General features: G+C 39.6%; 3 protein-coding genes across 3 annotated transcripts in view; 1 reads left to right on the top strand and 2 right to left on the bottom strand.

The window, feature by feature from the left end:
- Positions 1-25845, bottom strand: part of JMY (junction mediating and regulatory protein, p53 cofactor) — a 51508-nt gene extending 25663 nt beyond the window's left edge. Inside the window, exons 1-3 of the mRNA XM_060761613.2 lie at positions 23718-25845; positions 7349-7522; positions 1290-1440 (exon numbers count right to left, since the gene is read on the bottom strand). Coding sequence (XP_060617596.2) covers positions 1290-1440; positions 7349-7522; positions 23718-24452 — 1060 coding nt within the window. The 5' untranslated portion in view covers positions 24453-25845. The remainder of the gene's footprint in view (positions 1-1289; positions 1441-7348; positions 7523-23717) is intronic.
- Positions 25846-62450: 36605 nt separating this feature from the next.
- LOC132767046 (betaine--homocysteine S-methyltransferase 1) lies at positions 62451-80818 on the bottom strand. Its single transcript, XM_060761614.2, has 8 exons — positions 80719-80818; positions 76496-76628; positions 73115-73233; positions 71325-71516; positions 67938-68085; positions 67128-67310; positions 66077-66305; positions 62451-63716 (listed from the first exon to the last, which is right to left on the bottom strand). Exons 1-8 carry the CDS (start codon positions 80752-80754, stop codon positions 63524-63526), a joined length of 1233 nt encoding a protein of 410 aa, XP_060617597.2. The 5' UTR covers positions 80755-80818; the 3' UTR covers positions 62451-63523.
- A 4322-nt stretch (positions 80819-85140) lies between these two features.
- DMGDH (dimethylglycine dehydrogenase) lies at positions 85141-128561 on the top strand. The gene is made up of 16 exons (XM_060761615.2): positions 85141-85307; positions 87707-87878; positions 90800-90898; positions 93271-93435; positions 93603-93807; positions 98414-98662; positions 99519-99717; positions 102508-102677; positions 103000-103153; positions 103990-104155; positions 104959-105089; positions 108733-108950; positions 109346-109503; positions 112385-112444; positions 125892-126026; positions 127724-128561. Exons 1-16 carry the CDS (start codon positions 85228-85230, stop codon positions 127946-127948), a joined length of 2586 nt encoding a protein of 861 aa, XP_060617598.2. The 5' UTR covers positions 85141-85227; the 3' UTR covers positions 127949-128561.
- The last annotated feature ends 15618 nt before the right edge of the window (positions 128562-144179 follow it).

Below are 144179 nucleotides of genomic sequence, written 5' to 3'. Positions count from 1 at the left end.
CATGCCATGTGCTCTTCCACACCAGAGCAGGTACAACAAAGGAAATAATGAGGAAAGGAACCAAGCAGGTTGGCAAGATGCACTTAAGATCCTACCTAATATCTGTTCATGTACCATCCGCACAGATCATTTGACTGACGTCATGTGTGTGAAAAAGAGAGAATGTTGTTGGCATATATTGGGTGATATAATGAAGGCAAGCAAGATGAAAAAGGTGGATGTCTGAAGAGGTAGATTAATATAGGAGTTGCAACTGTACAAATGGACAGATAGATATGGAGTGAAAAACTTTATATCCGCAGACAGGCAAAGGGATAGAATATGGATGCTTACAGAGTTTGCTACCTGTTATTCATTTGTTAATTTGCTAGATATGCATAAATGTTCACTTCTACATATATATGTAGAATGGTGGTATAGGAATGCTGTATGATTCCAGAGATAGCATGTTTGTGTGTCTCTAAAAACATCAACATCACCACCATCATTCCTCTATCCTCCCTCCCCTCAGTCCCGTACACTCAAATTTGCACACTTACTTTATATCTGTAGGATACACCTTTCATCCACTATAATGCATTCAGCCACAGAGCTATAGTGGCTTGGATGTTGGATTAAGACTCTGGAGAGCAGAGTACAAATCCCTGCTCAACCATGAATATCCCATAATAGGTTCGCCTTGGAGTCAGAAACAACATAAAGGCATAACAGCTACAACAACAATTATGTACATACACCCTTGGGGTCATAAAGGCGGGTGGGAAAACGTTTTACTGAGTTCTAAGCCAGCCCGTCACCCATGACAATGGATCATGTCTTAAATGGTATTTCATTTTTTAAAAAAACATGGGAGCAGGTAGGATTACCTTTTTCAAAAGGATCAATCAACTGCTACACAAGATAAAACCAACTGTTTAATCTTGCATAAGAGCAAATGTCAAGTGGACAGATCTGAAAGCCCTGGATTTAAAGAATTAAAGAATCATGAATCTAAGGCAAAAATATCTCCTAATTTCAATGTCCCCATGTAAAATCGAATGCATTTCACTTCACATGATGGTTTGGATGATAATGTTAAAACACACTTCACATAAAATATGGAACAAACAAAATATATTTTAAAAGGGATCCCTCTCTTACTTGAGTAGATAGGGTTCTATAGCAATTCAAAGTAGGTAATAAAATATCTGAGTGACAAGCAGAATTAGTCATTGAAGTACAACAGATCATGGAATAAAGACTAAATCAAATGTCTTGATGGAAAATATGAAAATGTCTAGATCCATTACCCTTTTGTGCTTTCGCTGTTATTTCAAAGTACTTCACAGTAAGGTCTTGAATGGAAAGTACAGCCATGTGGGCCTTCCGCTGCCAGTCCGCATCTTCCTTTTGGAGACTTTCAATTCTTCTGGGTCCTAAGTAATCATTTTCTATGGAAATCTGAGAACACATCAATCCATTACCATCCACCATCAAATAAGAAATGGAAGGAAAACATTTCAAGAAAGAAAGCTATTAAAACTTCCTCAAACATTGAAAAGTATTCATAAGCAGGCAGGTCAAAATTGATAAATGTTGGTGTAAACCTCTCTATTTAGCAAATCGGATTCCTTTAAATAATCAAATATTGGCAACCCACAAACAGAAACATGGATAAATAAATAAAAATCACAAGTTGGCAAAAACAAACAAACAAACAAACAAAGAAGCAGGAATAGAACCAATAATGGGGGTAGTTGATCCTAGGTTTTCTGAGTTAACTTATGGAGAAAAAGACAGAAGGATGTATAAAAGATAAAAGAATCACTACAGTATCTGATGCTCTAGTACCTTGATTTTTTGAAAAATAAAAATAGACCTAAGACTTAGAACTGAGTGGGAAAGAAGAGGCCCTCCAGGTGTTGTGGGATTGTAAATTCCAACCTCCTCACATTGGCTATACTGGCTAAGTGTGATGCACTTTTCCCCATCTGGAACTGAAAGCCTTACCCCACTGTTTTACTTTCTCGGGCTCCCCTTTCTTACATATTTTTGATTCCTACCTCATAGAATCATAGAGCTGGAAGAGACCTCATGGGCCATCCAGTCCAACCCCCTGCCAAGAAGCAGGAATATTGCATTCAAAGCACCCCTGACAGATGGCCATCCAGCCTCTGTTTAAAAACTTCCAAAGAAGGAGCCTCCACCACACACCAGGGCAGAGAGTTCCACTGCTGAACGGCTCTCACAGTCAGGAAGTTCTTCCTCATGTTCAGATGGAATCTCCTTTCTTGTAATTTGAAGCCATTGTTCCGCATCCTAGTCTCCAGGGAAGCAGAAAACAAGCTTGCTCCCTCCTCCCTGTGACTTCCTCTCACATATTTATACATGGTTATCATATCTCCTCTCAGCCTTCTCTTCTTCAGGCTAAACATGCCCAGCTCCTTAAGCCACTCTTCATAGGGCTTGTTCTCCAGACACCTTGATCATTTTAGTTGCCCTCCTCTGGACACATTCCAGCTTGTCAACATCTCTCTTCAATTGTGGTGCCCAGAATTGGACACACTATTCCAGGTGTGGTCTAACCAAGGTGGAATAGAGGGGTAGCATTACTTCCCTAGATCTAGACACTATGCTCCTATTGATGCAGGCCAAAATCCCATTGGCTCACCCAGGGTTTTATCGTTTTATCATTTTATCTTGTCCATTTGGCCTACCCATCCTGTTTGATTTTATACCGTGTGAATTTGCTTTATTATTTCACTCTGTTATTGTAATTTATTTTTGATGCATTTTGTTTTTTGTATTCTGTATTTTGTACTGTGTTGCATTGTATTTTAAAGGGCCTGGCCTCATGTTAGCTGCCCCAACGGGGGGTAAATAAAGTTGATTGTTGTTGTTGTTGTTGTTGTTGTTGTTGTTGTTATTAAGTGTTGGAATTGGAGTCCAACAACATCAGAAAGACTAAAAAAAAAGCATCCAAGCTGGGTAAATAGAATTCTGATACGAACAGAAGTACAATTGTTTCTAAATTCAGTTCTTGTGGGTTTTTTCGGGCTATATGGCCATGTTCTAGAGGCATTTCTCCTGACGTTTCGCCTGCATCTATGGCAAGCATCCTCAGAGGTGTTTCTAAATTATTGCTTCAAGTTTCCAATCCAACATACTTTACATCTGGTCCCAATATGGAACAAAACCTTTTCCCAAGAAACACTAAAATATTCTTGGTCAGAGTAATCCAATACCTGTTGAAATCTAGGTGAGAGATTACTGGACAGAGCAGATGGGTTGCTCTGCCAGAGAAGAGAAGCTCACATGCACAATAGCACTTCTCTTCCAGTAACCAGACAATACAGCCATAGAAAGCTCAGGGTCACAGAAGCACCCTGGCAGTACTCCCACCAACTTCACAATCCCTGAAACAGAACACCACAAGGGTACATCAGGGTGCCTTCACATCCATAACTGTACTCTTATACCTTTGGTATGCTCATGGCGTGTCATGGCATCAGCCTAAATGGCAATGAGCAAATTGTAATAATAATAATAATAATAATAATAATACCATCCAGAACATTAGATTGCCATAACAAACCAGAAAAGCCGAGAAAGTGGTCATTCCTCAGCTATAAAAATCCTTACCTCCACAGGTCCACAAACTATATCCAGGTCTAGTAATCATAAATTATTTGTACTGTACTAGCCAAGGAAAATATTGATGAAAGAGCTGGGTAGCTTTAGGTTTCAACTCAGCAAATGCATTATTCCATGAAAGAAAAGAGAGGGGTAAGGCATCATACCCTTACAGATGGCATTTGAAACTAAAGAGCAGACTTCCTTAGAAAAATGTACCCCAGGTTTTCCTTGATTTATCTATGTTAATGAAACATCCCTGCCTCTGCCTTTGCTTTCTAGCCTCACATAATCTTTTTGCAACTGGGCTCATTGAAATCACATATATAGATTGCTCTGCTAATACATACCAGTCACATGTTCACTTATACATATACAGTAGAAATTCCTTTTTACCAATAGAAGAAACCAGGCAGAAGATAACAAGATGAAGCATTCTATTTCTTGCTTTTCAATTCAAGATTTAAAAGGATGGGTTCAGCTCAATAACTTACTTTTCCTAAGCAATTCTCAAAGCATACTCTTTTACCATCATAGTCAAGAACAGAAAGGCATTTTGAAGTCACTAATGATAAATGATATGCCACTCTATCCAACCTTGCTTGAACAAAGAGCTGTTGCAGAAGATTGCAATCTTGAGGGGAAAGCAGTCTGTGTTGAGCAGGAAGAGAACTCTTTCACCTCAGGTTGTTTTTCTGCACATAATTTATCTGCCTCACACATAGTTATGAGAAACAAGTTATTATAGATAATATGCTACTTAGACTTAAATAAAAGTATTATTTTAGCATCTCTTGGATTCCTTCTATTTGAGTCATCTGAAGGGATTTAACATCAAATAGGAAAGCAGCCTGGCAATATTATAGAATCATAGAATCAAAGAGTTGGAAGAGACCTCATGGGCCATCCAGTCCAACCCCCTGCCAAGAAGCAGGAACATCGCATTCAAATAACCCCTGACAGATGGCCATCCAGCCTCTGTTTAAAAGCTTCCAAAGAAGGAGCCTCCACCACACTCTGGGGCAGAGAGTTCCACTGCTGAACGGCTCTCACAGTCAGGAAGTTCTTCCTAATGTTCAGATGGAATCTCCTCTCTTGTAATTTGAAGCCATTGTTCCGCGTCCTAGTCTCCAGGGAAGCAGAAAACAAGCTTGCTCCCTCCTCCCTGTGGCTTCCTCTCACATATTTATACATGGCTATCATATCTCCTCTCAGCCTTCTCTTCTTCAGGCTAAACATGCCCAGCTCCTTAAGCCACTCCTCATAGGGCTTGTTCTCCAGACCTTTTATCATTTTAGTCGCTCTCCTCTGGACACGTTCCAGCTTGTCAATATCTCTCTTCAATTGTGGGGCCCAGAATTGGACACAATATTCCAGGTGTGGTCTAACCAAAGCGGAATAGAGGGATAGCATTACTTCCTTAGATCTAGACACTATGCTCCTATTGATGCAGGCCAAAATCCCATTGGCTTTTTTTGCTGCCACATCACATTGTTGGCTCATGTTTAACTTGTTGTCCACAAGGACTCCAAGATCTTTTTCACACGTACTGCTCTCGAGCCAGGCATTGTCCCCCATTCTGTATCTTTGCATTTCGTTTTTCCTGCCAAAGTGGAGTATCTTGCATTTGTCACTGTTGAACTTCATTTTGTTAGTTTTGGCCCATCTCTCTAATCTGTCAAGATCGTTTTGAATCCTGCTCCTGTCCTCTGGAGTATTGGCTATCCCTCCCAATTTGGTGTCGTCTGCAAACTTGATGATCCTGCCTTCTAACCCTTCATCTAAGTCATTAATAAAGATGTTGAACAGGACCGGGCCCAGGACGGAACCCTGCAGCACTCCGCTCGTCACTTCTTTCCAGGATGAAGAGGAAGCATTGGTGAGCACCAATGCTCAAAGTAACATCATTGTAGACCTTATTATCACCTAAAGATGCATAGATTTTTAATTATATTCTCCTAGAAAATCACATAGTAAAATGAAACACCACAAAGCTAGAAAAATACACATATCACTGTTGCCTTTCCAAAAAAAAGTATCTGCATTTGAAGGCTAGCAGAAAAAAAAATGTTTTGTTCTTGCTACTAGCATCATCTTTGGTTGGTTAACAAGATCTTAGACATCAGTTATGGAAATTCTTGTAAACATATCAGTGTTCTTTATATGACTTACTACTTTGTACATGAAACTGCTTGCCAAAATTATGTTTAAATTAAATGCAGTTTCTAAAATAGTCACTGGTACATTCTGTGTGAACCTACAGTTTAAAACATTTAGAAATGAAACATGAATAACACACCATGCAAACCAGTGGTTCTCAACCTGTGGGTCCCCAAACGTTTTGGCCTTCAACTCCCAGAAATCCTAGCAAAAGGTAAACTGGCTGGGATTTCTGGGAGTTGTAGGCCAAAACACCTAGGGACCTACAGGTTGAGAACCACTGATGTAAACATTTCAAATATATTTCTTTCTGTCCCACCTCTTCCCCAGTTTTGATCTGAATAGAGTTCTAACGTTTGTACTGCTTATTGCTCTTGTTATTTATTTTAAACTAATCTAACTTTATGTACAGGCAGTCCCCAAATTACAAATAAGATGGGTTCTATATGTTTGTTCTTACATTAAATTTGTTTGTAAGTCAGAACAGGTACATTTTATAAGTTTAACTCCAGTCTATATATATGCATGCATGCTTTGGATAGCATAGGGAAGGGTTTTGCTGTCTGTACCTCTGTTCAAAATATTTCACCGCACTTCCTGTATTTGTGATAATTGGATTTTGAAAAATGTGGCTTGTTGTGGAAACAAGGACTGGTAAGAAAGCTTCGGTGAAGACATCTTTTCCCCATGGTAACTCTTTCATGGTAACCATTTCCCTTCCTAGGGTTAGATTTCCCTCACTTCCTGTTCTTCTGTCCTCTCACCACTGTTCTTAATTATGAGTCGTTTGTAAGCTGGATTTTTATAATGCAGGGATTGCCTGTACATGCAAACCCTTTATTGATACCACAAACAACTTTGCACTAGCCAAACCCATTTATGAGTTGTTTGCATGTCGGATGTTTGTAACTCAGGGACTGCCTGTGTTGCTTTAATTAAACTAGTTTTTGTGTAAGCCACTAAACATACATCACAGAATTCAGATGAGTAAGTTCCAAATTCTATACTAATAATCTATTTTAATACTGGGAGGATTTCAAATAAGCTTCAACCCCCTCTGTTCTCTCCATTATGGTGGATAGTTTGGGACTTCTTTTCTATGGATAAACCAAACTATTCCTTTAACAACTTGATCCATTCTTTGGAGAATTAAAAAGAAGTACTGACCCCCTCTACTCTCTCCAATGGCCTTTTGCAATGCTGGGCGGTTAAATGGCAACAGCAGTGGCCACAGACAGCTGGCCCAGAGCAGTGCTGGTGCTTTCATTTTTCCATGGGATGGATAAGAGTAACTTTATGTGTAACTTTATGATGCGCTCCAAAGTTTTACTGTCAACTTATCTACATGTCATATTTAAAAGCATAATTTTGGCCCCCAAACTCTGATCTTGACTTATAAATAAGGTCAACTTAAACATAAGAATATATGGTAGGAATGATCCAGCTATGGACATGGTCAATTCTATGCCCTATTCATGCCGTTACATGTACACAGCTCTCTCCTTACATGTGGGAGTCTGGTAGCAGGCAACTCTACATTTAGGTTAATTTTGAATGTATATTGCTAGTTTGTTACCTTTATTTGCTGTCTCCTGAGCATTGCAAGCTCCCTCATGTCTCTGAAAGGTTGCAGCAAGTACTGATAGAGTTCTGTGGTGGCTTCAGCAAGACTACTATATGCTTCATCTTCCAATTGATACAATTCAAGCAGTTCTACCATGCTTTCTGTATTCTTGTGCTTTTCAAGGAGCTGTATAAAATGAAGGAAAATAACATAAATTAATAAAACTTCTCTGTTATTAACAAAGACATATGAAGTGATGAATATCTGCAGTTGGTAACAGTCACTCCCATATCCTGATGAATAGTACTGACGTCATTTAATTTTACTCTCTATTTTGATTTAAATTATGAAACTTTAAAAAACCCCAATAAAACATTTAATCCTCAACCTTCTATATAGATATGAAATGCAAGGTGTAAATGTATTACTGAAAGTCTTACTTGTAAAATTGATCTCTTGTCATCTAGAAAAGGTGCATTTTTCTATATTATGCCCCATTTTAATTATTGCTTTAAAATAAGAAAGAAAAGTGCTTCAGAACTCTTTCAAACCTGATAAAAAATATCTAATATCATCTGTTCTATGCTCCTTGCTTGCCTGCTTTTCTGCCTAGCAAGCAAAAACCTTATTTCAAAAGGTTTATAAAAGTTGACTAAAGCAGGCTTGTAATAGTATGCAGTCCTATTGATTTTCCTCTTGTTTTTAATGGATTCTGAGCAATTTTAATTCTACACATTGTGCAAGTATTGAAGAAGAAAGAGCTAAAGCTGTTTTAAATATTTCTGACTGAAATACTGTTGGTTACACATCCATGCAAATAACAATCTGGACTTTGTGGGGCAGTCTGTTGACAAAATCATTTTGCCCACAGCACTTTTTACTGGCTCCTAAAACCGTGCCTAGGAGAACCAGGTAACTTGGAGACACAGCACTCTTCTCTCTCTCCTTTTCTCATTGAGTACTGTATCAATGGCTTAAAAAAATTTGTAGCATTTTTCTTCTATTCAAGAGCACATATTTGTTAATAATATCTAAAGAAGCAACTATATTTATATACAGAGTGGTTACATGAAACAAGTAAAGAAAAAGCAATAAATAGCAGTGTCTATTCACAAGACGTAGCTGCCCGTGAAAAATGGAATGAGTATATGTCTTAACAAAGACTCATATCTACAAACATGTACAAATAAATTGACACAGTACAGCTACGTGGGGTTGCCTTTGAAGACTGTTTGAAAACTTCAACTAGTCCAGCGGGCGGCAGCCAGATTGCTCACTGGAGCATCATACAGGGAGTATACCACCCCCCTGTTACGTCAACTCCACTGGCTGCCAGTCCATTTCCGAGCACAATTGAAAGTGCTGGTCTTGGCCTATAAAGCCCTATACGACTCTGGCCCAGCGTACTTATCCGAACGTATCTCCCTCTACTTTCCGCCTCATAGTCTAAGATCCACTGGGGAGGCCTTGCTCTCGGTCCCACCAGCTTCGCAAACACAGCTGGTGGGGACAAGGGACAGGGTCTTCTCAGTGGTGACTCCCCAGCTGTGGAATTTGCTCCCCAGCAAAATTAGATCGGCGTCCTCTCTCCTTTCTTTCAGGAAAAAAACTGAAGATGTGGTTGTGGAACCAGGCTTTTGGCTAGTGGACATAACAGCACCTGAACATGGAATTGGACCATAGGACTGTTATGATGAAAATGGCTTTACGATTGTATAACTAATGTTTGTTTTAGTCTATTGTATTGTATGATTTTATTTTGCTATTATAATTGTAATTACTGTGACATTGAATTGTGCCATTGTTAGCTCCTCTGAGTCCCCCTGCGGGGGTGAGAAGAGTGGGGTAGAAATATTGTAAATAAATAATAAATAAATAAGGTGCACCAAGCATCACAGAATACTGAATGGGTGATATAGGCTGTGCGACTGAGCCTCTCTTTCCCAGTAATAGCCTGACACACTGCACTGAATGTAGGAAATGTGGCAAGAAGAAGGTAGAGAAGAGGGCTCTGCTGAATCACAGTCTTCGATTTTTTAAAATTTTCTTATCTAAAATAATAATAAAATTGAAAGCTATGTTACCATTCAATGGCTTTATGGAAACATGGAACATTTCTAAATGTGAGCTATTTAAATATCAAGTATATTCAAAGCCTTGCTCAAACAGCAGACAACTTCTGTGTTCATCTGTGCTTTTCTTATCTTTCAATAGAAAAATCCAAGCAGTGCTGAATAAAGCAAATCAAGTGTTAAGATCTTGTACAGGAAACACATGGTTGATCTGTTTAACTGTCTATATCAAAGAAAACAAACTCTTAACTTCATATAGTTCAAAAATGTATACTATTTTATCTTCCTATCCAACAAATGCAGTTATGTGGAAAATCTTGGAGACTATAATTTCAGGAAAACTAACTGTTTGAGAAAGCATAGATACTAGCAGAGGACACCAACAGAATGCCAGCTTATGTCCATTGCAACAGAAACAAGAGGTACTCTAAAGACTAACACTTGTATTAATCAAATCAGCTTTTGTGGATCACAATCCATTTCTCTAGAAACACAGAGTATTATCCAGAATATGAGATATACAAAATTGTATATACACAAAATATAAATCTGGGAATGGGATTATAGAGAATGAGATCAGAGGGAAAGCAAATGCAGTAAGCACAGAAAGTGACAATTATATTAGCAGCAGCACTGGCTATACAGGCAGTCTCCAAGTTAGGAACAAGATAAGTTCTACAGATTTGTTCTTAAGTTGAATTTGTTTGTAAGTCAGAACCAGTACATTTTATAAGGGTATCTCCAGTCAAATTTATCTATGTTTGGATAGTATAGGGAGTTTACCAGTCCTGTGGAGTTTGTTTTGCTGTCAGAAGATTTCACTGCACTTTCTGTCTCTGTGATAACTGATTTGAAGAAATTGGCTTGTTGTCGAAATGAAGGATTGGTGAGAAAGCTTCAGTGGAGACACCTTTTCCCCATGGTTATTCTTTCTGGAGTGAACTTCCCTTCCTAGGATTAAATTTCTCTCACTTCCTGTTGTCTAACCCCCGTTCTTAACTATGAGTCATTTGTAAGTTGGATGTTTATAATGCAGAGATTGCCTGTACATGCAAGCCCTTGATATCGCAAACATCTTTGCACTAGCCAAACCAATGTAACATATATGAACCAACAGTGCCACAGCACTGTACAAATAGCCATCAGCAAAGCTTTCTTTGCTTGCCTTCCATAAGCTCTAGACTAGACATTAGTATAGCACAATATATGTGGATAACTTCTAAATGCACATTTGATGTGTTTCATATATGTTCTGTGTTTGGTATTTGACAGAAGATTGTACCCACCTATCTATGTTATGTGCCCTACTGTAGATAAATAATTCTTTGAGACTGGGAAACTATCTATATGCAAATAAAGATCTGCCACCAAAAGTGCTTGAGATGGCAGTTTAGGACTTAGCATATGAAAGCTTACACTATAAACTTTCTTCTCTCAGTTAGGCCATGTCATTGCAGTCTACTTAGAATTCCTTCATTAAAAGCAAAATGTTAGAGCACTAAGGCTTCAAATGGAAAATAAAACTTTAGGGTTCATCTATGCTGTAGAATGAACCCACTTTAACTGCCATGGCTCAATGTTATGGAGTCACAAGGGCTGGAGTTTTACAAGATCTTGAGCCTTTTCTGTCAGAAAACGCTGATGCCTCACCAAACTGCAAATTCCAGGACTGCACAGCATTGAGCTATGACAATTAAATTACAGACGGCATCCTTCAAATAGGAGCTTCGGGTGCCCCTGAAGAAACTTCCCCTTTTGCTTTGGTTCAGCATTAAGATTACTGTGTTACATGGATCAAATGTGCATCCTAATTTTGGCAAGGTGATTTAGGCAAAAAAGCTGAGCATTAGATTTGAGTCAATACAGTAATATGAGACTTTGGTGTATTTGTATATTTATTTTGAGTCCATTCTTCATGAAAAGAGTGAAAGGGAGAGCAACTCCTGCTTTCCATTTATCTTCTCAACAACTAAGTAAAGCAGTTTAGACAAATAGTGACTGAAACAAATCAGAAAACTGTGTAGCTGAGTGGAAACTGTGTATTCTGAATAGAATAGAATAGAATAACTTTATTGTCATTGTACATGGTACAATTAAATTAAATGCTTTTCCCAGCACACATTACAAAACAACAAACCCATCCCTCCACATTCCCACCTTACTGCACAGTCCCCAATGCCAAATCAATGTGAACTGGTGTCCCCCACATATGATCAATACTCTACTATATATTACCAGGTCTTGAAGAAAGCTGCTCCATGTTGGATTAATAGAAAATAAAACAATTAGAAATAGATGTGCTCCAAGTGTTTCAATAAAACACACTAGAAGAGATATGCTAAAGATAGCAACCTCTCAAAGATAAATTATCATTCTGATTTCTTATCTGCTGTATTGTGATCTAGACTCCGGTTTTATTCTGTTCTTGTGAAGAAAACGTAGACCTGCTTGGTCATGGAAACCCACTGGATAGCCTTGGGCAGGTCACACACTCTTAATCACAGAAAACTTTGTAATACAGTTATCATAAATTGGAAACAACTTGAAGGCGCACAGCTACAACAGACCACTCTATGAGGCTAAACTTTTTCACTTCAAGCCTCGTAATGCCTACTATACCAATAACCACAAAGATTGCCGAAATAAATTCCAGAACTATATTCCTGGTTATTTGTTAAGACATCTGAAAGTGGTTTTTGAATCACTGACTTGCAAAACAATATACAGAGAATTCACAGATTTGTGAATTTATCATTCTCCTCCAACTACTTGGGGTGAGGGGCTGGTATGAAACAAGCTACAACCAAGCAACAATCAACCTCAATGCAATCAAAAGAGCAACAGATGTTTGATACATGCAAAGAGGAGACCATTGATGCTCCTTGCCATGTTATTCTTCTGCAGGAATGCTGCCTTCAACTTCTTCCCCTAATTATATAACATGTCTATAACATGTGCACTTCCTTAGCATATGCAACAATACATACATGCATCCTTGGGGAATTCTTATAAAAAGGAGGGGAAAGATATGGCAAGAACTTTAAGACTAATTGAAAAATCTCATGCAAAAGTAAAAACCAGTTAATCTTAAGAATCCTGCCATAGTTATTTTTCCCCTCCTACTTCTTTGCTTCTTTTTATGCTGACAGAGAAAACACCGCTACTTATTTGAAAATTAACATATCAAAAAACACCATAATTGTCAATATGATAGCTTACATGACAACACAATTAAATATTGCAGGTGTAATGTGGTTAGGTTTCTCCCAAACTGGTGTGATATATTTTGATGCACCTAATCTTGCAAATAATCTTTTTGGATTTTTTTAAATGTTATTGTTGGAATTTCAATAGAAATGGCCCTTTTGTACATGAAGACATGCAGCTGAGAGAAATGATAACCCACCCACACTAAGGGCACATTTTCCTAGAAGGAGTGGAAATAAGGAATAATTTGAAAAGGATGTAGCAATTGGAGGGCCACAGGTTCCTATCCTATCCTACACAAATACATTATTTCTAGACTGAAATGATAAGTTCCAATCCACAAGATAATGGAACATTCACCCCCCACACATACACACACCAAAGAAAAGAGGATTCCATTATGGCCAGTGGCGGTATAATAAGGGTATTACACTGCCATACACACCTTGTGCCTGGATCAAGGTGGGTATGTTAGCAAGTTTGATGACGGCATGAGAAAAAAATCCTGGTAACCATAATGAGAATTATGGGAAGCTATTTTTTAAAAATAGCTATGTGTAGCCAGTAAAAAGGAGACTTAAAGAATATAATTATGTTCTATAAATAACAAGCATTACGCACACTGTATAGGAAGAAAACTGTTTAGATTTAAAAGATGCTAAATAGAAAAACTATAGCTTTCATCAGTCATTAATAATTTTAGACTATGTGAGGAAATCTTTGTCTTTTGACCAGCTCCAAGAAATGTAATGAGAAAGAAGACTGTCAATTATTTCAAGACAAAAAGAATATTTTGTAGAAAAATCATAAGCTGTGAGTGGTTGAATCACTGGATATGGAGAGCCAACTGTATATTTAAGCCAGTGGTTCCCAACCTTTTTTTGACCAGGGACCACTTTGACCAGGGACCACTTTGACCAGGGACCACTCTCCAACATTAGTACAAAAACAGTTACAAATTAGTTTTTGGTCAACTTTAGATTCGGTTTAGGGTGCTGATACAGAAAATTGCACTGGATAGACCACACCAGCTCTAGCTTCTGATACATGATAAGTGACAAGGAAGGAATGGCTGGCAGCGTGAAACAAGCAGAAATAAAATAAATAAAATAAAATAGATAAATAAAGAGGAAGGAGGCTCGCAGACCAGATTGGCCCCCACGGTAAGAACCACTGATTTAAACAAACAAAAAGTCCTGGCACAATTATGTCTGCCTGATTTACACTACTTTTCTGTAATCTTTTTACTTTTGTAATCCATAATACAAACTATGTATACTGCTGAGACTGAATCTAAATGAACAAACCAATATTTGATGCCACTACCCTCTGGAACTGAGAACAGCTATAATAAGCTAATCTTTATTTTTTCAAATATCTGAGATGGGCACAAGTTATACAAGGACACCTCAAGACCTAGAAAAAATCCTGTTTCGGTCTACTTGGGTTTTATATTCCCCTTAACTTAACCAAGCATGATTCATGAATTGTGAGTGCAATGATTAATCTTCAGTGAAAGCACTGACCCTTTAATAAAGTGTGTTAATAAAGAAATACAATCATTACTGTCTAAAGTCAAATCACTATTCCTTCTTTCACTTTTACACAATTAACAAAGCTTAAAATTATATTGCTACAGTTCTTGTTCAAGCATTTCAAAGATCCAAGGTGGAGTCAACTATGTGATTACTGGCTCCAAAAGCTGAAATGAAGACAAGGCGTCTCCTGGAATAGCTTCCTCCTGCTTGAGTTTTAATAATAAAACCTGCTCAAGCAGATAGACCAGAATTTCACACCTTAGATGTGACAAGCCAGTCAGACTAGTGTGTGCCATGGCTTCAAACACCGAAAGAGGACAAACATTTCCTGGTAACAAATCTATTTATTAAAATGTCCAAATTAAGCAAGAGGAGAAAGGAAGCCGAATCATCTTAAGTTAGAGGAAATATCTAATCAGGTCTTATTTACTTAGAGAAAAACGTAAGACCAAAGTCCTTAAACACATATCAGTTTGAGATGTCTGACACTGCAAACTTACAAGCTTTCTGCATTTGAATGTTTAATATAGCATCAGAAGCATTAAGAATTTTATTATATTTTGTGATTAACATGCTAGTGAATTACAGATCTAAAGTTATGTTAGCAGTGGGGAAAACATCTTCAGACTAAATTTCAAAGCAATATCATGAAATCACATGAATAGGAAATCAATGCATATATAACACTAAATTGCCAATTAATGGAAGTGGGGTCACAAAAGTTATATTTATCCAAAATAGTACAGCACATAACAATGGTAACAAGCAACTGCACTCAGAAAGGATATTGGAACATATAAAGAGTGATTAAAGTCCTAAAATACCATTTAATTCAGTATGCACACATTTTGTACACCTGCATACAAGGCTAACAATCACTATAACAAGAGCACAGAAGAGTCAAAAGAAAAGTTTTAAGCTTTTTAAAACCAACTACCGGGATTTAAATTGTATGTGGATCAGATTGAAAGATACTAACATATCATTGTTAGCTTTACAACATATTTAATACTTTATAACTATTAATGCATGTGCATAACTATCAAATCTGAGCTTTCGTAATTTGGCATACCATCCATGAGTTATTAAGAATATTGAAATTACTACCAGTCTGACACAATCACAAACCCTGGTTTTGCATAATAAATATCAGGCTAGACTCACTCACCCATTCCTTTCCAGCCTTGTGGACAATCTTTGGTGCCCTTCATTGTTCACTATTTCATTCAACACTATTAGGACTGCCCCCGAGCCAGATCATCTGGCCCAGTATTATCTACAATAGCAGCTGCTCTCCAGGGTTTTAGATAGAAATCCTATCCATCCTACTTCCCAAGATCCTTTATTTGGTGACACCAGAGATTAATGCAGGGACCTTCTACTGTCTATATGTAAAGCACAAGCTCTTTTGTTGAACTGTAGCATAGTCCCGTTAATGTCAGTATTGCTTGTTTGCTTGTTACCCTGAGAACTCCAGGTTCCATGATACTGCCTTTCCTAAAATAAATATTTTTTTCAGTTGTTTTCATTTGTCATATATCTTGTTGCTCTTCGTAACAGCTGTATAATTTGCTTAGAGAAAGAGTCTGTACTCTCCTCACTATAAGGGAAAAATTAATGTACATACATAGTGCCTTTTAAATGGCAATTCTTTTCAAAGATGAACATAAATAAAGGCCAAGATCCCCTATTATTAGACATAACTATGACAACAGATCTCCATCACTATAGCTATGTTCTCACTGCCACCCACCAAAAAAACCTCTGCCTTTTCAACCAAACAGTACCTCAGGTAAAGTATTTTCCAAGAAGTTTCAGATCAGGGTGCTGTGAAATTATGTGTGCAGGGTTGTCGAGATGGAAAGTGCATTGAGAAGTGATGGAGGGACCATTTGGGGGCCTGTGACAACTGCTTCTCTTAATGCAGACCTCATTTCCCAGTGCTTCCATCCGCAGTGTCCAGAAATCCAAGGCTACTTATAACAATTTGAAACAAAGTTCAGCTAAAATCTTAGTCTGCAAATGTTTAAAATAATTAAACAATTCTATTAAACAAAGCACATGGTTAAAATAATTTAAATTATTTCTTAAACATAATTTAAAATATAATAGCATAGTAACCACACTGAAAACACCCTTCTGCTGCATAATTTGAGAAGAAAAGGCCTTCCTAAATAAAAAGGTCTTTGCCTGCCTGTGGAAGGGTGTGTCACATGATGGGATCAACTACTGAGAAATAAATAGTTATATTTCTGTTTTAAATGTGCTTTAAACCAGTGGCCATGGAAACCACTGAATAAGTTATGTGCTGTTCAATTAGAATTGTTAATTTGGATTTTTTTCTTAATATGAATCAATATAGAGTTCCTTATACAACTATCAAGGAATTGTAGGAAGAACTTTTTTCTTGTATTTTGTTCTTAATGTCTTCCATCTCTATATATACAGCTAAACTACACTATCTGAATCAACACTTGTATCAACATAACTTGCATATCAAAACCAAATACCATAGATCTAATGCTGCCAATAGTAAAGCAATGGGGTTTCTCTGCGTGAAATATTATTATTATTAACTTTATTTGTACCCCGCTAGCATCTCCCGGAGGACTCGATGCGGAAATATCTTGTTTAGGAGTCACTGCTGTTAACTAGCCATCAGTATAACCAATTCAATCAACTGCCAAACACCTTAATTCAAATTCTATGGTAGCTTGTTTGTCTATTACCCAGTATGTTAGACTCCTTAAGAGATAACTTGAGCCATGAGGAGTGGCAGGTAAGAAATAAAATGTACTAGTAGTAATAGTAGTAGTTATGCACCAGGAATGTCAGGAATATTCAACTCTACTAATACACTGAAACGCAATTAAAATAAAATACAACATATATAATTGTTATTTTTAACAAACAAACAGAAGGAATGAGGAATGAACTGCCAAAGAGCAGCATCCACAGAAAAATAAACAACCCTGAAGGAAGAGATAAAGTATACATAATGATTAAAAGAGCTTTCACTTAATGGTCAAGATAAAGCTTCCTCTTAGTATCAATTATACTGTCTATGTTTCCATTTCATAGTTTGCACTTATTTGAGAACATTTTAGAACTATAGTATTTCAACATAGCAGCATTTGCCAAAGCAGATGTTTCATGCAAGTTTATATGGGTCAGAGTATTATTTAAGAAATCATTTAAATATTTAAGTTTAAAAGAGCTAATCAAAATTATTCTGATAACAATTTTACTCTGGAGTCTAGTGCATTGTCAGCAGTATTACAGATGTTTAGAAAAATTACACAAAGAATTCCAATTCAGTTCTAAACACAACAAATATCAAATCTCACAAAATTCAAATAGATTATACATTGAGCAACTAAGCAAGATATGAGAAATATCAACACCAAAAAACAATGAAATTAAAACCTCCCTGCTCACCTCATTTCAAGAAATTGAATCTGTAGCAAAATCTGCAAGTTACAAATAATTTTAATGAAAGAATTAGTGTTGCATTCATTTCTGTGCTACTAAAAGACTTCTGATGTCAACTTTTAGGTTCTTTTTTAAGAGCTCTAGTAGGGCTTTTAAATATGCCATTGCTACAACTGAACATCTCAACCTTCATGTTTAGCTACCTTCAAATGTAGATGGCAAAAGTAATGTGAAAGAAAATATATATGCAACACATGAGCTTAGTAGGCTTGCATTTCAGGAAGAGAATCAAGTCCCCATCCTGAAGTGTGGAAAACCACTACATCAGGATTACACATTAATATTATATGCCTGTCATCTGTTGTTTCATTATCATGGAATAACTTAGGTAAGTGAGATATGAGCTTCTTGTTTCAGAGAAAGCCACTATCAAACATGTAAGAGACAAGAGAAACCTGAGAACCACAGAGAACAAAGCAAGCTACCTAAATTATCTCCTTTCTTCAATATGAAGCACCTTTTAATTAAGGACAGGTCAGTTCACATACCATATACCCACAGCAGTACTAACATCATATAATTTTTAACAACTTGGTTTACCAAAGATGGAATGAGACGACTGCACTGCAGTTAAACACAATATCCTGCTAACTGGGTCATATCTACATAACAGGTTACCTCATTTCATTTAGGAAGGTTCTTTCTTAAGGTATTTTACTGCCCATTTACTTTTATTTTTCTTAGCATCTCACCTACTCATAAATATGCAACACATTTTCTCATAAGGGAAGATGGAAGCAAAAAATCCCTAGTTTCAGAGTCAAGGGCTCCCTTTCATAACTGGCACTCCTCAAATAACAGAATATTGGGGAGAGAAGTTTGTAAACTCTGGCAATCCACTAATAACCAAGAGCCTGAGAGAAATGAGGAAGCCTCTATGGAAAACCCATACCCCAAAATTATAATGGGAAGCAAAACCTGTATTATGTGTTAGGCCATCTGGGGACCCCAGGTTGAGAACCACTGTGTTAGGGTATGGTGACGCTAAGTGAGTCGGTTGGAAGTGGGTGTGTACTGGATTATGTTAAACGAAGGAAAGAAAGTCTGGCATTAATCAGCTTGAATCCTGTTTTCTGGTTTGAAATCAGAAACTGCAATTTATTAAAATATTGTATATTATGCACGACATAATAACTTGCAGTTACTCAGGTCGCTCCTGACACGACAATAATAATAATAATAATAATAATAATAATAATAATAATAATACTACAGTTGAACTGTCTTGGTAATCTTCTAAAACAGACTCTAACCAGCATCATTAAGCCTGATTCAATGGATGGGTCACACTTCCTACTGTTTAATGTTTAAGCAAATTAGTCCATGCCAAGGTTACATGAAGGCTAAGACCCAAATTCAAGGAGGGATTTTAAATGAGGCCGTGGGACGTGGTAATAGACAAGCTTCCAAGGCTATGGGGCCAGTCTGGAAAAGGGACTTATCACAAAAATGTGATTTATGTATTTCTCACAATGAAGCTTTTTTGTTTATCATCTAAGACTACAAACATGTCTCTTTTGAAGCTGTCAGTACCACATTTAAGGCATCTAGAAAATCAAGCACCTGGGATTTTCCTAACTCCTTCTTTTATCATCTCACAGATAGACCTTTTAAAAATAATTCAAAACAAGTGGGTGAAGCCAAGTATTTGCTCATAGCATAAGAATGTATTTGTGACAAAACTGTTGTGCAACTGTGCGCATCTGCACTGGTACATGATCCTAATACCATAAAGAAGATACAAAATGGGTTCATCTGCTTCCTTCAAGGTTTTAATACTGTGGATTTTTTTCCTTCCAGATGAGAAGGCTCTCCCGCATATTTATAGATCAAAACATTTGGAGGGCCAAAAATCCTTCACCCCAATGCTTGAGAGCCTAGAGAAGACATGAAGGAGAAAAGAAGAGAACCACTTGTGAAAGCCAGGTTCAAGAGTAGGATTTTGATTTTGTATATACCATAGACTGGACCAGGGTACAATTCTATATAGTAAGTTTGTTCAAATCAATACAATGTGAAACAAAACAAAACAGGTTCTTACTATGGCACTGCTTTTTTCAGGTCAACTATTGATTGGAGTTCACCACCCTCAATTTTATAGACATCTATCTACATATATACATAGTCACAGCTCTTTTTTAATTACTTCAATAATGTCTATCCTTCCCTCCTTTAAAAAATTGTCCAAATTGGCTCTCATGAAACATTTTTCACCAATGCCTTTGGCTAGTAAATGAAGATGATCTCCATCAGAGTTTTGGAACAACAATCTGGTGTCCTCCAGGTATTCTGGATTACAGCCCCACCATTAGTGACATACTGCCTAGGACTGATGGTAACAGCAATCCAACATGCAAAAAGGCTGCTGGTGAACACTTAATAGCCATAAAGTACTAATGCAATCACTGGTATTTATCCCTTCTCTATGTATGAAAAAAATATTTCCTTCTAAAAATACAACACTCTACTCTGAAGTATTTATACACAAAGAAAACAAAAACAAACCTCATGCCTAGATCATCTGAATAAAACTTTGATTCTGTTTCAAACTAACAATACTTCTGCATTTACTTCACACCATTCACTAGTTAATGTTCTCATTAACCTCAGAAAAGGCTTCAACCTAAATGAAGGGAAATACCTAGAGCAGAAGTTCAGTACCTATTGCAAATGAGTGCTTGTGACAATCACATACCCACTCAGCATTTTTCATCTACAATCAACCAGAAGCAAAAGAATGCATTTAATGGTAAATGGCTGTTGGCCTGAATCTTTCTTCTCATGTTAACATCAGGTATAAACACTTCAGCTTTGACTAACTTTATGACTGCTTCTTACCATGAGGAACAGTGTCCAACAGCAAACGTAGCAAATAAATTGAGTGCAAGATAAAGACTAAAATGCTCTATGGTTATTAAAGTAAACTCACTGAATTAATTCTTCGATGGTGAGTCTACACATACATAAATTCCTCTGATTCAATGGGGCCCCTCTAGTTGAGAGCAAAACAGAACTGCTCTGATTCTGAGAACTAATACCAAAAGGTGCAGCTACTACTGCAAAAGTATCAGTGAGGGCTAGTTCTGGAAATATACAATGCAGTGGCTTGCTGTGAGTTTTCTGAGCTGTATGGCCATGTTCCAGAAGCATTCTCTCCTAACGTTTCGCCTGCACCTATGACAGACATCCTCAGAGGATGTGAGGTCTGTTGAACAAAATCTGGCTACCAATATTAAAAAACCTCTAAAATCATGATAGCAAATAAAGAACAATACTTAGGAAACATGAGAATTCCAGTCAGAAAACAATCAGGGCCAGATAACACCTCCCAGGCAATAAGCAGCCAGTCCTTGTATCTGCAAGGCCATTCAATGCCAATCAAGGTGGTCAATTGCTACATTAACACTTGTATCAAACAGACACGAGTTCTTTCTCCCACCCTGGGCTTTCTACAGATATATAAACCCCTCTTGCTTCATTTTCAACAGACCTCATAACCTCTGAGGATGCCTGCCATAGATGAATGCAAAACATCTGGAGATCGTGCTTCTAGAAATGGCCATACAGGCCAGAAAACTCACAGCAACCTAATGATTCCCGCCATGAAAGACTTTGAAAACACATAGATACAATTCAGTTTGACACTACTTGAACTGCCACTGCTCAAAGCTATGAAATCAAAGGAGTTATAGTTTTACTAGGCCTTCAGCCTTCTCTGCCAAAGAGTGCTGGTGTGCTTCCCCAAAGCACAACTCCCTGGAGCCTAAGTCCCAGAGAATGAAGCGGGACTTATTATTATTATTATTATTATTATTATTATTATTATTACTAGACTCAGTTAACTGGAACTTAAGTAACCAGAACTCTCAAGCAGTCAGAAAAAAACTTTAAATTTTAAAAACTTTAAATTTTAAAAGCTGGTTTTATAATACTGTGTTACACTAAACCATATTAAGCAGATAAACGGAAACAACATTTAGACATTTAAAACATGGAATTAAAATATTAATATGAATATAAACATTAAAATCACATAATCCAAGGCCTTTCTAAATGTCCATCCTTGTCTTTACTTTCTCTCTGAGGACCATGCGGGAGGGTGCTGATCTAATTTCGTTAGGGAGTTCCACAGATGAGGGGCCACCACTGAGAAGGCTCTGTCTCTTGTCCCCACAACCTCTGAGGATGCCTGCCATAGATGTGGGTGAAACGTCTGGAGAGAATGCTTCCGGAACATGGCCCAGAAAACTCACAGCAACCCATATCTCTCTCTATATATATAAGTATGGCTGAAGTTACAATTAAAAATGTACCTGCTCCAATTTACATGGAAATTCAACTTAAGAACAAATCTACAGAACCTAACTTCGAAACTTGGCTATATTAATAATAATTTTATTAATTAGCCCTTAGGTCATATCACAATACCAAACAAAAACAAGGCTTGATAAGATTTGATTGCACTCTATGTTGTAAGTTAAAATAAGACATAACAATACAGTAAATATATATTATAAAACTGAATATATACATATTACCTTATCACCCTTACGATTTACCCTGATAAGCCCCACATATGTGGTTCTCAAACGTATTATTTTACTTAAATACAGAGATGTTTTATATGTTAACACATAAAATATATTGTTCTGATGTGAGATTCCCAATACATTGTCCGTTTGATGTATGGACCATGGTAAAAGTCACTCACCTTCTGATACAATTTACAACCAAATAATTTGTTTGCTATATCCTCAATTTCAGGTGCTCCACAGATACAAATCCGCTCATTATAAGGGATGATGTTAAATCTCCCATATCTGACCATTGTATCAAGCTGACCAAATCTAGCTCGAGTGAACACGTCCCTAAAATGTTTTGGTATTTGCATTTTTAGATAGTTGGCAATTTCAAAGGTGCATTTATATTGACTCAGCCATTTTAGGTTGGCAACCTTACTGAGGGTGGCTATATCTTTTTGTGCTTATGTGTCCAAAATTATTTGTGTAGCACTCTTACATTTATTTATAGTATTTATGTATATCCTGCTTCCCTCTGTCGATCAAGCCCTAAAATGACTTGGCATGGGCAAAGTTGGATCTTCCTCCAGGTGTTTTGGATGTCAACTCCCACCATTCCTAACAGCCTCAGGCCCCTTCCTTTTCCCCCTCAGCCGCTTAAGTGGCTGAGGGGGGGGGGGAGGAAAGGGCCTGAGGCTGTTAGGAATGGTGGGAGTTGAAGTCCAAAACACCTGGAAGGAAAGCCCTAAAACGATGTGGCATGGGCCAAGTTGGACCTTCCTCCAGGTGTTTTGGTCATCAACTCCCACCATTCCTAACAGCCTCAGGCCCCTTCTTTTTCCCCCTCAGCCGCTGTTAGGACAGGCCTGAGGCTATTGGGAATGGTGGGAGTTGAAGTCCAAAACACCTGGAAGGAAAGCCCTAAAATGATTTGGCATGGGCAAAGTTGGACCTTCCTCCAGATGTTTTGGTCATCAACTCCCACTATTCCTAACAGCTTCAGGCCCCTTCCTTTCCCCCCGCAGCTGCTGTTAGGCAAGGGCCTGAGGCTGTTAGGAATGGTGGGAGTTGAAGTCCAAAACACCTGGAACTTGGAAGGTCCCTAAAACTTAGGAAAGCCCTAAAATGATTTGGAATGGGTGTTTTGGTCATCAACTCCCACCATTCCTAACAGCTTCAGGCCCCTTCCATCACACCGCAATGAGTCGCCCTTAAAGGGCTGAGAATTGCAGTATATAAGCGCAGTAAATAAATAAATAATAAATAAATTTCCCCCTCAGCTGCTGTTAGGACAGGGCCTGAGGCTGTTAGGAATGGTGGGAATTGAAGTCCAAAACACCTGGAAGGAAAGCCCTAAAATAATTTGGCATGGGCAACGTTGGACCTTCCTCCAGGTGTTTTGGTCATCAACTCGCCCTATTCCTAACAGCTTCAGGCCCCTTCCTTTCCCCCCTCAGCCGCTGTTAGGAAAGGGCCTGAGGCTGTTAGGAATGGTGGGAGTTGAAGTCCTGGCCCAACTTTGCTTCCAAGTGCGTAGCAATGTGATGTTTACCTCCTGGATGCGCTTGCGGGCCCGGGCCAGCACCTCCTCGTAGCCCTTCTGCCGCAGCTCGCTCAGGCTCTGGTAGTACTCCTCGGGGTCGTCGGTCTCGGCGAAGAGCACCTGGGAGAGGATCTTCCACCCGCAGGTGTCGAGCCCGTGGCCCAGGTAGACCTGCAGCTGGGCGCAGAGGGCGTCCATCTCGGCCTGGCTCAGCTCGGGCGCCCCGAAGAGCACGGCCCACATCCCGGAGGGCTCCTCGGGCAGCGCGGGCAGGCAGGGCTCCAGCTCGGAGCAGACCGAGCACAGCTGCTGGTGCGCGGCCCGCAGGTCCTGGAAGGAGAACAGCCCGGCCCAGCTGCACTCCTCTCCGGGCGAAGAAGGAGAAGGAGAAGCAGCGTCCTGGCCCAGCTCCAGCACTTCCATCTCGCCCAGCGGGGACTCCGGAGGCGGCCTGCGGGATGGGATGCTCCTGGCCCGGGGCGCCTCGGCTCCGCGCCCCCCGGGGCTGCCTTGGGCCCGCGCGGGGGAGGCCGGGGTGCTCCTGCGGGCCGCCTTGGCCGACTCCCGGGACCCGCTGCGCTGCCGCTGCGCCGTCCGGTTGTGGCAGGTGATGGCGAAGCGGCCCTCGACCTCGTTCCAGGCCACGATGAAGGCGAACTTGTGCCGCTCGCGCTCCTGGAAGGCCTGCGGGCGCACCGCCACCCAGTCCGCCTCCAGCGTCTCCTCCAAGGCGAAGGAGCTCATGGCGGCGGAAGGAGCGGGCCCTCCTTCCCCTCACAGCAGCAGCGGCAGCGGCGGGAGGAGGCCGCCCTCGGCCATTTCAGCCGCCGGGAAGGAGGAGGAGGAGGAGGAGGGAAACCGCGCACAGTCAGCCAAGTCAGTCAGGAACACAAAGGGGGAAAAGCAAAGGCCTGAGGAGTCAGTCAGGAAGGAAAAGAGGGACAAGCTGAGGCCTGGAGCCTGAAAAGTCAGTCAGAAAAGAAGGAAAACAAGGGGGAAAGCACAGGCCTCGAGCCTGAGGAGTCAGTCAGTCTATTCAGTCAGTCAGGAAGGAAGAGAAGGGGGAAAAGCACAGGCCTCAAGCCTGACAGTCAGGAAGGAAGGAAGGAAGGAAGGAAAAGAAGGGAAGGGGAAAAAGCACAGGCCCGAAGCCTGTCAGGAAGGAAGGAAGAGAAAGGGGGGAAAGCACAGGCCCGAAGCCTGACAGTCAGTCAGTCAGGAAGGAAGGAAAAGAAGGGAAGGGGAAAAAGCACAGGCCCGAAGCCTGTCAGGAAGGAAGGAAGGAAGGAAGGAAGGAAGAGAAAGGGGGGAAAGCACAGGCCCGAAGCCTGACAGTCAGGAAGGAAGGAAGGAAAAGGGAAGGGGGAAAAGCACAGGCCGGAAGCCTGTCAGTCAGTCAGGAAGGAAGAGAAGGGGGAAAAGCACAGGCCTGAAGTCTGAGAAGTCAGTCAGGAAAACATGGGGGAAAACACAGGCCCGAAGCCTGAGAAGCCCGTCAGTCTATTCAGTCAGGAAGGTAGAGAAGGGAGAAAAGCAGAGGCCTGAGAAGCCAGTCAGTCCTTTCAGTCAAAAAGGAAGAGAAGAGGGAAAAGCGCAGGCCCGATGCCTGAGAAGCCAGTCTGTCAGTCAGAGGAGCAGCAGCAAGGTTTTCTCTTTCTCCTCCTGCTTCTTTCTTTTCTCCTCAGCAACGTCTCCTCTGTTCCCTCCTACTTCTCCTCACTCCGCTCGTCCGTCCTTGTTGTCAAGGATGGACGGATGGATGGCCAGAGGTGGAGGGATGGCGCCGTCCTCCTCCTCGTCCTCTTTCTCCTGCTCCGCCGTCGCCTCCCGGCCTGCTTTGTTCGCTTGCGCGGGGCTCCCTCCTCGGCTCGGCCCGGCCGCCTTCCGAAGCGGAGGCAGCTCTCGGCGGGTCACGTGGAGGCCGCGGATTTGTTGACAGGCCGCCGCCGCGGCGATGCTGATGATGATGCCGATGATGAGGAGGCGATGAGGCAAGTGGCGCCGCCGCCGCCGCCCCGCCTCCAGGACGCCTTTCTCTCTCTCTCTCTCTCTCCCTGAGTGTGTGTGTGTTGCTGAGGCCCCAACAGGAGGAGGAGGAGGCCTTCCCTCTCGGGCTCCTCTGGCGCAGGCCCAGGCTCCTCCTCCTCCTCCACTTCTCCAGGCCCGGGGCTGTGAGGGAGATGGAGAAGAAGGGAAAAGCAAGGCGCCCTTCCCGCTCCTCCTGTTTCTCCGACCGGCTCGCCTTCTTTCTCCAGATCCACAAGGTCTTCAGCCTTCTCTGCCAAAGAGAGCTCACCAAACTACAACTCCCACAATCTCATAGCAACCACTTTTCATGGGAGCACACTATATGAATTGTACACCCTCAGTCCAAGAATTTGCAAGAGGTGAGTGGAGGAGACCCAGGGTGACTTCAAGTGCAGATTTGGCAAGTTTGGCACCACTTTATTTATTTGAGAAATGTATACCCTGCCTTTCCCCACTTAAAGGCCCAAAGCAGATCACGGCAGATGGCACATCTATATAAATAAAAATGCAATGTTCGTTTGTGGGATTAATATAACTCAAAAATCACTGGACAAAATCTGGCCACAAGACACCTACTAACCCAAGGAGTGGCCATCACTCAAAAAATTAGGTTCTTGCGGGTTTTTTCGGGCTATAGGGCCATGTTCTACAGGCATTTCTCCTGACGTTTCGCCTGCATCTATGGCAAGCATCCTCAGAGGTAGTGAGGTCACCTCACTACCTCTGAGGATGCTTGCCATAGATGCAGGCGAAACGTCAGGAGAAATGCCTCTAGAACATGGCCCTATAGCCCGAAAAAACCCACAAGAACCTAGTGATTCCAGCCATGAAAGCTTTCGACAATACACTCAAAAATTGATTTTGTCATTTGGGAGTTGTAGTTGCTGGGATTTATAGTTTACTTACAATCAAAGAGAATTCTGACCTCCACCAATGATGGAATTGAACCAAACGTGGCACACAGGACTCCCATGATCAACAGAAAACTCTGGAAGGGGTTGGTGGGCATTGACCTTTAGTTTGAGAGTTGTAGTTCAGCTACATCCAGAGAGCACTGTGGACTCAAACAATGATGGATCTGGGCCAAACTTGGCATGAATATTTCATATGTCCAAATATGAACACAAATGGTGTTTGAGGAAAATAGACCTTGACATTTGGGAGTTGTATTTACTGGGATGTACAGTTCACCTACAATCAAAGAGCATGCTGAACCCCATCAATGATAGAGCCCCCATACTTAAGGCCATCCAGTCCAACTCCCTTCACCAGGGCAAGAAAACGTAATCAAAGCCCTCTTGACAAAGAGCCATCAAGCCATAGATATAGATAGATATATGTGATTCACTCACACACAGATATAGTATCATAGATTTGAAAGGGACCCTAAAGAAGAACAATTATATGTTGCATGTTCCAGAGTAGACAAACCAGACAATCCCCACATCAAAACGGACAAAGAAGCAGCAAGAAATACTGTTTACCCACAAACATAAATTACATATATTAGAAACCAACACTTTCTCATTTTATTTTCCAGATCACCATGCTGGGGCCACAGCAATGCGTGGCAGGGGACAGCTAATGCATAATAAAAGTTAAAACATTTAAGATCAAATACTAGTATTTGCTGTCACACGTGTTAAAACATACATTCAACTATAATAAAATATTAAAACTTTAAAACCACTTGCTAATTGCTATGGGTAATCCTATGGAGTCCTGTGGATTGTAGTTTTGTGAGGCACCTACACTCTGGAGACAAGGCTAAAGCCTTGTAAAACTACATCTCTCATTATTCTGTAGCATTAATCCATGCAGTTAAAGGGATGTCAAACTGCATACAGTGTAGATCAGAGACAAGCAAACTTCGGCCTTCCAGGTGTTAGGAATTATGGGAGTTGGAAGTCCAAAAAATCTTTGCCCATGCCTGGTGTTGATGTATCCAAGCATTGCAAATTTAGAACCGTGACTTATTTGATTGGGGGCCCTTCCACACAGCCCTCATTCAACAATTTGGTCAGTTCTGGGATAGCACGGGTTGCAAGTTCTGCATCGTCTTGGTAATTTATTAGATTAACCACAGCCCTATATCCTAGAACAGTAGTTCTCAACCTGTTGGGTCCCCAGGTGTTTTGGCCTACAACTCCCAGAAATCCCAGTCAGTTTACCAGCTGTTAGGATTTCTGGGAGTTGAAGGCCAAAACATCTGGGGACCCACAGGTTGAGAACCACTGTCCTAGAATATCAAGGAAGAAAATCCCACATTATCTGAGTGTGGACTCAGATAACCCAGTTCAAAACAGATATTGTGGGATTTTCTGCCTTGATATTCTGGGATATAGGGCTGTGTGGAAGGGCCCTAAATTACCTGAGGGCCCTTCCACACAGCCATATAACCCAGAATATCAAGGCAGATAATCCACAATATCTGCTTTGAATTGGATTATCTAAATTCACACTGTCTTATAATCAAGTTCAATGTGGATGTTATACAGCTGTGTGGAAGGCGCCAAAGTGGTGTCAAACTGCATTAATTCCATTGTGTAGATGCACCATGCATCATGTAGATGCACCATGCATCATGTAACATGGTCTTCCTCTTTTCCTTCTGCCTTACCAATTATAACTCTATTTTCTAGAGTGTCCTGTCTTCTCATAATACAGCCAAAGTCTGTTTCATCATCTTGGTTTCCAAGGAGAGTTCACACATATACCCACTTAAAAAATCCAAAGTGCTCCAAATTAATGTTGTTTATAATTGTCCATATGGATACCTGAGATAGTGACACTTTTGCTTTCTGTTCATTCAATGTACACACACTTTTTTCATGCACAACATTATTTAAAATATGATGTATAAAATTACTTTTGAGCTATGTGAATACAGTGTGTATGGAACATAAATGTATTTCATGTTTAGACTCGAGGCTAATTTCTTGGATAACCCTTTATGCATGCATATGCAAATATTCTTTAAAAATCAGAAATGCAAAACAATTCTGGTCTCTAGCATTTCAGATCAGAGATGCTTAGCCTTTACAAATATTGCTGTTTCTATTCAAGTCAGGCAGGATGCACAGATTCGTAGCCAAGGACTACAATACCTTACCATCCCTGAAGTTATATGGCATACTTCACCATATTTTCCCCAAACTGCTACTATGCCTGCTGAAAGAAAGAGGTCATAGCTATTGAGGATGTGAGGTGGAGGGCAAATGATTGTCAGGTTTCCTGTCACCTGAATATATTTACCTAGTAAAGTGACTTCTTACCCCACTTAGAAACCAAAGTTGCATAAACATGTTAATTAATACTCTCCAGCTATCCCAATTAATCCTTTGTCATCCCATCTTCTCAGTTGCTTTTAAAATGCCCAGGCTTACTTTACTTGCTGCAAAATAGTTCATAGTACAAAAATAGTTTGCACTCAGCAGAGAGAAGAGGACAGACCTTCCCAAGAACAAGCAAACTGTCATAGCCTCTCCTAAGCTTGTCTGTTCCACCTTTAGGCTATAATAACTTTTGATATAATAACCCTCAATAACTTTTGATATTTTGATGTTACTTGGCCCTGTGTGTCCCGGTTTTGATCTGAGAAATGTTGGAAGGTATGTTAGTGTGTGTGTATGTGTGTTGTATGCCTTCATATCCATCCCAAATTATGGTGATCCTATGACAGCGTTTGCTTGACAGGGTTTGTTCAAAGTGGGTTTACCTTTTACTTCCTCTGAGAAAGTGTGACTAAACCAAGGGCATCCTGCAAGTTCAAATTCAAAAGAGATGGTGTAATTATAAAATTTATTTTGACTAATGGATCTCCAAGGAATGTTATTTCCAAGTGTTTTAGAGGATAGGTATGGGGAACAGCGGTCATTAGATATTAGTAGGGAAGCACAATCCCCATCAAAGCTTGGGGTCAGGAGAATTCATGAAGTTTTATCCTCTAGAACAGTGGTTCTCAACCTGTGGGTCCCTAGATATTTTGGCCTACAACTCCCAGAAATCCCAGCCAGTTTACCAGCTGTTAGGATTTCTGGGAGTTGAAGGCCAAAACATTTGGGGACTCACTGGTTGAGAACCACTGTTCTAGAACAAAGATAGGCATCTCGAAGCCTCTGAATCAGCGTTTCTCAACCTGGGGGTCGCGACCCCTAGAGGGGTCACCGGGCCATTTCGGAGGGGTCGCGGTGCCGTGTCCATTGGCCCCGCCTCCTCCACCATGCTGCGCAGTGCTGCCTCGCTCGCCTGGCTATCGCCAGCTTTCGCCGCTTGCCAGGACCAACAGGCGGTGCGAACCAGGCAAGGGGCTTCCCACCAGGCCAGGCCAGGCTGTGCTGCCTCCCTCACCTGGGTTGTGCTGCCTGCCGGGTCTGTCAAGCGGCAAAAGCCAGGAGAGGAAACCTGCCTTCCAGCTCTGCAGCCCCAGGTGCTTTCCTTCCTCGCTCTTTCTTTTTTCCTTCTCTTTATTTCTTTCCTTCTTTTTTCCAATCTTTTCCATTTCCTTCCTTCCTTCCTTCCTTCTGCCGTAATCCCTTCCTTCCTTTCATCTTTCCCTTCCTTCCCTCCCTCCCTCCTTCATTCCTTATTTTCCTCTGCTCTTGGCCCCTCCCTCCCTCCATTCAGATCCAGCTCCACCCCTCATCCTCGCCCTTCGCAGCCACCGGGGAGAGAACGGTAGCAGCAGGGCCAAGGGGCCATGGGTGCAGGAATCTCATCCCTCTGCCTCCATGCGCCTCTCGAGTGCACCAGTATTCCAATTCCAGGATATCAGGTTTTTGTGCCAAATTTGATAAAGATCCAACATTGTTTGAGTTCACAGTGCTCTCTGGATGTAGGCAAACTACAACTCCAAAACTCAAGGCCAATGCCCTTCCATTGACTATTATTATTATTATTATTATTATTATTATTGCTCCTGCAGTAATTCTATATTCCTGTGTGGCAGAAAGAAGAGGCTGGACTACATGACCTTTGGGGTTCCCTTTCAATTGTATGAGTCTTATAATACTACATAATAATAACAATACACATTCTATATTCCTGCCTGGTATAAAGGAGGGGGCTGGACTAGATGACCTTTGGGGGTACCTTCCAACTGAGTCTAATAATAATAATAATAATAATAATAATAATAATATATAATAATAAAATAGTAACTCTTATTTTCCTGCCTGGCATAAAAGAAGGGGCTGGATTAGATGACCTTTGGGGTCCCTTCCAACTGAGAATAATAATAATACTAATACTAATAATAATAATAATAGTAATGTATAATAATAAAATAGTAACTCTTCCTGCCTGGCATAAAAGAGGGGCTGGACTAGATGACCTTTGGGGTCCCTTCCAACTGAGTCTAATAATAATAAAATAGTAACTCTACAACTCCCAAATGTCAAGGTCTATTTTCCCCAAACTCCACCAGTGTTCACATTTGGGCATAATAAGTGCTTGTGCCAAGTTTAGTCCAGATCCATGGTTGTTTGGGTTCACATTTGCTCTCCAGATGTAGGTGAACAATATCTCTCCTAAATCACTGCCAATCCCCTCCAGTATTTTTTTTGTTGGTTATGGGGGTTCTGTGTGCCAAGTTTCGTCCAGGTCTTTCATTCGTTGGGGGTCTCAGTTGTCTGTGGAAGTCAGAGCTGAATCTGTTGAAGGTACTGCAAAGTCCATCATCCATTGTCCATACTCCCCCAAACATGTTTTGATGATTAATCTCTATGCTTTAATTATGTTCAATTTGTAATGATAAAAATACATCCTGCATATCAGATATTTACATAACGATTCATAACATTAGCAAAATTACAGTTATGAAGTAGCAATGAAAATAATTTTATGGTGGGTGGGTGGGGGTGGGGGGTCACCACAATGTGAGGAACTGTATTTAGGGGTCACGGCATTAGAAAGGTTGAGAACCGCTGCTCTGAATGATGTTGGACTGCACAGCAACAGCCTTAGTCAGCATAGCTAATGGTAAAGGATGTTGGGAACTGCAATCCAAAAAATCTGAAGGGCCACAAGTTGTCCACCATCTCTGCATTAGAAGCCTTTGTTTGAAAGACCAGCTTCAGACCTATAGTCATGCAGGGTGAGATGGATAGGTGGAGGATTTTGAAGTGCCAGCAAAGGGCAGCAGTTCCTGTTGTAGTTACATGTTTAGTGTTCTGCAGAACATTATTATTATTATTATTATTATTATTATTATTACTATTATTATTACTATTACTACAAGTTGCACATACTCAAAGCCTTTACCCCAGGCATCAAAATGCCTGACATAGTTTTTGTATGAAAAGTAGAGTAACAAAACAACTACCCTCCATGGTGTATAAAAACTCTACGCCACCCTTGCCCACATAATCCATCTACAGACAGGGCTACATGAGATCACTGGCATGTATTTTTCTTTGTACATTCCCGGTTATATTTCACAATACTGAAGTCTAACTGAACGGCATGCCAAAGCTAACTTCTGGTTTCAGTTTACAGTGGTGACTCATGAAACCATAATCCTGACAGAAAATACCCTTGTTTTATGGTGAAACATTAGATTACAGAACAACAGAGTCCAGGGAAAACCAGTCTCTGATCATTTGAGAAGTACTTAAAACAGATCTCTGTCAATCCATGGTATTTGTACCTATTTTGTGTTGCCTTCCATTTCACAGTTCAGTACACAAAGGGAGTGTATTCTGGTTGTTTTTGTTTTTAAAAGGCCTGTGAAACAACTTCTCTGTAATGTAATTTCACAACTGGACCAATCAATTTGAGAAGATACTTTATATGTTATTATTGAGGGTTTTTTTTTTCAATTTTGATATATGCTATTTCCACTAACAAAACTTTTTCAAGTTTGACTTTGACATGAACTTCAGATAACTGAAATGTATACTCCGTAACCACTTGAGCATGTTGTAAGTCCTCTTCATAGTGGGAGAGTATTTTTAAAGGAGGCTTAAAAGTTTTAATAGTGTTTTTATATTTCAGAATAATCTACTAACACAAAAATATTACAAAATTGTAAAATGTGCAATTTCAAATATTTGTGTGACATAAAGAATCCTTGTTTCAGTGGTTGTTGTTCTTTGGCAGTAAGAATCACTTATTTGTCCTAAAGTTTCTTTATACTGCTTGTACTTGAAAGCAAAATACTGCAATTTTTAATGTCTTTCTGTATTTTTTGCCGTTGTTTTATTTTTTTTGTGCTCATTGACTTTTTCCAGAAATATATTGAAAACATAGCCTGAAGATAAGTTTATCTAATATTTTAAATAGTTTTATGCATGAAAGAATGTTTGTTTACTTCAAACCATCAAAAGGCAAAGGTATCCACCACATATATGGACTATTTTGGACTACTTTGGACTATTTTGAATTTCTGAATTCTAGATAAAGGATTCACAAATCAGTACTGATGGGACTGGCTTGCTTGTTGACTTACTGCTATGGATCTCATCATTTCATACACACACAATTTTAAATTATTTTTTGAACTACTGCAGAAGAGAAAATTGTTTCCTGGGGGGGGGGGGGGACTGAGTTGAGGTGGATAAACAGGATTTGTGAGCAAGAAGAGTAGGGGAACAGGTGGCTGAACTGGCAAGAAACCAAGAAGGGAGAACAAAGCAAAGAAGGGAAGTTATGCTCGGATCTTAAGCTAAGTTGGTCTCTGAAACTAACATTTATCACTCTCTCGATACCGGTTTCTTATTCCTCACATAGGCACAGGCCCACTTTCCTCTCATGGGACCTTCAAAGTAAAATTCTACATTTTCGGCAACAGCACTGTTACCTCTACATGCTGATATGCTGACGCACTGATGTCAATTATTATGTTTTCCATTTTATATCATATTAGGTGTAAGTGATATCAATGGAAGGAAATTCTGCTTATCTCTGAAGGGGAGTAGGAGCTGAAGGGACATGAATGCCCACCATTGTTTTGTTTTCTTTCTTCTTCTTTACATGCACTTTTAACAGTTTAGCATCTTACTTTTCTAATTTTTTATGTTACGAGAGCATATGCATACATGAAATCAATGTTTCTTTGTTTCCAGAAAAGCAACAACAGGGCTGCAGATGCCTTTATGCCCTCTGGGTAATCCAAGATTTGGCAATATGCCAGTTACTGGGAGCATATATAAATTTTCACAACACAAAAATTTCTTGATTTAACACCAGTATAACTATAAGTCAGAATTATAGTAATCAAAGTTTTTCAGATACTTGATTGAAGTGGAATAATGCATCCTGATATAATGTAACAAGTTACAACATATTTGACTCTATGATTTAAGCAAATGTACTGTCTACAGAGCACTCCAGGCTCCATAGTCCTTAATTTCAAATGTTAGGCATTTCAGGTATTAATCAAGCTCCCTGTCTGCTTGCAGTTTATGCAATTCAAATGTATCCATATTAAAAGACAGCCTTGTTAACCTGTTTTAACATAAAAATATTTTTAAAATCTGCTAGCATCTAATTGAGAAGAATACATTTCTAGCATAAGCCTACATGGACTCCACTCCATTTCATCTTTCAGGCTCAGTTTTTCTCAAAGTAATCTGAGGGTACATCTACACACCAGAATTAATACTATTGGACACCACTTTGACTGCCACGTCTCAATGCTATGGCATCATAGGAGTTGTCCTATTATATGGCCTTCAGCCGTTTCTGCCAAAGAATGGTGGTGTCTCACCAAACTTCAACATAGTGTCAGACTGCATTAATTCCACAGTATAGATGCACCCTGAAGTAATTATTTCTGGAGATGCCATGATATCAATTCTATCTAAAGCAGCTGGCGATTTTAATCATGTTCAACTTCTGGGTGTTCAAATTGGTAGACTAATAGTGATTAGGGCAGAAACTGAAGGTGGGAAGTGTGTGTGTGCGTGTGTGTGTCACCCCTGCTTTCTTTTTTTCTTTGATTCCTGTTTCTCACTATGATTTGACATCCTCTCTCTAAGCAGTCTTTTTTTCACATAGGTGGCTGCTGACGGGATGGGTGGAGGAACAGGTTGCTATAGCCTGAGGTCTAAACTGCCTGCTTGCAGGTGGCTTTTAAAATTTGACTATGAGCCTAGGGGCCTAAGAAAATTTGACTGTGGGCCACAGGTGCACCCTCCATGTTATATTATTATTATCATTATCTTTATTCATACCCCACCTTTCTCACCATGGGGACTCAAGGTGGCTGACAATCCCACATTTGACAATACAAAAGTTTAAAAAAAACAAGCAAATAGTAACAGTGTGATAGAAACAGAATTAAAATACAATTAAATAGCATTTAAATCCATAGAGCAGTGGTTCTCAACCTGTGGGTCCCCAGGTGTTTTGGCCTACAACTCCCAGAAATCCCAGCCAGTTTACCAGCTGTTAGGATTTCTGGGAGTTGAAGGCCAAAAACATCTGGGGACCCCAGGTTGAGAACCACTGCCATAGAGCTTCCAGGGCCAAAAAGCCTTCTGCTCTCTCTTCTGTCAAATGACAAGAATTTCATATATACACAAGTGTTTTCCACAGGGCGCAAAGATACTTTCTACATCAGACAGAATGGGAGATCCTTCAGACCTGTGATGTTCCTGGAATTGAACTCTGTAGTCTGCCCTATGAACAGATGCATCAATATATAATTTTAACAGACAGGAGGAATACATATGCCAATAAGAAAGAAAACCAAGTAATATAGCTAGCTAACCACTACTGGAAGTACAAACCCCTAAAGCAGTAAATCGGGAACTGAAGATGAAACCACAAACCACACAACGGATCAATCTTGTACAATCGCTGGCAGATTTGTCTCTCTTAAAATTGAAATCTACCTCATTTGTGCAGCAAATCATAGAGTTGAAAGGGACCACAAGGGCCATGTAGTCTAACACTCTGCCATGCACAGAAACACAATTAACTTTTGAGGGATAAGCAACCCTTTAGATATCCTGGCCATTAGCAGTAAAGAGCTTTGAATGTCAGGCCAATTGACTGAACTCAGGAACAGACTAGCTTAATTAATGAAGCATTGATGCTCATGATGTTCATAAAGGCTGGTCCCATTTAATAATCTATCAGTCATATTCTGCATCAGCTGCACTTTTCAAACCATCTTCATAGGCAAGCCCACATTCAGCAATAGTCTAATGTTGTAATATGTTTCCACTGACATATCTTAAAACAATGGTGTAATAATATGTCTTGTATACCAGAGCGGGCAAAGTTTGGCATGCTACCTTGCATACTGACTGGCAAGTCCCACACAAACACCTATCGTACATTCACAATTGCCCTCCAAATAGCCAGTCAAATATGCAAAAGATTCAAATATGCAAAAGATTCTCCTGTGCTATGCTAATAATATAATGTAATATAATATATTGTATATACATATAATATTATAATGTAATACAATATAATAATATGATATTATGATTATATATTTATATTACATGTAATATTACTAATAATGTTACAATATAATGGTATAGTAATAGTAATATTTAATACTGATATTGTACTATGCTAATAATATAATATATTGTATGCATGTATATCTAGTAAGCCGCTCTGAGTCCCCTTCAGAGTGAGAAGGGCGGCATGTAAATGTTGTAAATAAATAAATACTTCAACAAGACTAAGTTCTAATAATTATGATTGTCTTATATGTGGTTTCCTGTTAGCAGCATACACATGCCTAAGTTTCCTTTATGTCTGTATTTATGCTGCTCAGGGGGAATGAGCCAATGAGCTATGTGTCTGTAGCCAGGCATAAAATGATTACAGCAGTGCTGAAGTATCCAGAGTCCCAAAAGGATACCCTGCCCTGTTCTAATGCAGGGGTAGGCAAAGTACAGTCCTGTGGCTGCTCTAGTACCCGATTCTCCACATGCAAAGAAGGTGGGGGAGAGTGCATAATTTGTCTTTCTTGGAAACGTCCAGGAGCAACAAATGCTGAAAGAATAGCTTCTCAGTTAACCAGAATTAAGCAACCAAAACTCTCAAGCAACTGGCAAAACACTGAAGAAATAACTTTAAATAAAAACATGTTTCTGTAAAATAGCAAAACAGTTACAACTGTTACATTAACTTAAGTTTGTCTTTATTTGTCTTACTTTGCTTTTAATTATTTCAATATTAATATCAAGGCCAAACAGAGTTTATAGTAGGGATAGTGTAGGGTATTGTATTTGTTTGGCCTATATTAATAGTAACTCTCAAGCAACCAGAAACTGCATTTATCCACCATCTGTCAATCCCCATGGGTGCCTATTAAATGAGAGTCTACTGTACCATGGAAAGGATGTATTACATAAAATATTCAACATGCTTCTAGTTCATTTTATATTTCTTATGAGAGGTGCACTTATTTTTCATAACAGTAAAAATTTGTTCCATATTATTATAATGGCCTTTGATCTATGCAGAATATCAAAAGCTTTACATTATTAGTTGCAAGAAATATATATTATGTTTACTCATTCTATTACAGGAAATCATGAATAAAAACATATATCCCCCAAAAAAATCAGGACATCAGAGGCCACCGTTTACTAATTATTTATTAAATTGCACATATGGTATTTGTACCAAAACAAACCAACAGTCATCTCCTTGTTTGATAATCAAGGATACATCTCTTTTTTGATGTTCAAGAAAAATATAGCATAATTGAAAATTATTGAATAAATTTTATTTTGCTGTGGCATATAAATAAGGAATTCCAGTCTTTTGATATTCCACAACTGCATTTTTATATCCTAACACAGTGTCATAAAAAACTTGACTTTATAAATTTGTTGCTTTTCCCCTTCTGAATTTGGTTCAGCATCGTCCTTTGGGGGGGGGGGGGGGGAATTGCTCCTAGAAGTTTTTGTCTGTTTGGTGACTTAGTGTTCCTTGACTTTAGGAAATGGTGTATATCAACTTGTCACTGAAAGCATCTACTGTTCACATAAGACATGATTTCAGTAATGCAACTTGGAAGCGTTCAACAATTTAGTGCATTTTATTGCTACCATTTCTTACTTACAATATAATTTCTCTACCCTTCAAACATGCATACACATTGATTTTATATTTTCATTTGAATTTTGCATATTTGGAGGGAAATGAATGAATGATGCTTCTGGTAATTGCACAAAAGCTGCAGAGCACTGATACACATTAAGGGTGTTTTTTTTCATGCATCTTGTGGACAGCTGTTGTGACACCATCCTTTGTACCTTACCCCTCATGATGCATAATACACTTGCTCCTTGACCTCTGTTTCTGCACCTCACTCTCCCTTCCCTTTCTCACCCCTCTTCCTCACTGTCTTGCCTTGGTTTCATGCCCTTGCAATGCATCCTTTTCTTGATTTTTGCACTTTGATACTTATAAAAGCTGGGCTGCTGTGAGTTTTCCATGCTATATGGTCATGTTCCAGAAGCATTCTTTCCTCATGTTTTGCCCACATCTATGGCAGGCATCCTCAGAAGTTGGGAGATCTGTTGGTAACTAGGCATGTGCGGTTTACATATATGTGGAATGTCAAGGGTGGGAGAAAGAACTCTTGTCTTTTTGAGGCAAGTGTGAATGTTGCAATTGGCCACCTTGATTAGCATTAAATGGCCTTGCAGCTCCTGTCTTTCTACACCTTCACTTAGGGCCCTTCCAGACAGCCATGTAACCCAGAATATCAAGACAGATAATCCACAATATCCGCTTTGAACTGGATTATCTGAGTCCACGCTGCCATATAATCTGGTTCAATGTGGATTTTATACAACTGTGTGGGACCATACTGATCATGGCAATGAATCTCTCCCTAGTTTTCCTCCCTTGTTTTTATACTGCTTGCTCACCTACCTCTCCTATTCCCCTTTCCACCTTATGCCCTCACAGTACATCCTTCTCTTCCTTCTTGTACTTTGCCATTCACATTACTCACTCTTCAATCTCTTCCATTCACTCCTTCCTCTTGCCTTGTCCTTTCCTTGCCTTGCTTTCTCCACTGCAGAACTCACACTGCTTAGTTTCCTATCTCTCTTATTCCTCATCTCACATCTCCTCATGCCTTAGCAATGCATCACTCACTTGTGGTCCAATCTCACCACTCCCTTTTCCCTCCCTTGTCTCTCTTGCTTCCTTGTGCTTGAAAAGCACGGATTGACTTGCCTTTTGCAGCACAGCTTTATAAAAGAGTGCCTCCACATTTTGCTTTGTGTTTCAGCTGCTACAAGGGATAAAGACAGAGGTGGCCCTAGGTAATTTTCAATGGTAAGCAAACATTATTTTGGCGCCCCCCCCCCCCCCCCCAACCAATCACTGATATATATTTTCCGTTCGTCGTGGGAGTTCTGTGTGCCATATTTGGTTCAATTCCATCATTGGTGGAGTTCAGAATGCTCTTTGATTGTAGGTGAACTATACATCCCAGTAACTATACATCCCAGTAACTCGCATATGTCAAGGTCTATTTTCCCCCCAAGAGCGCCTCAAGAGCGCCCCTGGGCAAAATCAACTATACTGCAAAGGCTTACTTTGCGTAATGGGTTGAGCCGCCCCTGGATAAAGACATACTTTTTAAAACAAGAGCTTGGAATCCAAGCCAAGTGATGGTTCAAATGAACACCGGGCAGCATGCCTAGAATCTGAGTGAATCTCAGCTATGTGGGTGGCATGACAACCCTAATTTCAAGGCTACAGTTGCTGCTGACATTCTTGAAATGGAGCCATTTTTGTGGCATCCATACTGATCCTACTAATCTATTAGGATGTGGACTCCAAGGTGTACTGGGTCATCCGAAAGTCCCTCCGTCTGGAAATGCCTCCAGTGTTGTTGCTGGATGAAACCTGCAGATTCACTTCTAAGTTGAAAATAAAGATTCTGAAAAATAAATATTATTTAATGCTGGACCACTCTAACAACCACCATGTCAGACTGCACAGAGAAGCCATTGAAATCCACAAGCATGTGGACAATTTAAACAGAAAGAAGGAAACCATGAAAATGAACAAAATCTGGCTACCAGTATTAAAAAACTCTAAATGACAACAGCAAAACAACAGAGGGGAAGCAATCAGGCACATCTAATCACCTCTCAACAAAAGATTGCCCCAGGCAGTGCCAGGCCATGAAGTGCTAATCAAGGTGGTCAGTTGAAACATTCACACCTAGCTCCAACAGACAAGAGTTCTTTGCCCCACCCTGGTCATTCCACAGCTATATAAACCCACTTTCCTAGTTCCAATAGACCTCACTACCTCTGAGGATGCTTGCCATAGATGCAGGCGAAACGTCAGGCGAGAATGCCTCTAGAACATGGCCATATAGCCCGAAAAAACCTACAACAACTGAATAAATATTATATTTTAAAAGTTCTCAAAGCTATGGCGTTGAGATGCCATGCAGACAGAACTATCAAATATTAGTGTATTTTTTCACCATTAATACTCAGTAGTTCTGTCTTCCTTATGCTGTATATTAATGAAATGTATCTTCTATAATATGAAATGACAGCTTTTTAAAAGGAAGAACTACATTTGCTGCCCTTGTAAACAAGCTTTGCTTCAAGAACTTTTGGCTCCCCTTAGCAAGAGCACAAAGAGCCTTTGTTGTGCTTTCAACTGAGGTTGCCAATTTTTTTAAAGTAATTAGGAAAACTTGGGAGCTATGTGCATGTTCAACTAAATTCTGTGAAGCTATGTTGTAGCACTACTGAAGGAATTAACTTACATCTTTTCAATACTGTGGTGCTATTTCATTAAAAAAAAGTTATTATGCCATGAACTTGATAACCAGAGAAAACCAGAGATTTCTTCAGATTCCAAAACAAAATGTTTCAAGATCTGGATAAAGCTTAGTTACACAGTTTTAGAATTGATTCAGCCTATATCAGTGGTTCTCAGCTTGTAGGTCCCAGATGTTTTGACCTATAACTCCCAGAAATCCCAGCCAGTTTGCCACCTGTTAGGATTTCTGTGAGTTGAAGGACAAAACATCTGGGAACCCACAAGTTGAGAACCACTGGCCTATATAGAATGCAACAAATATCTCTGCATAATCCTCCTCAATTATAATTATTTTCAGAATAGATGACCAATTTATTGATACACCATAGTTTCTTCACAAGACATCTCATGTCTTTAGGTAAATATCTGAAATAATATAGCTGTACAATTACCTGGCAATTTAGATATTTATTGTATTTCATTTTGATATTATTTTTTGTTGTTTGTATTTTATTTTATTTTGTTGTACTGTAATTCTGAGGCTTGGCCTCATGTTATCCACCCCGAGTCCCCTTTGGGGAGATGGTGGCGGGGTATAAATAAAGATGATGATGATGATGAATTATTATTATTATTATTATGGCATTTCTCCCCTAATAATTCTGAGCTCTTGATCAAAGATGGAAACTTCAAGCAAGAGCCACCTTCTTGAATGTCTCTTGGTCAAAGATAGCATATTTATAAGTAGCCATGTTGGCTATGCAGCAAAAACCATTATTATTAGTGTTGACAGAATTCCTATTTCATTTGGACAGAACAACAGTTATGAATAATGGTGGGTAAGGAAGCATGTCCATATATGCTGCCTGTTCTCTCCTGCTAGAAGAGAGGATAAACAAGTTGTGGACTTTCTACCCATGGATTGTTTACTATGGTGTCCAAACTATACAATTTGACTTGGTGTCCAAACTATACAATTTTACTTTAAGAAGCCAGAGAAATAATAATTTGCTTTTGGTTTATTTCTCTCATTTGCTGGAAAAAGATAAGCCAATTTGCCAAGCTCTGATATTACAATAAGCAAGACAGAAGCGTCATATGTGTTTAGTTCCTCCTGCTCGCAGCAGGAATGAGTAGCTAATGTTCATGAGTCTTTGTTACATATGAATGAAATCATTAAGAGGTAGTAGGAACCCCTGGTGGTGCAGTGGGTTAAACCCCTGTGCCGGCAGGACTGAAGACCAACAGGCTGCAGGTTCAAATCCGGGGAGAGGCGGATGAGCTCCCTCTATCAGCTCCAGCTCCTCATGTGGGGACATGAGAGAAGCCTCCCACAAGGATGATAAAACATCAAAATCATCCGGGCACCCCCTGGGCAATGTCCTTGCAGACGGCCAATTCTCTCACACCAGAAGCGACTTGCAGTTTCTCAGGTCGCTCCTGACACGACAAAAAATAATAATAATTAAGAGGTAGTAATTACTATTAATCCACCAATGGAGTATTATGTCCATGGGTTTACCATCAATACTCATAATTTTGGTAGATGAGAATTAGAAGAGTTTATCCTATGCTATCCTGTCCCACTAGTGTTGCAGTAAGTTTCAAACGGCTGCTTCATTAGCTTTTGTATAGTAGGTGAACTGGGATGTTTATCTTGTACTTTGCCTCAGGCACCAAACTGTTTGTGGCGTCAAAGTTATCTCCCATGCTCTGACAATAAATGACTACCTGACATATTGGCTAGCAAACTGGTTTTGTTTTGAATTGACTATCCACTGCCTAGATAGATATCAGATTAGAGTTCTAAAGCATGTTCCCCTGTGACCCAGTTTGCTCTTGCAGAATTCTGGGAAATGTAGTTTAGAGTATAAATAAATAGAAGGAGGAGGAGGCCATGTAAAAAATAACCCATCAACTTGGGAACTAATAGCTGTACGTACTGTCAATTGTAACTGATCCAAAGACCCTGGGAGTATAAGGCCCTTTCTACATGGCTGTATAAAATCCATATTATCTGAATTGAACTGGATTATACGGCAGTGTAGACTCAATCCAGTTCAAAGCAGATAAAGTGGATTATCTGCTTTGATATTCTCGATTATATGACAGTGTGGAAGAGCCCCAAGTCTCAACTTCACAAGGCTGTTTTTTCCTTTTCAAAACTGAAGGCAGAAATATTTAAATATTTAAATATTTAAATAAATATTTACATGGGCCTTGGTAGAAAACATCAAAATTTGGAATGCTATTTTTAAAAAGAAAATCATTTTGCAGTGCTTGTTATATGGAAAGGAGAAAACAAAGCAGCATTTTGTCATTGTTATTTGTTACTGAAAGAGCAAGTTATGTTCATATTAAATCGCTCAATATGTTTAAATTGGTTTTTAATGTATAGTTTAAAAATACAAAAACAGGCAAAAATAATCTCGACTAGCTTCCTCAAAGGTTTTTGACATGGTGAGTAAATGTTATTTGTTACATCAAAAAAAGCAATATTGTTACTTGCTGCCAAGTTATTTTTAAAAGCAATTTTATTTGACACACAATTGCCTATTGAGTCATGTATTGCAGATAATGTAATTACTTGGAAAGCATTGCGTTTAAGCTCTAGAAAGATATAGGTATCTCTTAGAGTAGTGGGTAACCCATTGTACTTATTGTTGTCAAACCACGGCACCCCCTGTCCAACAATTTAAGAACTTCAATAAGACTTCAAGCAAGAGACGTGATTTTTCCTTTATTTTAAAAACATTTTTCCACTCTTTCAAAGTTTTGCAATGTCGAAACCACAGGAGGCTCTGGGGTGACCTAGCAGCAACTGAACCCCAAGCTATACCAAAGCTAAACCCTTTAATAAATGCACAAAAATGATATATCTTGTGTAGATTGAATTGATTGTGTACTGTATCAATTTCTAATGTATAAACTTTTATCAAATGTGTCAAAAAGGCATGTGCTTCCCCAATGCCCCCTATTTAAATAAGCTCCTGGGAACAGAGATCGTGACACAATTAAGAAAGGCCCCTCCAGCGATCTCCCAAGTCAGATATTATCAGATCCTTTTGTGTTTGTGTATGAGACAGATGATCCCTTTGTCACCAAAATGTGTTTAGGATGTTTAGTTGTTTGACTAAGACTGAAGGCTTGCCATTTCCATGGAAGAGAAAGCTAAAAAAAAATATATGAATAGGCAGCCAAGCCTCTGGTTATCCAGGATTGTCACCTTTTGTTTTCTGATTTTTGCATCTTTGTCTCCATGGAACTGGACACTTAAGTCAATCAAGGAATCATCTGCATACCCGCATCATCGTCCCCCTCAATTTTGGGCCCTCCTAGGGGACATCTCTCCAATGAACTGGCTTTTTGAACCTACCAATAATCAGATGTTCTTCCTGCCACAAGGATCCCCTCCTTCTGTCAGTGGCATCAGGGAAACCTCTGGACAATCCCTGCATGGATCCTAACCAGCCCGATTTCTCAGCCAATCAGGAGGAGGCATGGGAATTCTGAATAGCTATCAACAATGTATTAAATGTCTTGTATTTTTCTATGGAGTTATGCTTGTACATTTTGAGCATTGACTGGTATTTGTATCCCCTTTGGCCAAACTAATAAACCTCTGTAGTTTGCCTTCAACCCGGAGTGCTTGTTCTCTTTCCAAGATATCTGATTTAGTGGAAGCTCACTGGACACAAACCATGGTCCTAGCTGAAATCACGTCATTATGACTGACAGTGAAGAAATCCAGGAATATGATCCCAGTAGATTTCCATAAGAACCCCTTATGGATATTTTTTTCCATTTACAACAGGGAGTGAATACCTTTGTGAATAAGAAAGATTCTAGCCTGACAATGAGAGTGCATCTATAGTGTAAGATTAAAGCAGTTTGACGCTATTTTAACTGCCATGACTCAATGCTGTGGAATTCTGGGATTTGTAATTTGGTGAGGCACCAGCACTCTTTGGCAGAGAAGGTTAAAGATCCTGCAAAACTACAACTCCCAGGATTTTATTTTTTATGTCGTATCAAAAGCATTGCATAAATTAGTATACGACTGATAAAAATAGAAGGAGCGCAGGGGGCTAAATATCTTTTGACCAAAAATGGGCAACATCAATGACATTGTCTGTAGCCTCCAACAATTCTTCCTCTGTACATGAGGCAGGGTATAGTGGACAAGCATACAGATGCGGAGTTGTCTGTTCTACTCCACAGTCACAAAAGGTGTGGGATTCTTTTAGGTAGTGCCATTTTGCCAGGTTGTCTTTTGACTTGCCCACTCCACTTCTGAGTCTGTTGCCCATTCTTGATTTGCCCCTGCAGGAAGACCCTGGGGGGGGAGGGCATCCAGTTGGGATTTCCTGGTTTAGCTGCCCAGAGAGATACCCTTGCTGTTGCTGGATTGCAACAGTATTGCAACTCCCAGGATTGCATACCATTGACCCATGCCAGTTGAAGGAGTATCAAACTACATTAAATCTACTATGTAGATGCACCCTGAGAGTAGTGGAAGACATTTCCTCCTTGTAATAACTTCCTGCTTAACTAGCAGCTTGCTAAAAATTCCTGGGGAATCATGTCCGATTAATGCAGAGGATCAGAGATAGTGTATTCATCTGGATTGCTTTAAGGCCATGGTGGGGGGTTCAGCTTTCCTTCTTTGTTTAGCAGTTGTTGTTTCCACTACAACTTTTCCTTGTTTGGTTCGGATGCTGCTCTTTTATTATTAGCATTCTTTTGCTTATTTTTGCCTCTGCTAAACAAGCCTGGTTTTCTTAATGCTGCTTTAGCCTGCTCTTCCTTTCTCTGGTGCTGTTTTCCATTTTAAACACATTATGCCTGTTTCTTTTCCATACTCCTCTTTATTTTGGTTCAAAGTTGATTAAGATCTATTTTTGTCATAAGAATTCCTGTTGCGGGTGGTTCTTTCCCAACTGCACTTCTAATAACTATCTTAGACAATCTTATTTGACTTCATAATACTGTTCTTCATTTATTCCATTTTTTTCTCCCTGTTTTACTTTTCCTAATTACTTATTTCTCCATCTCACCATTTTGCTTTTTTGATTCCACAGCTTTGTAAAAGTATTAATGTACATAATTGCAAATAACAAGATATTTGTAGTTGCCTCCCTTTCCCAGTAGAATCATGACTCTGTAGTTAAGGGTTGAAATCACCACTTGCTCATTGGGGGGGGGGGGGGGTTGGGTCAGGAGTGACTTGAGAAAATGCAAGTCACATCTGGTGTGAGAGAATTGGCTGTCTGCAAGGAATTGCCCAGGGGAAGCCCGGATGTTTTAATGTTTTACCATCCTTGTGGGAGGCTTCTCTCATGTCCCAGTATGAGGAGCTGGAGCTGACAGAGGGAGCTCATACGCACTCTCCCCAGATTCAAACCTCCAACCTGTTGATCTTCAGTCCTGCCGATACAAGGGTTTAACCCATTGCATCACTGAGGGCTCCTAGTTTCTCGGTCATGAAAACACACTTGGTGGCCTTGGGCAGGAGATATTTTCTCAGTCTCAGAAGAAGGCAATGGTGAACCCCTTCTGAATGAACCTTTCGAAGGAAACCCCATGTTAGGTTTGCATAAGTATCATTGTAAGTTGGAAATGGCTTGAACCAACAACAATGTTAACATTCTCAATGCAGCCAGCATGGTTTTTTGGTCTTTATTGGACTAGGAGTAGCAGGTTTGAATCCCTGCTTAGCTATGGAAACCAACTGGGTGATCTTGAGCATGAAACGAAAATGAAACGAAATGAGGTTAGCTTTAAAGTTATCTCTACTAAGATGACACTCAACTCTATTTCTCCTTTCCACCAAATTCCAAAGAAACCCCTCGGGTCCTGGACCAGTGCCTGGCCTCTGTGATGGGTTGGATGAGGGCCAGCAAGCTGAAGTTGAATCCTGACAAGACAGAGGTACTCCAGGTCAGTTGCTTGGCCGCTCGGCGTATAGGGTGGCAATCTGTGCTCGACAGGGGTCACACTCCCCCTGACGACACAGGTCCACAGTCTGGGGGTTCTTCTGGACTCAGTGCTGATGCTTGATGCTTAGGTGTTGGCGGTGGCTGAGGGGGGCTTCACACAGTTAAAGCTCATGCGCCAGCTGCAACTATACCTCAAGAAGTCTGATGTGACCATTATGGTCCACACCTCAGTTACCACAAGGTTGGATTACTGTAATGCACTCTACGTGCATTACAGCACGTAGACCCCTGAAGATGGTCTGGAAACTGCAGTTGGTGCAAAGGTCAATAGCCAGACTGCTAACTGGAGTAAATTACAGGGAGCGATCAACCTCCCTGTTTAAAAAGCTCCATTGGCTGCCAATAGGTTTCTGATCCCAATTCAAGGTGCAGGTTATAGCCTATAAAGCTCTAAAGATCGGGGAGTTAGGGAAAGCTCTCCCTCAACCCCCGCAACCCCAAACCATACCTGGTGAGTGTGCTGGCGTCTTGCTAGCGACCCCGCTGCCGGTGCTGCCGCCGAGACATTGCTGCTGAGCCCTGGCTCTGGCCTTTGGGAGGACCCACCGGGGGGGGGGGGGAGAGAAAGAAGGAAAGAGAGGCCCTCCGGCGCCCTTAGGCCTGCTAGTCCCCGCCGCCGCACGCTCCTCCCTCTCGCCAACTCCGGGAGGAGAGAGAGAAGGAAGAAAGCTCTCCGGTGCCCCTCGGCCTGCTAGGCCCCGCCACCGCGCGCTCCTCCCTCCCACCAACTCCGGGAAGAGAGAGAGAAGGAAAGAAAGGCCCCCTGGCGCCCTTCGGGCCTGCTAGGCCCCGCCGCCGCGCACTCCTCCCTCCCACCAACTCCGGGGAGGGAGAGAAGGAAGGAAAGCTCTCCAGCGCGCCATCGGGCCTGCTAGGCCCCGCCGCCGCGAGCCCCTCCCTCCCGCCGGTCCGGGGGAGGGAGAGAGAAGGAAGAAGGCCCTCCAGCGCCCCTTCCAGCCTGCTAGGCCCCGCCGCCGCGAGCGGCTCTTGGGGATTTTCCCGCCTCCTCGGTAGGTGACCATGTCGAGGCCTTGGTCGCTCTCTGGAATGGGGAGATGGCCAGGGCAATTGACATGATCGCTCCGGAACGTCCCCTCTCAAGTAGCCGAGCTAAACCAGCTCCTTGGTTTACTGAGGAGCTGGCAGTGATGAAGCGAAGGAAGAGGGAACTAGAGAGCGTGTGGCGTTCGGATCCGAGCGAGTCAAATCGAGCACGGTTTGTGTCCTTTCTAAGGACATATGCCGCGGCAATAAAAGCCGCAAAGAAAACTTTCTTTGCGGCCACTATTGCGTCTGCAAGGAACCGTCCGGCGGAGTTGTTTCGGATTGTCAGAGGTCTTTTAACTCCCGCCACCTCAGGCGGGAGCCCTGACAATTCGATCACGCGCTGTGAAGCATTTGCTCGGTTCTTTGCAGACAAAGTCGCCTTGATCCGTTCTGGGCTGGACGCCATGTTAAATGCAGTCTCTGAGGATGTGACAAGAGCACCTGCTTGTCCTATTTTGATGGATTCTTTTCAGTTTGTGAAGCCCGAGGATGTGGACAAGATACTTGGAGGAATGAGGCCCACCACGTCCATCCTAGACCCCTGCCCATCCTGGCTTCTGAAGGAGGCCAGAGGGGGATTGGCTGAGTGGGTAACGGTGGTGGTTAACGCCTCCCTTCGGGAAGGCAAGATTCCAGCGAGCCTAAAACAGGCTATTATAAAACCGCTGTTGAAGAAACCATCATTGGACCCCACTAAATTTGACAACTTTTGGCCTGTTTCCAATCTCCCCTTTTTGGGCAAAGTCATGGAAAGCGTGGTGGCCTCACAACTCCAGGTATTCTTGAGAGACACGGATTATCTGGATTCGGCACAGTCTGGTTTCAGACCGGGACATGGAACCGAGACGGTCTTGGTCGCCTTAGTGGATGATCTGCGCCGGGAGCTAGACAGAGGGAGTGTGTCCCTGTTGGTGCTCCTGGACCTCTCAGCGGCCTTCGATACCGTCGACCACGGTATCCTTTTGGGGCGCCTTGCGGAAATGGGCCTTGGGGGCACTGCTCTGCAGTGGCTCCAGTCATTTCTGGAGGGCCGTACCCAGAAGATGTTATTGGGGGACTCCTGTTCAACACCACAGCCTTTGACCTGTGGGGTTCCACAGGGCTCCATACTGTCCCCTATGCTGTTTAATATCTACATGAAGCCGCTGGGTGAGATCATCCGGAGTTTCGGGGTGCGGTGTCATCTGTACGCAGATGATGTCCAACTCTGTCACTCCTTTCCACCTGCTACTAAGGAGGCTGTCCAGGTCCTGAACCGGTGCCTGGCCGCTGTAATGGTCTGGATGAGGGCGAACAAACTGAAATTAAATCCAGACAAGACAGAGGTACTCCTGGTCAGTCGCAAGGCCGAACAGGGTATAGGGTTACAGCCTGTGCTGGATGGGGTCGCACTCCCCTTGAAGGCGCAGGTTCGCAGCTTGGGTGTGATCCTGGATTCATCGCTGAGCCTGGATCCCCAGGTTTCGGCGGTGACCAGGGGAGCATTTGTACAGCTTAGGCTCGTGTGCCAGCTGCGCCCGTACCTTGGGAAGTCTGACTTGGCCACGGTGGTACACGCTCTGGTCACATCCCGCCTCGACTACTGCAACGCTCTCTACGTGGGGCTGCCCTTGAAGACGGCCCGGAAGCTTCAGCTAGTCCAGCGCGCGGCAGCCATGTTACTAACAGGAGCGGGACGCAGGGAGCACACAACGTCCTTGTTGTTCCAGCTCCACTGGCTGCCGATTTGCTACCGGGCCCAATTCAAGGTGCTGGTGTTAGCCTACAAAGCCCTAAACGGTTCCGGCCCAAAATACCTTTCGGACCGCATCTTGGCCTATGAGCCCACGAGGGCCTTAAGATCGTCTGGGGAGGCCCTTCTCTCGATCCCACCTGCCTCACAGGCACGTCTGGCGGGGACGAGAGAGAGGGCCTTCTTGGTGGTGGCCCCCCGGTTGTGGAACACTCTCCCTGTTGACATCAGACAGGCGCCCTCCCTTATGTCTTTCCGTAAGAGCCTAAAAACATGGCTATTTGAGAAGGCATTTAACTAAGTGCTACAATAATTTGATAAGGACGACTGGAACGGAACATGGATTATGAGATTGGTTACGATTCTACTTGAGACGGAGCGGATTTTTTAGTGTAACTATATAACTGTTGTATTATGGATATGTTGTTATTTTGTTATTGCCTTTTGTATATTGCCTTTTATATGTTGTACACCGCCGTGAGTCGCCCTAAAGGGCTGAGAACGGCAGTCAACAAATGCAGCTAATAAATAAATAAATAAATAAATAAATAAAGAGTTCGGGACCTGCCTATCTTCATGACCGCATCTTCCCCTACTTACCCACACATATCTCTAAGATCATCTAGGGAGGCTCTTCTTTCACTTCCAACTCCATCTCAGACATGGTTGGTGGGAACAAGAGAAAGGACCTTCTCGGTTGTAGCCCCCCAGCTCTGGAACTCCTCCTCCAGGGAGATTTGGCTAGCACCCTTCCTGTCCACTTTCTGCAAAGATCTAAAGATGTGGTTGTTCCACTGTGCTTTTGACTAGACAGTTCCCTAGATAGCTGGCCCCAACTTGGACCAAAATCTTCTCCTTGTTCTGTGCCCAAAGCTATAATGACCTATTTTATATGGCTTTTATCCTTACTGTTATCATATGACCTATGCATTTTACTCACTAGCCCTACCCTTTAAATTGTTGTTGCACCAGTCCGTCCTCCCATGATGAGAAACTGCATTTTATTATTGGTTGTTGGTCTTGATATATTTTATATAGTATTATAATGTTGTTGTTTTATACTGTTATGCATTTTAATGTGTTATATTTAACTGTGTTGATCAGACTTGGCCCCATGTTAAGCTGCCGTGAGCCCCTTATAACTGCAAGGCCTCAAAGTATTCAGAGGAACATTTGCAATGATAATGGTAACTGTACCAAATCACTATTTTAAAGTATTTTCCCCTAGAGTTCTGATCTTCAGCCTCCCATTAATATGGTCACATATTCCTCTTTTGATTGGTCTTCTGGCTGTGACCAAGCCAAAGTAATGTGAGGCAAAACAGTCAAACATAGCACCATCTACCAAAGTCAAGATGCATAGCCAAAGATAGTCATTTTATTTTGGCAGTGTGAGAGGGCAAATGCCTCGTAAGTACCTCTCAGGCAGCATGATGTAGTTGAGTGTTGGACTAAGACTCCAGGGGTTCAAATCCCTGCTTAGCCATGGAAACCTTCTGAGTGACACTGTGCAAGTCATACTCTCTCATTTTCAGAGGAAGGCAGTGGTGACCCTCCTCTCAACAAACCTTGCCAAGAAAGCACTATGATTGATTAACCTTCAGTTTGCCATAAGTCACAAATGACTTGAAGGCAGACAACAACAAACCTCTCAGTATGCCTGGCAGTGAAAATACAGTAATAGTCAACACTTTGTTTCTATTTTGTGTCAATGTAAATCTGTTTTACTCTACAGTGACTTCACCTTGGTTAATGAGAGGACTTGCTCTTCTGTAAACCTGAAAGAAGCTTCTCTTGGCCATTTTCCTTTCTCTAGTTACAACCCTATTTCTCTCTTACTTTCACACTGACATTTCTTGAATGTTCTCATTAAGCGTCTTCATCCCCACCTTCCCACCACTAATTCAGCACTAACTCACTTTAAATCTAGTTTTCATTCACGAGACTGCAGAGAGTCTGGTCTTAGTTACATTTTCAATGAATGGCTCTTTACTAAATGGCACTGCCAATGTTCTGTTCTTTTTATACTCTTTCAGCCTTTGATTCCATTGACTGTAGTACTGTATACATTACTGCTGTTTTAAAACCATTTCCCCAGAGACCTTTAGCAGGAGGAAATTAGTCACAGACTGGAAGCTGGAGGGAGTTTTCAAGTAATCTGAGCCCAGCTGAGGCCTGTTTTTAGTATGAATTAAGCAGTTGTTAAATATTACCCATCACCTCACAAATTGTAGAACTGATGTCTCTAATTCCTTTTTGTGTGTTTAAACTAGTACAAATATCTGGTTTTCCAACTTTTGACTATAGTAGGTCCACTCACTATGCAATCACATTGGATACAGTTTTGGTTATACATACAGAGCTTTGAATACCGTATAATTGTGCAAAAGGACTGAAAAGTGCTTGAAAAATTATTATTTCTGGGGTAATTTTATGATGAACTGGAAGGTCTGCAAGAAGTTGTCCACAGAATCATGTTGGAGGCCTGGAAAGAATCCTTATGTAGGCATTGCATAAAGAATCTTTATGTAGGTATAATTGCAATGCCTACATAAGGAAAGAATCCTTATGTAGGCATTGCAATTCTACAGTATGATTTGGTCAAAACCCAAGACATAATTCATTTCAGATTACCAAAACAGGGTTACGGATATCTGCAAAAATCATATTACATCAAGTGTTCTGGAATGGATCCCTGGCATAAAATGGAAGTCTAATGTATTGCTAACATTTGTTCACACACCCTTCCTCCGTTTGACTTGAGTTTGTTCTCTTGTTCTAACCCACACTGTTGGAAATGTCGTCTTTTTTGTTTGTTTGCAGCCTTCTCAATCACTGGTAGCCATTGGCTTTCATATTGCTGGAGCAGTTAATACACCCTGGATTTTGGTCTGAATTTCCAAGGAACTATCCAAGGTGCTGAATCATATCCTAAAAATCGCTCAATATTGCAGTCATTTTCTTTGAAGGAATGGTGTAGATAGTAATTATGCACAATTACTATAATGAAAAAGTAATAAAATGTTGTTACTCTCATTATAGTAAGGACATTTTCACTAACCATACTTTAGATACACTTTAGAAACAAAACACCAGCACCCTCTAATTTTGTAATGACTTTTGAAACATTTTTTATCGATTACATATGCCTAGTTGAAGCTTTTGAGTTGTCTTCAAGGTGCTTTGTAGTAGTCTAACTGGGAATTAGAAATGCTGAGACTACTGTGGCTAAGTGATCCAAACCATAGACTAGTTAAAACTGACCCCAAGCATTTGAAGCCACAGAGGTCACCAGTTCCTCCGATGACAAAGATGGATCTAAGAATACAGTTTGATCCTCGTATCTGTGGAACCAATATAGGTGGTTTCACTTATTCAGCTGTTCACTTAAGGTCTCCTGGACATAATCACACTCTTCTTGGTCCTTCTATTGCCAATTCAATTGAAAATAATAGAGTGCACTATTATTTGTAAAAGCCAAGGAATATACGAGGGTTGAATGAAAAGTAATGCCTCCACTTTCGTTACTTGGGTTTGGATGAGAATATTTTAATAAATCAAACACAGAAATAATCCTTAGAATGTGCTCTTTACCACTATTCACCTTTCCACATAATCTCCACACAATTGGATACTTTTGTGCCAACAATGAACAAGTTTTCTGAAGCGGTCACGGAAGAAGTCAACACTCTGTTTCTGCAACCAGCATCTCACAGTTCTCTCAATGTATTCATCAGAAGCATAATGATGTCCCGCAGATCATTTTTCATTATCAGGAACAGATGGAAGTCAGACGGTGCTAAATCTGGACTGTATGGAGGATGCTGTATGGTGGTGAGATCCAGTCTCCAAAGTTCTGCTGTGGTGGCATGTGAAGTGTGTGGTTTGGCATTATCATGCTGCAGGAAAACATTTCCCTTTTCCTTTCAGACCCTTGTTATCTGTCGTTTCAAAGTTCACAGCATTGTGAAGTAACACTCTGAATATATTGTTGTTCCATGTTCAAGGAAATTAACATGGATAACGCCATCTGCATCCCAGAACACTGTTGCTATGATTTTTCCAGCTGAGGGCTGTGTTGAATTTCTTTTTCTGAGGCAAGTCTTTGTGTCGATATTCCATAGACTGCCACGTTGTCTCCAGGTCACGTGTATCCACATTTCATCTCCTATAACAATTGAACAATTATCATTCTCATAACGCGAGAGGAGTTCCTGGCAAATTTCAAGTCGGTGCGCTTTCATTTCCAGCATCAGCATCCTGGGTACCCATCGTGCACAGATCTTCTGATAGGCAAGCAAAGCAATAATGTGACCTACACATTCTTGTGAAATGCCGATTATGCTTGAAATTTCTCTCTGAGTGATACGACGATCGTTCTGAATCAATCTGTCAACCTTTTGCTTGTTAAACTTGGTGGTTGCTGTCACAGGACATCCAACTCTTTGTTTGTCATGCAAGGCAGATGTTCCCACCTCAACATCTTTAAACTTACTCGCCCAATGATGCGCAGTACTCACATCAACACAATCACCATAAACAGCTTGCATTCTCTAATAAATCTCCTTTGGGGTGACACCTTCTGCTGTCAAGAATTCAATGACTGCACGTTGCTTAAGTCACATTGACCAACAAGGTTCCATACTTTGCACTTTAACAACACAACTGTTCAATGCTAAGACTTCCTGCCAAAATGGAACTGTAGAGGAGAGTCTATTGAACAAGCCAGTACCTGCCATATACCAATACTGCCATCTGTTGAGGAGTTACGAAGGTGGAGGCATTACTTTACATTCAACCCTCGTATATTCAGCAGATCTGGAGGTTGTAGTGCACCCCCAAGCTGTGGACCAGCATCCTTAGAGAGACTCCAGCTCTATCCAGAACAGGTTGCTTCTCCAATTTCCCAGAAGTGAGAACCATTAATCCACAGAATCTCTGATTTATAAGGATTCATCTTCAATGTCTCAGCCCTTGTTCAGCCCATTAAAGCATCCAGTCATTGGTTCAATTGACCCTGGCTGCATCTATACAGCAGAATTAATGTAATTTGACACTACTTTAACTACCATGGTTCAATGCTCTGGGATCCTGTTATAGTTTGATGAGAGATCTGCACTTTTCGGTAGAGGTGTGAAATACATTGTAAAAATACAACTCCCATGATTCATAGCATTGAGTCATGGCAGTTAAAATTATGTCAAATGCCATTACTTCTACAGTCTAGATGCACCCCCTGGCAACAAGAAGAGACATGTGTTAGCAGTATTCTGTTTATACCATCCCATCAATTCCCAATAACATTACCCAAAGTCTCCGTAAGATATTGAACAGCATGAAACACATCATGAACTCCCATGGCATTCACCAGGTACACACACAGACACATTCTTTTTTTGTTATTATTTCAGAGAAATGCTTTGATATAAACACCTGGAAAATTATTTCTAATGGTGCATATGTAGGTGACATACCACAAATTGCATTTCAACGTATGTGTATATATAATAAGAGAGCACAGGAATGTGAAAACTTGCCCTGTGTTGTAATTTGCCAGTTTTATACTAAAATAGGAAACACAATGTGCATTCATGTTTTAAATAACAGCTTGTTAACCTGGTATGCTAATTACATAAAACTAGGTATACCTAATTAACCAAACAATGGGCAAGGTGGAGCTCTCAGACTAATTGTAAGGTTAGTTTTCCATTGAAAGTAATAGAATGCATCACTGCAAGCAGCAACACCTGTCCTTATAATTTCTGAAGTTGTTTATTTATTTCCTAATTTAGCACATAATTCTTCATTCCCATTTGTCAGATACTTTGATTTTCCTGATCTGCAAATACACTGTCATATCAGAGAGAGTGTGTTAGCATGGTGTAGTGGTTTGAACGCTAGCATATAATTCTGGATACCACGAAAAACATTGGATGAACTTGGGCAGTTCACACCCTCTCAGCCTCAGAGGAAGAAAAAAGCAAACTTCCTCTGAACAAATCTTGCAAAAAACAAAAAACAAAACTCCACATGCCTTAGTGCTTCCATAAGCTAAAAACAACAAGAAGACACAGAACAGCAATCATAGTTCTCATCTAGCAGCATTTTCATCTCTTTTTGTGGTTCTTAAATGATACAACTGTACAAAAGTAAAAGTTTGAATTAAAAGGCTGACTTCCACGGGGCAATTTTTTAAACTCATGTGTTTAAAGATGTTTCCTGGAAATATTCTCTGAATGTTGTATATATTACCTCTGAGGGTGCATTCAGACAGGGCACAAGTTGTGCAGGGCAAACCCACTATGGCTGTTGCGTGAACTGGCCCACCAGAAGTTCTGGAGCTTCTGAGGGGGGTTATCAGCACAGCCATCTCTCACTTTCCAGGCTGAATCAGCCCGGAAAATGCAAGAGGGCTCTAATCCCCCCCCCCCCAAAAAAACCCTTGAAAAATAAAAGAACTTACCTGGCTGCCATTAGCATGGTGCCAGAGTTCTCCTCATATCATCATCATCATCAATCATCATCATTTAATTACTTATTAATCACCCTCCATCCAAGATGCTCTAGGTGATTTACAAGCTAAAATTGTAAAGGATAAAAATACATACATACAGATATTGATAAAATTAACAAAGATCAAAAGCTCTAGTAAAAAGCCAAGTCTTAAGTGCTAGGGTAAAAGGCCCGAAGTCATGAATGTAGGAATGACGCGCCAGGAGAGCTCCAGCACCATGCTAATGGCGGCTGGCTAAGTTCTTTTATTTTTAAAAAGGTTTGGGGGGGCGGGGTGAGGAGGAGACCTGTCTCCCTATTCTCCCAATAGGTACTGGGAGGAAATGTAGACAATGTAGAAAAGTGTGAGCCTTTGGGGCAGTGTGCAGATTACAGTCTATGCTGACCTGGATATTGCTGCTGTCTGAAACTGCCCCGAGGCCTCTTCTACACTGCCACATAAAATCCTGATTATCTGCTTTGAATTGGGTTATATCACAGTTTAGAAGAGGCCTGAATTACATACTTAGAGTTATGCTAACATATGCACAAGCCTAAGGATTCCTATATATCAGTGGTTCCCAACCTTTTTTTTTTTTTTTTTTGGACAAGGTTCCACTTGACCAGGAACCACTCTCCAACATTAGTACCAAAGGGGTTATGAATCAGATTTTGGTCAACTTTAGATTCGGTTTAGGGCGCTGATTCAGAAAACTGCGCTTGATAGACCACATCACCTCTACTGATACAGAACATATGCCATCCAGGTGTTGCCATCTGCTCACCCACAGAAAACCATATTTAATAATCTTTCGTGGGTAGTCAGCCTCTCCCCTCTCAGCATCCTCATTGCCTTGGTACTGTAAGAGACCAGTCGCTCTTGTTGCCACATGGTTTCAAGGCAACAGTGTAGCAATGGTGAGGCTATGGAACCATATTTTTGTTCTTGTTGACAACTGGTGGTCCACGGACACAGGTTGGGAACCACTGCTATACACAATACACAGAGTGCTTAAGACTAACATTTATGCTTAACTAACAATTTGCAATGGCAAATGGTGTATAGGTGAAGGTGACCATCCGCCGGGAGAAACCGGAGAGGGCTTGATTGGATACTGAGCATGCTGAGTCCACTTTCTAAATAATAGCTATGATTGGCTCCTGGTGGTTATGACAATACTTTAGTCAAATTAAAATAATGTCTAGATTTGTAATGCAATTGGTAGAACTCAACTGTCAGATCTGGGAAGAAGAAACCGCTTTGAGTTGCCCGAGGGCTGAGAAAAGTGGTATATAAATGAAATAAAATGTCAGCCAAGAACTTAGCTGTCTTCAGCAGCTATGCTTTTCATTTCAAAGAGAGTGAGATTGTGAATGAGATAAAGCGGTGTGTGCTCTGCCTATTATGAAAATAAGAACATTAATTACTCACATCTGTCCTGATCTATAGCTATCATAGAGATTGCAAGCTGAAGTTGTTTGCTTTTTAAACACAAATGTATCACATGGATTTATTAGTTCATCCAGGTCTGCTATAAAAAAAGTTGGCAAGAGAGTCATTCCTGAAGTAAACAGTAGAGAATTACTGAAAGGAAGTATATAGTAGTTTCTGGGTGTAACCTGAGGGAAAAATGGTAATCCTTGAGATAAAAAGCTGGGAAGATAAAGTAAGGAATTAGAAAAGGCACACAGTGGAAAACCACATGTTGGCAGGGAAGCTGAAATCAAAACACCATAAACCACCAGAGATTTTCTTCCAAAACCATCTGTAAAGGCCTCTGGAACATCTTGCCAGTTAAAAAGTGGAATGGCTCTGGATGGACGAACTCTGTCTGATTATAACATTCAGAAGGAGTCTACACCTTGTGCTGAGGCTTCGTGGTGGAGCAAAGAAGAGGAAGAAGAAGTCCTACACCACCCCTAAGAAAAACAAGCACAAGAGGAAGAAGGTGACGCTGGCTGTCCTTAAATACTACAAGGTGGATGAAAATGGGAAAATTAGCCGCCTGCGGCAAGAGTGCCCTTCAGAAGAGTGTGGGGCGGGAGTCTTCATGGCCAGCCACTTCGACAGGCATTACTGTGGCAAGTGCTGCCTGACATACTGCTTGAACAAACCAAAGGACAAATAAAATGTGTCTTTTGTTATAATAAACACATTTAAACTGTGAAATAAAATGTGGAATGGCTCTGAACTAGTTCTCAACCTGTGGGTCCCCAGATGTTTTGGATGTCAACTCCCAGAAATCCTAACAGCTGGTAAACAGCTGGGATTTCTGGGAGTTGTAGGCCAAACACCAAGGACTCACAGGTTGAGAACCACTGATATAGACTGAAGAAACTTGGATTTGTGCATTTGTTTTAGTTTGAGGTTCTACCATTTTTCACACACCAACTGCTCTAAAAATCAAGTTTTCTTTCTTTCTTTTTTGGGGGGGCTTATTATTTGTGGATAAAGCCAGGCTGTTGTTGAAGGTTTTCATGGCCAGAATCACTGGGTTGCTCTCAGTTTTGTGGGCTGTATGGCCATGTTCCAGAAGTATTCTCTCCTGATGTTTCGCCCACATCTATGGCATGCATCCTCAGAGGTTGTGAGGTCTGTTGGAAGCTAGGCAAGTGGGGTTTATATATCTGCGGAATAATGTCAGGCTGTTTGAGTTCTAGAGTGACTTTTCTTACTTTTTGTATCATTACATTTGTTCACTAGGATAACATATTTAGAAGATAAAAAGCAGAATGCTTACCATTTAGATGAGAAATCTTCCTGGAAAAAATGATATAATTTCAACTCTATTAGTACCTCTATAGCAGACATGGGGAAACTTTGGCCCTCTGTGTGTTTTGGACTTCAATTCCTACAATTCCTATCAGCCAGCAGGTTTGCCCATGCCTACTCTACCCTGTATGGAGAGGGCACTGGGAGCAAAAGATGAGTGCCTTTGGGGGATACTAGACTTTTCCTTCCAATCCTATGTTCTATGTCTCCCAAGTAGATAGAAGGCATTGATCTCCTTCCCCACTTTCCCACTTCTCCTATCCTTCCTCCCAATCTCACAAGGCAGCCAAAATACAATTTTGAAAGCCAACAATATTGTTCTTTTTTGTTTTTAAATCATGTCAGAAGTGACTTGAGAAACTGCAAGTTGTTTCTGGTGTGAGAGTATTGGCCATGAAAGTGAAACCAAGTGGTGATATTTTGAAATTTCAATATTTCTCATGACTATTTTTTTTTTAATTACCATGCCGGGTTCATGAAGGCGGAAATTTGGGAGAAAATGTCAGTGTCTGATAGGAGATCACCCATACGAATGCCACCTCATCAATGCAGGGAATCTGACAGGCCCCATCCTATGTGTTGCTTGCCATTTTCTCCAATTGTATTGTGATTCCTGAGCTCAGAAGATGATCTCTGCCCATATTCTTAGCCCTGTTTCCTGTCACTTAAAGAACTGTATTACAGAGTATAAGGGAGCCCATCCCTATGTCATGGGATGGGCTCCCTTATACGTCGCTTCCTTTCTGTGTGTAGAAACTGGTGTGGGGTTGTGTGGGATAAAGTCCCCTATCTGAACTAAATTAATTGATTTTTATTATCAGATGCTTTTCTTAATAAATTGTTCTGGTTTTTAAAAATCATGTCAGAAGTGACTTGAGAAAATGCTTCTGGTGTGAGAGAATTGGCCATCTGCAGAGATGTTGCCCAGAGAATGCCCGGATGTGTTACCATTCTGTGGGAGGCTTTTCTCATTTCCCCGCATGGGAAGTTGAGGCTGACAGACAAGAGCTCACCACACTCCCTGGATTCGAACTGCCGACCGTCAGGTCAGCAGTTCAGCTGACACAAGGATTTGACCCATTGCACCACCGTGGCTCCTTAATAAATGGTGATTGCGTTTAAATAAATTCTACTCAAAAAGTGTTATATAGCATAAAAATAGTGAGCCTTAATGAATCTTAAAATTTTTGTAAATATATAAACTGCCACAAGGAGGCAGCACTTTCGCAGTACAGTAAATGAAAAAAAAGGGTGTATTGAAGGATGGGAGGGTGTATTGAAGGATGTAAGAGAGTATTGGCTAAAACCTTTTGTAGGTACACTTCCTATGTTTTTAGATTAGCACCAAAATGTGTGCCCTGCTCTGCTAATATGGCGGTATTTTCAAGGATGGAAAAACTGGGAATGCTTCTTTCTGCATAGCTTTTAGGGTAGGCTTAACTCCTACTTTACATACGGCTTCAAGAGTTGTTGGAAACATCTCCACAAAGACGTGCTCTTACGTTTAGTTATGGCACAGAGATATCTCTGGATGTTCAAAGGCTATTCTAGTGGAAGCATCAGCTCTATCGAGTTCTATCATGCCTTAGGTATGGGCTCTGCGCAGTCTGTGTCTGAATCTAGCTAAATATAGAGACTAATCTTGAGAGGGATGAATGCAAGTCACAAATTTTCCATGGCAAAAGTTGAAGGCAAAACTACCATCTTTATTAGTGGATGTAACACAATCCCTTGTTTGAAAGGCCTCTCCACTCTAATGGCCAGCCAAAGAATTGGGGATCTTGAATTTTCCCATCAACAGTAAGAATCTGGATCCATTTCCCACTGCACAAATATAGCATTATGATTGTATTTGAATTGACATGGAGACCTCTTAGGGAATTCTGAGATTTGTAGTTTGCTGAGACTAGAACTATAAGTGCCCTTCCCCGAATCTCAAATCCTAAAATTCCATAGGATGTGGCCATGGATGTTAAAACAGAATCAAAGGTTCATCTACACTGTAGAAATAATGCAGTTCAACACTACTTTAACTGCCATGGCTCAGTGCTATGGAAACCTGAACACTGTAGTTTGGTGAGGCGTTGAGACTACTTGTCAAAGAAGGCTAAAGACCTTGCAAAATGACAAACCCCAGGATTCCATAACACTGAGCAATGCCAGTTAAAGTGGTGTCACACTGCATTAACAGTGTAGATCAGGCATGGCCAAACTTCGGTCCTGAGGCCCGGAATTGTGGGAGTTCAACTCCAAAACACTGGAGGACCGAAGTTTGGCCATCCCCAGTGTAGATGTAACTCCAGAGCTGTAACTGTAGTGTGAAAGGTACACAACTGCAGTATGATTGGCACAAAGGTTAACATAGCAGAGTATGCAGTCCTATAAGATGTATTTTTAAAATTAAATTTATAGTAATTGCATATTTTATTTAGACTACATTCCCTCTTCTGTCTTTTTCTTGGAGAGTGATGCATTCTTTCTTTCTTAATAAGATCTAAGTGGCTACCTGATTTAGCTGAAAAGCTGTTATTTGAAGAGCTGTTTAGAGAAGACAGCTGACAACTTGAAGCAATTCTCACTTTGAAAGTTTTGCTCTCTCATACTTCTGATAGACTGAAAAAGTATCTAGTCTGAGTTGGAATACAAATATAAGTTCAGAATCCAAAATTGCTCCAGTGGGAGCAATGCATTTTGTGAGGATGTGCAAAAGAAGTGCCTTTAAGTGTTGTGGAACCCAGTTTGTGGAATGTCCTCCTGTTAGAGGCCTTATTACATCCAACAATGTCATCATTGTAAGTTATAACATGGGTTTTTACTAAGGTTTTTAAGATATAACTGTATCCAAGTAGTACATGTTCATGGCCTGAAGAGCTTTATATCTTTTTAATTTGTTAGCTGGTTTAATGCATTTTAGACTATAAATTATTTAAAAGGATGTTGCAGTTTAAGTGGTTTAAATTGATCTTCCTTTCTTAATTAAGTAATGAATTGCTGATTGAAACAATTCCTTCAGTAGGATTGGGTAGGAATAATTCTCCTCCTGAGAATAAACTTGGTGTCGTGATTTGAGAAATTGATTATTACTCTGGAGACCAGGGCTCAAATCCTTAGTCCAGCCATGGAAACCCACTGGATTATTTTAGGCAAGTCACTTTCTTTCAGTTTGAGAAGGCAACAAAGGCTAGATTATTATAGGCGATCACTTGTGGCCAAGTATGTTTGTCTTAAAAGGGTAGAGTCTTGACTGTGTGTCCGTGACTGTTGAGACCTATTCTGGACCCACATGGTCTTTCACAGTGATGACATAGATTTCCAGATGGCAAGCAGTTTTGACAAGGATTTGTTTGATTCACCTTCCTCTTGGCACTTTTTGTCCCTTTCGCCCTCTATTTGTGTCTTTTCAAAATCCATAGCATCGTTGGTAATATCTGCTCATCAGTTAAAATACTCAAGTGCCAGGGATTCCCAGTTCTGAGTGTTTATTCTATACTTTTAAAGTTAGCCTTAAGTCCATCTTTAAATCTCTTTTGTAGTTCACCGACATTCCGTTTTCTATTCTTGAGTTCAGAAAGACGTAACTACTTTGGGAAACAGTGACCAGAAGTTTGAACAACACGGACAGTCCAATGAAGTTGATGGCTGAGAATAATCACTTCAGTGCTGGTGGTCTTTGCCTCTTCCAGCATGTTGACATTTGTCCATTTGTCTTTCCAAAAGATTTGCAGGATTTTTCAGAGGCAACGCTGATGGAATCTTTCCAGAAGACAAGAGTGACACTTATAGATGGTCCATGTTTGCAGATGTACAATAGAATTGGAAGGACAATAGTTTTATATACAGGTATCTTGGTATCCTCACAAATCAAACACTCTTTGCTTCAATCAGAAAAATGCTGCACTTGCAGAGCTCAGTGTTGTAAAACAAAGGTAAACTCTTTAGTACAGCTGACAGTAATTCAATTTACCAATCTTTATTCATATTAATAAAGAACATTAATTTCAGTCTATATCTAACATATAGAGTCTCATATGTTATTTACCAGATATTAATGAAAGATATAGGAACATTCAAGAGTATTTAACTTGTTTATATTTTAACATAAGACCTCAGTTCCCCATTGATATGTAGAGTTCATTTTCAGAGCTGGAACTAAAGCCCACCACTGCTTCACTATAAGAATAAAAATGTGAGGAAAATCATCTGAGTTACCTGATTGGTGCATCAGTGCGATACTGGAATGGACTGTAATGAAGTCATTGTGGTGGGGCAACCAAAAATCTAAATAGTCATAAGCTTTCTGTTTCCCTGACATGGCCTCTCCAAAGCCATAATCCCCATCAGAAGTCAATGAAGAAAAACTGTAAAACAGTCCTTCCCTGATTTCCTACTCTACCACGGAGTGCTGGTGGGCCTTAAGATGTCTGGCAGAAACTCCCAACCACATGACCTTTCTGCTTATTTTGAAGCTGTATGCCTAAGTATCAAACTAGATTACACATGTAACACAATTCAAAACTAGGTCTCTCTCAAATCTAACATGCTTTGCTTTCAGAGTGGTCACTGGAAAGTATATGAGTCTCAATTGCAACTCTGATTGCTGAAACAAACATCTAAAAGGAAGAGAGATTCATCTTAGTGAATACATATTCTCTTCATGTCTAGTTTTACACTATGATTGGTCTATTTAACCATTCATGGATGTTTACTTCCCAGTCATTTCAAAAGGACTTGAGAAAGTGAACATTCTCAGAACAAGGAATATGTAAATTGGGACTTACAAATGTTTTGGTGCTTTGTGGATGCTTCTAACATCTGAACTCTTGAAATTCCACATGAATTCATTATGGCTAATATTTTTCATAAAATAAAATATTACAGTGTAATATTTTCATTGCTAAGGTTTATTATACTTTAAACTTGCCTTTAAAGTCATGATCAGCACATCTTGCCTATAATCATCTTCACACTGAATGTCGATTACACATTAATCTAATTATTTCAGCACATCACGATTGCTAACTATTCAAGCTACGACTTTGGATTTTAATTTCTGTTTGTTGAACAGCTCTTTTAGCTGTTGCTCAGATGTTGCTTCTTTCTGCTGTATCAGCTCCGCATCTCCTTTGGTCACTCCCCAGTCATCTGGTTTTGACAGTGAAGGGCAATATGGGCGGCCTGAAGCAGGCAGCAGATTCTCCCAGTACTCTTTCCTGGCCCTGGAAACAAAGAGACAAATTCTGTTTTTAATTTACACAGTACATGGATATGTCAATCAACAGACAGTTGACTGGCTGCCCTGACACGAAATAAATAAAACAGTCATAAAATAATCTCAGTTTAACCCTAAAAGTGCAAAAATCCATTTTTATTACTTGCTTTCAGACTTTTCGGGATATGCACAGACTGTTACCGGAAATCACTTTTTAGCTGAAAACAATAGTAAAGGTGAAACCAAAATAATCCTCTACCCAAGATAACCTAAAAGATCAGTGTAATTCAGGCAATCCAAAGTTTTAGTAGCAAGATAGTTCATTGTTTATTCGTTCAGTCGCTTCTGACTCTTTGTGACCTCATGGGTGAAGACGTGGCTGTGGAGTCAGGCCTTCGATGAATGAGACAACACCATAGGACTCTGGATGGAAGTGGATATAGATCCATCTTATTAGGACGACTGACCACTGTAGTTTTATATTTAGTGTTTTTAAAGTTGTTTTGTAATTTGTGATATATGATATTTTAATGAATGTATAAGTTTTTATGGCTGTAAACCGGCCTGAGTCCCTCGACGAGGTTGAGAAGCTCGGTATACAAAACTGTGAAATAAATAAATAAATAATAAATGGGCTAGTCCATGCCAAAGGTCCCTGCTGGTTGTCACCACCTGCAGCTTCTTCAATGTCAAGCCAATCACTTCAAGGATACCATCCATCCATCTTGCCCATGGTCGGCCTCTCTTCCTTTTTCCCTCCATTTTCTCCATCATCATTATGTTCTCCAAGCTTTCCTGTCTTCTCACTATGTGGCCAAAGTACTTCATCTTTGCCTCTAATATCCTTCCCTCCAGTGAGTAGTTGGACATTATTTCCTGGGGCATGGACTGGTTTGATCTTCTTGTGGTTTAAAGCACTCTCAAAATTTTCCTCCAACACCACAGATCAAAAGCTTATATCTTCCTTCTCTCAGCCTTCCTTATGGTCTGCTCTCACATCCATAAGTTACTATGGGGAATACCATTGCTTTAACTATGCGGATCTTCATTGTCAGTGTGATGTCTCTACTCTTCACTATTTCATCAAAATTGACCATTGCTCTCCTCCCAAGCAATAAATTTCCTTGTTGCAGTCTGTGTCTGCAGTAATCTTTGCACCTTGAAATACACAGTCTGTTACTGCCTCCACGTTTTCTCACTCTATTTGCCAGTTATCAATCATTCTTGTTGCCACGATCTTGGGTTTTTTGATGTTTAACTGCAACCCAACTTTTGCACTTTCTTCTTTCACCTTGTTTAGAAGGCTTCTCAGCTTCTCCTTGCTTTTGGCCATCAAAGTGGCATCATCTGTAGATCTAAGGTTGTTAATGTTTCTTCCAGAAATTTTAACTCCAGCCTTGGATTCTTCAAGCCTTGCGTATCACATGATATGTTCTGCATACAAGCTAAATAGGTAGTGTGAGAGTATACAGCCCCGCCTTACTCCTTTCCCAATCTTGAACCAGTCTGTTGTCTCATGGTCTGGCCATTATACTTGCTCATTATACAGAATTCTCAATAGACAGACAAGGTGGCTTGGTATCCCCCATAGCACCAAGAACTTGCCACAATTTATTATGATCTAAGATAGTAGTATCAACCTCTTTTGAGCAAGTTGCATTTTCTGCCAGTCAAATCTTAGTCCTTGTTAAAAATTATATACACTACCTTCCTTTGTAATTTGAGTCATTCCTTGTAGTCAGATTAAATGAGGGGTCAAGCTTCAAAATTACATGCCAGAGATGTGTAGGTAATTTCTATTAACCCATGTCTTAACCAGGAGAGCAGTAACACAGAGTAAGAATAAAAAGAAGGCAATTCAGAGTCATTATCAAATGTATCTAAATTTCCTGGTATGTTTTGAATGTAGATGTCCTTTTCTAAGGGAAACTACTTAGCATATAGATTAAGCAGTCAGTGTTCTGACTGAATTCAATACCCTCAGATTTATTGAGCACAAAAACACTACCAATCCAATGTGGTGAGAGCCACATTTTTCTATTGTTAGAAAATCTTTAATGGGTTTTCTAATAGTACAATTGTGGAATAAAAGTTATCCTAAAATAAATGAAAAGAGATTTAACTCAATTCAAACAGGATCGAGTTAACATAATCACAATTTATATGCTGAAAAAGTCTCACATTCTTTGTTTCCATCTTTTTACCTGCATTGATACATTTCTCTTATGAAACTCTGATCATACATGGTTTGGTATAATGACACAAAGTTCCAATACTTCTAAGTACTTGGCTATCTGAGGCAACCGTTTCTAAGAAGGAAGTCTGTTCAGTGGGCTGTTTAAGTGCCAAAGTTAAAAATATACTTACCTCGCTCTGACCCACGGTTTGGTATGCATGCTCAGATCACTTCCCCAGCTGCCATGTTTTTCAGAACCATGTGGCAAGAAGCCTCTTTCAGGGGCCAGCTCCTCAGCAATGGCTCTGATGTGGTATGGTTCAAATCCACAGCATCCTCCAATATATCTGACCCCCAAGTTATAAGCATCCCTTGCATACTTATGGATATCCCATCTGCTCAGGATTCTTGGCTCCAAAGCTGTTGATGATATGCAATTGGTTTTAATTCATTATTCCTTGAACATTTAGTTAATACTTTGCACAAATTTGACAAAACTGTCATTAAAGGTAAAGGTTTCCCCTGACATTAAGTCTAGTCATGTCCGACTCTGTGGGGTGGGGCTCCTCTCCATTTCTAAGCTGAAGAGACGGCATTGTCCATAGACATCTCCAATGTCATGTGGCCAGCATGACTGCATGGAGCACAGTTACTTTCTCACCGAAGTGGTACCTACTGATCTACTCACACTTGCATGTTTTTGAACTGCTAGGTTGAGAGAAGCTGGGTCAGCTCCCCCGCTCCCTGGATTCGAACCGCCAACCTTATGGTCAGCAAGCTCAGCAGCTCAGCAGTTTAACCTGCTGTGCCACCAAGGGGCCCTAAAACTGTCATTACACTGGAAATACACAAAAACAAAACAAAAAAATTCTTTAGACAATGCAAACCTGGTTAACAAATGCATGCATCTAACACTACTCTCTAGTTTCTTGGGAGTTCTTCCAGTACACAAGCCATTACTAAAGAAAAAAAGTTCATGCAGTAATATGAATTGCAAGCAAATTCCTCTTTTTGAGGAAGAAATTTCTAATTTTGGCTAAAATTAATATGATTTGCCTTTAATTTTTAAGCAGCACAAAATTGGTTTTATTCTTGACCCCACTATGTGCATATTTTCTCCAACATAAATCTCAGTTCCACAATGAAATTAATTGTCATGGACATAAATGTAAATTTAATGTGATATCATGTATTATTCTTTTAATTTGATGCTTATCAAATTCAAAAACACCCAAGACTTACCAAAAGGAAATTCTGGCAGATCAATAAAACCCTGCTTTCCACAATCAGGAGTGTGAAAAGCCAGTGGTTGTGACATCAAATGTGCTTTTAGTTTAGCAGCTGCCAAACCCTCTTTCATGAGTTTCAGAGTTTTGAGGCAAGTGGTTGGATCAAAATGGCAGTTTATTCCAACAATAGAAGCACCTGAAGAGTAAGAAGGAAAGTCTTCCATAATGTCTAGATTTTTTGAGTGCAATGAATTGCTGACACCTCAAAATTCATCTGCATATGCTGCTTACACTGCTAGTTAATTCCTAACTTAAACATCAGTAATAAGGATCTATCCCCAATACCTCTGATAATAAGAAAGTATCCCCAATACTTCAGCAGTCTAGTTTAAGGAGCTTAGGACATATTGCCTTGAATCTTATTTTTACTCCTGACTGGAATAAACTGACTGGAAAAACTCTCCTTCTGGACCAACCAATTATATTTACTTCCATGTTGGCTCATGCCTTCGTTATTGATTCAATGAGCCTATTCTAATCAGAACTAACCAAACCATTGTGAAGAACACTTACACCTAACATCCAAAGAAAAGTAACAACTTGGAATGTCAGGAAAATAGCAAGGAATGTCATTGATGCCCCTGGTAGCACCTAAGCTTGAGGTAGTTGCCTCATCTGCTTAATGGTAGGGTTGCCTCTGGTATTTTCCTTCTATTCAACCTAAGTATTGCTTACATTGAAAAGTGTAGCTAGCGACTCTTTCTGCTCATGTTAGGTACCAAGTATTTTTCACCATATGTTGATGGACAGGAGAGAGTCTTACCAGCATTTACAAGCCGAACAGCACATTCTCCAGGTGCTATACCATGCATGTCTCCTTCTGGACCAATGCATAGAGTAGCAGCAATGGGAAGCCCAGATTCCTTTAATGTCTCAACTGCCCACACAGCTTCTTCAACATGTTCAAAATACTAAAAAAAAAAGGTATTTTTTTTAAAAAGGAAATAGAGTTACAGCTGGAAGGGATAAAATAAAAAGTAGCCCCTAAGGGAAAAAAACCCAAAGTTTCTAAATATCTAAAACATTTAAACTATTTCCTCAGGAAAATTGATTCCAATTTTACTTTTTGGAATAGTGGCGGATCTATATTTACAGGAAAATCCGGAGCTGTCTGGAACATTCCTGCTCCAGATTGACCTCAGATTCTATGGCGTTGTTCAGATGCTTTCCCCCCAACACACAGCAGCCATAGGGGCAGAATCCAGACCATCCAGTCAGGTAAAAAATGGTTTGTCCTCACTGGATCATCACGCTGAGTTGGCTTGTTGTCCTTGTCAGCCAGTTAAGAGCTCTTGGCCATCAATGGGCACATTTGCTGACATTTCTTTGCACAGAATCTGATTACAGCTCTGTAACTTTAGTTTTTATTTATTAAATGCATTGGAATTATGTGTTTTTAAGGCATTGAATAATTGACTATATGTATCACTTGTCAGCCCACCAGAGTCCCTGAAGCCACATGCAATGGGGGGGGGGGGGGAATTAAAACATTACATGCATACATTACAAAACGTTAGAGGCAAATATAAGTATTTCTTAAAAATAATTTAACATCAGACATTTAAAACGGTAGAACAGTTTCAAGATCTGAATGCTATGTGAAGCAACTCAATCGCAGTTGCCCACCAGAAGCTCACAAGGGATGAAACTATCCAGACTTCACTTAAGAGTTTCACACTCAAGAGAAAACCCTTGTGGGGTGGTGGGTCATGAAAAAAGGCAAGCTCTGTCAACCTGAAATACTGGACAGAAAGGCTTACAGTATATGAGAGGAGGTGGGTCTCTCAGATATCTTGGTCTCGTGACACTCAGGGCTTTCTAGGGCAAAACTAAAAATCAGCCCAGTTCTTGTAAGACAAATACTATTTGGTCTCTACAATACACATCCAACAGCACTTTGCAGCACATTGCAATAGATGTTTCCAAATATGTTTATATGATAACAGCAAATAGAGTGCATTCTTAGGAGGTCATTAAAGCATTAACTACTGTGCCTTCCCCATATGGTGGATGAAGGCATTCCAGTCCACAGCAATGACCTATTTTCCAGTAGCAGTGCTAGTTCCAAGAGAATCTCCAAGTTACAAAAGTTCTTTCAGAGGGAGTGCAACATTGACCAGAAAGACTGCAATACCACCCCCAGGTTAAGATGTCTACCAAGCCATAAAATTTCTGTCTCATCTGGGTTCAGGGATTCAGTGACTAGGACAGTGATTGGGAGCTTTCAATGGTGGCACAGTGTAAGTATTATGTATTTAATCTTATTTATATATGACTAGCCGTCCCCTGCTACGCGTTGCTGTGGCCCAGTCTGTGTATATGTGTTTTGTGTTTATATGTGTGTGTGTATATTTGTGTATAAGTGTATATATGTGTGTTTGCATATGTGTGTGTGTGTGTGATTTTGCAAATACGTTGTAATGTATTTTTTTTGCTTTAAATCTCTTCTGCTGTGTTTTACAGTGTTTTTATGAGTGATGGTCACTTGTTGGCCTGATAGGTGTATTGTGTCCAAATTTGGTGTCAATTCGTCCAGGGGTTTTTGAGTTATGTTAATCCCACAAACAAACTACATTTTTATTTATATTGATGTTCCTTTTTCGTCCATTATGGTTGATTAATTTTTGTAATTAGTTATTGTTGGTCATGTATTTAATTTGAAATATTTATTTCCCTTATTATGTATTCTGTGATTTTATACTGTTTGTGAGCCGCTCCGAATCCCTGTGGGGAGAGGGAGCGGGATATAAATAAAGTTATTCTTTATTATTAAACCTTGCTTTATTTACTCACTGAATCCAGACAATTCAGGACTTCTACAGCTTCCTTGGCATCAGGCATGAGAGAGAAACAGAGCTGGGTAGCATCAACATATTGATGCTACCAAGCTTGGTTGGTGGGAACGAGAGAGGGGACTTTTTCAGTGGCTGCCCCTCAACTCTGGAACTCCCTGCACAGGGGCACTAGAATGGCCCTCTCCCTGCTGTCCTTCTGGTGGAAGGCTAAACCCTTTTTATTCAGACAGATTTTAAAAAATGGTTTTTAAGATCATGTCAGGGGCTGCTGCGGTTTTATATGTTTTTATGGATTTAATATGAACTGTTTCTAATATTACGGATATTTAATACTGTTTTACAATTTGTATATTTTAAATTGTAATGCTTTTAATGTTAGCTGCTTTGAGTCCCCTTATAGAGAGAAAAAGCAGGATATAAATAAACATAATAATATTGATTATATCCAACCCCAAACTATAGTGTACTCTACTGAGTCCTGTAGAACCTCACATGCTAGTGAACTGGAGGCTGAACGGCAGTCCCACAGCAACCGTTACTAAGATCATTGAGGCAGAAAGGAATCAAAATGCTCCCATGTCCCATATATCAATCAAAATAGTCTGGAAGGATACTGTAATTACTAGTATCAAATTCTGCCAAGAGATTCAGAAAAATCACAAAGATGTACTCCTCCTATCCAACTTCCAGTATACGTAATCTACTAAGGTTGTTTCCATCCCATAAAAAGGCCTGAACCCATATTGGAATGGGTCCAAACAATCAATTTCAACCAAGAATACCTAGAGTTGTGTCATTACCACTCACTTTAAGACCATGTTTTTATAAGGGCTTATCTAGGATGATATGCCCCATTGCAGGTTTCTTCAATAGAGGTCTGACAATTGCTTCTTTTGTGGGGTTGAAATATAGCTTTTTTAAAAAGTAACACTTACAACTTACACCTTCTAACAGACCATCTTTTCTCTGGCAGCTCTAGTCAGTTGGGATGGGTATCTATCTAGCAGACAACTGGTTGCCTTCACTTCTGCAACAGGTTTCTCCACACCATCATATTGAACACACTGAAATGCATCTATCCAAACTGGACAAGTGCATGACTCAAACTACCTTTAATGCAGAGTTAAAATCAGAGTTGATCTGAACAATATAGTAAATTCATCACAATATATTTCTGAGCGTTCTCTTGTGTATGTATGCATGCATGAACAAATGTTTGCATCTAATAACAGATTCTGTGGCACATAGACTTTTTCCTTTTTTCAATACAACTAATAACTGTTTTTGATACACCAAAGCAGAGAGGTTTCATTGTTCCATTGATTACATATAATTTCTTTCACGATTTAACTTACCTCTGCAATTAAGAAATCCACATTTTGTTTCATAAAAATGTTTAGCTGCTTTCGAAATATTGATTTAATTTCAGCTTCACTCTTGCTGCTTAGATATGAAGGTGTTTGACTGACACCTCCAGCCACCAAGGCATCTCCTTCTGCAGCTACTTCTTTTGCAATATTGCAAGCGGCTTCGTTCACTTTTTGGCCCTAAAAGTAGGAAAATTTAATTAGTACAGATTTAAAGTGTATGTCTACTACACTATTATATCACCACAGTGCAAAATGAATAAAATGTATACATTATACAAATATATTATTTATTTTATTTATTTAAAACTTTTATATCCCAATCTTCTCTACCTCTGTAGAGGGACTCATTGCTTCATTTTAAAAATGTAATCAACTGATACATTCTCTAAGAAAATCATGATTGTCAACACTGACTGTGCTAAATGCTTCATTTCAAAATGTCCCAATTTACCTGTGTGGACAGATAAATCCTAGTTGCTCAGAGTATCTAACAGAGAGGGTGAGGGAGGAGAAAGGAGAAAAACAGCGAAAAAGGGATATATATATATATATATCACCCTGCCTTTGTTGTTTTATAAACATTATTGTGAGGAAATGTGGATATGTTATATTCTACTCATATGATCCAATTTTTAAAAAACCCATACATCTTTCAGTTCATATACATTTAGGAAGACATTAATTTAAACTCCATGGATCACTCTCCTGAATCTTCAAAAAGATGGAGAAACCCATTCCTCTTCAGGTGAGAACTACAACTTGGACATGTGCAGACGGATCCTTCCCTCCCTCCACCAATAAATAGTTAAAGCATTTGTTATGGTTCAGCCAGAGCTGATGATTGTTCAGTCAGAGGTTGTGACGAATGACTATTGTCTTTTAATAACCTTTTCTCCTATTGCTTTTTTGGACATAGTTTTTGATATTACCTTTTGCCTTTTTTATATTCACTTTTTTCAATAAACTGGACTCTTGTGTGGTGTAAAGGTTAAAGTATTTGTATTAAATTAAAATGTAATTTCATTCTCTGAGTGAAAAATAGGGCCTAGATGTACTCCAATACTTTTACAATATTTCTCTTTTGCTATCAATTTGCTGTTATTCTTTCCCAGCACAAGAAGTTACTTCTTTGTAAAGAAATACAGGCTATACTTTTTAACAATATGAGCGGCGTCCTTTCTTAAATAGTCAGCCCTCCATATCCTTGGAGTCTTCATATATGGATTTAATCATCCATGGTATGAACATGTTTTTGTAAAAAGCAAACCTTGATTTTACATTATGTATGGGACACATCATTTTATTACGCCATTGTATATAATGGGACTTGTGGCCCTTCCACGTAGCCATATAACCCAGAATATCAAGACACTGGGTTATCTGAGTCCACACTGCCATATATTCCAGTTCAAAGCAGATAATGTGGGATTTTATTCAGCTATGTGGAAGGGCCTTGTACATCCATGGATTTTATGACCAAGCCCCAGTGGATACCAAAGGCCCGCTGTAGTAATACATAACGTGAAAGGGATTTCCAGGAAATAATTCCATTAAGATTAATCTGCATTTATTTTTCACGGCTTTATAACATCCCTGGAGTTTTGCAATCCATTCCTATTGCAGCATATTAAATCATGGTACATTTCATTTGAATCTTCATATTTCAATTTTTTAATAAACGAGTAACAGCGTATAAAGATAAACCATGTTTTTGTACTGCAGTCATGAATCTGCCTTTGTGCCAAAAATATTAAAAAGGAAATGAAACTACTCACAGAAATTTTGTCAGCTACATAGTTTCCCCTGTTCTCTAATTTGTCATCACTGGCATAAAAGGTGAATGTTTGTAAAACATTTGCTCCAGCTCTTAGGAATTCTCGATGCAGCTGACGAACTGCAAAATGTTTAAACAAACCAAGAGTCAAATGTAATTCTGTATTAGTATTGTTTCAGCAACTTCTTCTACATTTGTTATTATATATTACATAATTATTTACTTAATATTGTACAGCACTGTTAAAAAAAGAAACAGCACGCTATTCTCTTTGCTTGCAAGTGGTACATAACTAATGTGAAACTATCTCATTTTTGGCTAAACAATTAAGCCAAAAAGGTTGTGCATTACTTTTTTGTAATGCACAACTTGTGTGCATTACATTCAAATAAATATGGTATAAAGACATACATCTGCCTCCATCTAGCAGCAACCATTACTATGATGAATTCACACATTTTTATAACGTAGATAGCATGTGCAGTAGGACAACTGAATAAACAATTTAGAAAGCATTTCTACCAACATATTTAAATGGGATTTGTTTCTAAGTATTTCTGTTTACAATTATGACAGGTTTTTTTTAACTCCACTGCATAGGCAGCTTATATTAGCTATTTCACAGTAAACCTAAAACCATGAGCACAGACTACATTGCTCAAATTTAAGACATTGGGTCCAATGTAAAGGAATGTCATTCTTACAAGTCAGGTCATACATATAATTCTTCATCAATCAAAAAGTAACTTAAAATAATTTACAATCAAATCTCTTTCACTCCGTTTGACATGATCATATTTCTGCAAGCCTTTTATTACAAATGATTTTAGGTGCAAAATACTTGTTCATTGTATTTTCAAATGATTTTGACTCCTGATTTTGAGGGAGTTCACATGTTGCATGGAGAAGTTAATTTCTCTTTATTGTCTGTTCAGGACAGATAGAGCATTTGCCAAATTATTTTGGACACAGAACTGCTATTCAAAATTGTATCAGCACACCTAGCTTTTGGCAGCATTAAAAGCAGGCAGTACCCAATAGACTATGAATTAAGTTAGTAGGAGTATTTTGTTGCTGTCACCACATCTTTTGAAGGTGCATCAAGACAACCCTGACCAGGACTGCCTTTCACCTGAAAACTGATGTCCTCGCTGCGGAAGAACATGAGGATCAAGAATAGGTCTCCACGGCCACCTGTGTAACCACTACCAAGCACTACACTTGGAGGGCCATCATCCTCGGACTACAAGGGATCGCCTAAGTAAGTAAGTTTCTATCTCTGTAAAAAAGCATTTGTGTACTGATTGCTTCAGATATGGGACAAATAGTAATATACTTTAAAATATTGTGATAAAATACTGTATTTATGAAACTGGAATAATGTTTAAAAAATCAAAGACATTTAAAGACAAAGTAATACTTCTTTTGAGTGCAGACCCATTGAATCAACAGAATTAACAAATCTATCAAATTTCCATTGATTAAATGGATTGAACTAGCTATTGGATTGAATATCTACACTGAGCTAAAGTGTGACTCATTGAAATAAAGGAGACTTGAGACAAATTATTTGTTCCATTGGTTTCAAGAAGACATAGAATTATTATTATTATTATTATTATTATTATTATTATTATTAAGCCCTTGGTGGTGCAGTGGGTTAAACAGCTGAGCTGCTAAACTTGTTGAAAGGTCAAGGTTCCAATCCGGGAAGCAGCAAGAGCTCCCAATGTTAGCTCCAGCTTCTGCCAACCTAGCAGTTCAAAAACATGCAAATGTGAGTATATCAATAGGTACCCTTCTTGCGGGAAGGTAACGGTGTTCCACTCAGTCATGCCAGCCACATGACCTTGGAAGCGTCTATGGAAAACCCCAGCTCTTCGGCTTAAGATGAGCACCAACCCTCAGAGTCAGACACGACTGGACTTAATGTCAGGGGAAAATCTTTACTTTATTATTATGTTTATGTTTATTTACATCCTGCTTTTTCCCCATTTGGAGACTCAAAGGAGCTCACAATTAAAAACATATAACTTAAAATATACGATCTACAAGTGTTAAAACAATATTAATCATCATTAAAAGCATACAAAATCACAGCAGCTCCTGATAATCTTAAAAATCTTCTTCTTTAAAGGCCTGCTTGAATAAAAAGGTTTTAACTTGCCACCTGAAGAACAACAGGGAGGGAACCATTCTGGCTTCCCTGGGCAGGGAGTTCCAGAGTTGAGGAGCTGCTGCCAAGAAGGCCCTCTCTCGTTTCCACCAATTGAGCTTGAAATGGACATAGGACTGAGAGAAGAATCTCTCCTTAAGATCTCAGGGCCTGGGCAGGTTTGTAAAAGGGGATGTGGTCAACCATATAGCCTGGACCTGGGCCATCTAGAATTGCATTGGCCTCATCCCACTCAAGCTTAAAGAGTAGGCAAAGAGTTTGCATCCCACCACACATGTTGTGGCTTCTTCCTGCAGAATTCTGGGGCTTGATTTTAGTGAGACCCAGGAGCTCTTTGGCTAAACATTTTAAAGTCCCCTCCCACTAAACTACAAGTGTGGATTCAATAAGAAATAAATCTCATTCTTTTAAATGAAATTTACACCTAGTACCTTTGTTCAGGAATGTATTTTGCGGGCTAGTCTATATGAATAAAAATATCTGAATGCACCTTGAATCCAGCACCAGAAGTCTACATGACACACTGTGACTTCTGGTGAGGATCGCAAGTTTTCTGTTATTAATCTAATCTTGCCTTGCTTTAAGCAAAGTTGAGGGATACTCCAGGATTTTCAGGAAACTCCAGTTTTAAAGCTTCCTGGACAGCTGCATTGTGTCCATTCCACCTTGATTCACTGTCCAGATGGATGCTGTTGCCATCATCCTTCCCTTGCAGCACACAGAGATTTTTGAAGTGCCTGAGTATCACAGTTGCATCTGCTAATATCAAAATGGGATACCTATGTGATCAGCTATGAGGAAACAGTTGCTCTACTTTCTCTTTGCTGATCAAGTGGGTGCCCTATTCTGACATCAGGAAATGTGACAAGTGACAATCAAGTATCTTCAGGAAACTTCATGGTGAGTGGGGAGCGGCATCAGCAATACAGGGGCAAGCCAGCAAGATAACAGACAAGATACATGGCCTTTGATTCAGCAGGTACTTTCTGGATCTGGGGCAACTCTACGAGTACAATCTTATGCATGTGCATTCAGAAACAAACCCTGAGTGAGCACAACTGAATTTACTTTCAGGTCAAGAAGTGTATGATTAAGGAATATACCTTTAATCATGGCTGAATTTAGCTGGATTGAGATCAGCATGTTTATTCTCCAATTGGATAATTTTATGTAAACACCACCACATATATTACAGATTACACCAACCTGCTTCTGGGTGTTCTACTGTAGCTTCTGGAGTCCATGGCCCAGCTTTTACATAGCCTCTCTTTTCAAGAGCAATGACAAATCCTCCGTCACCAATCACAACTTCTCCTGCATTTAAGCGTTCTAAAATACCCTAAAACAAAAACAGATATACAAAAAATAACATGTATGCATCGCGATTACAGTGTAACAACAATCTGACACACAACCCAAACAATAACCAAAAGGATTGATTTAGCAAGTTTACAATGCATCAGTGTGAACTTGATAAAGTAACCCTTTTGTAAATTGTATGGAGTCATTGGATCTACTCTAACTGATGGCAAGGGGGCTAGCAAAATCAGTATAGAACCATGTTATATTCAATCCCAATTTTTACCATTCTATTTATAAAATCAAATTCTGTAAACAATATAATAATATAACAAATATTATTATAGCTAACTGTGCCACCAAATATGAGGACTTCCACTCATTCAATCACTGCAGCTACCAATTGTATGGAATTCCTAGATGCCCTTGTGCTACCAGTGTGAAACTTTATCTTATCTACCCCCTCAACAACACCTTTATTAACTGCTGCCACAACAAATATCATACTTGAAGTCAAGCTTTTCAATATGTTGAATTCTCAGAAGCTCAAGTGTAAAAAATTGAACAAACTGATGCAATATATATAAATCCTGACTGATGTTAACTCTAAGGCACATCACTTACTCTCTCCCTCTTGCCTAACTTACCTAAATGTGATCCTGACTCTAATTTTGTTATCTCTAATTCACTCAAAGGTTGTAGATGCTCTGCGGATCTGGAGGAAAGACATAGGGTGCACCTACACTGCAAAATTAATGCAATTTGACATCACTTTGTCTTGGCTCAATGCTATTGATACAAATTATAAGATTTCTCCCTCATCTCCCTATTCTATATACAATCAGATTGTAGATGAATCTCTTTTCAACACTGTCAATAGCAGAGAGCCTGAGGGCAGCAGGTCAACTTTGATGAAGTCAGGCAGGTGGCATATCTGTTCTCCAAATACTCTACTAGCAGGGCTAGTACTAAGTTTCACCTAATGCTCCAGCATGCCTTGACCCTTTACACACACACACACATACACACACACACATGTGAAATGCAACCCTTAGAATAGTTCTTCACAGCTAGGGCAATGTGACCCATACCTCCTTAAAGTGCTGACTCCTTTTATGCTTGTCAATTCTTAGTCCTCTGCTTTGCCTTGCCATTCAGCTTGTATAAAATGTATTTAGGCCATAACGAGGGATAATTTTTTGCCCAGGAATCCTTTGGAGGTGGTATGGGCTGAACATTCACTTATGGTTTTGAAAAATGGATATCTTATTATGTTAAACAGCACAACAGGCTTCTACAAGAGATAAGAGTTACACCTGGAGGCTTCTAGAACAGGAATTCTTTACTGTCAGAAAAAGGGAGACTGAGGGAAATTTCGTACCAAAGGCACCAGATCTGGATGCAGCCCCAAAGCCATAGTATGTTATTCTGAATTTAAATACTCCCTGAAAATTTATTCCTCTACCATACAACTATCCAAAGTATCACAGAATAATCTGTGATACCCATTGCTCCACCCATACATTTCCATTTATTTCACATGTAATGGGTATAAGGATTCTGCATTGTTATCAAATATGTGTTCCTCTGCCCCTAACATTGATAAAATTTAGTTCTTTGCATTCATATTTTTAAAATTCAGGGTAAATAATTGCCTCTTGTTAGGATTGCTGATGCTTTTTTCACTTTGTCATTCTTGCACCTCTGTCCAGCATTACGTGCTATGCCATCTATCTTAAGAAATGTATATAATAAAATACACTTGCCGGTTTGTTCCATTGACTTTTATTCAAATTTACAGCTTCACGGATTGTGGTAACTACTACATAAAATGTCCATTCTCAAATGCATAGTTCTCATTTTAGGATCCATTTGCTTCTGATTTTGTGGTTCTGTGTCTTGTCATATTGAGGAGGGAGACAAACTAGTTTTCTGCTAGTTCAGACCTCACAACCTCTGAGAATGCTTGCCATAGATGCAGGCGAAATGTCAGGAGAGAATGCCTCCAGAACATGGCCATATAGCCCAAAAAAACCTACAACAACCTAGTTTTCTGCTGCTCTAGAGATTGGGATTCAGAGCAATAGGAAAAGAGATTCCACTTAAACATGAGGAAGAACTTCCTGACGGTAAGAGTTGTTTGGCAGTGGAATATGCTGCTGCCTCAGAGCATAGTGGAGTCTCCTTCTCTGAAGGTTTTTAAGCAGAGGCCGGATGGCCATCTCTCGGGAGTGCTTCTATTGCATTTCCCTGCATGGCAGAAGCTTGGACAGGATGGCCCTTGTGGTCTCTTCCAATTCTGTGATTCTATGAAACTGACTGACATACGAGCTTTACTGGCAGGATTTATTTCCCATTGCTTTCCTCTTTTCCTTTTTGTGTGACTTGCCCAAAGTCATCCAGTGGGTTTTCAAGGCTCAGAAGGACTTTGAACCCAGTATCCCAAAGTGAACATATAAGGTCAGGAAAATCTGGCTGTTTCCATGATATTTACTGACTTCCACTGGGTATTACAACTTTTACAGTTTGGTCCCACTCTGGGCAAATAATAATAATAATAATAATTGTTATTTACGACCTGTTCTCTCTCCCCAAAGGGACTCAAAGTCAGGGAGTATTACTGCATTTACTGGAAACTCGAGTATTCCAGTTTTGGGGCAGCCTGGACAAGGGCACAAGGAAAGGGGATGGATCATGGCTGCTCATTGCTCCCCTCGTTCCTAGTCATGCAGGTACTTTTGCTGATGCCAGAACTGGCACCTGGTATGGCCAGCAAGTCACATGGAGATCCAATAGTATTGAGCCACTGGCAGTCAAAGTGGTGTCCAACTGCATTCATTCTGATAAACACTAAATCTCCCTCAATTGTTCCAAAGGCATGAAAAGCATTATGAGAGTATGCTTTGCCATAAATTAAAGGTAGCAATGTGCCTATTCCAATCTCAATCATAAAGTTGTGCATATTATGAAATGAAAAACATTCTGGAACTTTGAATAGTATATTATTGATATATTAGATGTTCATTTATTTTGGGATTTTGCTGGTTACATCAAGAATTGAATGTTTGCCTTTTTTGCTTGTTTCTTTGTTGGAATCCACCCTGAGTTCCCTCGGGGAGATAAGGCGGAATAAAAATAAAGTATTATTATTATTATTATTTTACTGAAACAAAAACACAGTATGTCACAGCAAATGTGATCTATACGCTGGATTTTGTATCACAAAATCACAATTATTTTTACAATTATTATTATTATTAGAAACACAACAAGAGGCGACCCTAGGTAATTTTCAACGGTAAGCAAACAGAATTTTGCCCCCCCCCCCCCCCAACCAATTGCTGATATATATTTTCTGTTTGTCGTGGGAGTTCTGTCTGCCATATTTGCTTCAATTACATTATTGGTGGAGTTCAGAATGCTCTTTGATTGTAGGTGAACTATACATCCCAGTAACTACAACTCGCATATGTCAATGTCTATTTTCCCCCAAGTGCCTCAAGAGCGCCCCTGGGCAAAATCAACTATACTGCAAATGCTTACTTTGCGTAATGGGTTGAGCCGCCCCTGAGATTAGTACACAGCAAACAAGATCACTATAATGGCTTTTGTATTGGTTCACACGTTGGACACTTCCCAAGTGTCTAGGACTGTGTGATGTATCAGCGAATAATGTGCATGCAGATCTGAGTAGGGTGGCCTTTTGCAGCTGACAGATGGTAAGTTTGTCAGTGCCAATTGTTTTTAAGTGCTGGCCAAGGTCTTTAGTGGTGCCAATCACCACTGGGACCACCTTTATTGGCTTGTGGCAGAGTCTTTGCAGTTATTATTATTATTATTATTATTATTATGTCAAAATTCCTCTGACACCCTGGACTAGTAGAGAAACGTTGAGGCAAGCCCTGGGTGCCAAAAGTTCCTTGTGCAAAAGTTATCCTTCCTAGTGCTTAAATTCTCCACACTTTACCTGGATGGTATCATTCCCCACCATCTAGCAGGGCTTGAAAATGTTTGTTGACAGCACCGCCATATGGTTTCCGATGGCGCCAGCTGTTCCCTAGGGACTCCTTGTCCCAAACAAACAAACCCCCCAGAAGCCAGGCAAAGTCCCAGGCGGCAAGTCGCGTTACCTTCTTGGCTTTTGCAGTCCCTCCAACAGGAGCCATGATCCTCGAGTCAGCACACCAGACCCTACCGCGAAAGAGCACGAGACAGAGAGAGCGCTATGTTGCGCCTCCCCTATATATAGCCCGCGAAGGGGGTGGGGGCAGCGCGAGCGGGATGCTGATTGGAGGAGAGCCCGCTTCGTCACGGCTCCCTGAATACAGGTGTGCCAGCCAGCGCGAGGCCAAGTAACGGTCACTCTTGGCCTGGCCCTGGAGTTCGCCCTTTTTGGGACAGAGGCGTACAGTCCAGTCACTCACTTAGTCAGTCAGTCTCCTTCCACACAGCTGAATGAAATCCCACTTTATCTGCTTTGAACTGGGATATATGGCAGTTTGGACTCATATTCCAGTTCAAAGCAGATATTGTGGGTTATTCTGCCTTAATGATATGGCTGTGTGGAAGGGCCCTCAGTCTCTCTAGCTGAATCTGCTATATCATTGTGTAGACCAGGCATGGGCAAACTTGGATCCTCCAATGTTTTGGATTTCACCTCTCACAATTCCTAACAGCTAACATTCAAACTGCAGGTGCACCCTAGTCAAAGACTCCATACAGCCCTATATCCCAGAATATCAAAGCAGGAAATCTCACACTATCTGAGTGTGGACTCAGATAACCCAGTTCAAAGCAGATATTGTGGGATTTTCTGCCTTGATATTCTGGGTTATATGACTGAGGGCACTTCCACACAGCCCTATATCCCAGAATATCAAGGCAGAAAATCCCACTGCTTTGAAGTGGATTATCTGAGTCCACACTGAGGGCTGTGTGAAAGGGCCCTCAGTCCACACTCAGATAATGGGTTGGAGTCCTGCCTTGATATTCCGGAGTATAGGGCTGTGTGGAAGGGCCCATATTGGGTTTTTTCTACCTTGATATTCTGAGATATAGGGCTGTGTGAAAGGGCCCTCAGTCCACACTCATATAATGTGGGATTTTTTGCCTTGATATTCTGGGATTTAGGGCTGTGTGGAAGGGCCCTGAGTGAAAGAGCCCTTAGCCTTTTATGGCCCTTCCACACAGTCCTATATCCCAGACTATCAAGGCAAAACATCCCACATTGAGTGTCGACTCAGATAACCCAGTTCAAAGCAGATACTGGGCCCTTCCACACAGCCTTTTCTCCCAGAATATCAAGGCAGAAAATCCCACAATATTTGTTTTGAACTGGGTTATCTGAGTCCACGCTCAGATAATGTGGGATTTCCTGCCTTGATATTCTGGAGTATGGGGCTGTGTGGAAGGGCCCATATTGGGATTTTCTACCTTGATATTCTGAGATATAGGGCTGTGTGAAAGGGCCCTCAGTCCACACTCAGATAATGTGGGATTTTCTGCCTTGATATTCTGGGATATAGGGCTGTGTGGAAGGGCCCTTAGACCACACTAGAAGGGAGGTCACTTTCCTTTTTTTTTTCTCTTTCCTCTCTCTGCATAACTCCCTCAAAGTGGACCATATCTTAAAAAGAAAATACTCAGACAGCCAGATATAAATCCACTACATTTCCCAGTGTGAGAAAAGGCCCTCCTTCACAACATACTATGTCAACAGGCAACGATTGAAGGCATATTTCTTTAGCCTGTGAGGCGCCTCAAGTCTTTGCTGCAGTGTGGGGCTTCCTGACTCCTCAGGGAAATGACACAGGAGGCCAACAGGATTTTTGTAACTCAAGAAGCCAAATAAAACACTGTAGGCCTCTGTTCCTGAAATTAGGACAGGGGACGAGGCCCTCGGAAAGCATGTCGAAAAATATGTGCAGTTGGCCAGGCTATTAAATTCATTCCAGAAATACACACACGCCCTTGGAGTACATTCACTGCCACCACAACTTCAACTCACTTTAATGGGTGCGTCTGCAATGTAAAATGGATGTAATTTGACATGGCTCAACAGTGAAGAGCTATGGGAGCTCTAGTTTTACAAGATCTTTAGCCTTCTCTGCTTTAGACTCAGACTCTGTAGACTCAGATAACCCAGTTCTAAGCAGATATTGTGGGATTTTCTGCCTTGATATTCTGGAATATAGGGCTGTGTGGAAGGGCCCAAAGAGTGCTCAACAAACTACAAAATGTCTTACCTATGCTCTCCTTTGAAGCAGGAAAAAGAAATCCCTTTCTCCCAATGACACTTTTACTGCCATATAATGCAGTTAGAACTGAATTATAGTGGTCTGTGTAGATTTATATAGTACAGACTGACCTGGATTATCTGAGTCTACACTGCCACATAATCCAGTCCAATGCATTTCATCTGCATACTGAAACTGCATGATAGGCCAATGTAGATGGGGCCTCAGACACAAGACACCTGCCCTTGTGTTTTGCTATTCTGCTGCTGAATGCGCATTCCCAGTGTAGAATATATCTCACCCTTAATGAGACATGCCGCATTTTCACAGGATGTCTACGCCATACACAGCTGGAGAAATTATACTATTTAGCTGGTATTGCACCACCTGACATCCATCGGGAAATAGCAGCCTGTAATGAAAGGACCAAGGCAGTGACATCTCTGGCCCATCCTCTGTTCAGATATCAGCCAGCATGCTAATGTCTTAAATCAAGAAATAGTTTTCTAAGATCTACAGAGATATTCTCAGGAACACCTCAGCAAGCAATAGTCCAAAACTGACAGGCTAAACCCAGAACCTCAATCCATGGCTGATAGCAGATGATAACATAGAAGATTGGGCGACTTGGAAGGTGCTGAACACTTTGTTCTGGTACCATGGGATACAGAGCCAATCTTAGGAAATGGGGCCACAAAGTGAAGTCCATGACATGTGAGTGTAGAGAAGAGTAAAGACCAGTCCAAATTATTTAATTATCATGTCATAAGCAAACCAAGGGTACCGCTGAAAATGTATTTTAAAAAAACACAAAGTTTTAAAACTTGGCAATTTATTAAATGTCCTTTGACCAGAAGCTGGCCACATGGAATGCCGCTGGTGTTGCTATAAGGAGGTCCTCCATTGTGCATGTGGCAGAGCTCAGACTGCATTGTAATAGGTGGTCTGTGGTTTGCTCATTTCCTCACAGCGGAGTGACCATCGTGAGCCCCATGCCCTGGAAACCACCAATTACTACAATGCAGCCTGATCCCTGCCAAATGTACAATGGACGACCTTCTTATAGCAACACCAGAGGCACTCCAAGTGGCCAGCTTCTGGTCAAAGGAAATTTAGCACAGTATAATGCCAAGTTTCTAACTTTGCTTGTGCTTTTAAATACATTATAATTATATCCTCAATTCACTTCTGACACGATAAATAAATCCTGGCAATGATTTGGCTTTCTAAAGAAGCAAAAGAAATCCTCTATTTTCAGCATAAAATAAAATCCAAGGACTGATATAGTTGAAATCACAATCATGCACTGAGCAGTTGTGTGAATAGCTATATAAAAATAAAATGTAGATGTTGAGAAATCTGGACTGGTTTTCCTGTACCTGCAATTTACTGTTTAGAAAGTTAATCATGTGATTGGTGTCCTGTCAGGCATGTAGCGGAGGGGGGGGGGGGCGGCTTGAAGGGCTTCAGCCCCCCCCCCCCCGAAATTCTCATGGTGGTTCGCGAAAAGGCCTTACTGGTGCATTATTTAAACTGTTATGTTTATTCATATCATGATCTGATCACCAGACTCAATATATCCCATATGCATGGGGGTATTGGGGTAATGATACAAAAGGTTTACTAGGCTAGACCCTCTTTCACTCAGACTCAGCCCCCCTCCCCCGAAACTCAGCCCCCCCGAAACCCCCCTGAAAAAAATCCAGCCCCCCCCCCCCCCCGAAATGAAATCTTGGCTACCGGGCTGGGCATGGGCCAACTTGGTGTTTTGGACTTCAAGTCCCACAATTTGTATTTGTATGGAACCAGTTGGCAGTGCTGTCTGATAGTTTGAAAGTAGGAGGCAATGCAGGTGTCTGCTTCAGCAAAGCTAATGGACAAATCCAGATCACTTGAGACAGAATGATTTCAAAGTGTGCTCATATTACCATTCTCCCTGGAGGTTATATCCACATATGCTGATTTTGGAACTAGCCCATAATTCCAAAACATTAGGAACTGTGGAAGCTGAAATCCAAAACACCTGGAAGGCCCAAATTTGCCCATACCTAGAATTATAGGAGCTGCAGTTTGGTGAGGCAACAGCATCATTTGACATAGAAGGCTTTGTAAAGCGCCAGTCCTGATGCTTGCACAGCATTGAACCTCGGCTGTTAAAGTGGTATCAAATTGCCTCCATTCTCCAGTGTAGATGCAGCCCTGGCTCCTGGCTTGACCTCAGAGGGGAGGGGTGGGGAGGACGCAAGGATTGGCCGGAGGATTGGCCGGCGCTGTCCAAACGGGGAGAGAGAGGGAGGGAAGGGAGAGAGAGAGAGAGCGAGCCCGGGGCTCGTCTTGTACGTCTTCAGTCTCCGCCGCCACCGCGTCCCTTGAAGGCCAAGCCAAGCCAAGCCAAGCCAAGCCATGCTCCGGGGCGCCTTGAGGGGCTTCCCCTTTCGGCTGCCCGCGCGGCCCTTTGCCTGCGGCCCGGCCACGCCGAGGGGGTGAGTCCAGCCTGGGCTCCCGGGCGGCGGGCTGCGTCGCGTGGAGAGCGGGTGCATTGACCCCACCTGGGCTGCCCTGGCTCAAGGCTAGGGACTGGGCACTTCTCTAAGGTCTTCTGTGCCCAAGCGTGCTGGGGCCAGGTGCCTCTACAAACTTCAACTTTCATGATCCCATAGCATTGAGCCAAGGCGCTTAAAAGTGGTTTCGAGCTGCATTCATTCCACCTACAGCAGGCATGGGCAAACTTCAGCCTTCTCGATGTTTTGGACTTCAACTCTCACAATTTCTAACAGCCGGTAAGCTGGCTGGGATTTCTGGGTGTTGAAGTCCAACACACTTGGAGGGCCGAAGTCTGTCCATGCCTGACCTACAGTGTAGATGCGCTCCCGGGAGAATTTCCCTTGGCTCCCACTCCAAAATAACTCTTAGCCCCATCTTCTTCTTCTCTAGTACAAAATCCCAATAATTCCACAGGAGCGCTACTTCAAAATAACTGGTAGCTTGAAATGTGGGGAGCACCTCAATAGCTTAAAGGAGACATAGGCAAACTTGGTCCCTCTCGGTGTTTTGGACTTCAACTCCCACAATTCCTAACAGCCCACCAGCTGTTAAGAATTGTGGGAGTTGAAGTCTAAAACACCCGGAGGGCCCAAGTTTGCCCATGCCTGACTTAAAGGCACCAGATCCCATATGTTTTTGGAAGCTAAGCTGAAACAGCCCTAGTTAATACTTGGATGAGAGACCAGATAGGAGCAGGTGCTGTCTGCTATAGGGTTGAACATCTCTTATCCAGCAGACCAAAATTTGAAATACTCCAAAATTGCCTCAAAAAGACTTTCTGTATTTCAGATTTTAATATTAATGTCAAAAATATGTAGTATGATGTTACATAGGATTTGTGCTACATTAGAACAGTAAAGACAAATATCACCTAAGTAAAATAAACATTAAATATTAAATAACCAGAAAAATAAAATAAAGTGTAAACACTAAACTAATCTGGGAATCTGCTATTGCAACACATCCAATGAAGTGGTTTAAAACCAGTATAAAAAAGATTAGGTGGCTGAGATAGTAGGTGCATCTACTCTGAAGAAATAATGCAATTTGGCACCACTTTATAACTCCTGAAAATGGGAGTTATAGTTTTCTGAGGTCTTTAGCCTTCTCCGTGAAAGAGTGCCAGTGCCTCAACAAACTGCAACTTCCAGGATTCCATAGCAGTGAGCTAGGGCAGTTAAAGTAATGTCCGACTGCATTAATTCCACAGTGTAGATGCACCAAATGACACCTTTGCTTTGAGACGGTTCAACATACACAAGCTTTGCTTCATACACAAAATTATTAGCAATACTGTGTATAAAATTGCCTTCAGGATATGTGTATAAGGTATAACATAAATGAATTCTGAATTTAGATTTTAGTCCCATTTTCAAAATAATCTTGTTATCTATGTAAATATAGGTGCTCCAAAACTTGTGGGAAAACTATCTAAAATCCAAGCCACTTCTGGTTCCAAGCATTTTAGATCAGCCTGTATTTCAGAGGAAGCAGTTGGCAAAATAGCCTATGTTAATTCCTTGCTGAAGAAACCCCAGTGAAATTCAAGGGATCACACACATAGCAGGGTCAACCCAGGTTAGTACAGGCAGTCCCCATGTTATGAACAACATAGGTTCTGTAGGTTTGTTCTTAAGTTGAATTTGTTTGTAAGTTGGAACAGGTACATTTAATAAGTGTAATTCCAGCTCTTCTTTATATATATATATATATACATACACACACACACACACACATAGTGGTGGGTGAAACAGTAAAAATATACACGCATAGTGGTGGGTGAAACAGTAAAAATGAATTAAGAAGAGGATGAAAATGATTGTTTGAAGGAGTAACTGTGGGAGAAATAGAAGAAAAATCTGTGGGAGAAAATGAATTTTATGGAGATTTAAGTTGAAAATGGGTACATTTGGAAATAACAAATCCAGAAAAGTGGAAGTTATTTGGGTGAGAAATGAACTTGAACAGGGAAATAATTTGGAGGGGGATAAATATGGGTTACAATCAGATGCCAGAGCATATTTTTTTACATAAAACGTGTGTTTTTGGGATAAGTTGTTTTAATTAATTACATTTATTTTGGAAGCCTGGGTGGAAAATATATTTTGGATGAGATGTATGGGATGTGACCAAGTTTTGGCCTGAAACTCTTAGGTGAACAACTTGTTAGAACCTCTGGCTTGTGACTCATGTGCATAAGAGAACATCATGTCAACAGCCTAAGAGTAAAATATTAACACTGGGACCCAATTTGTTCAGCTATTTATGTGAAACATATGTAGCACAGTTTTATGGACAGTCCCTAACATTAAGCATTCTATTTGATTTTTTTTCCTAGGGAAGAAAAACCATTTTCTTTAGAAGCAAAATGGAAAGATACGGCAGATACATTAATTATTGGAGGAGGTTGTGTTGGTGTGAGCCTTGCATATCACCTGGCCAAAGGTGGTATGAAGGATGTGCTTCTTTTGGAAAAATCTGAACTCACAGCTGGATCTACTTGGCATGCAGTAAGGGAAAAATCTAATGCATTATACTTGAAAATAAGGCATAAGATTTGTTTTGTTGCCTATATTATAATAATCCAATAAACATTTTATTGCTATTTTGATATAACTGGGAATAGACTTTAGGGAGTAATTTAAATTATCTCTGTGTAATTTAAATTACACAGAGATAAAGTGCCACATAGCAAAAACCTATTCATTACTGATGCTTAATATTAAAGAGGGGCAGGACTGCTTGTCCACTGGAGCAGCTGCTGTAGCGACAAAATGCATGCTCAGCAACCAGAATGAGTGAACCTTGCAAATGTTACCATGAAAACCAAGCAAGCAGAAGCAGATTTTAGTAATTAGCATGTTGCCTAGGAATTGCTGGACTTTGGGCACACTGAGAGGCAAAGACATCAACAACACTGAACATTACAAAAAAGGTCTTCTGAGAGACTCCCCCCCCCCCCCCGCCCGCTTTGCATTTAGGTCAAGATGTTACCTCAATTCTACCTTTCCGGTTGTCAAGGATGCATTTTAAATTTATTTATTTAGCAGTTTTGTATACCGGTCTTCTCACCTCTATCGAGGGACTCAGGCCGGTTTCCAACAATAATATCACAAACAGTCATTAAAAACATCATATTACATATTAAACTAAAAACATTAAAATAGCAAAATGCAGTCATATAATGCTTACACTGATGTAAAGAGAGCTTCAGTTTATTAAGAATCTTGGATTATTTTGATCATACAATTCACAGAAAAAAATAGTCTATTTATGTTTCAGAAGTTAGGCAAGACATTCTGCTTTGGAACATCAGGGGGCTCATTAGACAGATCTAAGTTGCACAAACTGTAGTGACATAGTTACCAAGAAGAGTTGTCACAAGGTAATATTAGATGTAAGATCATGTGTCAGTGAAGATTATTCTAGTAACATTAAACTAATAGGTACCGTTCAATAACTTCTGAAGTGGAGTACATTTATAATCATTGTTACATATATTTCTTTATTTTTGTTAAATGGGAAATTTCTGCTCTGGGACCCTCCAGAGACAGCAGAGACAACCCCAAATGTACCCCCCCCCCAAAAAAAGCTAGAATCGGTTGGAAGTCCAGTTTTAGATTTGAAAAGTAGGCAGTTTCTTAAAATGTTAAAATTATGGAGGCAATGACTTTATTTCTGAAGTTGTGAACAATAGGTAATTTGCTGTTTTTAAGCCAGAGAAAAAGTAATTGTGGGAGTCTGGAGAACACAAGGGAAGACTAAGATAGCCCTAGGACAGTGTTTGCTGAGGGGCCCCATATTTCCCCATCTGTGCTGTAATCAATCAGAGCAGTGGATGCCTGCCATAAATGTGGGTGAAACATCAGGAAAGAATGCTTCTGGAACATGGCCCAGAAAACTCATAGCAACCCAGAGATTCAAGCCATGAAAGTCTTCGCCAATACAATCACAGCAGTACTTGATACATTTCATAAAGTATGGTGAATTTTCCAGATAGTTTATTTACTATATGAAATAGCCCAACTAGGATGAGGGCATTGCTTTTCAATTGAGAATTTTTCCCTCCAAAAGGAAATTTTCCTCCTTTCTCCAAATTAAAACTTCAGTTGAGCATTCAGGAACAACAATTTATGCAATCAAAGAAAATGGGCAGGCAAAATTACCAACAGGATATAAATACAGCAAATATTAGGGTGTCTCACTTTCCACCATATTATAATTTGAGGGCTGAAGGTAAGCTTCACTGAGGAGCAACCACTCCTTCCCACCCCCAAAAAACTGAGGTGCAATTTTGGGCCTCCACTGGAGATACTGGCTACTTGAGCATTTCATAGTTTCCTAGCATTTAGTCTTCATGTCTTCTATGTGCCCTTGCATTTAAATGTTTGGTCTGTGCCAGTATTTATTTACTGTGTCAAAAGCAAGTTGGGGGTACAGTTATAATGTATGTAAAAACACAAATAAAGTTTAAAACTTGGCATTATATTAAATGTCCTTTGACCAGAAGCTGGCCACTTGGAGTGCCTCTAGTGTCTCTGTGAGAAGTCCTCCATTATGCACGTGGCAGGGTTCAGGCTGCATTGTAGTAAGTAGTCTGTGGTTTGCTCTTCACCACACTCATATGTCATGAGCTCCACTTTGAAGCCCCATTTCTGTAGATTGCTTCTGCATCTCATGGTACCAGAGTGCAGTCTGTTCTGCACCTTCCAAGTCAACAAGTTTTCTGTGTGCCCAGAAGGGAGTCTCTCATCCGGTATCAGCCATGAATTGAGGTTCCAGGTTTTAGCTTGCCACTTTTGGACTCTCGATTACTGAGGCCTTCCTGTGAGTATCTCTGTAGATCTTAGAAAGTGTTGGCATGCTGGCATCCAAACAGAGGATGGTTCGGAGATGTCACTGCCTTGGTCATTATTGGCTGCTACTTACTGACGCATGTCAGGTGGTGCAATACTGGCTAAACAGTATAATTTCTCCAGTGGTGTGGGGCATAGACATCCTGTCATAATGCAGCATGTCTCATTAAGAGCTACATTCACTGTTTTAACGTGTTGAGATGTGTTCCACACTCGGCATGCGTATTCAGCAGCAGAGTAGCAACTCTCTGAAACCCTCAGCTGTCAGGAAGGTTCTGGGATCTGTCATCTACACGTTTTCAAGTTCCAAACTTTTCTAAGCTCTGTCCAGGAAATGCCTTTTACTAGTAGTACAAAAGTCATCTATTCTAACATAGTCATGGTACATAAATGCAACTAATTTAATTGGGATCCATCTCTTACTACAACTGTTTCAAGCTTATCTTTTTGTTTTCTCACAACAGATAGCACCCCACATTTTGCAAATTGACTTGGAAGAGGAGCAGAAAAATTGAATAGCATGTCTCAAAATATAATATCATTGTATCACCTTTTTATTTATTTTTCTCTTTAAGGCAGGTTTGACAACATATTTCCATCCTGGAATAAATCTGAAGAAAATCCATCATTACAGCATCAAGCTTTATGAAAAACTTGAAGAAGAAACTGGACAAGTAATAAACTATATGAATTAAATTAAAAATGTATAATAGTCCTATTGTGAAATATTGAATAATGAATTATTTGCAAGCTTGGCAATTGTAGACAAGGATGCATAAGTATTTTAGAACCTGTCTCATCTTATTTATTTATTTAACATATAGAACTATCCAATCTTGATTGTTTGCCCTAAGTTCAGCAGGGATCTATTTATGTTTAAATTTTATTTTCCACTTTTCTCCCAGAGGGGACTCAAATCAGCTTATGATACAAACTGAAACAAATATATAAAACAATATAGAATATAAAAGTTTTAAAACATAAAATCATACATTATATTAAAACATTATTTTAAACATTAAAAAATAAAACATGTTAAACACTTAAAGTGCACATTACATATTAAAAAAACAGCACACCCCATTGCATTTTCCTCCCATCTGATGAGTCAAGGCTGAAGGTGGTCTTTGCTTTCTGCCAAAAAGACAGTGTGTGTCTGTGTGTCCAACCTTCCTCAGGAAGAAGCGCAAGAGCAGCCACAGAGAAGGCTCTGTTCTGTCTTCTGGGAGACTGGTGGGATAAAGAGAAAGCTCTATTCAAATATTGTTAGACTAGAGCAGGCTGATATGGAGACAGTTGGATCAGGGGTATTCTGGAGTTTCCAGCAAACTTTAATATCCCTGGACTTTGCCCAAAGTGGGGCAAAGTCCTTTAAAACAAAACATACACACACATACACATACACAAACAGACATACTCACCAGAAGCCACCACACATTGTTGGAAGAGCCAGCAGTCCATTTAGGGTGAATCTAGGGTTTCTTGCCAGTGTAGTGAAACCCTGTGTCTCATCCCAGAGATGTGACCCAGAAGGATGCCATGATTCATTATATCAAAAGCCACTGAGAGGTCCAGCAGAACCAAAAGGGAACGTAATCCACCTGTCCAAGTCTCTGTATAAATCTCTGTTGGGCCTGAAGTCAAAATGAAATGGATCTAGATAAGGATGGAGCCAATCTCTCACTGGGAGGTCCTGTTATCTAGATAGGCATGGAGCCAGTGTGACCTTCACCAGGAGGTGTCTCATATATACAGCAATGCAACCTTTCAGGGTAATGAGACATGCAATAGGACTTCTGTTAAGCACCACAGCTTCTAAGGAGTTCATTTTTCAGTTTCTCTTGAGAAGACACAGTTTTTCGGAAGTCATTTAGAAAATTGTGAAGCAACTCAAATACCTTGGATTGAGTTCAGAAAGAAAGTAGAAGCTAGCCAATCACTATAAGAATGTAAACCACACACCAGAAATCAGACTGGTTAACTCATTGTGTCCTACGTAGAGCTTCCAAACACTATCCAATGCATCCCCGTGTCAAATAAATCACAGTACAACCAGACGGTAATTAAATGGTGTATGTAGGGTTGTTAAAATCCTTGAGAGAGAACAAGAGAGTAAATAGATCTTTCTGGAAGATCACAGAGGTCAAGGAAAGTTCATTGCCACTAGTCTCACATTTTGTAAAGTGAAATGAAAGACCAAATGTGCTTTGATGTCATCAGAGATACTCTACTAATGTCAATATGCAGTTCTTTAGTTCATTGTTAGTATTTTGACTACTCCTCCAAAAAGAAAAGGGAATACTGGTATCTGTAAAGATGTGGTGTCAAATTGTGTGGATGAAATTCTCCAATTATTTTATTTGTGAAGCCAATTACTGGCCTCATAAATAATGTGCTGGATTAAGGATCGTCCTGAAAGTTTTTTTCTCTAAATCAAATTAAAACCTTTCCTGTTTGTAAATTATTTGCACATCAAAGCTTGGTTTATGTTGTTTCGGTTACAAGATCACTGGTTATGTTATAAACTCCCCAAAATTAGGAGAACCAAAGGTACAAATCAAAATACTAAGTTATGTCTGAACATGAGGAAGAACATGAGGAAGAACTTCCTGACTGTGAGAGCCGTCCAGCAGTGGAACTCTCTGCCCCGGAGTGTGGTGGAGGCTCCTTCTTTGGAAGCTTTTAAACAGAGGCTGGATGGCTATCTGTCAGGGGTGATTTGAATGCAATATTCCTGCTTCTTGGCAGGGGGTTGGACTGGATGGCCCATGAGGTCTCTTTCAACTCTTTGATTCTATGATTCTATGTCTTTGCAAAAAAGGGCAAAAGCACAGCTGAAGATTGCAGGATTTTTGAACTGTTAAGTATCCTAAAATGTTAAATGTTTACATTTTTGTTCAATTTTCCTGAATGGAAAATTATTAATTCTTTAACCATGCTGTGTATTATATTATACCCAATGGATATACTACTAATGGTTTAATAGACTTCACATACATTTTCTATATTTGAATTCTAATAAGTCTTTCCTCTCTCTCCCATTTAGGCTGTGGGCTTTCATCAACCTGGAAGTATTAGAATTGCTACAACTCCAACAAGAGTGGATGAGTTTAAATACCAAATGACTCGAGCTGGTTGGCATCAAGCAGAGCAATACTTAATTGAGCCAGAGAAAGTGCAAGAATTATTTCCTTTATTAAACATAGAAAAGGTAAATAAATTTGGTTGGTTTTTATATTTTAATATTTAGCTATTTTGTCCTTTTTGAGGGTCAGATTTGTAGAATTACAGACAATGTCCAATGAAACCTTAGTATTCAGATATTCCTTATTTCTCATCTGTTGAAAAAAGTAATTTTATTTTATTTGATCCACTTAGGTTTTAGCAGGTTTGTACAATCCTGGAGATGGCCATATTGATCCGTATTCACTCACCATGGCCTTGGCTGCAGGAGCCAGGAAGTATGGTGCCCAGTTAAATTACCCAGTCCAAGTAACTAATCTAAAACCCAGAGCAGATGGGACATGGGAAGTTGAAACTCCATATGGAATAATTCATGCAAAAAGAATTGTGAACACAGCTGGTAAGAAATCAACCACATTGTGATGCCTTTTTACAAAATGTTCAATTATACAGGTTGCAATATCAATTATACAGGTTGCCACTAGATAGAGAGAGATCATTAATGCTGTAATGAATAAACTACCAGAAACCAAACAATTTGTGAATTTACATTAGCAATTTGATGACTGCATGGAAAATGTTTCAGCATGAAGCTATGATTTTTTTTGACATTTTTAATTTTGTAAATAGTTTGTATAACATTAGAATAGTCAGCTTTCAATGCTTAATTATAGGATAAGAAGCACATTATTAGCATTAATACTAGTTATTAGTTTGTATAATAGTGGCTCTTGTTTCCATGCAAATTAATGTAGGGCCACCAGGTTATGAGATGGATATTTTCAAGGATAGTCTGGCCTTTTTACTTTAACAGAGGAAAAGAGTGACAGTACTGGGCAATTATAATATTATAATGTGTATGGATTTGTACAGACAGCTGCATGGCATGTATTTCATTTACAAGTTGTGTTATACAAGGCACACACACCCCACCACACATTCACACATATACATCTTCACTTTTTTACTGTGAGATTAAATTTTAATTTAAAAAATGTTTAGGATAGACTCAACTCTTAAATGTTATTAAGTGGACATTTATAACAGTATTATCATTTATTTTTAAAGTATTTATAAACAGATTGAGGAGAATCTGGCCCTGAATGGATTCATGCATAGCATCCTAAAAGGTTACCGTGGGGCCTTCAGTTTTCCCAGTCCTCCTGGGGATCTTACCTCAGACAACCCTTTCTTGGTTGTATGCCTCCTTTTTTACTTTCAGGAGTCTTAGCAGCAGTACTTCTCATGTTTTACTGTTTCTTCTTCAACTGTAGGAATTTTACAAGCAATTCCTTAGAAAATGATCTCCTGTTTATTAATTCCATAGAAAAACATTTTTGATGGACTGTGAAAGCTCCCTTGTATGTTTCTAGGAAGTACCCCCAGGGCTTGGTATTTTGTGAAAGTGGTTTGAAACTGGTAGCTACAGCTTAAATGACGACAAAAACACACTCAGATTTGGTGGACTGTCTGATCTTTGAAGCTACGCAGGGTTAACCCTGGTTACAGGGCCGTAGCCAGAAAAGATTTTTGGGAAGGGTTGAAAATTTGTGGGGGGGAGGAGTTGAAAATTTTGGGGGGGGGGGTTAGGGTCACGCTGAAGCAAAGAGCACAGAAGGCGCAGAGCAGCCTTCCATAGCCTGCAACTCCGCCCCTGTCAACCACCTCCACCAAGTCTGGCCTCCTTAATAAGAGCATTCAACACCTCCCCCCCCCCCCAACTTGGTTGCTTCGCTACATCGGCTATTGCTGCAAGTAATGACAGTGTGAATAAATTGTTAATATTTGCTTGTGATAGTGCAGTTCTGGATGGACTCTTAATTTTTTGCGTCTCATAGACTTAGCATGGGGATTTGGTTAACCAGTTAAAATTCATGAGTAAACCAGGTTTTTTTTAACCTGAAAAATTTCAGAAGGGGGGAGTTGAACCCCTAAAAAACCCCTCTGGCTACAGGTCTGCCTGGCTAGTACTTAGATAAGAAACTGTCTATGAGTAGCAGGTGCTATATGCTCGATTTCAGACAAAAGAACTGGCAATGAATATTTCTTGTCTTAAAAAACCCTGTGAAATTCATGGGGTTGTCATAAGTTGACAGGTTACACCATGAAATTCTTTCCTAGTAATTTATAACTGCTCTTCCTTTTTTGCTTCTAACCCCCCCCCCCCATTGTGAATGTGAACATTTCAGCTTGAAATGAGAGATGATGTGTGTTGTTGTTGTTATTTTGCTTCAAACAAAAAATGACACTCCCATTAGGAAATTGAATTTAAACTTCTAAAGACAACCAAAAATGCTGAGATATTTAGCATAATCTCCTAATGACAAATTGTTGTTGTTGTTAGACCACTTTTCTCTCTACTTAGACTCTCTTACATAAACTCCATTAATATCACAGAAAAACAAACAAAATCAAAATATTTTAAGAATAGGCTAAAAGACTTAAAAGTCAAAGGCCTAACAAATGACAAAAACCACTTTTGTATGTGAAAAACTCAGCCAGTTTGACTAGCCTTGAAAGGGGGGTGGGTCTCTAATAAAGATGCTACAGTGAAAAAGGCCCTGTCTTAGGTACCCACTGAGCTAGGAAGTCATAATTTTTGCATGAATAAAATAGTAATTCATAGTAAAACTGCACCATAACATTACACATTGAATATGATGGTTTTTCAGATACTTCCTATTTAGATTCCCACATTTATGGAGAAGTTCCACTTTACTTTCCCACTTAAACTGGTTTACTACAGTACATACATTTTATTGTCTTTTAATCTGATATTTTGTATTTTTCTTCCTGCATTCTGCTCTTAGGAATATTTAAAGTGACTTGGATAGAGAATTACCCCTATGAGCAGCAGGAAAGCTCTTCTGTCACATGGAGGGCTTCTCCTATTCAGATTGTACAGATGAAAAGTGAGGCCCCTTCCATACAGCTGAATAAAATTCCACATTATCTGCTTTGAAATGGAATACACAGCAGTGTGGGCTCAGAAACCCAATTCAAAGCAGATGATGATGATGATGATGATTTATTTATATTCCGCCCTATCTCCCCAGAGGGACTCAGGGCAGATTTCAAACATAAAAGGCAGACATTAAATGCCTGAACACAGCAACAATACATCCACAGTAACGAAATTTGGCAACCCAACATACAAAAACAAATTATGACTTAACAACTAAAATTAAATTTAAAACACAGCCTGTTATTATCAGACATAAGACAAAACATCAAACGTTGAACAGAAGCATCAATTTGCCAGTTCCTTGGGGGCAAATAGATTAATTGTTGCTCAAAATATCTATTGAGCTGGTGGGGCGAAAAGGGCACTGATACGGATGGTATCTATTAATCAGAGGTATAATAGTAGTATTAACAACGACACCTTCTCCAGTTTGCCTGAAAGCAGAAGGGAGGGCAAGAATCCATCTCCTCTCCTCCTCTCCCTCCTGCTTTTTAAAGGGAATGCAAACTGTTTTTGCACTTTGAACTCAGTTTGCAGTGACTAAAATTAGCTAAAGATAAAAAGAATGTGGGAGGGGTAAAGAGAAACAAGGACATTTTAAAAGGAGCTGAAAACATGGGATTGCAGAACATTAATTGGGACAATCTTTGTAAATCAAGAGGGTATGACACTGACAAGCAATGGTTAGTGCCATCCCTTCAAATAATGAACTGCAACCATAGTCTGTGATGAGTTTAAAAACTCTTTTGGAAATTAGCACAAATCATAATATGTTGCTTCAGAAATAAAGCTAGGAAATGTGGGTGGTATGCCACATGTGATGAAGGTGGCAGGTGGGTCAGGACAGGACAGGACATTCCTGAGCTCCAAATGATCAACTTGATAAGGAGGAAAAGTAAGCTACTCTTTAATAAAGTCATAGTGCTTTCAATTAGCAATATTAACTTAGCACACTAGTTCTAGCAAGAAAACTCACAGTAAATTATTACTTGCTTGGGAGAGGAGGGTTTCAAAGGAAGGAAGAAGATTGGCTGTAAGAATGTTGGTAGCCTACACTGACATAGTTATATTTACCCACGCTGACCCCGATCATTAATCAATACCAACTCTAAATGTCCTTTCAGTTGAACATTGAAACTGACAACTCTGACTTTGGTATAATAAGTTAACATAATTGTGAAGAGATGTCACAACTTCTCAAGTCAGTATTAAATGCTAGTAATTAAACTGCAGTCTAGAAAATGTACCAAAGAATTATAGTAGCAGGACTGGTGTCCCAACTGAGTTTATGTTATGCACCTGGAAGAGCAAAACCCATATCTAGAGATGTTAAATATGAGCTTGTGCCAGTTAACAAAAATTTGCTGAGCATTCCTCAGTGCTGAAGAGATTCAGCCGGTAAACTGCAAAGAGATGGTACAACTTTATGATAGGACAGATATGTTGCATACAAAAAGTCCAAGGTTCATACCCCAGCATCTACATACAAGAAAGGAAATACCTGAGTTGCTGTTTGTGATCATAAATATTTCAGAGCATTTTTTTTAGCAATAGAAGGAGGCCATCCTCTGATGTCCGCCATCTACTCCTGAAATGAATCACCATGTGAAAAAGAGGATCAACTATGTAACTTCCTAACTGTGAGAGCTGTTCAGCAGTGGAACTCTCTGCCCTGGAATATGGTAGGGGCTTCTTCTTTGGAGGCTTTTAAACAGAGGCTGGATGGCCATCTGTCAGAGGTGTTTTGAATGTGATTTTCCTGCTTCTTGGCAGGGGACTGAATGACCCATGAGGTCCCTTCCAACTCTATAATTCTATTATAAGGATATCTTCTATTGGAAATGAATGTATTGTGGTAATGGTGATTTTCACTGCCTTCCCTTTCTGCTGTCTCTTCATTGCTCCCCCCCATGCTGTTCTAGTTTCAATAGTATTTTAGAAAAGTACACAGTATTATTTTCTTTTAAAATGTTGTGTCTTTCGTTTCCAAATATTTTATTACCATTCAATTCATTGCATGGCTGTACACTGTGTTTTCCAGGTTTCTGGGCTCGTGAAATAGGCAGAAAAATTGGATTGCATCATCCACTCATACCAGTTCACCATCAGTATGTTGTCACTGCAACTATCCCTGAAGTGAAAGTCTTGAAAAAGGAACTGCCTGTGCTTCGAGACTTAGAAGGTTCATATTACCTAAGACAAGAAAGGGATGGTCTTTTGTTTGGTCCATATGAAAACCAAGAAAAAATGAAGCTACAGGAATCTTGGGTAACACATGGAGTGCCACCAGGTAATATTTACTTGAAAAAATAATCTCAGGCTGTAATTGTATATGCTAATGTAATATGCTAGCTTCTCTTTTATGTGGACCACTGTCACTGATAACTGCTGCGGGTTCTCGTGAGCAAGGTATTTTAATCATTTCTCACAATTTCTTTTGGCATACTTCTATGGACACATTTCCCTGGAGATACTTTGCTTTTGTTCCTTCAACAAACCACACTGAACCTAGGAGTGAAAAGTATCAAGAAGCTGAAACCATGGGATGAAGAACATTGGAAATTGCTATCTCTATTCATTTTTATTTCTTCTCTACTGTCAGATATGTTTCTGATATGGCGCTGAGTTGTCCATACTGTTTGCTCAAGGCATTCTGTAAGGCTATATTGCCCTGTCTTGTTGCTGTTATTATAAGTAAACATTTTATGATCTTGATGGCACCTGGCATTTAATATTCAGTATTTTTCAAGAAACAAAGTAAACAGTTTCTCCATGGAAACCTTTTTCCTACATATTCTCTATCTCTCTTCCCCTCTCTCCCTCTGCCTCTCTTTAATTGATCCATCTGTTTCACTTTCCTCTGTTGATTACTTAGTCCAGTGATTCACAGATTACTGGTGATGAACCAATGTCCTCTTGTTTGTCCTACTGCTTGGTATCTATGAGTAATAACCATATACCATATGTGGATTGCATACACATTTCAGTACAGACAAAAATCCCTTTGAGTATTTTAATCGTCTTTCCTGTATAACCCAACTATATTCATGTATGCAGTGGACAGATGTATGTTTTCTGCTTATATGAGAAAATACCTCGTAATTTAGATTTTGCTACTGTTTTCAAATATGAGAACATTTTTCTAGGTTTTGGCAAGGAGCTTTTTGAATCTGATTTGGATCGAATAATGGATCATGTTGAAGCAGCAATGGAAATGGTTCCTGTCCTGAAACAAGCAAACATAATCAATGTAGTTGCTGGTCCTATAACATACTCTCCTGATATTTTACCTATGGTGGGACCTCATCAGGCTGTTCAAAATTACTGGGTGGCTATTGGTTTTGGGTAAGTTAATTGTTCTCTTGGGAAAAGTTTTTGGATATCAATAATTATAAATTCATTAAAATTAAATCGTTAGCCATGTGTTTCTCTTTTGGCTATAGGAGAAACTGGAGATATTCCTATAGTCCTATACTTGGGGTTTTTATTTCCAGAAAGGTAAAGTTTAGAGACCCAAATTCATTGTTGTGTTAATTTAAGAGTAATACGTGAACAGTTTTAAATAGTAAATACTTGTGATATGAAACTTATTTCTAAGACTAACCTCCGCATAAAAGGCTGAAAAATCACCAATGTAACTCTAGTTTTTAAAAATGGATCCAGAGTAAGGTGGATGTGGATTAATGTCCGTTTTAGGTAAATTATTTGAAACCATTAGTAAAGAAAAATCATCAAACATATATAACAGAGGTTGGAAAAGTGCAGTGTGGGCCCAACTTGCTTCCCCCCTTTTTTTTGCAGCCTGACAAATTCCAAACAGCATACAGTAAAAGCAAACTGCTTGTAAAATTTGGCAGCAAACTTACGCAGTTTTCTGTTTTGCCACTGAAATTCTACAGGAAACTCGATCTTTATAGGGGTTACTAAAATAGGGAGGGAAAGACATTTAAGTAAAATAAATGTCTGCATGCTATGAGGGGCTAGATCTACTTCTTCCTAAAGAAGCTGAACATGCCATGCATATCTATCAGCAGCTGGCTGCAATATAGAACTAGCCAGTTTCTAGGTGCTTGCAGAGCCAGGCAGTGTGAAGAGAACAAGATTAACTATAGTAAATGACTGAAGAAACTGGCAAAATCACCTCTAAGTATTTATTTCCTAGGAAATACATAAGTTGACAGGTGGCTTGAAGTTTAGTTTTTAGGTGAAGAAGAATCATTATGATTTTAGCAAAAATGGTCTTGTCAATAGATATGTTGATAAGATAACATGGGAAAACTCTGAGGGAAAAAACCCCAACTTTTGACAGAATCCCCAACCACAAAAACTATATGTTGAAAGAAGCTACCTTGAGTTGCCTTCTGGCTGAAAAAGGTGGGATATAAATACATTTTTTGCATGATGACTGGGAGATGTGAACTACTTTGTGCATTGTATTTGAAAGAATTTTAAGAGTTTTCTTGTAGTATGGATGGATATAGTAGGTGATGTTCATTGTTAAAAGCTTTAGGTATATGGGAGATACTGAACTATGCAATGGAAAGATAAAGTGGAGTGAGGCGAATAAACATGTAACCTTGACGAGAAACCATAGTGTCATATGTTTCAAACCAGGATTAGAAATTGGAATGATACCATAGAGTCAATATGACCATCCCCAAAATGTTAAACGTCAACTAGGGAGCAAGCAATTATCTATATAAAAACTAACAGATTCCTGTGATCAGTTAAAATGGGTACTAATAAAGCCACTGGTTTTTTAATTGTTTTTTAAGGCCTTTAAAATGGATTGAAATTGCTGAATCTGTTTTTAGGTAATGTTTTATATTTCATGTTGGACATTACTTTGCTGCCCCTGGTGGGCAGCAAAATAAATAACAATATTTTAAACAAAAAATAAATAAATAGAATAATGCACTAAAAGAAAGCGCATGAGTTTAGGGACACAAAAGTAAATCTGACAGACAGTTTGAGGGAATGTAAAAGACCACACCTGTATTGCTTTTGGATGTAGGCTTTGCATGATGAAAGAGTGAATATAGGCAACAAGCAACTTGCCAGTGATCCTTGGAACTCTGTTTGCTAGGGAAAACAACTAGATGATAGAAAATGTGATCCCACTTTGGTATAAGCTATTATATGTTTTCTTTGTCACCAAGGAATGAAGACGTTCCAACCACATTCAAGTTGAGCATGTCTCTGGTCACTTTAAGATTCCTAAACAAAACTATTTGAATGGTGATGATGGGAACATTGAGGCCCTGTCTCATTGGATCCAGGTTTATGTCAAAGCTACTATAAAGCTAACACAAGAGGCAGGTAGGCAGCAGGAGCCTGAATACAGCAGTGTAGAGCAGGGTTTGAGTTCCTGCTCACCCATGGAAGCCAACTGGTTTACTTTGGCAAGTCACAGGCTCAGAGGACCCTTTGAACCACCCAGGCCAAGAAAATCCCATGATAGGTTTGCCTTATGGTCATCACAAGCCAGAAGTGACTTGAAGGCACACAGCAGCAACAACAACATAGAGTTAATGACTTTGAAATCCTGTCCACAGCAATTACACAAGCTTACTAATTTTCCCATTTATAGATGTGATCTGATAAGGAAGACTGTCCCTAGAGATTATGCTGTTTAGAATGTTCTGTACAGATGCATTTCCTATGTAAAAGGCATTTCTTTGGAGGAAACTGTAGGTATCCAGCATATTATGTGCATGCAGATGTGTCTGTTTATAACAGGTAGTGGAGTTGGCTGCAGCTTTTTGTTGTACAGATACCTGGAACATTGTCTGATTTTATTAATATGACACATTGTAACTATGACCTATGTTGCTTCCTGTGTGGAAATTTGATGAATTTGTGAAACTCTTAATGCTGTGTGGAATAGACCTGAACCAGTGCCTTGGTTGGGAATTGTGCCCAGACTTTTAAAACTGAATTGTAGTGTTCTCAGCTGACCCTTGCGGATGTGGAGAGCCATGCAGTAATTAAAAACCAGCCTGCCTGAGTACTACATATTTCGCTAATCTAACATTCCAGTCATTAACAGAATTGGAAGATCTGATTGTGTTGCTGAAATGTTATCTGAAATAAATCCATGTGGAAAATTTTTATTTTCCCCTCCCTTCCCATTAGATATGGCATCATCCATGCAGGTGGCATAGGAAAATATCTTAGTGATTGGATACTCAGTGGTGAGCCTCCTTTTGATCTGATAGAATTAGATCCAAATAGATATGGAAAATGGACAACTGTGGAATATACATCAACAAAAGCAAGAGAATCCTATGGATTTAACAATGCTGGTAAGGCAGTTGCACATAATTGCTTGATTCTTAAAAAAAATAAAATGGACATTCAGTCAGGGGTTCTTGTCCTAGTTCTTCTTTTCTTTTTTTCTTTTTCCAGAAGTAATAACAGGATTTGGTTATTTTTTGCTCTATTTTTGAAGCAGCTTACATTGTTCATAGGGCATATAAAAGTGCCATTTTTCTTATATATATGTACTGTTGAGGTGTTGTGAACTTCTCAAAATATACTGTGCAGTTTATGTTATCTGAAGGCATTGTGCGTACATTGCAATAAATCATACCTTTCCATGTGCTTGTTTTTTTTAACCTTTTATAGTTGGCTACCCTAAAGAAGAGCGCTTTGCTGGTAGACCTACAGAAAGAGTCAGTGGGCTTTATGAAGCCCTTAAGTCCAAATGTTCAATGGGATTCCATGCAGGATGGGAACAACCTCATTGGTTCTACAAACCAGGGGATGAGACTGGATACAAGTAAATGAATATTACATTTTTTTTCTGTTGCACTGAGGATGTGCACTCTCTGAAATAACAAGTTCCTAATTTAATAAGTATTCAAATCTGCCTTTGTTGGTGAAGGCATATGTGTCTATGGTGGCTTAGAGTATGTAACAACCTTTTGCCTGTAGTCTCAAAACTGAGTTATGGTAATATGCTATATGTGGGGCCTAAGAATGGTCCTGCAGCTTTGGTTTCAGCTTTTTAAGGCAGAACTACATAGGGTAACTGTAATTAGATACTCCCCATTTTCAATATGAAACACTTTTGCTGGTCACTAATTTGATGCTATTGACCTTTTAAATATATGCATAATATCAGGATACTTGACAGTGCATCTTATTTCTTGACTCTGCATTTAAGACAATTTGTCTAGTTACTGAGGAAAGAAACACTCATGTTGGTTCTTTGGACCCACAGTTGTTTAAAGACAACTAAGAATGAAGCTTTCATTGGATGGATGTCCTCAGTGTGGAGATTCCTGCTAACTGATGTTATGTTTATGGCATCATTGCTTTATTGTTGATCTCTGTTAAAGGCATGTTGATTGCAATACATTTTCCACAACTGAAAGGCCTACTAAGGCTATATTAGCATAATTGGGGGGGAGGGGCACAATGACATATTTTATATTATTTTATGTAAATATCATCTATGCATGTGTAAAAACCATGGTCCCTAATCATACACACAACTTCAATTCATGTAGTTTTATAGATATTAGGCACATTATGTATGAGATGCTTCATTCCAATTGAAAATACTAGGCACAGTGCATTAGTTTTAAATGCATATAATCATTCTTTTTTTAGGCCTAGTTTTCGACGCACAAACTGGTTTGAACCAGTGGGTCATGAATATAAACAGGTGATGGAAAAAGTGGGTGTGATTGATCTTACTCCATTTGGCAAGTTTAGCATCAAAGGCAGTGATTCTGTTAAACTTTTGGATCATCTATGTGCAAATGTGATCCCCAAGGTAAATTGAGATGTAATAACTATATAAATCTAGGATCATATTTCCTAAAGCCTGAAACAGATTTAACATGCATAGCCTTGCTAATGTGAACTCTAAAAAGTACTGAATCCAAGGACCAATATAGTTGAAATCACAATCATGCACTGAGCAGTTGTGTGAATAGCTATATAAAAATAAAATGTAGATGTTGGGAAATCTGGACTGGTTTTCCTGTACCTGCAATTTACTGTTTAGAAAGTTAATCATGTGATTGGTGTCCTGTCTAACATGACTAAATTCCAGTAAGGAATCATATTTATCTTACTGCCAGAGAAATCTGGCCCAGACAGTGGACATCATGTTGGATCAAAGCCTATACATCTAGTGTATGTTTGTTTTATGGGATTTGTATACTTTAGAAGAGAATGTAATAAATACTACATGGGTCCATTTTACATAAATCATATGTTACTCATGCAGACCTCATACAAACACTTCAGCTCATTATGGATAATCAAATTCTTTTATCCTATTAAATGTAGATGCTAATCACTTCAAAATTTTATAGACTGGGCAAGTATAATATTTTTGTCTCTAATTTATTTCCTTAGGCATAAAACATAACATTAATTGCCAGTGGCTGCCTGATGGAAATTTATTTAATCTGTGTGATAAACAGTTATGGTAGAAAAATAAAACCAAAAAAATCTAATTGAAATTGTTTGGATATAAGTATGCTCACTTAACTCTTCTGATATCCAGCTTTTATTCTTATACATTTGCATGCTGCTGTGTGTTAATGTATCACTATTTTTCCTATATAGGTTGGTTTCACAAATATAAGTCATATGTTAACTCCAAGAGGCAGAGTCTATGCTGAGCTCACAGTCTCCCATCTCAGGCCAGGGGAATTTATGTTAGTTACTGGTTCTGGATCAGAGCTTCATGACTTGAGGTCAGTAAACATTTCAATGACTGAAATATTAAAACCTTTGAGGAGACATGAATAGTGGAGTACTTGGTATTCAGGAAAACCGGAAGCTTTGTGCTCTGGGTGCAATAAAGGACTTATTTGAAAAAATAGGGAGCAACAACAGCAACAAAAACAATTGGCGCTACTTATCAATGGTGATGAGCCTGCATGCTCATATGAGGCAAAGGGTTGTGCAGATGGTGGCATTGCCATTTGTAAGGTCTCCCAGGTTCAACAGGGTAGTTTTTTTAGTGGGAGACCAGATTAAATGTGCCAAAATTACAGTAAATATGGTGCAAAAGACAAAGTCAAATATTATACTGGATCAGTTGTTACTAGGGTAAAATTAGGGACTACATCAAATGTTTGTGTTCTAGACATCGGACAAAAGTTGGTCTACATAAGTCAGTCTCTCTTACTAGGTAACCAGATGAGGGGCTGCTGGAAGGTTGACTACAGAAAAAAGAACCGCAGCCAAAAATAGATTAATAACGAGACACTATTATAAAGCAAATCCATCAGTCCAATTCTACCAAAGGAGAATGCATGCCATTATAATCTAATTAACATATCAGGTGCTTATTCTAAAAAAAAAAAAGCTCTCTTTGTTCAAATATAGAACTTGAAGAATTGCAAAGAAAGATCAATAATGCAAAGAAGAATGAACTGTTATAACTGAGACTGAATCAGTAAAAATTGCTAACTCAGTAAAGTATGAAAAATAAAAAATGAGTTAGTACTGGAAATTTAGAAAATGAAAGGATTTTGATGGAAAACGTAGAAAGAAATATGGATTTGTTTTTAGAAAACTAAGCAACAAACTGCATTACAGAGAAAATTATTAATGAAATGAATAACAGTAAAAAATGTAAATAGCACCAAAGAAAGAACTGAAGAAAATTATCAGATATATCAACTAGGCAATTCTTTATTTATATCCTCCTTTTCACCCAATAAGGAACCCAAATGGTATACAATATAAGTTAAAACAAAATAGCGAAAATAATAGGTGCTACATTTTAAAAGCTTTAAACAATTACAGTAAAACAGTTAATAAACATATAGCACAGACACACGAGCACATATTTAAAAGCATGCCTACTGCATATCCTTCTACCCTAATTACTTAAAGGCTGAAGGTCTGTTTGAATAAGAAGGTGGTTGCCTGATGGCAAAAGCAAAGCAGAGAGGGGAGCCAATCAATCCTCAGTTGGGAATTGATTCTACAACTTTGGAGCAGTTACTGAGGCAGCTCTCTGGTTTCCTGTCAGCCAGTACGGGAGTTGGAATGGAAACAAAAGCCTTAGACAAGCCTATATGTCAAGATAAGGGTTTTTAGATAGTGTGGACCGAAACTATGTGTGTCTTTAAATGTTATAACCTGCAATTGATTTAACTGGAATCAAACCAATAACTAGAGAAAGTTTTTCAACAAGGATTCATATGCCCTCTAAAGTCAGGAGTCAGCAGTCTAGTGACAGCAGTTTAGAAGCACTGCATTTTCTGAATAGTTTCCAAACACAGTTTCATGTAGAGTGCAGTAGAGTAGTAATAAGAAGATGCATTTTGTATCTCCAGGAATGAGTGTATGTTCTGATTGTTCTAGCTGTGCAGATACACTCCTTTTGGGCATTGTGAAAAACTGGAATTCTAGGCTCAGACCTGGGGCAAGAGCACATCTAAGCTACAAACCTGAAATTTTAGGGGGAATGTAATCCTGCCGAGCACAGGTTGAATTTCTGTTCCCTGATTTGCATTTTAACTGACCAAGAGCAATAATACTGCTTTCTATAATACTGGAGGGGAAAAATCATTGGTATGCAATAGAAAAAGCAAACAATTTATTCTATACTAGCCGTCCCTTGCCATGTGTTGCTATGGTCCAGTCTGATGATCTGGAAAATAAAGTAATGAGAAAGTGTTGGTTTCTAATATATGTAATTTCTTTATGCTTGTGGGAAAACAGTATTTCTTGTTGTTTCTTTTTCAGTGTTGATGTAGAAATTGTCTGGTTTGGCTACTCTGGAACATGCAATATATAATTGTCCTTCTTTAGGGGTTCCTTTCAAATCTATGATACTATATCTGTCATATACATATATACGTGTTTTTGTGAATAATATCTATCTATCTATCTATCTATCTATCTATCTATGGTCAGAAGGGTCACCATTTTCTGTTGATCATGGGAGTTCTGTGTGGAAGTTTGTCCCAATTCTATTGTTGGCTATGTTCAGAATACTCTTTGATTGTAGGTGAACTATAAATCCCAGTAACTACAACTCCCATATGTCAAGGTCTATTTCCTCCAAACTCAATCTGTGTTCATATTTGGTCATATGGAGTATTTGTGCCAAGTTTGGTTCATTGTTTGAGTCCACAGTGCTCTCTGGGTGTAGGCGAAGTACAACTCCCAAACACAAGGTCAATGCCCACCAAACCCTCAAGTGTTTTCTGTTGGTCATGGGAGTTATGTGGGCCAAGTTTGGTTCAATTCCATCTTTGGTAGAATTTGGAATGCTCTTTGATTGTAGGTGAACTATAAATTCCAGCAACTACAAATGACAAAATAATTTTTTTGAGTGATGGTCAGTCCTTGGGTTAGTAGGGGACTTGTGGTCAAATTTGGTGGCAATTCATCCAGCAGATTTTGAGTTATGATGTCACTCAAAACGAACAGAGCACACACACACACCCATATATATATGGAAAATTTACAACTAAATTGAAAATCACTATCAGAACCTGCACCCTGTTGCATACTGTAAGAATATTTACAGTTTCTTACAAGCTATTTCAGTTAAATTTGGAATTAGTAAATGTGTTACACTATCAAAAAGATAGGAACACCCCATGCCACATTATTCATATATACATCATGAATTCCTAGATTCTTGGTTAGAATACAAATCACTGATATTGTGAAGAAAAGAGCTGGGCAAGCCTGGTTAGAGCCAGCCAATCAGAGCCGAAGGAATGCTTCAATGGGGGGGGGGGGGGAGAGACATGGGAACAGAAGGGTTGTCTTTAACAGAAGGCAGAGAAGGGAAAGCTACTAATGATTAAATAGTCCAAAGGTTAATGAGTGATCTAAATGTGTCTTAATAAATTTCTACAACTGTATCTGGTGTTCTTGTTGAATTCTGAGAAAGAGTGTGGTCATGCTTACCACAGTGAACTGACTGAATAAGAAATCCATTAACCCATACAGAGGTCACCTTGAGAACCACATACTGGGAGGGATCCTGAAGGGGCAAGGCAAGGAACAGGAGCCTAAGGGTTTGGAATTGCAAGGCAAGCCTGGAGAAGGGATCTGTCATGCCTGGTCACATCCGGTACATGGTAAACAGTGAAACAAGAGAACCCATATCTCTATAACAACAGAAATAATTATCAGTCTCAACAATGAATTAAATACATTAAAATATTTTCATTATTTAGTTGGGTATCTTAAATCATGTTTTTCTCAATTAAACTGGAGATGGTGGAGTTAGATGAACTTGCTAGAAGCCCAATAGTTTTTCTTGAAGGCTGTTGTTACTTTCATTCTATCTGGTTGTCTTTCATGTATTAACATACATATGTAGGTTTTTTGGCAGATAAAAGTGTTTTCCTCTATATTTAGATGGATTGAAGAAGAGGCAATTAGAGGGCAATATAATGTTGACATCAAAAACATTACAGATGAAATTGGAGTATTAGGTATAGCGGGTCCATATGCCCGTGAAGTTCTCCAGAAATTAACAACAGAAGATCTCAGTGATGCTGCATTTAATTTTCTACTATCCAGACATTTAAAAATTGCTGATATTCCAGTTACTGCAATTAGAATATCCTATACAGGTATGTTAAAGAGAGAAATTATTACTCTTGCAAGTATAAGAACTGCTCTTTGATAGCTGTTGTTGCTGCTGTGTGTCTCCAAGTAATTTCTGATTCATTGCTGCCTTAAAGCAAACAGATCACAGGGTTTTCTTGGAAAAAAATTGTTCAGAGGGGGCTTATCTTTCCCTTTCTCTGAAGGTGAGATTGGTCAATCGATCTCCATGGCCAAGTAGACATTTGAACCTTGGTCTCCAGAGTTGTAGTTCAATGATCAAACCACCCCAGCAGCTGTAGCCATGAAAACCAGCTATGTAATCCATAATATAGTGATTGTTAATATTTGTTTTACACTTCTGAATTATTCTAGACTTGATTTTTTCTAGAATAAAGATACTAATTTTGTTTTGTAATAGGTGAATTGGGCTGGGAATTGTATCATGAACGAAAAGATTCTGCAGCTTTATATTCTGCTATCATGGAAGCTGGTCATGAACGAGGAATCGACAACTTTGGAACATATGCAATGAATACATTAAGGCTAGAAAAAGGTTTCCGTGCCTGGGGAGCAGAGGTTTGAAAATAGTTTTTTAAAACAAAGCTTTGTTTTATTATATTGTATTATTAATCACAATGAAGCCTATCAAATTATTGCCTGTTTTTCAATTTCAATTAGCTTTTTAAGGTACTACAAGGATTTATTCAGTTTATATTCAATCTTTCTCCTAATGTAAGATGCAGGGTGGTATAGCAAATACAGCTAAACATTAAAAAACAGTTAATAGGTGATCAAATTAAAATGCTTAGACAGACTCATATAGGAAGATAGTTTTTCAGATAGCCTAGACCAGTGGTTCTCAACCTGTGAGTCGCCAAGAGTTTTGACCTACAACTCCCAAAAATCCCAGCCAGTTTACCAGCTGTTAGGATTTCTGGGAGTTGAAGACCAAAACATCTGGGGACCCACAGGTTGAGAACCACTGGCCTAGACCCAAGTCACTGGGCTTCTAGTCACTGCGAATTGCTGGGCTTCCTTGGATCTCCCTGTGAAGAGATAAGTAGTGTGAGTGACAATGGAGGAAACAAAGTTTATTTTCAATCTGTAAGGAGATTTTGAAGTCTGAACACTCATTTCCACCCATTCTCAGTGTGAGCCAGATGTTACGAGCCCAGTTATTTGCACCAAAAAGCAAGGAGCAAGGAGAGAAGACTGAAATGAATCATTGCATATATCTATTAGGAACCATCATGCCAGTCAAAGTAGTGAGCCATTCACACGAGCTCTCTTGCTGCAGAAGCACTGGCAGTGACAATATAGGGTTCGGGAGAATAATAGAATAATAGAATCAAAGAGTTGGAAGAGACCTCATGGGCCATCCAGTCCAACCCCCTGCCAAGAAGCAGGAATATTGCATTCAAAAACATTGCAAGGTCTGGTGATAATCCTTTTATAAACTGCCGCAGCAACAATGGCTTATGGTCTGGGGAAATTCCAGATAAGATTATGAGGAATGACGGATGGTTGAAATGGTAGCAATTGTTGTAGCTGCTGGGACATTCTGTCATCTCTCCGTCTTGTCCCCAGAAAATATCCCTCCAGCCCTGTGTTTGCCATAGAAACCTGGCAGCTAAGTTTTAAACCAATGGCATCACTTGGGCCCTTCCTTGATATAAGGATTTGTCCCCATGGTCTTGATCTTGAGCTCTGATCTCTCAAAAAATGTGGTAGTGTAGACTTGGTAATTAAGTTGTTTCATAGAAAACAGTATGTTCCATTACATTTATGTACCTAACTTTTCTTTTTAATACATTGTGGCTCTGTTTCATATGCATTACAGAATTGGGTTAACATCTTCTAGCAATACAGTTGGGTGGAAATTTTCCTTAGAGCAAGTTCTAATAATTAAATCCTGTGCCATTCAATATAAAGACCTTTCCGCTATTGAAGTGCTGAGAAAATCTGCCTAAACTGCATTTTACCAATCTACTTGAAGAGTTAAGAATGTATCTTCAGGGGGGAAAAACATAGGTAGTGAAATAAATGAGACCTACATTTGGACAGTTGTGTCCAGGATTGTAGTCTTTATTTTTGAAGCATTTCTAATTCATTTCCATGCCATTTGATCCACTTAATAAGGATTTTTTCCATGTGTCTCAAGGTGTTTCTATTCTATCAGTCAAGGGAATGCATTTTCAGCTATGTGTGACATTCCAAATCCCTTTAAAGATATTAGCATCATATCTCACTGTCACAGAAAAGATGGGAACAGGTGTTCTGCTTTTCTTTGTTGCTCTAATTTCCTAAATAAAATGTTGGCTAAATGCACACTTCATTGCATGCTCAAAGGTCCTCCAAAATTAAATTTCTAATTGTGGATAGAAGGTAACAACAGAAGAACTTTGCAGGTTCAATGTGAAACAAATACCCCAGGGATTATTATTATTATTATTATTATTATTATTATTATTATTATTATTTTACCATATTTATACCCCACCTTTCTCAACCCCGTAGGGGATTCAAGGTGGTTTACATATATATAGGCAGCAATTTGATGCCAAAAACACACATAATAACACATTAAAACAATCATTAAAAACATATACAACTTTAAAACTACTTATTTAAAATCATGCAATCCAATATGATAGTTTGCGGTCATTCCGATTTGTCATTGCAGGGATTAAAACCAGGTTTCCTGTCACAGGTTCCTAACTTCCTATGTAGATAATACTGAGCTGGATGACTTGAAGATGAGGGATCTACCCATATTTCTAGTAAAACAGAATGCTAATATTTTCCAACAACTGCATTTTTAAAATGCAGTAACCGTAGTTCAGCAGCTTGTGAAGGTTGTGCAGATCTTTTTGTCTGTACATTCAATAAACTTCTTTGGTCATCCAGTCAATTCCAGCCAGAAAGTAAAATACAATCCCTAACAATCCTAGTGTTTGAAAATGGAAAGGACACACAATCCATCCAGCTGCTGATAATTTTTTTTACAGTGAGGAGAGGATAAGAGAAATAGATTTGTAAAAAAACAATGTCTTACTAAAACTTTCAAAATCATTTTCTCTTCCAATCATGTATGACTTAGTTTTGTTTTGCAAGACAGTCAAATCTTATTTTTATGTTAACTATAATACTAAAGAAATTATGTGTTGGCATTTGGGGCTAGTGTCACTAAAGCCCTTTCTAAACTGTCATATAAAATCCAGATTATCTGCTTTGAACTGGATTATATAGCAGTGTAGATTCATATAATCCAGTTCAAAGCTGATAATGTGGATTATCTGCTTTGATCATCTGGATTATATGGCAGTGTAGAAAGGGCCTAAGGCACTTAACAAAACAGGTTTAAAGAAGCTACTGGAGAAGTGAAAGAAATATGCCACCTACTGGTTATCCTAGTTGTTTAAATATATCATTGATCCCTTTCTTCTTTTTTTAACAGATGAATTGTGACACCAATCCTTTGGAAGCAGGACTGAAATATTTTATAAAATTAAATAAGGTAGGTCCAAAATGTTTTCAGAGCTCTAACATTACTTTTAAACATTTTCTTCTCTGTGCAAGTAAATGTATATCACCTCTGCATAGTAGGACCAGATAGCCAGCCATATATTTCCATAACACTGTTCCTTGTTGTATATGAAAGGAATTCTTTCAGTGTATGAAAGGTTTTTTTAATACTGTAGATAGCTTGCTCTTCAACATGTTCCATTAATTCATTCCATCTTAGGTATCTTTCAAAGAATTTGAGATTCCAAATTGATTCCTTTCCATGCTGTCTCATGAATTTGAAATGCATTTTATTTTCTTAAGGGGTTGACTTGGTTAATTGTTCACTTCCCTCATTTTCTTCTGTTGAATTTTTATTTATATGATAGACCAGCCAGTTGCAAATTTAATAGTACATTCACTATTTGTGAAATGTTAAAATATTAATCACATTTTAGTTGATTTACATATAAAAGAAATGTGATTCTTTCTATTTAATTCAGTAGTATTAGTGAAGTTTCCAACAGTCCCTACAATGCCCCATCCTGAGGTAGATCCAGATTTAATCATGTTTACAATACATTGGAGTTTGGAGATTTTGGCTCTCATAATTTATTTATTTATTTAAAAAATGTATACCCCGCCTTTTCCCACTTAAGTGTCCAAGGCAGTTTACAACATATAAAAACAATCCCTAATCAGGATGGCCAGTTTCAATCTTGGGTGAAGCATTCTGGAAATTGTATTCCAGGTTTTTTCCAAGCTCTCAGTAGGGTCACCATAATAATTGGGACCTAAATGAGTGATAAATAGGATCTAAATAAACAGGACCTGAATATGTCATGACTATTTTTAGTGGGTCTACAGTTATGACTTAGGATGGATCTGCATTGACCACTTAATGGCAAATGCCGGATTTGCCCTGGTATGGTTTAGACAACCACCACCCCTCCAGGTACTGTGGAGGCCTTCCTGTCCAGCAGCACTAAACCCAGTTTGACACTGCTGGGTGGCCCCCCTTCTGTCCCCCTCCTCTTCTCTTCATCGTGGCAGCCAGTAGGCACAACAAGGCTAATGCCAGTCACTTGTTGCTTGTTGAGTGACAATGGCTGGTGCGACACAGCAACATGGGAGAGAGAAGGGTGAGAGAAGGAATCACCCCCCCCCCCCCACCTTTTCCTATTGCCTTGTTGCACTGGCTACCACTACAAAGAGAACAGGTGGTGAACAGTGAGTGCTACCCCATGTTCCCCTAAGCGCGGGGATTACAGGATGGCTATGTGAACAGTTGCAACCAATTCCATCTTGGAACTAGCGCAACTGTTTACATGAATCCAAAGTTTACATGAATCCAAATCTATGGTCAACATTCACTGGAAGTGAAGGCTTTTAACTTAAATGACAAATTAATATACTTTTCTAATATTAAGGAGATAGAATTAGGTGTTTGAACTTATTAGTGATTAACGGAACACACTAACCTTTTTCTAGCTGGCCAATGAACTTTTAACTTTAGCTTTAAATCTTGATCCAATGATTCTGAAAATAAAATCAAGGATGTAGATACAGATTTAAAAAGACAATAATCACCGAACAAAACCAGCACATTCTCAATACAAAATGCAAACAAGAATCACAGTCAAAGGTTAAACAGAAAACTACACAAAAAGGAAGAATGTAAATTCTTTTTTAAGAGTTCTTTACCTTAGAAGTTACATTGTAACATCATTGTAAGTTACATTATAATGTCCTAGGACCTTATAATACTGCTCTGACAAATAACTCAAAATTTTGCTGTAGAGAATAAAAAAATATTTTTGATAAAAGAACAGTAGCCATAAGACAAACAAGTTCAACACTTGATACAGAGAGAGGACATCCTCCTGTTGTGCCAGCTCCACTGACTGCCAGTCTGCTACCGAGCACAATTCAAAGTGTTGGCTTTAGCCTATAAAGCCCTAAACGGTTCTGGCTCAGTGTACTTGTTGAACGTATCTCCCTCTATGAACTACCTCAGAGATTAAGATTGTCTGGGGAGGTTCTGCTCTTGGTCCCACCTTCCTTGCAAGCGCAACTGGTGGGGATGAGAGACCAGGCCTTCTCAGTGGTGACCCCTCGGCTGTGGAACTCCCTCCCCAGTGACATTAGATCAGTACCTTCACTCCTAATCTTCAGAAGGTAAGTTTAAACCTGGCTCAGGGATCAGGTTTTTGGAGAATAGTGCAGTGCAATAACAGATTTGTAATATGTGCAATCAGACATGTAGCTGGGGGGGGGGGGGGGCTTGAGGGGCTTCAGCCCCCCCCCCCCAAATTCTCAGGGTGGTCCGCGAGAAGGCCTTACTGGTACATTATTTAAACTGTTATGTTTATTCATATCATGATCTGATCACCATAGTCAATATATCCCATATGCATGGGGGTATTGGGGTAACGATACAAAAGGTTTGCTAGGGTAGAACCTCTTTCACTCAGACTCAGCCCCCCCCCCCCCAATCAAACTCAGCTCCCCCCAAATCAAAATCCTGGCTACGGGCCTGCATGCAATAATTATGGAATGGCTCTGGAATATGATTATGAATGACATGATTTATATTGAATATGTTTTTAAATGTTTAATATGTACTCATTTTAATTTAATTTAACTTGATTTTTTAATAATATTGGTATTTGTATATGTTTTAAGGCATTTGGATATGTAAGCCACCTTGAGTCCCCTTCGGGGTAGAGAAAGGCAGGGTATAAATAGAGTAAATAAAAAATAAATAAATATTTAAGTACGGCAATTCTTGCATATTTCAAAGTTTTCTCTGCAATCATATGGGTTAGAAATTTATGCCAAGATCCTGCATCATCAGATGATGGAGGTTCCTTGTAGCTAGGTGTAACAATACCACTCCCCAAAACCTAGCTTTTCAGCCAAGCAGTGCTTCAACCAAAGGGCTTGTGAGGCTCTGTAGATTGAGATACTGGGACTTGGGGTATTGCCATAATGGTTTCTTTCAATGTGCTCCATGCCCAGAAGAGAAATGCAGATTTGTTTCTCAGCGTCTTGAATTGAAATGGTTTGAAAATGTTTTAGTGGAGTGCTAAGTGGCTAAAGTGAGAGTCATATTCAGTCATTAACAACTGCAAATGTATATCCCCAGAGTTACAAAATAGTTAGCCCTGCATATGATTTTTTAATTACTGAACATGAGATACATGTGATCATGAGAAATTTCCCCTTTATGTCTCTTTATTAAACCACGGAACAGTGTTTCTCAACTTGTGAGTCCCCAGATATTTTGGTCTTCAACTCCCAGAAATCCTAACAGCTGTAAATTGGCTGGGATTTCTGGGAGTTGTAGACCAAAACACCTACAACTGCCATAAGTATGTACAGTCAGATACTATTATTGTGTTTTGCCTACATCCTGTTCTGCCTCCCAAGAGCTCAGAAACATTTCCATATGTCACACAGGCAGTGGCCTACAAAGACCTCTTACAGATCAAAGCCCTGCTTAGAAATGACCAGCATCATGGAAAAGGCTATAGTTTTATGTTCAATATTTTATCCAAGTTAGTTTGCTTTGTTCGGCTTGTTTTGGACTCATTAAATGTTTGTGATGATTCAGCACTCTGTGCTATCAATAAAACTACAACCTCATTCCAATCAGAGTTAATCCCAGAGTAAATTCATAACATTCTCCCTCAGCATCTACCACACAGAGAGAAAGAACAAAGAGAGCTACCTTTTTGTTATTGTAGCTTTAATTTCTATTGATTTTCTATAAAAAAAAGTGAAATGACAAATGCTAAAACAAGAAGAAATATAAGGACAAATCAATAACCACATAAAAGCAAAAACAAGAAACCAAAATATGATGAATGGGTTATAGTTTAAGGCAATGCCCTCCACATTGAAACTGAATGTGTAGAAATGGAATGAAAGAATAGCAAGACTGTGTCAACTTGTTCTGTCTCCAGAAAACAAAGAAAGCATACAACTTAATATATGTAGTAATTTCCATATAATCAAGAACAAATTGTGTACAATTATTATGACACAGAAATCTTTTTCCCATCTTCCACTTCGTATGCAGAGGTCAAGGAGAAGAATGGGGAATGGAACCAGGCCATTTTGTACCTTTGCAGCAGATATAATTTTTCTGTTTTTCAGAGCAAGCATATTTTGCTGCCAAGATGAAAGACAAGATAACCAATTAATGTACAGAAGTTGATTGTACTAGCAATTGAAACTTTCTTCAACACTAATGATGGGGTGTCATACTCCTGAGGACAGTAGGCTAGTTTAGGAGGCAAAGCAAATGCTATGAGACCCAGACTTCTGCCTCCAACATCTCGCTGCTGCTTCAAAGGATTAATCAATTTTTTTTGAGGAAACTCCTTTGCTAAGCTTAATGGTACAGCATACAAAAAGTTAATCAGATAGATACCAATAAAAAACTGACATCACTCAAAGCATATAAAAGTTAAAATATAATCAACCAATCTACACAATTAATTTTTTTTAAAGCAGGATCAAAATATGATCTTAGTTTGATGAATAACATTGGCTCACTCTGGCTCATTCCCAGTCTATGCCAAGTGGAAGGGCACTTTGATTTCTCAGGCTCAACATCTTTCAGACCTTGCTACTGAACACAGCATTGTCACCCAAACTTTCAATAAAATTGGCTTACTGCGAAAAGGAAAGGCATTTTGAAATGATGGGACAGAAGTCTAAATTATATATCTACTTCAAAAGAAGAAAGAAACTCACTGATAAATTCAAATAAATAATATTTCTTCTAGACTGTGTCTCAAAAAGAAAATAACACTTCAGAACAGCAGATCTTTCATATATTGGTTGCCTTTGGAGCACAAAGACTTTTTATGCCAAGGGAATATGATTCTGAAGCTTCTCCTGAAATTACTCAAAAAAGGCCAATGAAGAGTAATTAATTTCAAAATACTGTCTAGGCTTCGCCTCTTGTGTGTTGTTAGGTGATGGTTAAAGCAGATTGCAGCAGATGCCACTATTCTCTTTATTCAGCTGACCAGCTTTGTGTATATAATTTGGATACATTCCAACATTCATAAGGTATTTACCAAATAAATTGCACAATTAAAAGATGTAGGCATGTTTTATTGACAGTAATTTTGCATAATGAATTATAATATTTCTCTTCCTAAGGACTCAAGCATCATTGTCCTTAATTGCTCCTCTTATTTTCCTGACCAGATAAGTAAACAAACCCATAACTTGGGAATTCCTGTCTTCACACCACTACTTGCATTTCAAATTAATAAAAAAATAGCAATTGTTACCAAGAATAACTTCTGTTGTCATTGTCTCTGAAAGCAAAACAGGGCATAGGGAATGCTTTAGGTTACACCTCTGGAAGGCAATTATGCAAGTTACAGTTTGGATCATGAATGCTTAAATTAATTATTGGTATAACAATCTATATATATAAATTTGTTAGGGGCATCCAACGAGGAAACAAAACTCAAAAACCCCCCAACGAAACTTAACCAAAATTCCCATGCCCATAACACAACCCACAAGGTACAAACATATCTACTCAAAATGAAAAACAACACAACAACACACTCACAAAACGGCAAAACAACAAAACTCAAAAATCCCCCAACGAAACTTAACCAAAATTCCCATGCCCATAACACAACCCACAAGGTACAAACATATCTACTCAAAATGAAAAACAACACAACAACACACTCAAAATGGCAAAAAAACAAAACTCAAAAACCCCCCAACGAAACTTAACCACAATTCCCATGCCCATAACACAACCCACAAGGTACAAACATATGAAACCAAGTAGTGAAAGAAAGAAAGAGGTAGAGAAGGAAGAAAGGAGAGAAAGGGGGAGGAAAAGGGGGAAGGAATAGGTAGGTACCTCTCTTTCATAATAGTCCAGATATCTACCTCAACTTTGATAACTTTTACTATAGGCCACAGCAACGCGTGGCAGGGCACAGCTAGTGATGCTATAAAATGAAAACACTTGGTACCCTTTTTAAAAAAAAAGCAAGGCTAGTATAAATTTCCTGTAAATTATTATATAATCAATTTCCTATTAAAATTATATAATCATGAGATGTTGTGGAAACAAGACACTTTAGACAATTTTGTTGTAAAGTGACCTATGATTCCTAATTCTCATCTTGTTGAGATTAAGTGTATACATGCATAGATGTTGCCTGGAGCTTTTGCCAATGTCAGTGAAGGCACCCATGCAATCAGAGGGATGTGTGTGATTCCCCTCTTCTCTCCATTTCTCATGGGCACCATTGTTGACATTGGCAAAGGTGTTGAGTGATGGCCAAGACCTATTTGGAGTTTTGCGACTGCTGCTAAGGCAATGAAAAAACAACACAGGTGAGTGTAATCCACTTTTCTCTATGCTGCAGAGGCACTGGGAAAGCAAGGTGGCAGCATTGGCCCATATGAGTAGAAGGACTGTTGCCAAATTGGAATTGGGCCAATGGTTCAATCCCCTGGCTATTTGTAATGTGCTCAATGTGGGGTTGCCTTTGGAGACTGTTTGGAAGCTTCATTGAAGTGATCCAATGGCCAGCAGCCAAGTTGCTCACCGGAGTGGCATACAGAGAGCATATAACCCCCCCCCCCATTACGTCAGCTCTACTGGCAACCAGTCTGCTACCAAGCACAATTCAAAGTGCTGGCTTTAGCTTCTAAAGCCCTAAACAGTTCAGGCCCAGGTTACCTGTCCAAATGTATCTCGCTCTATGATCCACCTTGGAGGTTAAGATCGTCAGGAGAGACTCTGCTCTTGATCTCACCTACTTCACAAGTACGGTTGATGGGATGAGAGACAGGTCCTCCCTCGGAACTCCCTCCCCAGCAAAATTCCTGACCTTCAGGAAAAAAACTAAAAATGTGGTTATGGGATCAAGCCTTTGGGCAACAGCTTTGGGCAGTACAATAAATGATTACAAAATAAGATAATGATGAATGGAAAGGCCTTGGACTCTGATTTGGATTACATGATTTTAATTGATGTTTTAATGGTTGATGTTTTTAACCAGTTTAAACGTTAATGTATTTGTATGGTCTCAAATTGGGTGAGAAGGGCGGGGTACAAATATGGTAATTTAATTAATTAATTAATTAATGCAGGGCAAAACTAAGTGGCTTTACCCAGATTGGAGGTGAGAAGGACCCATGTGTCATATGGATGCCATGGAGAGTCTACTCCCCCACTTCAGAGTAAGTGGATCATGTTGATGGCCTACTAGGCTAGAAATCTTTATGCCAATTCCTTTTCTCAATTTTGAGGGGAAAAGCCACAATGTTAGTTAAGAACTTTAAACAAATATTAGGCAGCACTTATTTTTGCTACAGCTCAAGCTGGAGGAAGCAAACCCTATTTCTGTCACTACCATCAGGCCCGTAGCCAGGATTTCGTTTCGAGGGGGGCTGAATTTTTTTCAGGGGGGGGTTGGGGGGGGCTGAGTTTCGGGGGGGGGGTGAGTCTGAGTGAAAGAGGGTCTAGCCTAGCAAACCTTTTGTATCATTACCCCAATACCCCAATGCAATATATTGAGTATGGGGATCAGATCATGATATGAATAAACATAACAGTTTAAATAATGCACCAGTAAGGCCTTTTCGTGAACCACCATGAGAATTTGGGGGGGGGGGGCTGAAGCCCCCCGAGCCCCCCCCCCCCGGCTACATGCCTGACTACCATGATATTTCTGCTTTTCAGAAACAAATACTCTGTGTAAGTAAAGAAACATCAGGAAACAGTCTTGTTTTGATATATTACCCATTTGTAGGATTGTGGTAAAGGATAGCTGCTTGAATGGTCATGGCCATGGTCATGGTCATAGAAGTGTGAAGGAGTTCTTGTCACGTTTTACAGCTTTTTCAGGTATAAAAAGTGGTTGAAGGACTTCCTGCTCAATGAGCTTTTATACCTTATGTAGAAGTATTTTGAGGCTTTTAAAGAGAACCTTGAATTGCACAGTAGAATGTGCCTGCAAAGTGCACGTCTCTAAAACACAACTTTGTATGTTCCTTTTGTGTGTGTACATATTACATTGCCTTGCTGCTTAAAGACATATTTTGTGACATAAACAGACAGCAGAAAATCTTCAAAATTTTGGCATCACTAATACAGTAGTATTTTATATGTGAATTTCTAATTCCCATAGGAGATAATAAAGACTCCAGCAAAACAAAATTTTGGAAAGAGAATTATAGAATTAGAGGAATGTCAAGCTCAGGTTTTTATCAGAAAAGAATGATTTGCATCACCTTTTAAAATTGGTATTGGGTTTTAATTTTGGTTTTTACACTTTTAATGCAAACCTTAATTTTATGACGGAAAATTAAGTTCACCACCGATCATTGGTGAAACTATTTTAGGAGCAAGACCAGAGGTATTAATAGGAACATTCAGTGCAGAGTAAAGGTAAATGTTTCCCCTGACATTAAGTCTAGTCGTGTCTGACTCTGGGGATTGGTGCTCATCTCCATTTCTGAGTTAAAGAGCTGGTGTTGTCCATAGACATCTCCAAGATCATAACTGCATGGAGTGCTGTTACCTTCCCGCAGAAACGGTACCTATTGATCTACTCACATTTGCATGTTTTTGAACTGCTAGGTTGACAGAAGCTGGGGCTAACAGAGGGAGCTCACCCCACTCCCTGGATTCAAACCACCAACCTCTCAGTCAGCAAGTTCAGCAGCTCAGCAGTCTAACCCACTGCGCCACCAGGGGGACCATTCTGTGCATAGTTTTTCTTAAAAACAATTTTTGCCCTTGAGCATCCTAAGAAAGAAAATAGGGGTAATAGTGGTGTGGTGATGGACTAAAGATCATTCTCACCCCTAATTCTTTTTCTCATAGACACAGAAGAAAAGCCACCCTAACCTAACTTCTGTTCCAGCTACACACACCTCACTTTTATTCCACCCACATATCCCTTTCTTTCATTGACACACATTCATTCATATCTCATTCTCTCATTGACACCCATCCATTCACACCTATATCCATTTACACACAATTTGTGAAGTAGCGCCTTCTCAAACTCCTTCATCCAAGGTTTTCTGATATAAGGGAGAAGTAGGAAGTATTGAAAGCTGCCACTTCAAAATGCCTTGTTTTATGGGTGGCTGTCAACAAAGGAGCTTAAGATGTCTTTCCAATAAAGCTCGTAGCAGAACAGACTTCCTTCACCCCTTAACTTTCCATCAGAAGCTGCCAAGCATGGTGATAGAAAGCCAGGTTGGAAAAGTAAGGAGAAAAGAAAGCAAAAGGAGAAGGCTGAAGTATGAAGGAGCAGGGAAGGTGGCCAAATTTAAAGGCTTTCCTGACCTAGTTTTGCCTGGGACCAGTGATTTGTCATCTCTGTGCTCGGTGATACCTTAATTGTCGATTTTTCTAGGTAACTACTATGCATCACCTACCTCTGCCTCCATTTGCTTTGCTGAAATCAGACTTAAATTGGTTTTGTGTGGCTACTCTAGATGCATAATAATAAGCTACTGAAGTCACTGCAGTACACTAACATATTTTTTTCCTACTGGAAAGTCATTATTGAATCACCAGGCATGGCTGATATGAATCACTTCCCCAATATCATCATTTTACTTCTCTATGCAGAATTTTAAAGAACTGAATATTTGAAATGTGATTTCCTTCAGTGAATCAATTGCAATAGACTACTGTGTAAATGTAGAATTATATCTCATTAGCCCTTTTTGCTGACAATGGGCTTTTGTGACGGGCATAGAGAAGGAGCGGTTTCCCCTTTTCCTGCAGTCCACTCCTAATACCCCCAAAATCTGCACCAAAATGTTGGAGCACTTGGAATAAACTGGGGCTGAGGGGGTGGGGGGCAGCAGCAGGAAGACAAGTGACAAGCCACTTGTATGGTCTTCTATTTCACACATAGTTTAAGTAGTCCCTGTGTGTTGTTGTTTTTTTTTTAAAAAAGAGACCAAACATTGCATGAATGCAATATTCTATCACAAATTAATTTGTGACATTTTTTTAAAGGTTAAGGCAAATCAAAATTACTTTAGTGGCCTCCCTGTTTATGTATTCACGAGAGCTAACAGTCTTCTATGCAATTAATCTACAAGTGACCCACTAAAGTAATTCACATCTGTTGCCAGGTCATACTCAAGGCTCCAATTAGGATTGCTGCATTAACCTTCATGCAGACTGTGTTTTCCATTTAGAAATGATGGATTTATGGAAGTCAAATGAATGATTTTGAAGAGTAAGCACTGGGGAGCTTAGTAGTATTTAAATGCACGTGTTTCCTTTATAGACATCGTTTAATTAGAGCTTGTAAAAGACACACTGCATTACAGCCAGCCCCTCTTATCCACAGATTCTGTATCCACAGATTCAATTGTCAATGGCTTGAAAATATTCCAAACTCCTCCCCCTCACGCCCGCCAAAAAAAAAATCCCCAAAAGCAATCCTTTTTATATAAGTGACACCATTTTGCTACAACATTGTATATAATGGGACTCAAGCAGATACAGAATTTGGTATCCACGGGAGGTCCAGGAACCAAATCTCAATAAATAGCACAGGCCTACTGTACCGCCTGAAGAAGATCCCTGATAACATGGCATATTTAGATCATACAAACATAAACTACCCTGACCTTTTTCTTTCTTTCCAATAAATCCCTTGCACATTTCTGTAGTCAATTAAAAGCAACCACGTTCTTGCCATTTTCTGTAAAGGTATGTCACTGTACTGTACCACAATTTACCTGGTAGTTGTGATTTATCTTCTATTTTAACTCCCCCCCCCCCCCAATATTTTCTATACATGTTTGTTTTCAAACATGGGACAAAATCAATTTCCAATAATGTGCCAAGTACAAAAGATATATATTCATTTTAATGATTGGTTGAAATTGGTTGATTTTATTTCTTATCTTTCTTCTAAGATGGGGTTGAAGGTGGAGATGGATAGATGGATTGTCTTGTATAAATTTAGAAGAGAAAAAAACGATGGATTTTACTTTATTTGAAATGGACAGTGTTAACTAACTTCTATTGTAGAGGTCTTTGATAACAAGAAGAGGGGGTACTGCTTGGCAGAGTGGAGCAGCTACCTCAGACAGTAGTGTCACAAGTGATCCATCTTATGTCTTCTAAGCTATCTTGTTGTTTCCTGTTTAATTGTGCAGTACTTACTTTGAAAGTAGTTGTTATACTCCAAAAACTTCATTTTTGTGGCTACCACAAACGATGTTGAATTGGTTCAGTCTCTATGAGATATTCATTGAAAAACTATAGCAAAATGTGCTGTAGGATTTCTCACAAAAACACAGTTTTTGCAGTTTAATATTTTTCCATGTTTTTATGATAGAAACAATTAAGAAGTGACATTTATAACCCAGGAACAAAATTTGTGTTACATAGTGTCATCGCCAAGTAGGGTGGCCTTCCAAGTGCAGGGTCTTGGCGGTGGGTCCATATGTGACTGTGGAGACCTATTCTTGACCTACATGTTCTTCCACAGTGAGGACATTGGTTTCCAGGTGGAAGGCAGTCCTGGTCAGGGTTGTCTTGATGCACCTTCTTCTTTATGTGTTTCTCCCGTTCTCCCTCCATTTGTGCCTCCTCGAATGCCACAGCACTGTTGATAACAGCTGACCTCCACTTAGAATGCTCAAGGACCAGGGCTTTCCAGTTCTTAGTGTCTATGCCATAGTTTTTAAGGCTGGCTTTAAGCCCCTTGGATTTCCTTAAAACAGAGTCTTTAGATTGCATAAAGGTTTAACAATGTTCTTTATTAATGAAAACAAACAGGTACTTTAAGGCTTTCTTAATAGTCTATTGGCTCTCTTTCAATCTTGTCCACAGGGAACAGGCACTATCTTCATAAACTGTATTTTAGCTAATAGGGAAATCCTTAACTTCTAATCTGGGCAGTCTGTCTTTGCCTCTGTTGGTGTGGAGTCCCTGCATCCGGTATGAACTGCTTCTGGCTTCTGCGAGTGACCTTTACCAAGCAGAGCTTTGTAGACTTCCAGGGAAAAGAGAGTTCAGGTTTCAGTGATGGCTGACTGAAGTCCCTCAGCGAAGGAGCTGCAGGGCTGAATAATCCTGGTCAAGCTGTAGGCTGTATATCTCCCCGGCCAAGCCGGAGAAGACGAAGCTTTCTTCAGGAGCTCTTGGTATTATGTCCTGCATGAAAGGCTTCTCTGTGTGGCCTGACCCAAAAAGGCTCCTATTCCCTCCAAAAACCTAAAAAGGGGGTGGGACCAGGGAACCTAACTATAATTGACAGGTGGCTTGCCCTATGATTGCAGCCAAAAGAAGTCACCTATCTGCAGGACTACAACAAACATTCAATGCAAAGCAAACAACATTGGAGCTCCTGGTACAGCTGTACCTGCACAGGAACCTTCCCATCAAAACGTGTGGTATCATAGTGATGAGGAAGGAGAATAAGATAGGGGCAATAGCACATCTCTGTTTAACACCTGTGGCAATAAGAAGCTACCTTTATCTGATCATTAGTCCATCCAACTCAGTACTCACCTCATCAGCGGAAAATGGTTTCCTTTGGATTCAAGAGAGCCATTTTTCTTACCAGTTCCTGGGATCCTTTCCCATCATGAATTCTATGATCTTCTAGTTGTTAGACTGAAATTCTCAGTAGCCTCAGAAAGCATAGCCAACAGGAGTTGCAGTTCAACACCATCTGGACCACACACACATCTATGGAGGAGATAGTAGAGGCAAAATCTGGGAATTTCAACATGCAGTTTCCCCTTTAGTTCCTATGATTTGTTACAATTATTATAGTCCATTCCAAAGAGCTTATTAGGAAAAATCTTTTAAAAGAAGTACAGTATGATACCAGGAGCTCATGGTGACACAATGGGTAGTTCCGTCTACCAGCATCCCACAAAATATGTGTTCTCCGGAAATGTTTTTTTTTCCCCTTTTGAGTGTCTTAATGCTAACCTCTGGTAGAAGTCTTTCATTTCAATAGGGTTTTTCTGTTACCCACAGTTTACTGTTTCCTCTGTAAATTCAGGAACACAATCACCCATTGATACATGGTTGCATCATTGCATTCTTTTCACAGTTTTGTCTAAGTGACTTTACAGCCACTTTCCAAATAAAAAGCTAAGAGAAAACTGCAGAGGTCCTTTTAAGTACAATCTCTTTTAAAAAATCAAATTGGAATGTATAAATCCTAAAGGTCACACAGATGTAAAAACATATGAGGTGAGTTAGATTAACACGCTCACTTTGTGGATAAGATGAAATAACATTCATGAAATGCAAAGGCTTGATTTAATTTGTACTTTTGTCCAAAGCTTAATTGACAGGACAACAAGTGAAGACACATTTAAAAGCCTGCATCTATAACCTTGTCACAAAGTCTCACTAATCATTTGTCATCGTTACCTTTTTTCCCTTTTCCCAGCCAGCAGACTTCATAGGAAAGCAAGCACTGAAAGAGATGAAAGAGAAAGGGCTTGAACGGCAGCTTGTGTATCTCACCTTGAAAACAGATAATGTTGATCCAGAAGGAAATGAGAGTGTCTGGTATAACAACAAGGCAAGTAGCAGATATTTTATTTCAGAATACTGAAGCAAGGAAGGGCAGGGTTGTGAGCGCATTCTGTCTTCTCATGAAAGAAAGATGATATGGATATACAGACAGCCCCCAAGTTATGAACAAGATAGGTTCTGAAGGTTTGGTCTTAAGCTGAATTTGTATGTAAGCCAGAACAGGTACATTTTTAAGTGTAATTCCAACCAAATATCTGTCTATTTTTGGATAGCATAGGCAAGGGCTAGTACCTCTGTGGTATCTGTTTTGCTGTCAGTGCCCCTGTTCAGAAGATTTTACTTCACTTTCTGTCCTTGTGATAATTTGATTTTGAAAGATTTGGCTTGTTTTGGAAAAAAGGATAGCTGCTAAAGATTCAACTGAGACACCTTTAATCATGCACTTATCTGAAATAGTCGCTGCCTTGGGCTTCCAATTAAAACATACTATAAAATTGCTCTGGGGGACTTAGTGATATCTAGAACCACCACTTATTTGAATTTCACTGATTTTCATGGGTGTACTCTATTTGGGACTAGAATTTGAAAGCGTTTGTTGCAACGGATTAAAAGCCTATCCCTCTGAAATGTGTGCCTGTCAATCATTTTCCATATAGTCCTTTGTTGGCCCTCACAGGACAAAGGATCCACAATTCATACCACATCCATTTGCATTCCACATCTTGGTATATTTATTCAAAATCAAGTACCTGTTTAAGTTGAATAATATATTTTGTGAAACTTCTTTAGTCAAATTTTTTTAAGGAGATGGGACTGTATATATATCTTCAAATCTCCAAATTAACAGCTGTCAATTACAACTGTAACAAGACTCTTGTTACAGTGTAATTTAATGGTGTAGCTGAATGGTTTGTATATGGAGAGGGGAAAATTCTAAAAGCTGTATGTAGCAATTGGGGAACATACTACCATCATAGGTTTTATACAATAATAAAACAATGGATAGTGTGGAAGGGACTCTAAAAATTCCTGTTAGGAAACCAGATACCCACAGATAGGTGTAGAAGGCACAGACACAGTTGTTATTTCAAAAAAATATGCAGGGATGCTTTTCTTTTCTTTAGTTTCAGGAATATATACAGCATATACAATGTATACAAACTTTAGAGTTCTACTCTCCACTCTCCACTCTCCACTCTCCACTCTCCACTCTCCACTCTCCACTCTCCACTCAACAACAACTCTCTCCAACAACCACTATCCATCCCTCATCCACGCTTATCAGGGAGAACACAACTTTTATACCTCCCTTATTGCATCAGCTTCCATACACTAGTTACAGTGGCACAACACACATATGCTTAGGCCAGAGGTCTGAATCCTGTTATCACTTAAGAAATGCAAGGTAATTTACACATCCTGACACTAATTGTCTATGTTTGCAAGATAGATTATCCAATTACAGTGAATCATGATTGGTCCTCAAGTACAGAAGATATGTGTGCCATGTGTTTTCTGGGGCACAGCTGATTTAGTGAAAAGGCATGTCACCATCTATTTTCTGTGCTAAGATCTTCCTGGTTTTTTGTTCTTGTTGTTGATAGAGCTAAACATATCAAATTAAATCTTGCTGCACAGTCATATCTTTGATTTTATTAGAGGTTATGTATTTATTTCCACAAATTGCACCAATTGTGTAGGCTTTCATACACTGAAAAGTGTTGATATCTGCATAACTTTCAGGTTATTGGCAACACCACGTCTGGATGTTACAGCTATAGGACTCGCCAAAGTTTGGCTTTTGCGTACGTCCCTGTGGAACTCAGCAAAGTTGGGCAGAAGCTGGAAGTTGAACTGCTAGGGGAAAAATATCCAGCCACTATTATCCAAGAACCACTAGTGATGACTGAGCCAACGAGAATGCGACTTCAGAAGATGGGCAGCAGGAATGCCAAAACACAGACCTGAGATGTGTAATTCTTTCTTACCAACAGTCAAGACTTGATTAACTTCTATGTCAGATTTATGCACAGACTTAAGTTAATGAAGCTTAGGGCCTGAGGTTCAGAAGTGTTTCTTAATGAATAAAGATTAAAAATTACATTAGAACAACAGAAAATCTATCCCATGATAATATGAACCTCTTAAACTTGACATACCTTGGAGTCTCAACATTTATAAAATGGGATCATTACATATGACATGTATAAGTTGATGTTAAACCCTGTCCATGTGTTTACCCTTGACACAATGATAACCATGTGAATAGGAGAACAAGAGCATTATTGTTGGTCCGACCCCACCTTGCATTCTGGTTACTCAGTTCTGTCATCTTCTACATGGGCAAATACTTGCCAATCTGTTTTCATAATCTTGGCTCTATCCTGCACAGGGAATCTACATGAATGGAACAGATACTTCAATACTAAAGTCATTAATCAAAAGCAGGAATGGAACAATGGGAACTAATGAGGGCATAACTTTTCTAATTGTGAACCTTATGAGTTGATTACAAACTGCATACGAAATACAAAACTGCACATGATGTGAGTAACAATAAAATATTTTATGCTTACTAATATTTAAGAAATTGTTATAACTTTTATGTGTGTTGTTATTCTTTTGTGTTAGATTAGTCGGTGGAATCCACTAACTAAATGGATGGCATGTTGTGAGAATGTGGGTGGCATGAATTGCAGGAAACCATCATTTTTTCTCCGAGTGTATTTAACTGGATATACAGCCAATTGGTGGCTGAGATGAGTGTGTTGGCTTTCCCCACTGAAGTCTGAGGACAGAAAGAAACCCTTGGTAATCCTTTGGCAGTCAGTGTTTGATCAGCACCCCACCAATTCAGTTTCAAACTTGTTTTATAAGGTTTACTTAGCATGCAAAGAGTTTATCTGATTTGTTAGCTGCTTATATATCACAATTTGAGCAGCATGGCATAGGATGAGATATAATTTTAAGGAGACAGAGCCTACATTCTGACTTTTCTCTTATTGGTGGTAGTGGTCCCCTTAAGGGACCTTTGGGATGCAAACTACTAGAGCAGGTCCAGTTGGACTTGGCCCTAGATGGCAAGAAAATTGCACAGTGATGAGCAACCATATGCTTCTTACAGATATTACGCCAGGATTGCCACCTGTCAGGCATTCAAAGGGACTTAGTATATCAGATAATAGGAGTGTTCCCAGATCAATTGCTTCATACCAGGACAAGCACATACAGATTTCATTTCAAAGATGTTACAGCTTTTTGTGGAAACATGTGGCTATTTTCCACCAAAAGCTGTGACAAGTTCATGTGTTTGCTCTCCTATGCTCTTGCTTGCCATTCGCTGCTAGAATAATAATCTACATTGTTGGAGTGAGTGTAAATAGAAGTTGTTTCAAGCAAACAGAGTACAGTGATTCAAATAAACAACCCTCGAACAACTACCATGTCGGACATTCCACAGATATATAAACCCCATTTTCCTAGTTTCCAACAGACCTCACAACCCCTGAGGTCTGTTGGAAGCCATAGATGCAGGTGAAACATCAGGAGAGAATGCTTCTGTAACATAGCCACATAGCCCGAAAAACTCACAAATAAAAGTAATTCACCAAGAAAAAAAGAAAAAGCAAATTAAATTACTGGTTTAATTTGGATTCATATAATTCCTGAACCAGCAAGCATGCTACCATTCTAACAATAAGAGGGAGGGGATAGAATATTTACATCACCATCTGATGATATGAGGGTTTTATGACACCAGCCTTTATCTCATAGTTGTTTATGTAAATGGAAACATATGTATAGAAACAATACTTTCATACATTCTCTCCAACAGGCAATTGTGCTGCTTCAATGATGCATGTTCTCACAATCACTCTTCTACATGATCTTGCTGGCTGTTATTTTTTCTTCTTTTTATGCTGCAATTGCACAATCACTCAGGTTCAGTGTTTTTCACAAATGGTGGGTTCTGCCACAATTGCTTTATTGCAGCATGTTGGCAAGTCGCCCATGGTAGCACAATGCTGCTATTATGGCAAAACAAAAGTTTTAAAATAACATAAACTTGGAGAATAAAGCAATGTGAGGTTGTGATGTCAGAGAAGTAAAAAAGAGAAAGGAGAAACTTGCCCAGTCATACCACATGCCTGCTGGAATGTCAGAACTGCAGTGGAACAAAGAAATAAATCAGAAATAATAGCTGAATAGTAGCAATACTAGAATGTGATCATAGAATCATAGAGTTGGAAGAGACCTTGTGGGCCATTCAGTCCAACCCCCTTCCAAGAACCAGGAAAATCGCATTCAAAGCACCCCTGACAGATTTTGTTTCTATTCTTCCCCTTCAGTGACTTTCACATGTCACTTCTAATCTTTCTGATGTATCCATTGTCATTTCTTCCCCCACACGCTTTTCCCCTCCTGTGGACCATACCCTGATCTTTTCTTTCTAGGGGCCCTTCCACACAGCCATATAACATGGAACATCAAGCCAGATAATCCACAATATCAGCTTTAAACTGGATTATTTGCACCCACACTGAGTCCAATGTGGATTTTATACAGCTGTGTGGAAGGGGCCTAGCTTTCCCGCCAACCTTACTCCTTGTTTTTCCCCAGAAGTAGTATCTAATAGGCTCATTAACATCACTATAAAATTTAAATGTATTCCTAAGGCAAGGAACTTGTACAGTCTAATTTGTCCACCTGGCTCAGATGATTTGTAATGTCGGAAACTTTAATTTTTCTGTTTGTTTGTTTAACCTTTAAATCATCACCGCACACACCCCTTTTTAAGATCACTCTTTGTATTTTCTATGGTAATATGAAGCTGAGCATAAAACATTAAGTATTTTGACATTTCCTTTGAATGCATAAATGTGCTTCTCTTCTTTGGAACATAATAATTAATCTAAAAGAAGTATCACTTCACCTCCTCTTTGTTTCCTTTAAGAGGATTAGCATAGCTATTAGAATTCTGCTCTTTTTAATCAATCAGTTAAATTAAATGGCAGAGGGCCCGTGAAGTGAAAAGAAAGTTATGCATATTTGTATATTGAATTTAGAATCATTACAAAATGTAATGTTTAACAGCTTAGATTCATAATGGATGTTATGCAAATAAAAATCATTTGTATGTTCAGGGGCAAGAACTGCTTTGTCAAAATAACATTCCACACTTAAGAGAGAGGACAGAACTTTTATTAATTACTACGGTTGTTTGGCCCTGCATGGGTCCAGATCTAGGACTGACTAAGCCCCCTGTTGATTGATGAAACCAGCTCTCCAGCCCACTTCCTTAAACTTTTGAGATGACAGGATGGATCCATCTAGGTGGATGCCTCCCACGTATTCCTCCTATCAAGCTGAGTCACACCAATAGCATGCCATAGCCCCGGAATCTCAAATGGGAACCTTATTATTCGCGACAGAGACCCGTGTAATAGATGTCCTGGATTCAAGACCCATGCCAACCATCCTCAAAATTATGTTAAATAATTTTTATTGCGATTTTTGATTTCTGTACATCAATAAGGTGTTGATCATTGACATAGCACTGATATTTTAAAAGCTGGGGTGGGGGGGGGTTAGGGGGGAGGGGAAGGGGGTTTGGAAGGCCCTGTTTACTATGGTCGAGGGGTGGAAAAGGGGGGAGGGGGAGGGATGGGGAGACCCTTGTCTAATAAGAGTAGGGGAAGGAGGGTAGTGCATGTGATGGGGAGGTGGGACGTGGAGTGGGTTAGTATTTCTTAATCTACTTTATGTACTCATTAGTTCCCCCCTCAGTTAGTTGGTGAGTGTGTTGTCGTCTTTACTTGTCTTTTATGTTCTAATATCTTGAGTCATCTGGTTCCTCTTGTGATCTTAGTTTTCTTCAATATATCTTCTTATTGGAGACCAGTCGGTTTTGTGTTCTTTCGTAGGATATTTTGTTCTGACGTATTGTGTGAGGGTATCCATGTTCATTATGTCCATCAGCTTAAGTCTCCAGTCTTCTAGTTTGGGGGTTTCCTCGTTCTTCCATTTACTTGCTAGAACTAGCCTTGCTGCGGTAGCCATATGGAATAGTAGTCTGTCTTTATTTTTATCCATTTCAAAGTCCAGTATTCCCAATAGGTAGTATTCCGCTTTCTTTTCAATTTGTATATCCAGTATTTTGGTTGTTTCTCTGTGGATCTCCGCCCAGAATTTTTTGGATTTCTCGCACGTCCACCAGAGGTGTATAAATGTTCCCTTCTTCTCTTTACACTTCCAGCACTTTTCGTCAACATTTTTGTAGAACTTAGCTAGTTTGTTTGGTGTTAAATACCATTGGAACATCATCTTTATCCAGTTCTCCTTTAAACTATAGGAGTTAGTCCATTTTAGTTTCATCTTCCATATTTTTGTCCATTCCGCTTTTTCAATTTGTCGGCCCAGGTTGCTTGTCCACTTTTCTATATATCCGTCAATGCTCTTTCCGCCCGTTTTCCAACTCAATAGGGTTTTATACATCTTTGTAATTCCTTTGTTTGCCGTTGTCAGTATCTTTTCCCATTGATTCCCCTTGTCATCAAAGCCTATCTTTTTGTCTTTGTTGAATATCTCGGTTATTTGTCTGTGTTGAAACCATGTAATTTCACTATAGGTTGCTCTTATATCTTCTAATGTTTTGAGTTTGTATCCATCTCTTTCCTTCTTTAAGATATCTTTATACCTGGGCCATGTTTCCCAGCCTAGCTCTCGTCTTTGGATTGCCTCCAACGGAGAAATCCATAGGGGGGTCTTTTGGTAGAGTTTGTTTTTATATTTTTCCCAAATTATGATGAGCGATGACCGTACGAAGTGGTTGCCGAAGTTTTTTTCTATTTTCTTCTTATTGTACCATAGGTACGAGTGCCATCCACTGCGTAGGTCGTGTCCTTCTAGTGCCAAACTTTTTGGATTGTTGATATTCGCCCAATCCCTTAGCCAGAGCAGTCCGCATGCGTCGTGGTAGGATTGAAGGTCTGGTAGTCCCAAGCCGCCTTGTTCCTTGTTTTCGATCATGCTGGTATATTTTATTCTCGGTTTTTTTCCCCGCCATATGAATTTAGAGATTTCTTTGTTCCAATTTTTTATTGTTTGGGTGTTCCTGATTATTGGGATGACTTGGAACAAGAAGAGAAGTTTCGGTAAAATTACCATTTTAATGGCCGAGATTCTTCCCAATAAGGAGAGATTGAGGTGTTTCCAATTCGTTAAATCTTTCAGGATTTCTTGCCATTTTTTGTCGTAATTATTTTTAAGTAAATGTGAATTTTTTGCCGTAAGAGTAATGCCTAGGTATTTTATTTTTTCTGTTGTTTGTATCCCGCTACTTTCTTCCAGTATTTTTTGTCTCTCTTTAGAGATGTTTTTTGTCAGCCATTTTGTTTTCTTTTTGTTTATAATTAGTCCTGCTAGTGTGCCGAATTCTTCAATTGTGCTTAGCCAGAGCTCCGAATTTTCTATGGGATCTTCAATTATACACAGAATATCGTCCGCGTAGGCTCTCATCTTGTAGGAGTGTTTTCTTATTTTAGCACCTTTTAGTCTATTGTCATTTCTTATATTATTTAATAGTATTTCCAGGGACATTATGAAAAGTAGGGGCGATAGTGGGCACCCTTGTCGCGTTCCTCTTGAGATCTGTATGTTTTCTGTAGTGTTTCCGTTTATGCTAATTTTGGCTTCTTGTCTGTTATATATTGACTCGATTGTGTTGATGAAATAATATCCCATATCTAATTCTTTAAGTAGGGCTTGAAAGAACTCCCAGTTTATTCGGTCGAATGCTTTTTCCGCGTCTAGCGAGAGTAGTGCGCATTCTTTACCTACATTTTTTTCATAGTATTCGATTATATTGACGACCGTTCTTATGTTGTCTTTAATTTGGCGGTGCGGAAGAAAGCCTGCCTGTTCTTCTTGTATCCAGTCTTTGAGGAATTCCTTTAAGCGTTCAGCAATTATGCTTGCGTATATTTTGTAGTCCACGTTAAGCAGCGAAATCGGGCGGTAGTTCTTTACGTCTGTGTTGTCTGTACCTTCTTTATGTATCATTATAATTTTTGCTTGCTGCCACGAACTTGGGATCTTTTTGGATTCTCTTGCTTGATTCATGAGTTTTTTCAGTTTGGGTAGTAATTCTTTCTCAAATGTTTTGTAATACAGGGCCGAGAATCCGTCTGGTCCTGGCGTTTTGGAGACGTCAAGTTTTTTAATCGCATTTTGTATTTCCTGATTTGTAAATTCTTTGTTTAGGTTCTCTCTATGTTTTTCCGAGATTCTTTCCAGTTTTTGTTTGCTTAGGTATTCAGTGATGTCATCCATCCGGGGTTGTTCGCTTGAGTACAGTTTGCCATAATAGTCGTTGAATTGTTTTATTATATCTTTGTCTGTGGTATATTCTTTATCTTTTGTGGTGATCTTTGTGATGAATTGTTTTTGCTTCTTTTTCCCAATTCTTCGTGCGAGCCATGTTCCAATTTTATTCGCGTTGTAGAAGTGTGATTGTTTGACAAATTTTAATTTTTTTGCAATCATTTCTGTTTCCATTTCTATTCTCATTTTTTGTAGTCTTGCTATTTCGAGGTTCAGATCCGAGTTGTTCGGGGTTATTTTCAGTTTTCTTTCCGCTTCGTCTAGTTTTATTGTTATCTTTTGGATCTGCGCGTTTCGTTTCTTGTTTTTTATTGCTGTTTGCTGTATACACATTCCGCGCATCACTGCCTTTCCCGCGTCCCAAATTGTTTGCATATCTATGTCGTCTGTTTCGTTGGATGCAAAGTAGTTAATTAGATGTGTTCTGAGGATTTGCTGTGTTTCTTGATCTTTCAATAGAGTGTCATTCAGACGCCATGTATTTTGTCTTCTTTTTTGGTTATAAATTACCTCTAGTGGGCTATGGTCTGAGTCTTTCCTGGTGAGTATCTCAATTTTATCTATTTTGGGCGATAGCGAGAATGAGTTCCACACCATGTCTATTCTCGTCCAGCTTCTGTGTCTTCCGGAGAAAAAGGTGAAATCCTTTTCGCCTGGGTGGTGGACTCTCCATGCGTCTACTAAGTCTAGTTCTTTTAGCATGTTTATCATTGTCTGAGGTAATAGGTTTGTTTTTGTGGTTTTCTGACTTCTATTTTCCGATTTTCTATCTTCTTTGCTGCTTATGATCCCGTTGAAATCACCCATTATGATTAAGTGTTCATATTCTGTCATTTTGATTAGACTATTGAGCTTTTGTATAAATTTTGATTTAGGACCGTTCGGTGCGTATATGTTGCACACTAAGGTTTTTTGATTGTCAGTGGTTATTGTTATTCCAATTATCCTTCCTTCCTCATCTTTGAACGCAAATTGTGGGTCGAATATTGGGTTCGCATATAGGATTACTCCTCTCTTCTTTTCGTGTGCTAGTGAGGTGAATTCTTTGCCTATTTGTTTTTGAATTGTGTGTGCGGCGTGCTTTTGTGCAATATGAATTTCTTGTAAGGCAACCAAGTCATATTTTCCTAATTTAATCCTGTTGAAAACTCGCCGTCTCTTGCACGGCGAGTTCAAACCGTTGATGTTTTGACTATAGCACTTGATTGTCCTTTCCATCTTCCTCTTGTCTTTCCATTACCTTTTCCAATCTTGCAATTGATGACGACGTACATGGGATTGCTTCTGGTTTTTCTGGAGATTCTGTCCTCGATCTTTTGACTTGCATTTTTTGTCCTGGTATGTATTCGTATTCTTGGTCCTCATCTTTTTTGTTTCTTTGTATTGTTTGTAGGAAGACTGCTGCCTTTTCTTCTGAGGTTATCCAAATTTTTTCGTTTTTGTATGTTGTCATTAGGCCTTCGCCTTTTTCCCACCTAAATCTGATGTGTTGCCTTTTGAGTTCATCAGCCAAATCCTTGTATTTTTTCCTCTTCTGAAGTGTTAGTTGCGTGTATTCTTTCAGGATAATTATTCTTTTGTCTTTGAAGTAGGGCGGGGTTTTGGCACTTTTCTTAAGAATTTCGTCTCGAATATATTTTCTTCCAAATTGCACTATTACATCTCGCTCCACTTTATGTTTCTTTGCATATGTTGTTGTTATCCTGTATGACCTGTCAATATTGGTTGCTGCGTCTTCTTCAGAAATTTCCAGTAATTCTGCTGTTATTGAAGTTATTATTTGTCGTAGATTTTCTTGTGCCTCTTCTTTTATGTTACGAAACCTTAAGTAATATTCTAGTTCTTTTTGTTCAGCCTGCTCTTGTCTTGCTTCCAGTCTTTCTTCTCTTATTTCTATTTCTTCTAGTTTGTCTTTTATCTTTTCTTGTTTTTTTTCTAAGTTTGCCATCTCCGTCTGGTTCTTTCTCATCTCTTGTCTCATAGCGTCCATTTCTTTTTTCATCTCTCCTAGTTCGTTGGTTATCTCCATTCTCATTTTGGCCATTTCCTCTGTTATATCGTTCTTTAATCTCTTTCTTTGGTCTTCCGCTGTTTTTTGGTATGCGTCTTGCTTTGCTTGATATGCCGCCTGTTGCTCAAGAATTTTCTGTATTTCTTTTAGAATTTCTTTCCCTGTTGGGTTACCCGAGACCGATCCTCTTCTTTGTTCAGCTTGTTCTGTTTTGTCATTTTTCTCTGTTTTTTCCGGTTTGGTTTTGGGGGTTGCCGTGTTTAGGGTTGCCATATTGAGCCAAATTCGAAATCTTCTTGTAAGTTTTGCTATCGTGGTTTTGGGTTTTCTGCAATTGATCAGTTCGTTAGATGGATTTAAGTGCCGAAAACGACTTCTGTCAGTTGTATAGCTTGGGCTGATATATCTTATTTTATTTGATTTTTTTTTATTTATTTATTTAGTTTTGTTATTATTATTTATTTGAATTTTATTTTATTTTTTTATTTTTTTATTTTTTTATTTTTTTTATTTTTTTTTATTTATATTATTGTTGTTATTATTCGTTGATATTTATGTATGTGTATTTATGACTTTTCCTCCGTTATTTGTTTCTCAGCTTATTGCTTGGTTTCAAAATTCATTTAGTTTCAACGTTCAAAATTCCTTTCTTACCTCTCTGTGTTCTTCTTTTCAGTTCTTTTCTTCTGTCTCGCTCCCTTCTTGTCCGTCACTTCCGCCTTCTCCACCCCTTTAGAGTAACGTTAAACTTTTTATTCTTTCTTGTGGGGAGCGCGCTTTGTGGTTGCACCACTTCCGCCTTCTCCCAGTTGGAGCACCGCGTGGTTCAAGTCTGCTTTATGGGGGGCGCGCTTTGTGGTTGCACCACTTCCGCCTTCTCCCGGCTGGAGCACCGCGTGGTTTGAGTCTTTCTTTATGGGGAGCGCGCTTTGTGGTTGGACCACTTCCGCCTTCTCCCTTCCCAGGGTGCCTCACGCGTGCTTAGTTACTTTCTTATCTATCCGGGTGCTCTGTTCCTTGCTGCCTCTGCGGGGGGAGTGCGCCTCGTGACTGTCTTATCTTATCTTTATTTGTTTTTCGGGAGGAGAGACTCAAGCTACCCTGAAGGGTTGTTTTAGCGTTTTCAAGGCCGCTATGGCGGGTGAGTGCACTTTTGTCTTCTACTTTTCTTAGTTATAATTTCCAGGCTCTGTCACCACACCTTCTTATGTATACTTTTCAATTGTTAAGTCACTAGGATCCGTTTTATTTTTATTTATTATTATTATTATTATTATTATTTTTCCCTTTGTATATATATATATATATGTATAGATTGAATTTCCCTTTCTCTGTTTGACGATTCTTATTACTTCTCTTTTTTCTTATTTCTTGTTTCTCTTGTTTCTCTTATATTTTTGTTGTATGCTCCGAGACTTTCCTTATCACCTAGCCTGCTCTTTCTCCACTTGCTCCGCTTTCTTTTCCGTATTGTCTTTTCCTTTAAATTCCCGTACTGTTCTATTCTTCTCTCGGTCTTGAAAATTCTCTATAGCTTAATCTTTTTCCCTCCTTCTTTGCTTGGGGGGTTTTGAGTAACTCACCTTCCCCGTGAAAGTCTCCAGCGTCCTTAAAAGCCACGGTGTTCGGACGGCTGTAGTTCCCCGACCACAGTTGCCTGTGTGGGGATGCCTCTTGCGCCAGCCGCTGCCCTCTCCCGTCCGGGTCTGCCGGTCGGTCCCCTTGAGGGGGGCCCACTCCTAGACCATCGGATTGGGATCTAGAGGGTTTCGCGTTGCTCCGGCACTCTATCCGGCCGGAGGTAGGGGTCTCCAATCGCCTCCACTGACCTAAACAAGAGGTTGACTCAGAGGAGCTCCTCTGAAGTCCAGCCAGCCGCCATGACACCAACTTCCGGGTCCCCCCAACCATCCTCAAAATTATGACAAATGACAAGGAACCCAATATATAAGAAAACACACACACACAAAACATGTAGCTAGCTCCCACAGACCACTTGGGGGGGGGGGGGAGGCGCTGCTCTACAATGGAGTTCTGAGTGCACACAAGATCAGGCACTTGGCACTCCACCCAACCAGAGTGAAAATAATACCTGAGTCATTTAAAACCATTTACTGCCACTACCTGTTTCTCTCCAAGGCTGTGCTAAGCTACATAAACTCATGGGGAGAAGGAGCCAGTGATCCACCATGAAGATGGACTACCTCGTGGACAACAGGTTAAACATGAGCCAACGATGTGATGCGGCGGCTAAAAAAGCCAATGGGATTTTGGCCTGCATCAATAGGAATGTAGTGTCTAAATCCAGGGAAGTCATGCTACCCCTCCTTTCTGACTTGGTCAGACCACACCAGAAATCACCCAGTGTCCAATTCTGGCCACTTCAATTAAAAGAAGACGTTGGCAAGCTGGAATGTGTCCAGAGGAAGGCAACTAAAATGATCAAGGGTCTGGAGAACAAGCCCTATGAAGAGCAGTTTAAAGAGCTGGGCATGTTTTCCCTGAAGAAGAGAAGGCTGAGAGGAGACATGATAGCCATGTATAAATATGTGAGGAGAAGTCATAGGGGAGAGGGAGCAAGCTTGTTTTCTGCTGCCCTGGAGACTAGGACATGGAACAATAGCTTCAAACTTCAAGAAAGGAGATTTCACCTAAACATGAATAAGAACTTCCTGGCTGCGAGAGCCATTCAGCAGTGGAATTCTCTGGTGCAGAGTGTGGTGGAAGCTCCTTCTTTGGAGGCTGTTAAACAGAGGCTGGATGGCCATCTGTCCAGGATGCAATTTTTTTTCTTAGCAGAGGATTGGACTGGATGGCCCACGGGGTCTCTTTCAACTCTATAATTCTATGATTTTATCTAGGCTCCACTGCCACTCCAACTCTACATCTACCCTGTAGAATTAATGCAGTTTGACAGCACTTTTACTGCCATGATTAAATGCCATGGAATCTTGGAAATTTTAGTTTGTTGTGCCCCCAGCACTCTTTAGCAGAGAAAGCTAAAGACCTTATAAAACTTAATTGCAATGGTACAGTGCTATGGAATCCTGGGACTCTTTGGCAGAGAAGGCGAATGCACTTGTAAAACTTCAGCTCACATGATTTCATAGCACTGTATCATGGCAATCAAAGTGATTTCAAGCTGTATTATTTCTGAATCATGCATTCTCTGTGTGCATATATGAAGTCATATTCACAGGCCAAGGAAAAAGGAAATGTACCATACTGAGCTGCTTGACCTCAAACTAAAATATTTTCAACTGTTCATACAACAGCTGATGAAATACTGATGAGTGTGCAATACTCAGGAATGCTTTCTCCAGTTCTTTCCCCTGAAATATAGCCTACAGCACCTGGTGTTTGATAGCCAATGCCCATCCGAGTATGGTCTCAGCCTAGTTTCCAAAATGAAAAAGGAAGTCGTGCCTTTAGGGTACTTATGCCTCTAAAACAGTGGTTCTCCCAAAATATTGATATACTAGAGATAGCTATTAAACCCAGCAAGTGAATGACAGATATCAAACCGTTAAAACGATTAATTTTTTATGTTGAGCATAAATGTTAGTATTTTATGTTAGCATTAAAATAGTGCTGGGCTTGCATTCATACTTTCGAGCCATAAATTTCCACAGTACTTTTTGAAGGTCATTTAAAAATAGAATTGCTCAAAAGTGCAAGATCTTGCAAAGGAAACGATATATCTAAAACATCTCTAAAGAAGCTGAAGCATAAATAAGACATGCCAGTAGAAACACAGTTTGAATAACGAGCACCTATCATAGCCACGGATTTAATGCAGTTTGACATTACATTGTACAGATCTGAACATCCGTTTACAAAGCAGGTCACAATAAAATATAGAAACTGATGGGATCGGGAGCTGGAGTGGGTGAGGGGAACCCATTGGGAAATTCTTCTCTTTTTAAATGATTTAGACCTCTTTTGTTGAACCACTAAAGGATCAGTTCTTTTGTAAAGGTGACATTGTGTGTAACCAAGTGTTCATTGTATATTACTTTGCTGATACTTTTAGGAGATGTTAAGTAGAATTCAACATGATTGTGGAAAAACAGACAGAAGCACAGAAAATTGTCTAGCCATTTTTGCATTGCCAACACAACTCATAGATAAGGAACCCACAGGAAAACTATGCATCCTTCCATTACGTTTAACTGCCTAGACATCCAGACAAGACAGAGGTACTCCTAGTCAGTCGTAAGCCCGAACAGGGGTGTTACAGCCTGTTTTGGATGGGGTTACACTCCTCCTGAAGATACAGGTTCACAGCTTGGAACTGACCTTGGACTCATTTCTGAGCCTGGAACTCCAAGTTTCAGCGGTCGCCAGGGAAGCTTTTGCACAATTAGAACTTGTGCACCAGACTTAGCCACGGTGGTCCATGCTCCTGTCACATTGAGAATAGACTACTGCAATGCATTCTACATGGGGCTGCCTTTGAAGACTGTTCGGAAGCCTCAAATGCTCCAACGGGCGGCAGCCACATTGCTCACAGGAGGGGCATACAATGAGCACACAACTCCCCCAGTTGTCAGCTCCACTGGCTACCAGTCTGCTTCCAAGCACAATTCAAAATGATGGCTTTAGCCTATAAAGCCCTAAGCGATTCCAGCCCAGCTTACCTGTCCGAACATATCATAGAGTTGGAAGAGACCTCATGGACCATCTGGTCCAACCCCTTGCCAAGAAGCAAGAAAATCACATTCAAAGCACCCCTGACAAATGGCCATCCAGCCTCTGTTTAAAGGCTTCAAAAGAAGGAGCCTCCACCACACTCCAAGGCAGAGAGTTCCACTGCTGAACAGCTCTCACAGTCAGGAAGTTTTTCCTAATATTCATATGGAATCTCCTTTCTTGTAGTGTGAAGCCATTGTTCCGCGTCCTAGTCTCCAGGGCAGCAGAAAACCTCCCTACGACTTCCCCTCACATATTTATACGTGGCTATCCTATCTTCTCTCAGCCTTCTCTTCTGGAGGCTAAACATGTCCAGCTCTTTAAGCCGCTACAGTATTCCAGGTGTGGTCTAAACAAGGCAGAATAGAGGGGTAGCATGACTTCCCTGGATCTAGACACTAAACTCATATTGGTGCAGGCCAAAATCCCTTGGCTTTCTTTGCCGCCGCATCACATTGTTGGCTCATGTTTAACTTGTTGTCCACAAGGAATCAAAAGATCTTTTTCACAAATACCGCTCTATTGCCACGTGTCCCCCATTCTGTGTCTTTGCATTTCATTTTTTTCTGTCTAAGTCACTGTTGAACTTCATTTTATTAGTTCTGGCCCATCTCTCTAATCTGTTAAGATCGTTTTGAATTCTGCTCTGGAGTGTTGGCTGTCCCTCCCAATTTGATGTCATCTGCAAACTTGATCTCTTTCTATGAGCCACCTCGGAGGTTAAGATTGTCGGAGGAGGCCTTGCTCTTGATCCTACCCTCCTCACAAATTCGACTGGTGGGGACAAGAGACAGTGCCTTCTCAGTGGTGGCCCCTCACCTATGGAACTCCCTCTCCAGTGAAATTAGAGCGGCCCCATCCATCCTGACCTTCAGGAAAAAACTGAAAACATGATTCTGGGATCAGGCTTTCAGCCAGTAACAGGACTAATGCAATATGAGACTGCAAATTAATATAATGACAACTTGGATTGGACCTGGAATATGATTTGGATCATGTGATTTTAATTGATGTTTTATTTCTATGTTTTTAATGGGTTTGATTTTAACATTTTTGTTTATTTACCAATGTATTAATATATGGTATTGAATTCTTGCCTTTGCAAGGCTGCCCTGAGTCCCCTTTGGGGTTTACCACATATAAATGTGGTAAATAAATAAATAGACATACACCTGCATTGTAGCATTATTGCAGTTTGATATCATTTTGACAATAGCTATGATTCAGTGCTATGGAGTCAGGGGAGTTGTAGTTTCACAAGGTCTTCAGCCCTCTCTGCCAAAGACTGTTAGTGCTTCACCAAATTACAACTTCCAGCCTTCATCCCCACCAGTGAGGAACCACCGCTTCAGCATTCCCATTATCTCTATTCCATTTACTTAGATATATGGTGAAATTTTACTATTCTTACATATAAATTATGCATATTAATTTATGTCACAAAATTCGACATCTTTTTCAGGGTAGTATTCCTTCCTGAAATATTTGTCAAATTATGTTTCAAGGATCCACCATGTCAGAATGATCTGATGCAAACTTTAGGTATGGCTAGCTAAGGGGAAAATGTCTCAGCCTTTTCTTGCTGTATCTTGTGACAGTTTGTGTTCAGGAAGTAAAGAAATCCAAATTTGTCAACACAACTTCTGCCAGAAACCACTATGACTAACTAATTTTTTAATCTGGATTTTTAAAGCTAATTGGTTAAGTAAAATAATGGGAAAAGGCAAATGTTTTAGGGTTTTCCTTTGGCAAAGAAAACATGAATATTTCTATCAAAATGAGGCGTTCCATTAGGGCATTTAGCAGGAATACAGAAGCAATTAAATTAATTACTAAATATTTTAAAGAAGGGCAGCATGCCAATTAATATGTGATGATATTATATTTTAAGAGGTTTATAATTTTATTCAGATTTTAGTGCTGTTCTTAACAGGAAATTAATACCAAAATATGACAAGTTACTTACATGTAACTGTTGTTTTTTAAATGAGTCTCACTACACAACACAGAACTTAATATTTTTTGGTGTGAATGATACCTGTGGCTCTTCTGCACATCGGGCTAAATGGGGCCAATTCTATCCCCTTAATTCAACATCTGCTTTTAATAACAGCCAGATAGGATGTCAACCACCAGATGAAGCATGGGGTGCATGAGAACCTAAAACAGGTAAGCTATGTGTTCTTTACATTTCATTGGTGATTAGTGAGCTAGCTTTCCAGTCATGCTACAACATCTCTTGTAAAAGAAGCATCCTGCCAGTAATGTGAAAAAAATAAAAAAATAGTTCAAATCAAGTGCCTGCTCTGCTGAAGCTCAGAGATGGAACATTCCCAGAAAGCCTGCAAAGATGGCAACAGTAATGACAAAATGCATCCAAATATTAAGAGGTTTTTGGTATTCCAGTCAACTGATGGGTCAACAAGATTGAAGAATTCACTTGGCAAAACAGCAGATGACAAAACGCAAGTTGTAAACTGTTATCCACACAGAGCTGTGTTAACATTAACTGTGTAAATTGGTTTAAACTGCACGTAAATATCACAAAGAAAATGCATAAGGTATAAGTCTAAATACTACTAAGTAATTTCCCTCTAGAGTTTTCTCGAGGCTTGAGAGTTATAAATTCACTCTTCCTTTTTCTCATGATGGCGGTGAGTATCTTCACTATTTCTTTTGAACTCTCACAACAAATGATAAGTATTGAGAAAATATTTACAGTCTTTGAAATGATGAATTAAACACCGGAGTAGTCCTTGAGAAAGTAAAGTGTAGTCCAAAATAATGTGACTTGGAAAGCCAACAGGTCCATAACATAGATTTCATTTCTCACTTGTATCATGAGTTCTAGCATTTGCAGAAGGGAAAGACTTGTCCAGCAAGGCAATGGAAACATAATAACTATGATGTATACCACGAGGTGTATCTTGTGTTCATTGCTTTGTGTTTCCACCAGCACGTTAGTTTATTTAAGGAAAGGGTGAAAACTAGGGCTGGGCGGTTTCGTTTCGTTAATTCGTAATTCGTTAATAATTCGTTAATTTTTTCAATTACAAAACGATAACGAACCATTCTGGAGCAATTATTAAAAAAAACGAATTTTCAAAAACGTTT

Source organism: Anolis sagrei, chromosome 2, assembly GCF_037176765.1.
Source record: "Anolis sagrei isolate rAnoSag1 chromosome 2, rAnoSag1.mat, whole genome shotgun sequence".
Lineage (NCBI taxonomy): Eukaryota > Metazoa > Chordata > Lepidosauria > Squamata > Dactyloidae > Anolis > Anolis sagrei.
This window is presented reverse-complemented; position numbering and strand designations above follow the sequence as displayed.

Coding starts and splice junctions, on each gene's coding strand:
- LOC132767046 (XM_060761614.2), bottom strand. CDS start 80,754: ATGGCTCCTGTTGGAGGGACTGCAAAAGCCAAGAAG. Junction 68,086..71,324: donor TGGATTTCTTAATTGCAGAG/GTAAGTTAAATC, acceptor TTTTTTTTTTAG/TATTTTGAACATGTTGAAGA. Junction 63,717..66,076: donor AAACCGTGGGTCAGAGCGAG/GTAAGTATATTT, acceptor CTTTGTTTCCAG/GGCCAGGAAAGAGTACTGGG.
- DMGDH (XM_060761615.2), top strand. CDS start 85,228: ATGCTCCGGGGCGCCTTGAGGGGCTTCCCCTTTCGGCTGCCCGCGCGG. Junction 93,436..93,602: donor CTTTATTAAACATAGAAAAG/GTAAATAAATTT, acceptor TGATCCACTTAG/GTTTTAGCAGGTTTGTACAA. Junction 108,951..109,345: donor AATTAGAATATCCTATACAG/GTATGTTAAAGA, acceptor GTTTTGTAATAG/GTGAATTGGGCTGGGAATTG.